Source organism: Chelmon rostratus, chromosome 2, assembly GCF_017976325.1.
Source record: "Chelmon rostratus isolate fCheRos1 chromosome 2, fCheRos1.pri, whole genome shotgun sequence".
Taxonomy (NCBI): Eukaryota; Metazoa; Chordata; class Actinopteri; order Chaetodontiformes; family Chaetodontidae; genus Chelmon; species Chelmon rostratus.
This window is the reverse complement of record NC_055659.1, coordinates 23,309,449-23,453,627: the sequence shown is the minus strand read 5'-3', so window position 1 is coordinate 23,453,627 and position 144,179 is coordinate 23,309,449. Positions and strand designations below refer to the sequence as shown.

At 42.9% G+C, this 144,179-nt stretch overlaps 1 protein-coding gene across 1 annotated transcript; it reads left to right on the top strand.

The window, feature by feature from the left end:
- Window positions 1-41,212: 41,212 nt before the first annotated feature.
- suclg2 (succinate-CoA ligase GDP-forming subunit beta) lies at window positions 41,213-130,952 on the top strand. Its single transcript, XM_041952162.1, has 11 exons — window positions 41,213-41,303; window positions 60,890-61,031; window positions 80,106-80,205; window positions 81,266-81,356; window positions 83,084-83,236; window positions 84,328-84,417; window positions 85,638-85,734; window positions 89,278-89,439; window positions 90,969-91,111; window positions 121,747-121,867; window positions 129,925-130,952. Exons 1-11 carry the CDS (start codon window positions 41,220-41,222, stop codon window positions 130,035-130,037), a joined length of 1,296 nt encoding a protein of 431 aa, XP_041808096.1. The 5' UTR covers window positions 41,213-41,219; the 3' UTR covers window positions 130,038-130,952.
- Window positions 130,953-144,179: the final 13,227 nt, after the last annotated feature.

The following is a 144,179-nucleotide window of genomic DNA, read 5'->3' as shown; positions in this document are numbered from 1 at the left end:
ACAGCTTCTTCACGTCTAATATGTTGCCTCATTTAAGCGCTCAAAAAGATCTGACAGCAGGGGGAAAAAAGTTCAGCGTGTGTTCATCACTGTTTTCATGCTGCAAATGGTTGTTAACCAATAAGTGAAGCAGCGCTGCGGAAACATCCAGACCAACTGATCTTGTCTGTGTTGGACTCGTGTACATGAACCCCATCGGGTTCATCTGTCTGTTACCCCAGCTCCCCGTTGAGCTGTGCATCTCCAACCCAATAAAAAACTCACGGAGCTCCGCTGACAGCTCTGTGCTGCAGAGGGCTCTGATCAAAAAGAGCTACAGCCATTCTAATAGCCACATCTCATTGCATTATATTTCACACAGTAAATATGGCATCAACCTGTCAAGGCCCAGTGAAATTTAGGACGCTGAGCCGGCAACCCAGCCGGAGCTTTTCCATGTAAAAACAGGACGGGGCGATAGATTTATTCTCACCTTGTAGAGGAAATCTGAGGCACTAAGAAGCAGGTTCACGAGGTTGTCGTACTTCCGATGTAGACATGCCACAGTAACAATTACACTCGAGGAAAAACAAAGTAAAGCCATAGCTCTAAAATCCTCTTGTCTGCACTCTTTTGTTACCGTGTGATGACAAGGACGCAGCACTGGAGAGTGCACTGGATTTTTTTTACTGGTGTTGCATCTGCGCAATTAACACCAGCTGTTGTGAATTATTTCCGAGAGAAGGATTTGAAGAAATTCATCTTTACACAAACTAAAGCACCCACTCCCTACCCTCTGAAAATCTTTCTCCGGTATTTTTCTGTGCCGTCATCAGTTCAAAAATTTTTTTCTGTCCTTTTCTGGCTGCACAGTCAATCATAGCAGATATCAAGGGCGTAAGCAGATAACCAGATAATCCCACTTCAAGCTACATTCCGGTGAGGTAGCACACAAAGTGTTGAATTGTCTTCAAGAGATTCGGCTCAGAGAGGATCCAGCTGCTCCTCCGACGGCTCGGCTGACACAGCCCCCCTACTCCGGGGATGGTGTTGTTAGGGTTCATTTATTGGTCGGGACTTAACGCACAAAGACAAGGCTCCTTTCAGAAACCTCAGGCAGGTCTACGTGGGATCAGATTTGATGCTACGATGCATCTGACTCTTCCTCCTGAAGAACACTCACCAGGCATTTCAGAGCTGTACTTGTGAGGGATTCTCCACTGGAAATATTATAAACCTGGCAGTGAGGATCTAATGATTTCTAAATTGAGCTGAAATCGGGCGATGTTATCCTCTAATGGAAGCCGTGAGGGAAGCATTTCTCTAATGAGGCAGTTGGGCAGGAAAAGGGGATGATGGAGAACTCAGTCAGGTGTGCTGCACTTTGTGGGAGTCTGGTTAGAAGTAGTGCTTTTGAATATCGTCTTTTATGGAAATAAACAAGACTGTAAGCTATGAGACAGATAAATTCCTTTGGTGGAAGCACCTCATTGATTAAGCAATTGCCGTATCTTTTATCTGATCATAGCATCTATGATTGCTCTGAAAGGTGTTTGATTCAAAAACAGCACTGTAAATCAAAACTGTATCCTCATCACTATCCCTGCAGCATTATTTTTTTTCCTGTAAAACTCGACAATATGTGACACAGTGCTGAGCTGGGAATGAAGCAGCCAAACTGATTTCATTACTCGCAGAGAGGATATGACAGGCCGAGGAAATGCCACTTTAGGAATCCCGCGGGTGCCCGTGTTCTGCTGCCACGCACCCTGCACACTTAATGGAATCTGTGCGCTCCTGGTTTCCATATCAGTGCAGCTGAAATGTCAGAGGAGTAATATGGACATCCCCTCCTGACACTGCAGACTTAATTAAAGATCCTGGACACATCTCAGAGATTCCAAGAGAAAAAACAATGGTAATGGGGGTGTTAAGTTTCTGTGATGGCGGCATGTTCCTGTGTCACGTGGCACTTGTAAAGGTAGCATCGCGGGTGAACAATAAGCCAGTGTTCATCGTGTTACTGATGATGTCTGAGGGACACAAATGTTTCAACTTGTGCTGTTGTCCGTCATCTCATGTTGAAAAGAAACAAATCATTAGGTAAGAAGATACCACTCTCACATCTGCACAATATATATGAAGCTCCAGCCAGCTGCAGCCCGCTAACGTAGTTTAGCACAAAGGCTGGAAACAGGGGGAAACAGCTAGCCTAGCTTTGGCCAAAGGCACCTCTAAAGTTGACTAATTAACATGTCCTGTCTTGTTTGTTTAATATGTACAAATCACCATTTTACCAAGGGTTGTGTCGTACTATTTATCGGTCAGGTTTCCACTGGTTGCCAGGCAACTAGTCTTTGGCGAGTTTTGTTACCTTTGGACAGCTCTGTCCAGGCTGTTTCTTCCCGTTTCCAGTCTTTGTGCTAAGCTAAATTAGTCATCTGCTGGTGGCCGATTCATATTTATCATACTTAGGGTGTCTTCTCATGCACATCTCAGGGAAAAATTAAATAAGCATAAGCATTTAAGCAATTTAAATGCAACATTTTGTACATTATATTCTGTGTATGCCTTTCAGATTAAAATAACAAATAGTAGAACACTGCAGTGTCTTCATGAGATGTACCTACTGCTGCAGGATGTTGTCCAAAGATACTGCCTGGCATTGGAAAAATAAAAATGCATGAGCCGCCTCTTCATGCCTTCTTTACACTATCTGGTTGTGGTTCAAACTGTAGCCCTATACGCTCCAGAATATCATTAATAGACTCATCCCATCTCATCTAATCCAGTCCTTTTTTGTGTGTACGTGTGTGTTTCAAAGCCAAAGGCTCGGAGAGACCGAGCGGCAGCAGCGCTTTTAGGTTAATGTCAGGTTTATACAGGAATCCAGTCTAGAGATAAAGTTGAAATCAGCTTTTAGATTTCAGAGACTTTAATCGATGTTTCCGATTCCTTCCCCCTGATGTATTGATTTGGAATGAGCTCTGACTCAGCTGGTACCTTGTTGTTAAATACCAGCTTGAAAGAACAGATAAATCAGCCTGCCTCTGGTACATGCTCGCTGACTATCTCGCTCTCTCTTCTTCGTGGGGTTTCAGCCAGGCGCAGTATTAGGGAGCTGGACGGATGACCAGCTGCTGGACGCTGGCTGCACTGCAGTAAACACCCCGAGGTTTGTGTACTCATAGCGCCAGCTGATGAATTTGCAGCTACATTGATATTCCTCCACTCACGCTCGCCAGTATACTGGAGCACCTTTTAGCATATGGTGGGAGCCCAGGAATAGTTCTGACCTAGTTGGAGCTTCTGTACTTCACCATCAAACTTCTGTCTCCCTCTTGATTCTGGGATGTCATGTACTGGCTACCAGAGCCTGATATCTTCAACTCACTTTACCCTGAAGTTTGCATGTAGGTTTCTTCAATAAGTGCTCAGCTTTCAGTGGCTGTAGTTAAGCGCCCATAAATGTGTCCAATCAAAGCAGAACAATTTAAGCAATTGCAAGCTGAAATACCCAAATCTCGCTTGATGAAAGAAAAACTGAAAATCAAAGTGATGCATTACTATATAAAAAGCATTGCAAAGCCTCACAACATGACTGAAACCAGTGCACCTAATACTGTTTTTCATCACACACACTCAGATGTGGATTGCGAGATCCCCATGCAGTTCTGACTATTGATTGACAAGCCAGGGGTTCTAAGGGCTTTGACAAACAGATATAAGTGGAAATAATCCATGCAGGCCACACTGAGGCTGGTGTCCATTTATATACATGAAGGTCAGTCAATCAATAGTTGGTATTAAAACAAGAAACTCAAGGTGATGCTTTGTCAGATCAATGAACGAGCAATCTATTGCTTTAACTCCACAAAGTTCTGACCTTTTCAGTTAAATTGCAAATCTCCTTAGATCACACACTGTTTTTAGCTTTGAACACGTTCCCTGTAAGCATTCATTTAAAAATTAAACTGAATGCATAAAATATTTGCTAGAAGCATATTTGAAATGCTTAGACATTCGCACGGATAACAATCCAGATGAACTTAGGTTACAACAAAGGAGATCAATTATTCATGATTCTTCCATGTAGCTGTTAGAAAGCTGTTTAACGAATATGCTATAAACTAAAGCTCATGTCACAGATAAGGCAGATTTTTTTTATATAATTTGTGTTGCCAGTGAGAGGGTGCCTGTGCATGATAGCACAGTCCTTTGGAAAGCTCTCCACCACCAGCTATTTCCAACACATCCTCATTCCTAAACGACTGAATAGGCTGACTGCCAATGACCCCCAAACCTACACATGTCACTGCTGGGACAGGCAGATCCTCGTCGCAGCACATCTTCATCGTCACGTGGTTGTCGCTGTAACGGTCCCAGTTTGGTTAAGTTTAGGGAACGCAACTACTTGGTTAGGTTTAAGAAAAGATGATGAGTTAGAATAAGTATGTGACGTGCCACTAGAGGTCGCCACCTAAGGATAGACGTAACCATGGGTTGTAATAATCTACACACACTGATGGCCTATAGGTTTTTGTTTTGTTTTTAGTCTTGTGTGGGCTACAGTTTGATTTCAGCACCATGGACAGCTCCAACGGCTCAGACTGTCTCTTACATGAGGTGGCCTGCTCTCATGGCTTTCCCCACAACCAAATACCATCATCACAGTTCTTGTAGCTCAACTTTGCATTGCTGCTGGTGTCCTAGCTAAACCGGAACACTCTGGCCTTGTGTACAGCCTCTCCATCTCTGCAGCTGCACCTGAACCCTCAGGTGATTAAAGTCACAACATTCAGCCAAGATCAGGTCGTTCTTTTCACTTGCAGATCCTCCAGACTTTACTCTTGCACATAGTTTGCCAAACTCTGTATCCTCTTTCAAATCTCTTCTAAAAACTCACATTGATCATCTGGCTCTTTCTTGCCTGATGGTGTTTGGTGTGGCTGCGTAAATGATTTCATCTCGTTTTGTAACTGAACAGTTTGGGATGCTCCTTACTTTTGTTCTTTGCACTTTGTAACTCTGTTTTGAAAGCATATTTTAGAGCCCTCCAAGTAAAAGCCCGGACACAATGTTTTCCTTGTGTGTGCTGTGAATTCCAGTCACCTTCACAGCACTAAAGCCTTATCTGATTCTGATTCACTGTCTTCATAGACACAATGAGTCACACAAACAAGCCCACTGCAGGTGTCTTCACTCATGTGTAGCTCAGACTTTCAGTGAAGTTATATATATATTTTTTTTTTGACATAGCGATGTGCAGGTCTTTGTCTCCCTGAGCTGCACAGCAATGCATCAAATGCATTCGCTTTTCTACAGCAGATATTAAGCCTTGGCCTCCTAAGGGATGCTACATACTATTCCAGATATTCAAATTTCCTAGTGGAGTTCTCAATCAAATGCTAATTAAGCTGTTCTAAGAACCCTAAGGCTCGTAGTTGATAGAAGTGTTGCGGATACCTCATGTAAATGGACAGTAAGTAACCTGGAAAGGTGAAAAGAGGTCTTGAAGTTGATGTAAACCCCAGGTGTAATGCCTGCTGGAGTGATAAAGTCCTGTTTGTTTTTCACCTCGACTGCAGTAAGCTAAAAATTGACTGGCACTATCTAAGCCTCTGGCGATTATCTGACGTGCCAGAGGGTTCATGCTGCAAAGACTAATTAGTTTCATTAACTTGCACTCAAGATAAAAAACAATTGCTTTCATGTAATTGAAATGCTGATTTTCCTATCCCTCAGCTCTGCCCTCACCGCTGCCTTGTCTCCTTCTTCTATGGTTATATCTGTTCCCGGACCCGCCCCTCCGCCTCTGCACTTTAGGTTCACGTCACCATGATCCCTTTTTTTAACATTTTTGCAAATTAATTTTGTTATACACTAACACTTCTTTAGTTCCCAGAGCTCTTGTGACAACTGTTCCAGTGTGCGAGTGCTTATTTTGGAGGTGTCATATTCCATGCGGTGAGCCTACCAGCTGTGTGCTGATAAACTCATAATACAGGTACAAATTGATTTAAAAAAAAAAAAAAAAGGAAATAAAATCACCTAGAAAGAGTTTTTCTTTTTTTCTGAAGATCTGGCGTTCTCTCTGTTCTCTCTTTCTGTCACTCGTCAATTACCAATATGTAATACCTACATGCTCAATTCTATTTTTTTATTAAACGACAGTTAAGAAGCAAACAGACATTTAAAAATGTTAATTGAACTATCAACCATGTGATTGTCATATAATTCGTTCATGTATGATCAAATGTAATTATTGCCATTATAACCCCAAAACCCATCATCATCACATCTAGCAGCTCCGTTACTAATCAGCATCATCATTATCATCTGAATGATGAGCAACAACAGCAATAAAAGAGTATGTGTGCAAGAGAACCCACATGATGGCTGATGTTAACAGCTGGCACCTGATAATGAAATGTCACTTTTCATTCGAGAGGAAATCCAAACAATGTAGTCAAACAGCGACCCGGTAAGACGGCGTGAATGCCGTGTCTTGGAACACGTGTGAGAGAGTGCTTATCGACAGAGCAGCAAATATCAATGGAGCTGTGTTCAAGGCCACTGAAAACGACACCCTCTTCTCGTTTTCATGCTGAAAAAGTTTGACTGACTTCACATTACTGCACATTCATTGCCACGCTGCTCATTTCTCACCTCTGCTCTTTTACTGTTTTAGCACTCTTCTGGGTTTTCTCACTCTCACAATGATTATTTTCTCATCTTTTCCTTCTGCAGACGTCTGAAGGATGATCAAGATGACTGCTGGGTCACATATTACAATCATTTATGACAATCATAGCAGCATTTGAATGACTGTATTTTAGTCCACTGGAGGTCGTAGCCACGCACTGAATTGTATTGAATCACATGTTTAACAGAACTTACACTTTTAGCCATGTTTTTATTCTGGAGGCGGTAATGTCAGTCAGTCAGTTGTTCCAGACTGAAATCGTAAAATGTATTGTCTTGAAATTTATACAGATGTTCATGGTCCCCTCAGGACTAATCCTTCTTACTTAAGTGACCCTGTAAGGCTTCCTCCAATGTCACCAGCAGGCCAAACATTTCATTAATCTGTTAAACTTCAAGCTTGGCATTATGACCATTGTCATCTTGTTTTTTTTTTTTTTGTTTGGAGCCAGAAGTGACCATATTTGTATGAGAGGGTGGAGCTGGGGAAAATCTGACTGTGAACCAGAGGACATGTCAGTCACAAGGTAGCCTCTCCCCACAGCATACCCTACTTTATCATTTATTTTACTCAAAATAGGACTATAACTTACAAAATGACCGTCATGGTGCATTGATGAAAACTTGAGACAAGCGATCGAGACCATAAACTCATTTGGAAACTGTTTACTGAGGTAATACATCAAGTGAGAAGTGGGGTCGTTTTCTCATAGGCTTTGCATACAGTAGCACCTCTTTTTGCAACCAGTGGAATCGCCCCCTGCTGGAAATGATAAAGAAAGCAGGCACTTCTGCATTGGCTTCAGTTTTCCAACCCGGCAGCTCCGTCCACTGTTTAAAGTCTGTAAACAGTCCCTACAGAAACAGTAAACAGTTTGCTACTGGGTTTATGGTCTCACCACCGTGCCTTAGTGCAGCCTTACAGCCTGGCTGCAGACTCCGGGCAGCTCCACCTCTTCTCCTCACTTCACCTCCTTGCTTTGGCCGCTACCTCTCTCCTAACAGGACGGCATATTGTTCACTATGGAAACAAGGTTGCAGCGCACTGAACCAACCTAACCCTACCCCAATCACTTTGCATATAATTTACCCTTTTCCTCTCCTCTTTAGTGCTTGCGGGCTTCTGGTCTTTTATAACAAAATAGATGAGGAATGACGTGTGTGATTTTGTTTGGTATTGTTTGGAAAGTGACACACACCAGGGTTTGACAGAGAGGCACAGCAGGGACTGACTCAGGCCCGTTTGCCCTATAAAGAGATATCGGCATTTTGACCAGAGGGGTCCGTGCCCATCATTAATGACCTTTTCAAACACACAGACTGAATACATTGTATTGAGGCTGCACTGTCAAACCTCTTGCTAGCCTAGGGCGGCTTTGTTCTCTGAAGTGTTAGGGCTGCATAAATCAAAGGTTTAAAGATTTTCATATCTTGCCTTTTAACAACAACACAGAAGTGACAGAAGTCGGCATGAATAGGAAAAGAGCTGTTGTGCCGTTTTTCATATTTAAAATGTGCAATTTGCCAGTAGCAATAAACAAACAAACAAAGATAGACGTTTAAACAAGTTTTTCTTGAGTAGCTTGAGAGGACTGTCAATATTCATTGCAGCTTCATTCAACTTAAAACATATTTACAAGTTTACAGTCTTCAATAAATGACTTAATAGTATGTTGTAAACATTTATAGGCTTTCCATGAGGCGGGCCAGAGGAAGGTCATAATTGCTATTTGTATCAAGGAAATCTTTCAAACTCTATTCATATTCAGCTGCATTCAAATGAAATTGATTCATTCCATTAACGCGTCACTTTTTCTAATTATGACAATAATTTCAGTATTCTTTCAGAGTTTGACAAAGGAAATAAGAAAAGTTCAAGTCTGCGGAAAATTCTCTACGACCATTTACTTTGGAGCTGGCATGTGGATCTCGGAGCCGAACATACTGAAAGTGATTATGTGCCATGAATGATTATGGGTTAACGCGAGCAGAAAGTGACAGTAATAAAGCACCGCAGGATGAACAGACAGACTGACTGGCAGGGAGAGCGAGACACTTCCTCCCTCTGAAGCATTACTTCCTGAATTTCCATTTCAATCAGCGGCAGCCTCCTGGGAGGCGCCGGGCCCGGAGCCTGGGTGGGAGGAGTCGAGCCCCCTCGTTGCCAACAGCGGTTAGCGTCGAGCAGCGCAGCCTGACGTCTCTGCATTGTGCTCCTTCTGCTGCTGCTCTCTTTCCCACCTGTGAGGAACAATGCGGAGTTTGCATGCAGCACGCTCCATCTCCCCATCTCGCTATCTCGCCGCCGCTGCCGCCGCCCCTCGTCCTTTGCAAACACTATCTTTAAGCGCAACGTGATAACACCAAACTTTCCCTCCATACTAAACATACAGGAAGTCTCGCTAAACTTTGTTCCACTTTCCCATAGTCATCACTATACTAAGTGGAAAATAATTGAATGCCTCAAACTATAAGGACTACTCAGTAGACTCTTGCCTGCCCTGGAGGCTTGGTTCCCCCTGGCTCAGTCATGGGTCATTTGAGTTAGTCAGCACACATTGGCCTTGGAAATTGAGATCCTGTTTAGGGGTGTAATCCAGCCACATAATCTGGGTTAAAGGTGGCTGCGGCTCCCTAAACAATAAGGCTGTCTCCTTTATGCGTGTGACACGCGTTGCATGCCTGGCTGTGCCGAAGAGTCGAAGCAGCACTTTCTGTCTGTAAGTGGGATCCACTGATGCTCACTGACATAAATAGGTCCTGCATATTTGGCAACACATCGCCTGGATATATTTGGATGCGTTGTGATAAAACCTCCATTTGCTCTCTCTCCCTCTCCTTCTCGCTGCTGTTCATATGAGACTATCGCAACTCGAACGTTTTATCTCCTGGTGCAGCGTTGCAACTTCTTAATATTCCCATTGTTTGTGCGGGGCCAGTCACACATAATATCCCTCTGAATAAAGATGTGCTTAAGAGGAGCGTGGATCAAGTGATCAGGAACAAAGAATAAGATGGAGTAAGTGGTTCTCTGTCCCTCTCTTTCTATGTCTCACTCTCTCTCCCTACGTGCTGTCAATACTGTAAGTAAGATGAAAGGGCTGTTTGGGTGAAATACAATAAAGACATCTCCGCCTCCGGACCCAGTGACTCAGGATCGATGGCCGCCAGGCATGTTTTCCTGTAACTAACATACATGAATATCATTAGAAGATGAAGCTGTAGTTAGTCACAATGATTTTTTTTCGCCCATGATTTGAGAGCAGCCATGCATGAGGAGAACATTATCTCAGTGAGCTTTCTCGTGCTCGTGTTAAGGGTGGAGGTTAAGGGCATTCGCTAAATGTCAGAGAGAGGATTCTTACATTGCACTGGATTATTTTTGTTGGCTATAAGGGCCCCGGCAAAGATATCCACGGCTCAGCCCCATGAAAAACACATTGATTTATCTGTAATAGACTCAGTACAAGATCACGCACACAATGAGAGGCAGCCAGTTAAATCAGTTATTCAGGTTTTTAAACATGGTTACTCTTTGGATTGTATATGATTTAAATGCATTGGTGCTGCTGCGTTTTTTGTGCAAACTTCCCCACTCTGTTTTTAAATACCATCACTCCTGACCACATTACACTGTCAAGCATTAACTTTTTTTTATTAAAAAAAAAAAAAACAGCATGCTACAAAACAAGCTTTCACACTTCTTCGCTCTAGTCCGTGGCTGAAGAATGCTGTGCCAAAACAATTTTGCCTCAGGAGGGAAATCAATATCGGAGAGGAGAGCAGAGACACATGCCTGAAAGATACACAAAGCTCCAACCATACTGCCTTTGAAATGGATTGTATCATAAAAGACGTGCGGTTTTACAGATCCTAATTGTGTTATAGAATGATCTGTTGGACGAAAAAAAAACTGTAAAACAAGACTAATCCAACACATTAAACTGTAAAAATCTGCCGTTCATCTTAATTTGCTAAAATTCATAGACGGGTTCATTAGTAACACTTTGGATGTTGGTTTTAATTAACGTGACATAATGCACTACTTAATGAGCAAATGTGGCATGGATAAATGTCTGAATGTCTTCATGCAAAGTAGTAGTTAACAAATGTATGAGAAATGTGTGTTTAAAAAGTAACTTAACACCAGATTTCATTTCCCTCCCCAGTCAACACACTGTCAGATGCTTGCCAGGACCCCTTGGCATCACTTTTAAGGCACTGGGTACCCCGTTAGCATCGTATCTCACTGTGCAGGGGCACGAGATCAATAATGAATACACAGCACCTGGTTCGTCAGTTAGACTTTTAAAATAAAGCTCGCTGAGAACAATAACAAAAATGTGGTTTAATTTATGAAATGGTCACATTTTGGTTCGATCAAAAATAGGAAAAGATCAGTTGGCTTAAAAAAAACTATGCAAGTTATGTACCCACCCTAAGTTGCATCACTTCCGTAAGAAATCAACCTTCACTTTCACTTTTGAGTCTTCTCACTCTTTATACGACTTCATGTGATGCATTTGGAGTGAGAGGGGGCTGTCAATAGTAGTCTGTTAAGCTACCCTGCTGTTAATAATGTGAAAGGAGTACCCAGTGCCTTAGAATGTGACACACAGGGGTCCTGACCACGCGTCCATATTTGACGAATTGGTAGTGAGAAAGGGCTGCGCTGGTTGAAACACATGTTGATGGGAGTGATGCGAACATCACATTGTTTCAGTTTTTCCCAGTGACGATGTCTTAACCTGCTCCAGCGTCAGAGAACATGCTAAGCGACGTGACCCCGGCTCTGTTTTTGTGAAGTTTGCCTCTCTATTTCCACCTCCAACCTCTTCAAAATCACCAAGGTCCTTTACCTTTACCTACTACATATATATATGTGGACAACATTTGTGCTCCATCTGTCTGAGTTGGCTCACTCGCTGTATGTTAGGACGTGGGTTTCATCTCTGACCATTGCTGTGGTCAGAAGTGTGCTCTGTTGCACATGTAACCACACCCACCAGCATCGTCACAGTGTACCTGAGTACACATCCACATCACTGCAGCAAGGTTAAACCACAAAAATGCTGATTTTCAGCTCAGGTAAACTTGATTTCTACTGGTTTACAAATCTCAAATGTTTACATGTGCCACATCCCTGAGGCACATGTAAACATTTGAGACTGTTCTCACAAGGAAATGACAAAATCAGTGCCCCAAGATGGCATACCTTGATGTTCAAGTGGCAAAGCCATCTTGTGGACTTACTAGTTCTGACTGTTGTCGGTTAGGACCAGAGGAGGAAATCGGTGACATTATCATAAAGCCACAAAGTCCATGTAGGGAGGAGTTCGGGGTGGACGGATGGTCAACACTTGTTTACTTTGGAGGACTTGCTGATGTTGATGATGTTTTCATGACCTGTTCCTCTTCTTTAAAGTAAATAAAATTTGACTCGATTAGAAAATGTATAGTCATTTTAGACATTTCTGTTCAATAATGACATCAAGCTAACTTTTAACTTTTGAAAGGCCTACAGAACATGAAGGATCACCATTCTCAGAACATCTGCGGTTCGCAACATGATGCTGTTTACTCATATTAGAGAGCAAAATGAAAGGCTCGCAAACAGATGATCCATTTGCTGAACAGACCAGCCACATCCATTAAAGTGACTAACCATTAGCTTTAACAATAAAAAATCCATGAGCCCAACTGGAAAACAGTGTTGTTTGATTTAGCGTTTTGTACAACATCAACAAAGTAATTTACAGCAGTTGCCTACATTTGTGTGCAGCTAACGCTTCAGTCTAGCGGCATCAGTCTCCAGGCCACCAGCAGCTGGCTATCTGGTATCGAAGCTAAATATTCGTTTGTCTGTTGCTGTCATTGTGTCTGTGTGCATATCTTGCCATGCATATTTGCAGGGCGCATTTTGCTCCTGTTCATGTCGATTCTCCATTGTGTTGCTACGTTTTTGTGTGCACATTCAGTACGCAGATATGCTTACGAGACACAATTCCTCCTATTATTTCCCTTTCAGCTGGCGACAGAAGACATCTCAGGAAAGCATATGGCTTTTAAATAAACCGAGCAAGTGTTTGATGTGTAAATGTGTATTCCAGACATGTAAATAGAATGCTATCAGCTTCCCAGCATCTGTCTGTCAGAGTTTTGACTTGTCACCAATGTTCTTCTTTTTCATCTATGCGCACTTCTCTTTTATATGCCTTTCCTTTCTGCCTTGACAAGAAAGCAAACTGGCAAGTGTAGCCCGAGGCGGAGCAAGTGAGCCTTTGTTTAAAAGGTTATACATTTGTGCTCCTGCTGATAGTGAATTCACAAGCCCAGTGGCTTAGCAACTGTTTGAAATTGCTTCATCTGGGACAAAGTGATCACATCTCGCACCTGAATATGTCAAAGAAAGCGGTAAAATTATAGAGTAGACATGTTGACACTAGTTGGAAACAACTTAATCACTAAGATTATATTAATAAAGTAATTCATATAAATACACAAACACGTAAAATTCAGAACCTTACGTAAGTAAAGTATGTCAGTATTATCATTAGTAGTTATGGTATGCAAAGTTGTACCTGTTGTTGGGTAGTTTAATATGTAGCATTGCATTATATTCTATAAGATAAGCATCATGTTTGTAGTGTTGCTGTCCTGTGAGAATCACATATCCCTCAACTTGTCATGAGCTGAGAAAATGAGCCTGTTTTCAGCTTTGTGATGATGCATCTTCCAGAAAAGTAACTAGTAGCTAAAAGGGTGGAGTGAAAAGTACAGTATGTGCCTGACATGTTACAATCAATCAAAAGAGTCTTGCAAGCATACGTGTAATCGTAAACACACATATTTATATATACTGTACACACACATGCAGAAAATCCATAAATCCAAAAGTTCGCTTCTTCCTCATCAGGACTGGAAACAGCAGAAGCTTCATCATAACGCACTTCCACTCTCCCTTCTCGCCTTCAGTGTGTGCCAAACAAAAAAGCCGCGGCAGAGCAGTTCCCTTGACCCATGCATGAGCAAGGGGTCGCTCTAAAATGCACAAAGCAACCAACACAATCCTGCTCATCAGATCAGCAGAGCAGGAACATACTGGGCCGACAGAGGAGAGGTGGATTATGCTGCAGAAGCGATACGAGGATGTTCTGTGGACGCTTTGATGCTTTTTCTGCAATAAAAACGTTAACTATTGGAATTTACTGTAACTGAAACGACCTCAGGCTGACTGCAGCGTCTGTTATATTCCAGCCTATAATGTAATGGCACCTACTGTACAGTTTCCATGTACAGTTCAGCTTCAGCATTTGGACGTTCTCAGCTATGAAAGCGACTGCAGCAGTTACTCAGCGTTTTAGTCAAAGGAAATGTGTGAAGAAGAAAAAACATTATATTATCTACGTCTTTATTGTCCCAACAGGCAGCCAGGCCTAGTTTTCAATATCTTAAATATTAAACACAGCCATGTTTCACTTTTAATATTGAGGACACTGTTCCTTGGTCTTACACACACACACACACTCACTCACACACACACACACGCACACACACACACACACACACACACACACACACACACACACACACACTGTTGACATTTAAAAGAACATGAGTGAAAAGAAATTGTTGTACAGTTCAATTTCGGATTTCTTATTATTCATGGGCATCTTTCTGTACACCTTCCAGCAACAGAACGACAGCACACTGTCAAGCTTTGTACAACCTCAATATGTTTCCTCGTTTCCTCAGCTCCTCTGAATACTTGTCACTGGTTCAAATAATATTTATACTGAAAACAGAAAGAAATTCCCCCAGGACCTGGAGTGTATGCTGTGTGTGTTTGTAGTGCTTGGAGAACAAGATTAAAAACATATACGTATGTCTTGTGTTCCTGCTTTTAAACACTTTCTGTTGTAAAACACAGCCTTTGGAAATAGCCCCACATGAGCAGAACCCCTGCTGGGTGATATGAAACCCATCGAAAGGTCACAGGCAGCCAAACTTCCCTCTCCCCCTCCAGAGGCGCCACTGCACACTGACGTAGCGAGCGCCGCTATTTACCCAAAACCCAAAACATTTGTTCATTTAATTTGTGGCTTTTAGAGGAACTAAATATCCCAGAGATGTTTAGCCATTTTCAATGTCTGATCTTACCATGAGCTCATTAAAAATACATCATCTGCATTCCAGCTCTGGCTGTTAGTCAACTGCTGTCCTATCCCCCTCTCTCTGCCATCTGATGGAATTTAAAAGTTGGTATTAACATGACTAATTCCACCCTGGAGGGCATCTGTGTACATGCCTGCAGTATGCCGGCAGCTTGTCAGGATACACTCCTTAGTGGCGACCGTATGTATATGTACAGTGATGGATTAACAGCAGGGTGATGTCATGTGAACTGCACGATGAACTTAAATAAAAATGCAATTTTAAGCAATAATTAAGTATTAATAGTAAGTGTAACAGACACGATTGAAGCAGTTATGTAGCTACTTTAGTTGTGCTGAAGTCCTGTGGGGGCATAGTTGTACAAAGATGGGCCTCAGATTACATTTCCATGTGTCAATATATGGAAATGACCTGACAGTGAGGTGTGATACCTGCTTAAGGTATCTACTCTAAATGGTACAGTATGGCCAAAGTGCTGCGCGAATGAGCACTTTGACCTGATGATGGCGCTATAAGGAATGTTAAAGGATCACAAAGTAATTCCAATTCACGTTGAGGTGGACATGAATGCCTGCACCAAATTTAATGACAGTCCATCCAATAATCGCAGAGATATTCAGAGACAAAAACGTAACCTCACGGCTGCACTAGAGGAAAAGTAAGAGGATCATCAAAATCATTATGGTCGTCTTGGAACCACAAATCTCTGAACAATGTTTGTTCTAATCCTTCTTTAGAAGTTGCAATAATTCACTGATTAAGTGAAAATTTTGATCTGGTGTCAGGGGAGATTCATCCTCCGGGCACCACAGACGTCTGTATTAAATGTCACAACATGTCATCCAGTAGTTGTGAGCTAGGCTCCATTCTCAATAACCTCTGGATCCTGGCTGGGAAATACTTGCTTCTGTTAGAGCAATCAGCTTCAAACAGACGCTGGTGTTGAGCCTGATAAGCGAACAATTCATGTTCAATACAGATTGAGGTCTACCTACATCTGTCAGCGGGTGTGTTTGTACTTGCACTTCCTACATGGTGAGCTTTTTTTTTTTGGAAAGTGAGGACATTTTGGTCAGTCTTCACAACTTCAAATGGCTGTCTGAAGGTTAAGACTTGGTTTTAAGGGTTAGGTTAGAATAAGGTTTGGGTCAGGGTTAGAGTTAGGCATTTAGTTGTGATGGTTGAGGTTAGGCTAAGGGGCAAGAGAATGCATTATGTCAATGAGGGTCCTCACGAGGATATAAGTACAAGTGTGTGTGTGTGTGTGTGTGTGTGTGTGAGAGAGAGAGAGAGAGAGAAAGAGAGAGAGAGACTCCGATTTCAGTATTGATATCACAGATTTCACACACCAGGCACCAAACTGTCTGAACACTTTAAAAGAAGCCTCTTGCAGCAATAAAGTCTCTGTCTTATGCCAACAGAGACTCATACTCATCCAATCAATGACCTACTTTCTAATTGTTTGAAAAGCTTTTGCTGCACCACCGCGAGGGACAGAGCTATTGCCTCTGACATCAACGCTGCGCAAATACCTCCTCCTTCATTCGTCAGAGCTCTGGTTGTTTATACGAAACTGTGTCACAAAAGGATCCCAGGTCAAAGGTCTAAGATCGAATGTTGAAGGATTAATAAAACAGCGGAGGGCAGGGAACTCTTCCCACGTCCTTGTGCTGTAGCATCCATAATACATGACCCGCTATCAAGAACCATCACAGCTGAGAGCGACAGGCTCGGTACAGAACGCCGGTCATTCCAGGTCGTAAAATCCAGTGATCTATATTTCAGGAGTTCTCTTGTGTTGCCGAGGCCCCTCTGTTGTTTATGATGAGTTATAAAAGATTCCTTTTTGTTTTCCTCCAGACTTTTTTTAATCTTAGTTTTAAGAGCCTTATCAATCTTTCATGTGACCAGTCCTCCTGTCTTTTGTGTGATGGCTTTGATGTTAGCCTGCACTTTCCCACTACCTGAAACTGCCCATGTATTTTTCATATCATCGCTGACAAGGAGCTCAGTATTAAAATTCCACATTGCACTGTCAAAAGCATTGCTTCATAGTAATAAAGTGGTGTTGATATAAAGGATGATAACATCCGAGGAATCTAACAGTAACAAAAAGGCACTGAATCCGATAAATCTGATAAATCAGATAAACTGAGGTCAAAAGCCTCAATTTTGCAGCACTTGCCTTATAAATAAAAAGCAATTTTCACAGCATGTTGAAGCTTCTACACTGAAAGTTTTGATAACTTATTACAACTGAAGGGATGATCATACTGAGACTAATAGGCAAATATTGCAGCAGTAAATTGTGGCTCATTTGTTCAGTTCAAGGATGGATGCACCAGGCCCATGCAGCGCCGAGGCTGTTCGCTGCTCGAGGCTCGCGACACTCAGGCGGTTGGATGTACAGCACAGAGTAGCGCAGGGTCAGGTGGGGGTATCATTAATTAAAAGCATGTGCTCCACAGAAGCGCCTCGCTGCAATGCAATAAAACAAGTTTATAGGCCTCCGCTGCCCACATTCTTTTTCCTCACTTTTCATCTCTATGACAAAATGCCCTCTCCCTGGTCAGAGCATAACTCTCTGCCCGCTGACAGCTCCAGGATTACGACTGTGAGGAAGAGGGTGAGGTGAGAGGGAATGGGAGGTAGCAACGAGGCTCCTCAAAGTCATCATGGCAGCCGTAGATTACAGAGTATCCTCTCCCTCACTCTTCTTGTCAGGCGAACGCAACAGCGTGCATGCTGATCAGCTGTGGGAGGGATGAGGGGGAAAGGACGGCAGGACAGGATCGTATGGCCTGGGCCCCGGGAAGGGATGCCACCTGATCCCGCAGCCCAGGCGCCTCGCACTCTCCCACTCAATAGGTGGAGACAGGAAGGGCTGGCGTGAGCTGAGTGATACGGCTGGAGCGTTAGAGGCTCTTTGTGTCTGCGCTCACACCTAGGTAGCTCACGTCTGGGTTGTTTTGACAAGCTGCTCACGTCGATTCTGTTATCCCGTCGAAAGTCATCGCATTTGTTGTACTTATCCTGCTTTACTACACAATCAGTGCACAGTCTGCTGCTATATGACTTTCACTTTGTTACAGCTGTAAATGCTGGAACGTGCATAACTGCAGCAAACTACAGAACATCAAGTTGGTTATGTCAGTTTCACAGCAATAAAGTGTGCTAACATTAGCCATCATAAGCTACTGGCCAGACCAGACCAAAAGCTTAACCAGGGTTCCCCTTTTGTAGGTGCTGATTTATAGTTCAGTGTCAGATTTTACACCTTGAAAGCACCACAACAGCACTAAATGTATGTATTGCACATGATCAGATATGTGAGTGTGCAAATACTCATAATTATTTGGTTGCAAAGTGTAAATGACTCCCAGGAATGCCCCCAAAAGCCATTTCTAAATTGGACCCAGAGCGTTTTATTGGTATTTGAAAAAAACGGTGAGTGACATTAGTGCATCGCAGAATATGGTTTTGCCGTAATTTATGATCTCCTCTGTCTTCCTCTCTTCAGCTCCCTGTGTCAGTGTTTCACACACACACACACACCAAACAGAGGCAGTGGCAGAGAGGCTTGAATAATAACATTTTACTCAAGTTAACAACAACTATGCTCGTTACTGTAGGTGCAATAAAACCTTTGCAAGTAAAAAGTCAGTAAGAGTAATTGACCAAAACACCCATTAAACATGCATAAAAGCGATAAAGTGCCCTCATTATGAGAAGAGCAAATTGTTATCAACAATCTACAATAAAAACTGATTGTGTGTTGCTTAACTGTTTGGCCTGATTTTCCAAATGTCTTAAAATTGACCACATTTTCTGTTGACTTCCGTAGACGCCCACAAGCACGCCTCAGTGATGTGTTGAGTTTGTAGGTTAACTGACTTTCCTGTTAGATATAAATAAATTATAATCCTGTTTAGAATTTATCCATCTATCTTTAAAATAGTAGTTAAAACATGTATATGTCTAGTAGTAAAAAGGAGCTGGTAAGAGTGTCAATAAAATACAGGACTGATTACAATTGACGAGAAGTATCAATAAAATCCATCCCTAGTCTGACACTCTTGATGTTTTGTACATGAGCCGATCGTCACTTTCAACTGTCAAAATGACAAACAGCAGCAACCTGAATTCCTTGAACAACTTCATGGCAGAACAAAATGAAGCATCTCTAATGTCAGGTCTGTGTGTTTCCCCAAATTAAGTCAGTAGGCCACTGTTATTTTAAGGTGTAAATAAATATTTAATGAACAATTGATATCCTGTGCTGCTACTGAATTAAGTTCTCTCTAAATCTTATCGTATTTTCAGGTTGCAGCCACAGGTTGTGAGCATTAATTAGTCTTCTCAACATACAGCAAAAAAAAACCCTAAAACCCCAACACTGATTTCAAAAGCCTAAGAAGAGTTAACAGACCATGTGCTGCTTGAAAGGGATGCATTAATGTAGCACAATGTACTCCGGTCTGAAATACTGTACATGTCATTCTTCAGGGCTCTTAATCTCCTGGTTTTGTCCGTGTGTCTCATAAATACTGTGTGTTTCATAATGTTATTTGTTATTACCAAACCAGTGCACCTAAAATAGCTCAAAGGGCTGAGCTCTGACTGTGTAACTGCTGTCACATCACATAACTTCTATTCTGCGTATTGTCTCATTACTAAAGGGACAGCCGCCGTCCGCATGCTGACACTCGTTCACAGCAGTCGCAGTCATCAAAAGCCATGTTTTTCCAGCTTCTCTCAACAATCTCGGCCCCTATTGGAAAGGAGAACAGACATGGCGACCAATCACAGTTCTCGCTGTCCTCACATGGTATATCTGCCCCTTAAACAAAACTGTAAATCAAGCCACGCCTGAAAGTCACACAGCAAAATTCATATACGTGCTTTTACAAAACACGTGGCTCTACTCGCAAAGCCAGAGGGCAAACCACTGTAGCCACGAGCTAACAGCTAACATGCTAGCCAATCTGGAACATGTCTAGATGTCTTAGCCCAGTCGCTAACAGGACAATAAGATGTGTTGGTAGCGTCGACTCCTGTCTCACAGCCGTCCAAACCAGCTCTTTTTTATGGATGGTGCAACACAGCTAATATGCTATTATAGCGTCCTTACTGGACTCTCTGAAAGGTCAGCTAACGAGACCGCTTGCTAATAGTCAGCGGCACAAATGAGTATGTCAAAGTTCACCAACATTGATTGTTTCCTTTGATTGAATTGCGTGTTGAATTCAGTCAGGCTGCGTTCTTAATTGCTTACTAATTCAACTCTTCATTTAAAGGAGTGACTGCGCTGTCGGTCTTTCCAAAGCTCCATGTCTTGCTCCATGCTACCTCAGCCAAGCGCTCATGGACGACAGAATGTCGTCAGCTGTCTCAGGTGAATCATATAGCCTGCTTATCGTCATGGCAGCACTGTCAGGTTGCATGCCTCTCACATGCATCAGGACGTGATATCCTGTCGTCCATGAGTTCAGGCGGGGGGGGGGGGTTGGGGGGTGGGGGGTGTGTCAGCCTGCCCTCTGCATCACGTTGACTAGAAAATATCAAATTTGTGTTACACATGACGTGTGACAAAAATCAGGAGAATCAGAATCGGGAGGCTTTTCAGCCGCGCTGTGAATGTGCCCTTGTCTTTCCATCTGTCTATCCTGGCTCTCTGCTTCCTCTGTTGGCTGGGTCTGTCTGCCTGTTTCTGTCTGGGCCTGTCACCTTTCCATCATTTTCTCAATGTCTCTTTCTCCCTCGGCTGGTCTCCTTCACCGTCCCGTTTGAACCAATTTCCTTTGCTCCTCCGCTCTCTCCACCTTCACCCCCCTTCCTCCTTCCCTCTTAACACCATCATTTTGTCCCCTCAGAACCTGGCTCTCCTCCTCCCAATCCCAGATGGATTAACATACATTACACATTTCACACTGACTCTGTAATAAAAGACTGTATTCAGCTTGTTTCTCCGAGAGCAGGAACCAGTGTGCACATCTCCCCAAGGTCAGGACAGACCTGAATAGCCCACCCTAATTCATTTTGGGGGTGTGCCAGTACTTTGGCATGCCGTCTTTGCATCGCCTAGTGGCCCAGGTGTTGCTTTTAGATTACACTGTGTGCTCACACAGGCGAAGAGAAGGTATGTAATCAGGTTAGCTGAATAAAGAGACACGGCTCCTCACCCTCTTCATAAAATTACAGCCATTGTCAACAGTCAGGGCCATTTATCCTTGAGGCTCTCTGACGAGCAACGTGAAGCCGTGTTTGACTGCGTCTGGCTGTGAGTGAGCGGAGGCAGACATGACGGCGTGGCAGCTGGAGGTGCGCTAAGGTTGGAAGTGACAGGCGAGCAGAGGGACGGGACAGGAAAGGTGAGAATAACTCGCCAAATCACCCTCGCAACATGCAAAAGACATGCCATCGGACACCATGTCACGACGCTCACCCAGACTTTCTTCCGCCCTCCTGGTGGATCTCTCGGGAGACATCGTGCAGACAGCAGAGCATCTGCCATTATTACCGCCAAATTTAGTTAGGATTCCCTCGTTGCCCCATCACTGTCCCGTCTGTCTGGGTTATGCAACGCCACAGCAACACACACGCATGAATATTACAATTCTCATCGCTGCCTGTCTGTCTATTAGGGAAATCGCTCAAACAAACTGGAGCGCTGCCATTTCACACCATGACCTCGCCACCCACGAGCCAAAAATAATTAATAGTGCTGTAGGAAGAGCGGGCACACATCATTAACTTTCATCACTGTGTTTCTGTGAGTGAAAACTAAACAATCAATGAGAAATGCCTCATAAAATCAGATCTGAGGACAGTATCACGTGGAAACACACCAGTGTGTCTTTCTCCTACTTGGGAGAGCAGGGAAATGGAATTATTGATATTGGCCCTAAGCTTGTACTTGCCATTCAAAAATATATTGAGGTTGAATCACAAAGTGCGTATGTGAATTAAATGATTTAACGAACATGTGGGAAGCGCGCAGGCTCCAATAACAAAACGAAAAAACACAAATCCTCTTTCATTCAAACTTAAAGGATGATTCCAGTTTATTACAACTTCTTGTTTTATTAGTGTTATTATAATTCAGAATTATTTTAGTAGTTTTGTCCAACGGTTCCACTCACTCCTGTAACTCAATGCCATCGCTCAATCACTTTTTCATCTCTTTCTGAAGAAATCGAAGCGCGTTCCCGTGGTTCACTTTCCACATTCTACGACACTACAGCACTCGGTATTTAAACGACAGCTTCCATCGTGGGTATTACATCATCATGGGTTAGTTTTGTCCACATCCGACGAATCCACCAAAACTCCCTTCTAAAATGTTTTCCAGCTTTTCAGCTGTAATCTGTCTGAAAGCTTTTAAAGCGTTCGCCAAGGTCTGACCGAGATGATGATTCAAGGCAGGCCAGTCTCCGTGCATTTACAACCAACACCCATATTCTGTAACCACTCTGATGAAATATGTTCGTCTGTTTATTGTTAATGCCAGTATGTATTATATTACTATTTAGATTTTGACTGCCTGATGTTCGCTTTTCTCTGCCCTGCTGTTATTACAGGCATGTCTGATCTGAGACCAACAGACATTTTACTTTCAGTCGTTAAGAAACACCTGACAATACGGGAAATGCTTGCAGGGATGTGGGATTGTGTGTTAATGTGGCGACCCGGCAGCTCACCTGGTTCAGGTCCCACCTGAGCCCCTTGTCGCATGTCATCCTCTTTCTGTGACGCCTTTCCCGTCTTTCTCCCGATGTCACCACCTAATAAAGCAGAAAAAAGATGGTGGTAGTGTCAGTTACATATGTATGCCTGATATTATTTTGTGGATGGAGTTGCGCTCATTTAATTTACTGGCGCCGTGCATTGCGAGATGTCTCTGGGTTTTGTAGCAGAAAACCTAGCGTATGCTCTCTGTGATAGTTATTTAATCTCATATTCCCACTCTCCTGTTTTACCACTGGTTAATCCAGTCACGGGAGAAAGCGGCAGGTTTGCGTGACGTGGCCATCAATCAGGTAGAGTCGTGCATCTGCAACATTAAGCCTCGTTAAACTTGGGGATGTTCACTTTATGGCACAGATGTTCACAGCTCGTACTTCTTCCCATCGCACCTTGTGATCACATAAGCAGAGACAGAGGAGCTCACAGGGATTTGCTTTGCTTACGGAAATAATGATGTGTAAAAAATTGTCTTTGAGTCTATGCATTCATTTATTGTTTTTGGCATTAATGCCCACTAATAACACTATTGTTTATGTGTGAAAGAGCGCTATTTGCATTTGGTTTTTGTTATAAACATGCGCTGCATTAGGCATCCCGAATTATGTGCATAAGCACAAGATCTGTATGCAAGCACCCCACACCCACAGCAGCCCAGTAATTGGTTTTATGTAATAAAACTTTTGCCCCCAAAGTATTTCTTCTCTTTGTGAATGCAGTGACCCAAAGTTATCAACTGACAGCCAGACCGGATCAGGAATTTAAGATGAGTAACACAAATCAGCTTACTCACAATAACACAAAAGGTCTGCCGAATACAGAGAGGAGCTGTCAGCACTTTGCGAGAGGCGGCGGCAGGAAACGAGCTCCACTGACGGTGTAAATCATAGATCAGTTCATTAGCAAAATGGCACTGATGGATTTACATTGGGGTCAGAACATTATCAAGCGCCTGGAGGATCCTGACTCTCTTCTACAACCTTGTGAAATGTTTCGCCGCTCTATCCTTTTTCGCTGAACATTTAAATTCGCTGTTCCACACCTCAGGCACAAGTAGAAGAGATTTACGCTAAGAAAAAAAAAGAAAAAAGGCAAAGTGCGAGAGAATCAGTCTCACATTCAAAGTTCCACATTCAAGCTCATAGCATAGCACAAAGAAAAGAACTCATGTAACAGCATACATCCATACACAGCAGTCTCATTTGCATTCTGTCACAGTGACATTGCCTCTAATGCTGCAACATAATGTTCCACATTAAATCTCCATAGAAAGCCTATCAGTGACCAAACAACACTGTATTAAAGCCACAGCTACAGATGTAACCAAGCAACAATCTGCATGTCTGTGAGCTGCCAACACGAATACGCCTGTCTCATTTCATAAAAGCAAAGAAAGTTGTGCAGAGGCTGATTGGGCGGCGCTGCTGCCTCCTAACAAGAAACCTCTGGGCTTATGAAGTTTGCGCGTCATTCCTGCACGTATCTCTCAACAGGTGTGCCTTTTGCCCAAAGCTTGCTGCTGGATGTCTCTGATGATCCGGAATAGGTGAATCAGACAGAGGACGACTGAATGAATGAAAACGCGATCGTACAGTCATAATGTGAGACTCATATGTAAGAAGCCAGTTATGATGCAATTATGGAATACAGAATTGTTCATTAGTGATTTGTGCCCCAGGAAAAAAGCCTGATTTCGTTACTGCGGAGGAGTAGGTTGTAAGTCACAGAATGCTTTTTCCTGCCTGCAAAGGGTCCTGTCTTTCCTTCTCTGCCTTCAATTAGCTTCATGTGGCGTGCAGAAACTCGTCAACAGAATTATATTTCTATTGTAAAATAAAGCACAATGACCTTTGATCTTTGGGCAATTCTTTGACTATTTATTTCCTATAGGTTATCTCTGGTGGTGACTGACTCCTTTAATTCCTGTACTTGACGTTACATTTGTTCTGATGCAATGAATGTTATTTATAACAGAATGTCACCTGTGTCTGAACCCAACATGTAATATCATTCAGCCACCCTGAGGGGAAGTGTGTGTCACTGTCTGTTTCAGAGCTGTCCAGCGATGACTGTCTGCTGCTGAGGGGCTGTGAGGTACCTCTCACGGAGGGTTTTTTTTTTTTTTTTCAGAGCAGCAGCAACTGGCCGCTGCCTGCTGAGAGCAACTTAGTCCACAAAAGGTCAAGTTAAGGTGAGGCACTAGTCTCTTTGGCCCTGTCATCTGCTTCACTACTGCGCGAGAAGTGTATTCCAGGCTCTGCTCTCACTCTGCCGGACGAGAATGAGTGTCACTCCCCAGAGAGGAGCTGTCATGGGCAGGAAATGTGCTCTGAGAGGACGAAGGCACAGTTCCCACAACCACTGACCAACAGCTGACACACTGAACTGTGAAGAAATGAACGGGATCCAGAATTGGAGCAGCAAAATGGTGATGCCCCTTAATTAGAAAGATTTAGCTAAGAGGGGTTTTATCAAATCTTGTGGCAGGTGGTTATTAGACATGAAATAGATTCTTGAACACTCCCTCCATCAAGACCTGGAAGAGCCACAGAATTACAATTACACACCTGGAGAATTCTGCACCGGCAATCAGTAAACATGATTATAAAACATTAGATATGAGGCAGTCTCCATGAATCTTAATTTCTCACTATTGTGGTGGAATTCATGTTTTTTTATGATCTCTAAGTAGCTTTAAAGGTCCAGTGTGTAGGATTTTGGGGGATTTATTGGCAGAAGTGGAATTATGCTTTCATGAGTGTATAATCACCTGAAAATAAGAATCTTCATGTTTTCGATACCTTAGAGCTCTTTATATCTACAGACAGTGCAAATCTTCTTCCAAAGGGTCGGCCGCGCTGCAAAACCATGTTTCTACAGTAGCCCAGAAGGGACAAACACCACACTGATGACGCTACACAGTGATTAATGTATTCTACATTAATTAACATAGTTAATGCAGTAATAAGCATTAATTATGTAAAAAGTAATCAGCATTAACATCCTAATTCCCCTGGCAGGGGAATAAAAAAATTTTATCTTGTCTTTTCTTAACTGACTGTTAATTAACTGTCAACTAAGGTGTCTTGGAATTTTTCTGAATGAGGTTCATGATAACAAAGGTATTAATTATATGTTTTATTATATGTATTATATGCATTTATTATATGATAGTTTATAAATATGATATTAACAATAATTACTACAGTAATAAGCATGAACTGACACATCATTCATAGAATAGTAAGCATTCAGTAACTGTTGACCATGGAGTGTGGCCACTGATCACCAAAAATAAGTCATAAGTCAGAGGAAATACGAGTTAGTGGACAATCATCACCCTAAAAAGAACAAATAATTTTTCTCTTAATGAACTCACTAAACCATGTGCTATTCGTTAGTATCTTTATTAAAATGTAAACCCTTAAAAATAGCAAGAGACATTTGTTAACAGTTAATTAATGCTTTTTATTCTGTGAATTAACTGTTAGTTAATGTACTGTAATACAGTACTGGATTAACATATGTTAATTGCATCTTCATAAACTAATAATGTATAAATGAATACCTAAGTTAACATGAGCAGTATTAGTAAATGATCAATAGACTCCGTTAACTGCTAATTAACTGTAATTAATGCATTCTTATCTCAACTGGCTCGAGTGAGAACCTTCAGGGTATTAATTTAGTAAAACTCTAACCTCACTGTAAGATGCCGCTAAATCCTACACACCGGTCCTTTAAATGTTTCTTTAAATTACTTCTGTTACCGACTTGGCATTATTTACTCAGCTTCACATTCCATCTTATTTTTAAGCTTTTTACGCAATAATTTCAAGTTCATTATAATTAAATTCAACACAGAATGGTCTCACAAAAATTCTTCTGTTGTCCACCTCAGTCAAAAACCTAGCCCAAAAAAACAGGATCTCACATGTCCGCATGACTTCAGGACATTAAGTGTCAGGAGCTGGTTAAACAGGTTCCCCTGCAATTTAGTGCTGCATTTTCATAAAGTTTGGTTTCCACTAAAAAGTTAAGCATTTAGCCCCATTCATCGATACCCACTTATGACATCACAGGGCTTTTGAAAGCTCCCTTCACAACATGTCAGAAGACATTACAGAAGTTGTGCATAATCTGTGGACTGCCCCTTTAACTCTACTCATTGAAGCTAGGATTTTAATACATAAATTATTAATTAGATTATTAACAAAAGCCAATAAAAAACAAAATAGCTTGTGTGTACTGCAGTGGAAGGCAGGAAGAACACTGCACTGAGCACAGAGCTCCTTACAACTTTCAGGTGGGCTAGGATGTTGTAGTTATCAGCTCCTCTCGTGACAAAGTACCGGCTTCCAGCGTTTAGAGGGGTTCAGGCTCAGTGGTGTGTTTGAACAATATGAGGCCAAGCTGCGGCCGTTCTTCGCAGGTCATTCCTCTTTCTACTGGTAAGGATTCATTTTAAAAAGAGAGATTAAGAGAAATCACGCTGGTGGCAAGCAGGCTTTGGTATTGCAGGGGGTCACCTGTAGCAGGATGAGACATAAAACTTTCCCTCTTGTGTTCCTGGAAGGTTATCATTGAACCGTCACCCCGCTGCTACTGACTGTAAAGACTTGGTCACCAGCTGCCAAGGTGGAGCTTTCAGAGGAGACTCAGTGGTAATAAAGTGTTCCACCGGAAACGGGCTCTGTCCTCTGCTGACTAGAAACACTGAGTGGCACAAATCCAAACAGGCCACTGAAGCAGATGGAGCTGCGAGCAGGACCCCTCTGTCTCATCTGTAGGGAAGTTGTGTTCAATCATGGCTGTCTTGTACAGACAGTGGTCCAAGCCAAGACACAACCCATGGTTCGGGCGATGTCGTGGGCCAACATATTCAGCTGATGCAAGCAACAAGCAATTTTTTTCCTGCAGAGAGCGAAGACTTACCTGTTAACAGGCACTCAAGCAGAGTCATGTTGCTGCCAACTGACCCTGCTGCATGTGTTACATCCTGTTGGTGTCTCCTGTTGACCCCTGTAAGGTGATCATCTGATTGGCACGCACCTGTGCTGACCTGTGGGCAGATTCTGCACAGGCCGGCCCTTTTGTTGCAGCAGCAACACCTTTGTGGCGCTCTGGTTTTCAGTTATTCATTCATTTATTCCAATAAATTGATATGCAGTAAACTTCTCTCCTGGTATTGGCTCCATTGTTATGTTCAGTGTCAGCCGTAGCAGTGTGGATGTAGATTTTATTCACATATTTCACTATCTATTAATGACGCTGCTTCAGGGGAATGGGACGCAGGTCGAGCCGGATGATTTCTGTCAGCCTGCTGGTCAGAATCAGGAATCATCATCGCTGCCATCCATAAGCTGTTCACACTGAAGCTCTTTCCCCCACAGCCCAACGGACGGTAGCAGCTTGCAGCCAATCAAAGAGGTCCTTAAAGCGTAAAACCCCAGGCAGATGTACTATACTGACTGTTCCCTCATTTTGTGCTGCTGGAGCAAATCTAACTTTGGATGCATTTGTGCTGCCACATTAAGTTGCCTCATACAGCTACATGCTTGTTTAGAAATTTCCAGCAATACAATGTTCATATCAAGTGTGTGGACTCCCGCATGGAGTCTGGACAGAAGGCTAAAAAACTCAAAACAAGAATTAAAGTATACAGCAAAAGAAAGTGCATTGATTTCTTGCACTTGCATGCTAAATCTGAGAGATAAACACCTCACATAATCAATAATTATAAACAACACGTACATCTATAATTCATGACCAACATGAATCCAAAGCCACTGGGTTTAGAACTTTTCAGATGGTTTTATTCACTGTTTTGTTCGATGAGGGTGCATGCTTGTGCAAAACCATGCATATGGGTTCACAGCCGTTCGTGTGTTATGCTTCTTTGTTTATATATGGTGCATGTGGATTCATATATTCAAGAATGGGTGGCTGTATATGTATACAGTATATGCTCGTGTGCTCTGTACTGGAGAAAAGTGCACTGGAAGCAGAGTGGTAGAGGCGAGGGCAACATGACAGCACGCTTGGCTTGTTCAGCTGGTGACCCCACTCATCACCTTCCTCCAGGCTCTCCCTCCTCGAAAAACAATAGAATCTTTTTCTCTGCCTCTCCGAGCAGTGGGCTGTGGATTGGCAGCTGCCCAAAAAAAATCCAAGTTTAATAAAGTATCTGTACGTGGGAGACCTGGTGCATATTGCCAAAATAAAGGCACTGAGTGCTAGATTTAGCACCATGAGAGGTTTAGAAACATTCAGATTTGTGTAAGCTTTGCATTGGTGTGGGGGTGTGTACATGGCATGGGATCAATTCAGTCATACTTGCATTGTATATTAACATAGGGATTAAGCCGTTTTGCCATTCCTTAATCCATTTCTTCTTTGGAAGAACAATGACATAGCACTCCTGAAAGGAACAAGTGAATATCTGATAGTTTGGCCAGTATTTACATTGATTCTTCACACACACCATGCTGTTGGCTGTTGTAATTGTGCTGCAGATAGAATCATCTAACCACTATGCTTTAATGAATAATGAATACACAGATACCTAGGAAGTAACACATTAGTTGCACGCTATGAGACAATTGGCCTGTGGAAGCGTAATAAAAATAAAACCAGGGAGTTGCCTCTTATGTGCTGCTTTTAATTTGATATTACCCTGCAGGCCCAGCTACATGCTCTAAAAGGTCTTACTCCTATGGCATCCAGCAGGTGTACTTTATGTTGCATATTAATTACAAGAGGCTTCATATGGATTAACCGATGAGGTATTGTTTGATATTGTGTAGTAACTTGTTTCACATATTCAGTTTCCATGATAACATATTGTAGGTTAAGATTCATGGGCTCGCTGGCTCCACAGGAATTCACTGCTAAACTGCAAATCTAATAACGACGGGGGGAAAAAAATGTCTCTACATTATCCCACACAATGGGAGAAAATTTGTTCTGTTGTCACATCATCTGAACTGCGTGGCACGGCCTTACAATAGCACAGTCTACTGAAATGTCAGCCCTTCGGTGTAACGAAAGCTGAGTTGGCATGAATAGAGAAAGCTGAAAAATGGAGGCAGATAGAGTGAGAGGTGGAGCGTGAGTGGGACGGGCGGGGGAGGGTGCACAAACACAAAACAACATAAAAATGATAGAACCGCACTGGAATCCAATTTAGAGGCCTAATCAGAGCGAGGCTAAACGAGAGAGACGAGCAGAGCTGAGGTGGAACGGCGTGTCTGATGAGATTCTCTGAGCACGCATCAGCATCCATCTCGCCCTGTGTCATGGATAAGAAAGATTGCATGCTTGGCTCTGAAGATCTCTGAATGGTGGCAAATCTGATATCGTCATTTAATACAAAGGGTCCATTGATATGAATCAGGGATTTGATTATACACTGTCAGGGAAAACGTGCAGTAGAATTGTACTTTCGGTGGAGCAACATATTTTAGATGTTAAATAACCTTTCCTGCATGTCAGTTTCATGACCCTACTATTTGTACCTTTAAAAGCACAGTAATGTCCCCAGAATGTTCCTTTAAACAGAACACGTCACATTAGGCACTGCTGAAAAAATAAATGTTCCACCGTTTCCCATTTATTCCTATTTCTGACAATTCCCTCTCCAGTCCTTCAGCCTCGTATCCCTAGGAACTATATTCATATTAAATGCTTCCACATTTCACTATTTAGGTCCAATGCCAACGTTCAGTGCGATTACAGGAAGTGCTTTGCACTTCATGTCTGATTTTTATGCAGGAGCTGTAAAATAATGCAGTTTCATCAATCATAACTACAGTCTTTTCCTCACCATAGCCAAGTGTTATAGTGGTCTAATCTTAACCATTCCTTAACCTGAAACAAATGTTTTAGTTGCCCTAAAATAGCCCTAACACCATAGTTGCCAGACAAAGATACCGCAGAAAGCAAGAACTTAAAATATAACGGTATTGGACATGAAAACGTAATTCAGGGCTTTGCATCATCCAGTCCTATGCCCTTTTCCTTTGCCTGGGCAGGTGTGTACAGAGCAATCAGTGGGAGTTGCTGCAGCTACGACTATACTGCAGGTCATGATCCCTCGCTGACTTCCCATCGGCTGATTGGGTTTGATGGGGTCAACCCATAAGCACTGCTGCCTGGTGTTGAACCTCAGCTCTCTGTGGGTGAGAGATTTGTTCCCCTACACAAACCAGGCTCTCTAACTCACTCCAGTAACTGTACCTTTAGTTCGTGCTGAAATGTTAGGAAATCTGTGCTTTGAACTATCAAAGCTTCTTTGTACCCGTACAGTGGCTAAAAGGGTGTGCATAGGTCTCCAGAAGGCCCATTACCTGTCTCTCATGGTGCATCTATGACAAATGTGCTTTTCAGGACAAAAATATACTCCTCCCACGCATCTGTCTTTGAGTATGTCCGTCTTATTTTTACTTAAAGAGCTGTGCGTTTGTGTGGCTACCGCGAACATGTGCACTGAAACCTTGCCCCCTCAGTATCCTCAGCAGGCTCACTCCTAGTGCTGAGTCCATCAATCAAATAGTCAATTCACTTCACACTTAAGGAGCAATTGATCTTAGGTTTATTAGTTTGAAAGCAGAAATGCTGCTTCTGTAATACATAAAATCAATTCAATGTATTTCAAATGCTTAGATGCAAATCAGTGTGCTTTGAAAAAAAAAATCTTCCTCATCTTTCTTATTGTCACCACAGGGCCATGGGAATAAAATGATTCTGGATTCATTGTGGTACTTCCACGGGACTCGCATGAATTTGTACACTGGGTTGGATCAGAACTGGTCTTGTAACCGTGCCCTAACCTCAGAGAGCACCTCTCGTTAATGTTCTTGTAAGTGTCTTTCAACTCTCTTGAAGCCAGATCATATTTCATGTTTTTATTGAAAAGCGTGCACATTTGAGTTCATAATCGCCTCTGCATTACGCCAGGGGCCCATTCCTCTCTCGCTTCCCTGATTTATGTTTCGCTAATCTCTGCTCGTGGGCTCGTACGGAGTGTGGATGTAGCTAGTGGCTGACCTGGATATCTGAGAGCATTATAAAGCACTACAGGGAGTCTCAGACTTTGAGAAATCGTGCGGACGGGGCAGTGCTGTGAGTATACAGCCATTGTTAATATGTCCTCTGCCCTGCGGGCCACCTCCAGGGGTACATTAGGGGCTGAAGCTATCTATTAGCTCCAACTTATTGTCACTGAAAGCGCAAACCACAGAATGTTAAAAGCAGACTGTGATGCCTTAAAGCCTCTTTCTACTGTATACTGCATATGTATAGGGGACGGCAATAAATGTCTCCAGTGGAGTCAATGAATTGGTGCTGTAGACAATTTTTTTTTCCATTATCTGGGGTCCGTCTGGGGTCCATGCAGACTGGCTCGGAGGTTGGGTTTCTGCAGAGTAACTCTGCCTGGGATGTGGCTGTTTTCCTGAGTGTAATTTGCACATCAGGGAGAGCGTTCCAGCTGTGATGAAAGGAAGCTGATTCATAATTCATGAAGTTGTAAATGTGGGTGCAACGGGCTAATGGGCACTGTGCTGTTATGTAATGAAACAGCATAATGAAATTTGGGAATATTGTATGACCACTATAATAGGAACTAGGGTTTTCTAATCAATGTGGAAGCTATGGCTATACATGTCAACTTCATTTCACATCCCCTCTCTGTTCAAGGCGAGGTGCCCATCAAGAAGCTGCTGGCAGCTCGAAAACAAGTAAGTGGTACTCTAAACAAAACGCCAGCTTAATTGTGAAATATCCAGGCTTGTCCTATCACTGTCCCTGCCTAAGATGGAAATAATGACATGAATCTCTCGTCTGAAGTGACACTTAAGACTCTGCGAGAGCACAGGTCAGATATTCTTGCAAAATAAATCATTAAAACTGAGAGATAAAAGAAAGGTAGTGGGAGAGAGAGGGCCGGATAAACAGGGGAAGAGTGGGAGAAAGAGACAGCGCTAGCATGCTAAGGAAGCACAATTCCTTTGTTCTTATGCCACACGCAGGAAAAGGCCACATCAATGATGCTGGCTGTTTCCAGCGAATAGTATAAAAGGGAGCGGTAGAGAGCAAGGCAAGAAGAGGGAGAAAGTGAGCGTAGTCCATTTGAGATTCTGGATGAGACTCAGTCCTCCCTGTCACTTGTCCATCCTTCCCAGGAAACACAAAGAGCATTATGCATGAAGCCCAGAAGGTCTCTGAGCACGCACCATGCTGTCGGCCGGCTCCGCCGAAGTCGTTCCGTCACCGTTTCTTTAGGAATTCACAATGCCGCATAACACAATAAAATCCGTCCAAATCAATGAGGGGTTAAGAGGTGATAATTCTTACTGCTTTCAGCCTTGACCACCTCCTCAGTGCTCCTATTGAAGTGTGACTAACAGCCTTCAATAGGAGCACATATACCTTTCAGATATGACATCTCTTTCTCTGTGGGTGGAGGTTGAATAAAAATGGCACGGGGGAGTTATAAAAGATATTCAAATGCATTGTGTCCTCTTCTTTTGAAGTCTCAAAGTGCTGTCTTGGATTTTTCAGATTTCTGTGGATTTTCTCCTGGGTGGAAGTGCAAAACTTCCTTATTCTGCTGTAAAGTTTAGTGAAGGGAGGAAAGATAGGGACGTGGCAACCATCCAAGCGTTGTGCAGGTGTGTTTTGCAGATAAAGTTAGAGTAAAACACAGTATAGGGAGGGGAAATAAAGAAAAAGATAAAGGCTGAATGAGATCATACACAGAACAAGCTTTGTGATGGCATGTCCCAATAAAAAGCTGGTGAGACAGAGCCACAGTCACCTTTGTATGCATTTTTTATAACACAACTGCCGGCACAAATCCCAGCATGTCAAGCAATCTGAGATAAAACCAGTCAAAGATCTTAACTTCCACCTGCTTGCAGACACGCATGTTTATGCTGACAATTTTCAAATCTTTCAGGAATATATTTGGTCTCCTTTTCTTGGATTCATCTGCGAGACAGTACAAAATAGGAAATGTTTTCTTTTTCATCCACTTTCATGTCCAGCCCTTTTATGATTTTCATTCATAATAGTTTCGGACTACATTGCCTGAAACCACACCGCTGTAGTTTGGTTTAGGTTTGCATCTGTCACACACACACACACACACACACACACACACACACACATTTTCATTCATGCTTCACATGACTGATTACATCCCCCACACATCTTATTTTCTTGTTAATTAGATATATTAATTTGACTTTTGGAGTTTTGTGTGTGTGTGTGTGTGTGTGTGTGTGTGTGTGTGTGTGTGTGTGTGGACTCCCAATGCTGTTACAGTCTGAGCCAAGTTTGGACCACTTGTGAAAAATGCATGCATTCATTCTGGGTAGGTAGAACCCAGCCCTGTGTCCTGTGCTGATTACATGTTCCGTCAGTGTGTACACTGGTTTCCTTCCACAATCCAGACACGCAGGAGAGGAGAATTAATGATTTTGAAATTGTCTGTGGGTCTGGAGGTGAGAATGGCTTTTTTCCCTCTGCGCTAGTCTCAAACTCAAATGCTACACTGTAAAAAACGCATTTGACGGAACAATATGCAAGAAAAACAGGTCTTTATAAAGCGCAGACGTTCAGCTAAGCACCATACCTTCTCATAACGGAGCTGCCTGGAAAAAGGCTGTGCGATGGCTGAGCTTTAGGAGGGGCTGAAACACACGTGTCACTTAGAATTCAGCTGTGTCACACCCCGGACCAAGCCAGTGCAGACAAATATTGGTTTTGTGTCAAAAAGCTACTTGAAAGTTGGATGTGTTAATCTTCCTGCTAATGGCCTGGCAAAGGCCTCCTTATTATTCTGGCCCCAGCTTCCCTCTACTGAGGGTGTCTCCACAAGGTTAATTAGTGGAGGGTCCCCTGAGGTTCCCCGCGCGATGTGGGCTTAGGATAGTGGAGGTGCCTCTACACAAACAAGGTTAATGGAGCCTCAGATAGCTCCCTCCTTCTCATTCCCGCATCCGCATGGAGGGTGTTACTGTGCCTCAGTTATTCATCAGCCTTTAAGGTGGAAGGGCTGGCTGCCTTGGGAGTTTGAACTGTAGGTATTCGCTATTGAGATGACATTCACATCTGCTTACGGCCATTGCATTATTTAAGTAATACTTCAGTTGGCAATGGGAAATGGCAGCGCGGTAAACAACCGACTGCTATTTCCAGCTTTATTATGTGATGAAAACCAAGAAGTTTAATCATAGTGTGTCAGTGTGCAGGAACAACAGCAGCAGAAAACATTTTCGCTACTAAAAAATGCATTTGGATATCATTTCGGCTGGAAAACCATTTTAGGAACTATCATCCATCAATGATCTTGCAGTGTAGCAGCTTTTCTGATGTAGGCAATAATGTCGTATTGAGCTAATCTCGAGCCCATGGGTGTATCTGTCATCATTTCCCATGAGAGAGAGGCAGTAACACAAGGCTTAAATCAAAGAAATAACTCACAGAGAGACCGGGGCCCTGCAAAGGTCACTGTGTCACAAATGACTTCGCATCAAGAGTCACACTCTGAATCACACCCTTGAATAAAGTGTGTCTTTCAGCCATTCCCTGAGGCATATAGTTGAGAAAACTGCACCTTGCCATGCGGACCCCTCTTCCCACCATGCCTTACCCCACCCTCCTGCTCCCCCTCCTCCTCCCACCCCTGTGACCTCCGTTAGGAACAACATGATTTATCACACCAGCATCCCCTTCAGCCCCATCCTGATTGCTTTGATTCCTCTATTGACATTTCCAACCATCCCACCTGCATGCATTTTTCATGCCTGATCTGGGATGGCGAGCGTGCATCCGCAGATGATAGTGATGAAAAACACAAAAAAGAAAAAAAGGAAACAATATATCTCATAGCGTGCCTGCAGCTTTATGTGCAACAATCATGTTTGCTTTATGTTTCATGAGTTCAGAGGCTGGCCAACACTGCTCTGTCCGTCTCTGCACATCTCTTTGTCCATGTGAAGATATCGCCTTCAGAGAGAAAAGGGATGAGAGGCATCCCGCTGCCTTGTCGAGGTCACGGGCGAGGAGGGCGCTGATATGCTGGAGGTTTGTAAGGGGAATGAAAGGCAGGAGAGGAGCAGCATGACCCAATCCCCCTTTGGTGACGAAGGTGTCACAGCATGTGCTGAGAGGCTTGTGAAGGAATCTGGCTCCTCTTAGTCTCTCATATGCACATCTAAGCACTTTCCCAGCCTCAGCTGGCCTTGCCACTGTGTTTATGACTGTGTTTATGTGTGTGTGCGTGGCCGCGGGTGTGTGCGCGTGTTTGTGTGTTTATCAGGTGCAATGTTTGGCTTTGCTGGGGCTGTGAATTCCATGCTCCCCAGTGCGGCAAGCCATGCTGTGTGTGATACTGAAGCCTGAAATTTAAAAAAGGGCCATCTATCGAAGCCACCGTTTCAGATGCCACCTCTGTCAAGCTGTTGATGTTGAGGGTTTGTCAGTATTAGGTTTCCATTGTGGGAATACAAGAAAGCCTCCATAGCCCCCTCCCTCCGCAGTGCAGCAAAACCCCTTCATGAATGTGATCCGCATCGTATCTCTGCTGTATAGACGTTCTCAGGCGCCCACCAATGGTCCCCCATGCATCCGCTCAGAAGCATACATGATTAACTGATCAATCACCTCCATGAGGGCTTCTCTCATGCGATGTCATAATATTATGTCTCCCTTGCTTTGATCAGAGCTGGTTATTTCCATCCAGGGAACTGCTGCAAAACCTGCAGGAACATCACACACTCATAGACCCAACACTTCACAAGCCCTTTTTGATGCATCTGTCTACAAGCATGGAGACCCACCGACTATGTTATTCCGCAGCACATTAATGGAGGGCCTCCAGCTGAGTGTGGCTGACAGACATCTGGGGGAGAGAGATAGCTAAGATGTGGCAGCTCCTGTCGCTGTATTGATTCACTCTCCAGCACTGACATTCAGAGCACACGCAAGCCAGGCTTTGACAATCTTATGTTCTTCGGCTGTTATGGATTTCAAGGTAGAAAAGTGAAAGTTATTGCGGGCGATTTTGAGGTATGGCAGTCAGCGCTGGGAGAAAGTCGGCCTCTTCTCCTGGAGTGAAAACTGTTTACTGGGTCATAATCTGTCCCAACTCTTTGGGAGCAAATGGGAGGATGAAAGGAAGGACTCAGCCTCATAAATATGCATAGCTGTGACATTGTGAACTCCGAGGGTTAGCGCAGAAAACGATGACTAATTATGTTTGCCGTCTGTCATATCAAAAGATGTGCTGAGTACAGGGTGCCAATGACCGTCCCCACTCGTGCCCGTCTCTTTCACTTTCTCTCTCTGCTTTCTCCCTCCATCACTCTCAGGTCTTCGCAGCGTCCTTCTTCCCTGTTTTAATTTCCCTGTCAGGCACTCTGCTCGCTGTCTGTGTGACTAAGCTGCTAGATTCCTCGCTTGTTGACTCAGCAGTTAAGTGCATTAATTCCCCATCTCTCTCACTCATTTGGTATTCTGTGGGATAGAAAACAAAACTGTTCTCTGGCTAGCTAATGCCACATAAATCTATATGTAAACATATCATAAGCAGAGTCTAAAACTGTAGCTTTTGGGTAGAATCACAGCGCTGTTGCAAAGCTGGATAGCTACCTTCAGACTTTGTATGCACTGCCTGTACTTTTGGCCTCAGTGCGTCATATACATTTATTCACAGAGGTCAAACCTAGTAAGCTGGTGCTCGGCCATGTCTGAGGCATGGAGTGTGATTGCAGGCGGAATGAAATGAAATGGATCTGCCTGCATTCAGTCAGAGAAAGATTTATTTTAGTGTCCGGGCTCTGCCATGTGTGGGAATGTGAGACAGACTGCCAGAGAAGCAAAACCTTTGGATGCTCGTGGATCCTTCTGTCTCTCGCTGTACGCTCCGGCCAGTCACATTAATGAGATGGGCAGAGACCTCGCTGTCATTGTGTCATTGACTTTTTGAAGAGGGCCCAGCAGACGGGAGGACTGTGCTGAACTCTCTTTTTTGGAAGCCACATCTGTGAAATGTGGTTAACAGGCAGGTCAGAGAGAAGAAGACGTTCAGAGAGGAAGAGGCAAGAAACAAGGAGGCGCAGGGAGAAGCAAGGAGTCAAAGTTACACAGCGAGTGGAAACAGAGAAAGAGAGGGACACCTGAGACAGAGATTAAAACGAGAGGTCGATGGCAGATAAACAGAGTTCGACAGTGTGGTCCGGACTCTGGGCAGGCTTAGGGTGTCAGCTCCTGACTGTGAGCCCTGTGGGCTGTTAGCTGAGCGCCCTGCTGTTGTTTAAGCGTGAGGGAGTGGTCAGAGCTGACCACACAGCCTGGTGGGAGCCGTGTCTCTCCATCACAGTAATCTGACGGTTTGCAGCTCACTGAGCGGAGACCGACGGCAGATTATTGAGCGAAACCTCAAATTAGTTGCTCTGCCTCCACATTCGCGCACTTTCCTCAGGGGAGGGGAGAAGAAAAGATGGCACATGCAACAGTATCATCACCCACAGGGCCATTAAAGTATGATGAAAGTGTGCACATTCTTCATTTTCACAGCTATGGCACAAGCATGCTGCTTGTCTTTTCACTTTTACTCTTAGTCTCTTGTATTGCAATGCAATATTACTAAAAATGTAGATATTGTATCGCTTGTATTGTTTGATTCCGAGGCATTAGTTTTGCTTTAACATTGCATGGTAGTTGTAATTGAAATGCTTGTTGTTGTTGTTGTTTTTTGTATGAATGATTCTGCAGTGGATTTTTTTCACACCTCTGCTGATGAACACCACCTGAATCATAGTCATCCATGGGAATTTATCCAATGAGGGGGCATTGCATGTGAGCCAGAGAATAAATGCAACATACACAATGTAAATCTTATGTGAACTATTAATTGTCAGACCGTTAAAAGGAAAAAACACAGTTTTATAACGGCTGATGTTTGGCAAGGGCTTGATAACCACTCGGCTAAAATCTTTAAGATTTATGACTGGTGTTTAATGTGTTGGCTTTTACTCTTTGATTTGATTTCTGTTTTAATGAAACCCTTAAAGCAAGCACAAGAACCAAACAGCCTGCTTTTCCATAGATGTATTTTACTAAATATTATGGTCTTTATAATGTTTTTTTTTTTTTTTTTCCGAAAAACGTATTATTCTGAAAATCAACATATGTCTGTAAAAGCAATTATGAAGTTTTGGATGAGATAATATAAAGATACTGACAATATAAGCGTAGGTTCTTTGTAAAGTGCCTGTTGAACTCGTCATAAATTTGTTCTGTGAAGAAGAAGAAAAGGCAGCGCTAGTTGTTTTGCATTCTAAGAGGAATAATGACATGATTGCCATCACTCCGGCCAAAAACACAGCTTTTGTTCTGCAAGACAGGACAACATCCCAAATGAGAAAAGTTGAATTGCATTAGTAAGGGCCATTGATATTCTGACTGTCCTGTCTGAATATCAATTCCCTTGAGAGGAGAAAATGCCCCTGGAGACACAGAGAAGAAAAAGAAACAAAAGCCGGAGAATGTTGAAGTGAATCATTTTTTAGTCACTCTGCTTGGCTTTGGCTCTCAGTGAATTCCTCGACTCAAGTTGAGCGTGCCGCTCTTCACTGACACAAAGAGACAAGACAGGCGTTTTATGCATGCGGCAGGATTTGTTGACAGACTGAAATACGATGCCAGGGCAGCACTTTTCACTTCATTTGTGCTCTTACTGTGGTTAGCTTAAAAAGGCCGGCAACCGTCGAGAGAATATTTGACTGTGTGGAATATGGATCACTGACTATCAAAAGCTCTCACCCAAAAGGAGGGGGTTACGAGCAAATATATCAAATAAACATGAGGTAAAATCCCTCCCAGTTGACATTAAAGTGGTTTACATTTGCACATTTTTAAAGTTTTTCAAGGTTTTACGATGTAGATTCAGTTATTTGACCATAGCAAGGCTTAAAAAAAAGATCTCTTGGTTGTAGCAGTTCATCATCGTCCCCTCCCCTCTGTCTTGTCCTCCCTAGCCTGCTGACACTGATGGTTTCTAAGTGAGTATCTCATCCCTCTCTCTCTCCCTCTGTCATAATCACTGCTCTTTATGATCGGTTTGCCCTCTCTGCCCTTTCAAGATGCGGCATGTAATGAGGGCTCTGGAGGACTGTGTGAGTGGCCTATTTAGCTATTCAGACAAGATCAGCTCACACATCCCACGCTCTTTAACTCGACTCGCTACCAATACCTCTCAACTGAGCTCAGTGATTGTTTGTCCCGCTCACCAAGGTCACACTCTGGAGCAGCTCAGACACTCAAAAATCCATGCCTTTTTAGTGTTTACTCAGTTCATGTTGATCACATAATTAAAATGAGCAGCTTAATTGTTTGACTGTATCTCACTAACAAATACAAAGCTTTATTGTGATAGTTTTACAGAGTCGAACAGCAACAAAGACAACTTAAAGGGTCACTTCCCCTCAATTAGGAAAAAAAACAATGAGAAACTGAATATTCCACATAACAACACTGTACAGACTTAATGACTTAATAATTCATGTTTTCTTGTCTTGTCTGGTCATTTACTTGGTATGACCCATCCTACAAGGGGTTATTTAAACACATTAATCAGCAGAACACCGAAATTCCTATGCACATTATTCATTCCCTTGCAGTGCAGCCTGAATTTAAGCTTTAGAAATGTTTTGAAACTTTACCCATCCCTTATGTTGTTACTCAGACCCTTTAATCAGCAACAAACCAAAACTGCCATGAGTATACCCACCAACATCCTACAGCAGAACTACAACTAAAAAACGAAAAGAAGGTTGGCTTCATGAATGTTTAAACATACACAAGCAATTAATTTACAATGATATCAAAATAAATACACACAAATTCTGACATGAATGCAAACTGACCTAACCAACACATAAAAAGCGATCCCTTAAGTAAGCACACTATAAGCATAATTCATGGCATAATAATCCACTTAATATTTGAAATCTTTTATTTTCTCTAATTCAGTTTCTCTTCTTGTCTCAAGCTTCAGAGTTGTTTTCTATCATCTATTTCCGACCTTCAGAGAAAAATACAGAAAAATCTATTTGTCTGTCATTGCCTGAATAACCAACAAAATTCAAACTTTTTGTCATAAAAAAACCAACATAAGAATTACAAAAGTTGAAACCGAACATTCAGAGAATAATGACCTTGAATCTACCTGAACAAACATAATTTTCTTTTCTAAGAGAACTGTCTTTTATAGTTTCAGATGAAAAGTAGATGTTCATTTGAAAGCCTTTGAGGGGAGTTTTGAGGGTTTTAGAAGTCGCTGCATTGCGGCCTGATTTTTTTATTGGATGAAATAGTCTAACTTTAACTTTTAGACTCTTTAAACTCCACCACTGTATACCTCCCCTCTCGTAATCATGAACGCACATGCACACTGTACTTGAGACTTGGTGCGTGTGTGCGTGTGTGTGTGTGTGTGAGTGCCTCTTTTCCAAGCACCGCCCACGTCAGCCGGTCGACCTATGAACGGCTCCGTGTTAACTCGCACGTGCTCCCGACGTCATCTCTTTTTGGTCTTCCGTGTCAACATGGCGGCATCCATGGCATCCCAGGCTGCAGCAAGAGGACTGAGGACAGTTACCTCAAAGCACGTCCTTCTGGACAAACTCAAGGTACTCTTCCGGCTACATTACGGTGAACGCGGTTTTCACCTGTCACGGTTCGGTTCCGCTGTCGGACGTCCGTTGTTGTTGTCTCAGGGAGCTGTTGGTGTAGCTACTTGGCTAGCAGGTTAGCATGCCCGAGCAGAGAGAGGTTTGACAGATCAAAGTTGAGCAGTGTGACAGCCCGCTGCTGATGTAACGACACTATGTAACCTATAGTGCAGCAATAAACTTACACATCAGGTTATGGCTGTTGTTATTCAAAAACATTACAGTTATTGGACAGCAGCTTTTCTGATGAAAACTTCACTTAAGTCTTCTAATGTCTGCTACAGCATGCTAAGTAAACTGTTTATCTGCCACCTTAACATTAACCTGTAATGTGTAAGCCCGTGTGTGCAACATACATACGCAATTTAAAAGATTGTTAAGATTTGAGTTGGCATATATATGTATTTTCAATAAGTTGTAATGTAAGTCTAGATGTTCTTTAAGTCATCAAATAATATTTGACTGTTTAGTTTTGATACTTCTGCAGTGGACTGTGTGAGCACTTGGTTTATTATTAACAGCACATAAATGTTCACAGATTGGCTTTAAAGTCAACTTAGGCAGACATACCTGAACACTGCCACCAGCACATACTAAAGCTCAAAGTTTTCCAACTCCTGCCACATTTCAGATAAGACCACGGTGAAAAGGTTCATTCTTGGCCCTTTGATCCCCAGGTGTCTGTTTGCGAGCAGTGAACAACAGCTCAAAGAGTTGATCCGATTAGGTCTGTCTACTTACACAATGGCAAATGATTACAGTTACATCGTCATCCGCTATTCAAACAAAGCATTAGGCCTAATGATTAAGAACAGGATGGAACAAAATGCTGGCAAGGCCACGGAGAGGAATAAGCAATAAAGCCCCCTGTCTTGTATTGATTTACAAACAAATACATTCGCAGATGAGAAAGCGGAGTTATGTTTTCGTAATAAGTGTCAGCATGTTCTGATAGAAGCAGCTCCTCAGTTTGGTGTGTTTTTTTTCCTCATACAGCATCAGAAGTCTGGCCTTTATCAGAATTGTGCCTGTATAAATGTTTACAGTAACACTTGTGCAGACGTCCTGGCTGAAAGGACAAAGCAGGGACCTGTTGACATTGTAAACATTGTTTCCAGTAGCCACACTCTAGCATTGCATTAGCAGTACAGTTGGACTCTTGCAATCTCATGTCGTAGTTTACCTTTTCATTTCTGCTTTTCTGTGCTGCCCTGACAGATTTTTGTATTGGAGCCTTTTGTCTTGGCTGGTGGCAATAAAGACACCAATAAAGAAGCTGCCCTAAAAGTTATACATTGTCTCCACACAACTGGCAGTTCTGCTGTACTGATCCAGCCCCAAGATGCTGTTTGCCGCATGTCAAAATGAGTCTGTAAAGGGTGTTTGTGATAGCTGGTGTGTCCAGACCATGATGGTTTTCATTAAACACAGAATTAAAAAAAAGAAATGCATTGTGTTTTATGTTGCAAATACCAATGAAAGCATTCCTTGATTCTGATTCTCCAGATCAGCGTGACATATCCATAGCAATAAAACTAGAGTAAACATGGTCATCAGGTTATTTTCATCTTCAAATAATTTATCAATGGTTTCTGACCATTATCCATCAAACTTTTAAAATGTGTGAAAACAATGACAAATTCCAATAGGGTCTTTACATAACCACAGTTATTTTTACTTATTTTGTGTCTGATCAACAGTTAAAAACCCTAAACAGATTTATAAAGTAACAAAACTGTCGAGACGTTATGATACTTAGGCCAGCACTGTTGAAAGAGAGAGTTGCTCTTTGAGTTCGCCGCCATACTGTCATCGGTTCATGTAGCTCTCAGTTGTTCTTAAGTCCATGTTGGTAAGCTGTTCAAATAGTTTCAAGCAGGACATGATATCTGCGATAATGTGCATTGATTACTACGTGTCGTTGACTACACTCATGCAGTCTGAATTGTCTTTTGGGGAGTGGTGGAGAGACAGCAAGTTTTTCTGTGTTAATTTTGGAGGGAAGGGGGACTGCTTCTATAACATGCAATACATTCACAACAGTAGTGACAAATTACTAATCAAGTGCTGTACCTAAGTACAGTTTTGAGGTACTTGTGCTATTCTTGAGTCTTTCCCCTTTCTGCTATTTTTTTTACTTTGTCTCCACTACATCTTAGAGACAAATATTGCACTTTTTACAGCATTTATAACCGAAGTTATTTTGCAAATGCAGTTTAACAATACAAAAAGTCATTTTATGGGTCTTTTTGGATTTATCAAAAGAATCCAGTGGTATAGAGACTGTCAGTTTCAGAGGACTGCATGTTATTGGACAAATTCTGATAAACCAAAATGAAAAGGTCGCATTTCCTATTTGGTTGCAGATTTTTTTAATTTGACCAAAAATAAATTCAATTCAGTTTCATTTACAAAGTGCAAAATCACAACAGAAGTTGTCTTGGGACACTTTCCATACAGAGTAGGTCAGGACCGTACTCTTTAATTTACAGAGACACAGTTCCCCCATGAGCAAGCATTAGGCAACAGTGGCAAGGAAAACCTTCGTTTTAACGGGCAGAAACCTTGGGCTGAGCCAGGTTCGGGGTGTGCATACTTGCCTGGTTGGTTAAATAACCTCATACTAAGTCTGCACTTTAAATTCCTAATCACTGTTTCATTTGAAATCCAGTGTGCTGAAGGACAGAGCCAAAAATTCCCAAACCATCCTTACCTTATTCTACCTTTATTTTGCATTCAGTGGCAGCAGTGTGCATGTGCTCCTTTCAGAGAAAGTTGCAATCACCAGTATGAGATTTTTTTTTCTCATTTCTGTGACATTCTCACAAATCTACAAGCCATATTTTCTGGGAAATAGAATGACATTTTTCACCGCTGTTAGTTACTGGGAGCCACAAATGCGATAAGTTGTGGTATGCATCTTAAATCTATCACTGTATTTTATCTAACTATCTAACTGTTAAAAATATGAGTTCAGTTACGCGCACACACACACACACACACACACAAACACGAACACAAACACACACGCACACACACACGCACACACACACACTTTACATATTTGGCAAAATGTGGGAGACCTGGTCTGGATTATTGTTGGTGGGGTATTTGCACTCCACTACTCTTGAAATATACAGTTTTGTTTCTGTGAAGCTTATAATCATATATAGTTTGCCAGTGTATTAGGAAGCCAAGCTAAAACTAATGCTATAAATCCTCCCCTCATGGTTATAGTGTTCAGTTTTTGTTGTTTAGAAGCGTTGATTGAATTCTAGGTTTATTTTGAAGGATACAGGGCTGTCTCTGACACTAACACTGCTTGCTGCTTTGCGAATCCTTTGTAGATAACTGGCTTGCAAGGTCATCAAAGTCTGCCATGGCTTCACATGTCAGCTCATCAACAAGAAAATGTGCTAAGTAAACTATCTGCAGTTTTACTTTCTTTTTACTGTGCTCATCCAGCCGCTGATCTTATCACCCGTCACTGATGCACGAATAATTTATGTGTAAAATGACTGAATTAGCCAAGAAACAACCTTGATAGGTACAAGCTAGCCACATTTTAATGTGGAAATGTTACATATTGTGCTTTTATAACCCTGAACGAATGTGTAGCAGATTTCCCCACAGATACAACTAAGGAAATTTCTTCCTGAAGAAAAACCCAATACTGTATCCTCCAAATCACTGTTCAGAACGTATATGACAGTGAAAGCTGCTCTAAAGACAAAGGGTGACCCAATTAGGTGGCGGAAAGTTCTCTTGGTGTTTAGGTCTTATCTACGGATAAGATAAAAATGAGTGTATTTATGTAGAAGTAGTTCCAAGGACTGTGTAGGGTATAGTGGTATTCAGCCAAACTATCAAGTTCTAACACACTACCATTAGATTATCATGCTCATTTATATCTAAGGTGTATTTTCCAACTTTGCTTGGTTTTGCTTTTCCACTCTCTACTGTGTTCATACATCACCTACGTACATGTCTACCACTGTTCCCAAAATGTGTTCAGCGCTCAGTGGTGTGCAGTTTGCTTTGGCATGTCCTTAAAAAGTGAACTCTCAAAACTTTTAATCTCACTGTTACTGGCTGTTGTACCTGCTTCCCTTCCACTACTTCCACTCCCTACCACTCTCTCTCTCTCTCTCTCTATCTCTCTCTCTCTCTCTCTCCCTCTCTCTCTCTCTCTCTCTCTCTCCCTCTCTCTCTCTCTCTCTCTCTCTCTCTCTCTCTCTCTCCCTCTCTCTCTCTCTCTCTCTCTCTCTCTCTCTCTCTCTCTCCCTCTGTCTCTCTCTTTCTCCTCTCTCCCTCTCTCTCTCTCTCTCTCTCGGGCCAGGTGATAAGAGTAATGATGAGGGATTCTCTCTGGTCTGTAGCACAGTATCAGAGCTTGAACTGATTGACAGCTAGGTATCTCTACAATAGAATCAAATCAGCTTTGACAGTATGTCAGCTAAGCTGAGGAATTCAATTTGAGATGATTTGTCAACAACAATGCAGAGGACATCACAATATTCAGATGGTTAGGCTCCAGGATGCTCTTAAAGGGGGAGTGGGATGTTGTGTTTTTTTTTCCCATCTCTCTCTCTCTCTCTCTCTCTCTCTCTCTCTCTCTCTCTCTCTCTCTCTCTCTCTCTCTCTCTCTCTCTCTCTCTCTCTCTCTCTCTCTCTCCCTCCCATAAATCAAATCTCCTGAATTCTTGTCTGCACAGCGAGATAATCCTCGGGCTGTTTTTCACTGTCGCTGCACAGTGGTGAATTTGTAAACGTTTGCTAAGTTTTTATTTTTTTTGTAAGGTGTGCCTGCTTAGTAATAACCCAGCAGTATCGAAGCCCAGCATGGTTTGAAGGGAAACACTGGGAAGAGAGGTGGCTCAATGAGACTGGGTCCTGAATATTTTACAGAGGGGGGTGGAGAGCCCTCTGCTTGCAACGACTTCTTTTGCTGGAACTTCAAACAACGGGCGGCTTCCCCATCTGTCTCAGCAAGAACACATTTACATTTCCTCCCCGCAAGGGATACTGGAGGACGAAGTTAGCTCTAACTGGATTTGAATATCGCTTCACCAAGGTTAATAGCCATTTCTGTAGCTGGTGAGGTGCTTAGGCTTTTTCAATTATTTAGAAGGGCTGCAGTCATTAGGAAATGTTGGCAGCCTCTGAAATGGGGAATGCAATGAGTGAATGCACTCCTATCAGCTTAACTTTTGCTGTTGTTCTTGTTCAGATAATGAGGAAAAAAGTGTGAGTGAAGCTGAAAATTAGTTGAGAAAACAATGCCAGTGATTGCTGACAGCTGTAATTCATTCAAAGTGCAGTATGTTGAAGATTATGTTCAGCTGTCATACTAGGTAATTCGTCATCTTCGAAATTAGACCTTCAAACATATCTTAAGTGTAATTTGGATTTCATAATTGAGTTGGTCTGCCCCACCAATGAAATTTTTTTTCAAGGCATTGAGACCTGACTGATTGTATGTTTTTTTTGTGTCATAAAAACAGGTATGACAGTGATACAGTGTGACTGTACACACTGTTACAGAGCAACATGGCTGCTGCCGGTGGCAATAAAGAAACCAATAAAGAAGCTGCCCTAAAAGTAATAAATTGTCTCCACACAACTGGCAGTTCTGCTGTACTGATACAGCCCCAACATGCTTTTGCTGCACGTCAGAATTTGACCTGCTGGTGTATGTGTCCCAGGCGTGGTTGCCATGATAATTGTTGAGGTTGTGCAAACACGTTGCAGTTTCGAGGGATCTAACAGGGACCACTCAGGGTACATGATGACACCACGACTTGTAGCACCAATGAAGTGCCATTGTGACGTTAGCGATTCATGTGGCTCCAGGTCTGCGACCAATTTCATACATGTATATGGGGATAACCTTTGACATAGTTGCACAGCCTTGTATTGCCTTCTCCTCATTACTGTGTTATCTTCCCCCTAGACCCGACACCTTTGAACGTGACTTTGTACACCCGCTCTTATTAACTGTGCTAATTACTGAAATCCCTATCTGTAGAGACAGAACAGTCAGGTTTTCCTTTCTTAAGCCTGTCTGCAGGAGATTAGACCTGCCCTGCCTAAAGACCTGCCAATGATGCAAATCTCACTGATCTAAATCCTGGAGCCATGCTCTACTGCTCCCGCCTCTGTCTCTGCTCTACTGCTCTATTCCCGGCTCTGTAACAGACAGACGTCATTTCTCTCTCCATACTCTAATGGTCTGGACATGACCTCAGCTTTTAAGAGGCAAGGGCATAGAAAGCTACAAGTGGGTGGCAGCAGTAATGAGAGCAAAAAGTACATCTTTTGTGCCATACATGCGACCTAGCGTCTTCTTTTGCTGTATAGATGAAAGGCCATCATGATTTTTTATATCATCAGAAAGGAGTCTGGACATTATGAGGTTTTTAAAGTAATGTACTAGAGTTATAGCACTTTTTTGATAGTGGCCGAATCAGAAAGTAGAGGCTAGTGATTGTGAATGCCTAGATGTACTTGACAATGAAAATGCAATCGATTAACCTGCAGTGTTATGTTTGTGAGGATGCGTCATTGTGCTTTTGGTAAACTAAGGTTTTACCACTATTGCGTCTCTGCAACTTTGCCATTACTCTTTGTCCAATATGCAGGCAGTGCCAAAGCTGAGGACAGAGAGAGGGACTACTGGCTTCAATGCTCAAGTACTTTATTAATTAAAGGAGACCAGGCTTTCTGAGTGCTTCATGAGGCATGCTCTTGTTACATGGCTGGCTTTAAGTGGAATTATGCCTGCGTTTCATGCTGGCCTGTTTATGCAGAAAATCCACATCAACTCTGCGTCTTTGCCTCTTCCATTTCCTTTACTGCGTGTCACCTCTCTCACGGCTTACTACACAGTGCTTGTCTAATTGCAAGACAGCCTGTATTTATGAGTTGCAACTAAGTAGCAAACTGCCACCTCATTAGCAGAAAAACATTCTACTGCACTCAGTATGGCAATGATTTTTATAGTCGCTCTGAGTACTACTCTCTGATTCAGCCTGTGCTCATGGAAGTGGACACTATAAAGTTGCCTTTTAAATTCTTCCCGGATGGTTAGCTAAATGGATGGGGAAAAGAGGCGAGTTCATAACCTGAATGGGAACAAATCAATTACATAGAATTGGTGAACTGGCAATCTGTTAATTTCTTAAACATTTGATAATGCCCCGTAAGGAGCATTCTGGTTAATTAACTCTGCAGTCATTTGTCGTCACTAATAAGGCAGTGTCATTTCAAAGGGGCTAGGGCCTGGCCATGACAAGTAATGAGGATTTTAACCTCAGCAGACATGTGGGGATACCACTGTATGGTATGAGATGTTAAGTGCCTCTGGAAACTCCAGTTGTTCATTCACTGTGGTTTGAAGATATGTAAATGTGGTATATGATTATGTAAATACTTAAATTAATAATTTTAGATTCCAGCTCTGCTATCAGATTAAGTGCTTTCATTATTGCTCCTTTTTGCATAAAAATACATTTATAACTCTGAGGGTTTAATATTTTCTGGAAATATAGTAAGTTACTGCAACACAACACTCAACAGTTGACTTTTTTTTAAAAGAAATCCACCAAAAAACACCTTAAGCAATGAATGACCCAGTATATTCCATTTCTTACAAAAAAAACCCCCCAAAACTGAACATAGTGTTTACCACGTCTAAGTTAAGCCATTTGGTAATGATAACATAACATAAAGTACACCTGAGGCTGATGGAAATTACATTAGTTTTGCAAGTATTTGGCCATAAACTAAAGTATTGGACAAATGAAGTGTTTGACCTAATAGTGGCAAAGTTGAAAAGTCAGTGGATCATCAAAGTCATATGGATTCATCTTCTTAGATCCATGAATGCTTATACAGAATCTTACTCAATGCCATAATCACTCCAATAGTTGAGATAGTTTGGAACAAACTAGTGGACCGACAGACGAATCAGCATTGCCATCCACAGAGCCACACCCCTCTCATGGTTAAAAATAGACTCCACTGTCTTCTCTTGTCTTCACATGGCTTTTCTGTGAAAAGTGCCTCAGCACATCAGGTTTGAAGTTTGCCAAAAGGTCTGCTTTGTCTCGTTCTTCCTCTCGTTTTTCTGCTGCACTGTCTTTCTGTGATCCTTTGGTTTTTTTTTTTTTTCATTCTTTTCTTTCCAGGCAATTGAGGAAAAAATCCGCTAAGGCAGGCCATCTCAGATTTTGATGGGAAAGGAATACCCTGTGGTCATTAGAAGGACAGTCACTTGGAGGACGTTCAGAGTCCTAAAATGATCTCAAAGGCCCCTTTGAACCCCCGCTGATTGGAGTCTTGTAAGCTTCTCTTCCTGTTCTTAAAGTTGTGTCATGCGGGCCACATCAATACAGATTTGCAGTTTCCTCATGAATATGCCTGATTAAAATTGTGCCCTAGCCTCAGTAACTATGACAACATCAGCTTCTTTTTTTTTTTTTTTGTGCGTAGACTCTCAGGAATCAATCCCGTAATGACATATTGAGAGTTTCCCCTGATGGAGCTGCACTATATCCAGCCATTGAGACTTAATGATGATAGCCTCTGTGTGAGCGGGCTAGTGTCTTGTGCTCAAGGTATATTCTGAGTCCCTGCTGTGTTTTACTACCTTAATGCAGCTCTTCATAGTGCTTCCTCCGTATTCATAATTTATGAACTGTTGGGGGAAAATAACTCCATAAAGTAATTTGTTACATTCTCATTGACTTCTGAAGGGTGGTGAGTGATGAAGGCTCTTGTTCAGGTGTCCTATAAGGTATTGATTAGATCATGCAGCAGCAGCCACTTTGCATGCGTCTTCCACATCATCCATCAGAGAAGTCTTTCCATCATGATCGCCGCTGTACTCCATCTAGCAGAGTACTGGGCACCACAGGTTCTCAAACCAGCGTCAGTCAAACAAAGAAAAACACGGCCTGAAAAAGCAAAGTATGACATGTGTTTGCCAACTGGATTTTACAAACAACCCAGATTCTGGGATGCTGTGTACAATGGAAATAAAACCAGAAAGCAGTCATTTGCAAATGAGTTGTGTTTTGGGAAGTGTTCCTGAGCCCATAGCAGTAGTAATAGTAACATCCTTTATTCAATCATGTGTTCACAAAGCGGTGAACCTCGCTCCATCCTTGCTCGTGAATGGCTAAGCTTTCAAGTATGCCGCTTTTGCTGATTTTTAGTTGACGCTTACAATATGGTGAAAGGTTTGCTTCTATCTGTGTATGACGTGGTAAACACAGCCTGTGCAAATAACCCCTATATTTCCATTTTATTCCTGTTATTTTCCATAAATTCCTGTTAATTCTTATTGAACGTGTCCACCTAGAATTTTCCCAGAATTTTGCAACCCTACATGTTGGTAGGCCTTTAAATATACGGTATGTTTTATAATAGATTAATGTACTTGTTATCTTCTTGGAAAACCTCATAATTGTTTAGTCCATAGTATGTCAGCAAATAGAGAGAAATGCCCAGAGCCCATGGTGACATATTCAAATGGCTCGTTTTGTCAGACCAACAGTTCAAATGCCACAAATATTCTGTCATAAAGACTTAAGAAAAACAGGTAATATTCAGAGAGGCTGGAAACGATTAATTTTTGCGAATTTTGATGGATAATTTATCACACAATCAGTTGATTATTAAAAATTCTTGCCACCTCATTTTTTGTCGCTGGATTAGTCAACTCTTTGTTTGAGCTCTACATGTGGGTGTTTGTGATGCTCGGCCCAGCCGGTTTTTACTCTGTGTAATAAAGGTGAAATTAAGATCACAATCATTTAAGACAATATAAGTATAGATCACAAAATGCCTTAAATATCACATGCTGAGCAATCAAATTAATCATTCCATTTAACTACTTGTCATTTCATGTGTGATGACTAAGTGCATTCATGATTAATTACTATGGAAATTAAGCGTTGCTTGAATGAATAACATGGCATTACTAAAGGACGGCGTTGGTTGCATTGAGAAAACCAGAGTGCTGAGATCCTTAGTTACATAAATAGCCTGTGTTCAGAGATAATGTTCCCTCAGTGTTACCACCTGCCAGGGCAGAGTCACATCTTCACTCACTATTGGCCGGATCCTCGCTGGCTTCACTTCCATTCAAGAAACAAATGCGTTTTTTGACCTGCGATGTCAACCCTCTGAATTTTTGAGTGACAGATTAACGAGCAGTGCAGCATTGACTGGCTGCTGTTTATGGGCCTGATCAAAGGTGATTGCCTGCTTTGTAACCTTCCCCTGTAAATTAAGGCTTATGACTCTAATAAATTTCCAAGGGAGCCAGAACTACTCTGTCAGATGGTGACTTTTTGACATTGTTCCACTCTCTCATAGTGATAAAGACAACTGCTTTAAATTAGCCTTAGGATATTGACTCCTTAAGTTTAACAGAAGGGCAAACGACAAAGTAGTGGCATGTCTTGAAATGACTTTGCAAAGTGCCAAGATCAGACATCCCCTCACTGTGATGACACTCCTCACAACAAGCGTGGTTTGACAATGTGCATGCTGCCCTCAACCAAACATGAGACCGCGCAGTCTAGTGCCTCGTAGGAGAAGGCCTGGTGTTGCACGACGCTGCGCTGAACACCATATGGCCAAGCTAAAGACGTGTTTTGGGAGTATAGCGTTGACTATATTGAGATTTTGTCCTTCAATGCCACTCGTGGATAAGTACAGCTGCGACAAGGACTTGGCAATCTGATGCAGCTGCTGCCATAGCACTGTCTGTCCTCTCTGTGTCTTTGTGTGAGGGCACAGCCGCTCTCAGAGCTCTGTGAAGAGAGCGGCGCTGTGGCGACATACTTTATTCAGCACATTTCAATGATTCACGTTCCTTTGTTCTTTTCTTATTTATGAATGTCAACACAATTTAGTTTTAGGAAATGTATTTGTGAGTTTTTGTCTTTCGGTTTGTTTAGATGCGTTTCTCCTGTATTCTTTAGATTTACCTCAACATTTTTCCACCACATAGTTTGTGGTCATGTTGGGTTAATAAGCTACATCCGTTTTAATGTTGGTTTTTATTTTGTTGCACAAGGGACCCTGTAAACATCATAAGTTTTGACCTTTTCTTTTTTATTTTGAACCATTAATCAAATACAAATCCATCAAAATGACTCTTCTCTAGCACACCATGCTTTATTTATCAAATGTCGTCTCCTCCTTCATACACGAGCCTGTTTTAATTTAGACGGACTGGTACTGAAACTCACACTGGGCTGCACCTCGCTGTGTGACTGCTCTCAAAGTGAGACGCTTTGATCAAAACATCAATCAAAAGCACCATTAAGATCTGACTGAAAGTAGGACGTCTGTATGGCTTTCAACATAAAGCCCTTTTGTAACAAAGAAAACAAAGTTAGTACCCACCTCTGCCACAGCGTACGTGACATTTTGTGATCACTCGCTGAATGTCAAGACTCTCGGTGCAAGAAAAATTCTTTCATGGAATAAGTTCTTCCTCAGTCGGACTTCAGCTTCTTTGTCCTCTGATTTGCATTTTGAGGTCTTTGGTCTTTGGTGGGCTTTTGCATCCAAAGTGAAATGCAGTTGCAAGGGTGTAAATCACAATGGAGACAATGACAGACTATTAGAGAGTGGTGTCACATTAATACTGCATGGCTTCATGGCTTGTGTCCCTGACCTAAAGGGAAAGCCAGGTACATGTTTTGTGGGCCTTTTTGGAACCTGCCTCGGGTGGTTTGACCTTGAGCCAAGCGCTCTGTCAGAATGGCTTACCTGAACAAAAACTCACAGAGCTTTGCTCGTCGACTCATAAGGCCTGGTTACTAATGTGAAAGCTTGCATTTCCAGTTTCTTTTACTTGCAGTTTGTTTCTATTTTCATTCTATGACATGCCACTGAGACTTCTGTTCTGTTCTGATTTGCAGAATGAATGAGACCTGTTCTGTAAATGTCTTTATTGCCTTGTTTCTCCTCATCTCAGTGTATTAATAGAGAATATTGCTGTTTATCAGTGTCGGCACTCTCTTGTCACTGCGCCCCACTTCTCATCACTTGGATGCATTCATGAGAAAGAGCTTGAGTGCTTTTGTGTGTATATGACTTTGCTGTGAATATTAATGCCATGTCAGAGCATACAACTTTGTTTTTGCCATAGTGTGTCTTCACGAGTGTTCACAGCACATCCCATGTGTGCCTATTCTAGTCTTCTTTGTGTGTGTGTGTGTGTGTGTGTGTGTGTGTGTTTGTGTGTCTATTAAAAACAAGTAGAGCAGTAGTTAGGTAGAAGAAGTGGGGAGGATTGTCTCTACGGTGCTGCTGATGATAATTACTGTAGAGAGAGAGTCTCAGAGGACTGCAGGGCAGCTGCCTGCTTGCCTTGCTGCCATACTGCCATTCACCACCATTGGCTTTCTACTGAGGCAGACATGCAGCAGATTATTGCTATTTTCATGACTTGACTATCTGATAATGTTACGCATGACTCGGAGTGACTGAAAATCTGAAATGGGATTTACAGTAGTTAAGTATTCTACAAGAGGGACTCAGGAGGGATCTCTTTATATGGTATATCTGTTCTTGTGGTGGCAAATTGACGGATTATTTTGTAAGCTGAGTTGAGCTGCTGGTTGTGGAAGTGTTTTTTAACACTGTAAATTCCTGTTGTAGAGTTTTCTTTTAGTGTTATTCTGTTCATGTATTCACCTTCCTCAACATTGAAAGGGGGACTCTTTCACAATATTTTTATCATTTTATTTATTTTATTTCATCTTTGTCCGGTTTTGTCTGTCAGCTGAGTGTGGCAAATGTCTCTGGGGATAAAGCTAGTCAAATGTGCAAATCATAATGGTTCGTCATTGCAAAAAACTACACAATATAACTGATGAATTCCACTACCACTTACCCAGAGTCAGAAAGTGCATTTATTTAAACTGCTGAATGTATTATCAGGCTTCTGCTCTCTTCTTGTACTCTTTAGCTTTAGATCCCTGTTCGCTGCACATGAAACTGAATTTGAAGCTCCAGGATTGGATGTTCCTCACCAAAATGCTCAGTGGGAATCATCTCCTTACATTTTATGCACATAGGCTTGCACTGTCGACTTTTCATCAACAGAAGCATTTGTGCAAGTATGTTTTGAACATTTTATGCCTTCATTTGAAAGTGGACAGTGGAGAGGAGACCGGAAATGAGGGGAGAGAGACGAACAAAGGTCCTTGGCCAAAATTGAACCAGGGATGTTCATAGTATATGATATGTGTCTTAACCATTAACCTACCACAATTCCCCAGAACAAGAGATTTATCTTCACGTCAGCTGCCACTCAACACTGGCTACACAAGACTTTCCCCTCTGAATCCCTGAATACCTGAAGTATCTTCCTCAACATCTCTTACAGAAGGTGTTGTCAGGTAAAGCAACAGGCCTCCTGTTTTCTTACCCAGTGTTTACCTCTGGATGGTGTCGAGCCAGATGTGCCTGCATGCAGGGCGTATTACAGCTTTGCCGTAACAGATTTCACTAACAGCTGTAGAAATACCAAGCCTCACTTCGTCTTTTTAATTATGAATTCCAGCAGTCAAGAATACCTGTGTATGTCTAAAAGTCTTTGTAGCACAACAGGACAGTAGTAAACAATAGAAAGATAGAATTGCTGTTGCAAGTCACTGCTCATTAATAACTGAGGAGCTGGCATCAGGCCATTGTTGGAGCATAATGAAGAATACAATATAAAAGTTCAGGAAGTTCATTAATACAGCTGGTCAGTCATGTGGCACCTGTCAGATCATCAGTCACTATGGAGCTCAGTTGTTTCCCAAGTGGGAAATTTGTCATCGTCTTCATTACTCTAATATTAATTAAAGGTTTTGTGCTTGCTTATTTGGAAGTAAAATCTAATGTGTGCAGGCTGGGAAGGACCTCTACTCATAATGTGAACAACACTGCTCTTTGTATTGCATATGTCAGAAGATATATTGTTATTAGAGTGCCAGGTAAGAGCCCAGCTTTGATACAAATTGTCTGTGGGTCTGGTACAGACTAGAAAATGCCCTAGGTGCCTTCCCATTCTCTGGTGTTTTGCCCTAGGTAACTGTCAGTGCCTGGAGGGACACCTCCAGCCCCACTTGACTTCTCCAGTAAGCAGAAGCTGTTATTTTGGGATGGCTGCTTAGCTCTCTTCCTCCTCATCCTCACTCCTCCCTTTTTTGGGGGATGACAAAGCCAGGAGCCATTTTAATTGGTTTTAGCTTCCTAGTTAACTGGTTTGGGGAGGCTAATAGCAGATTTGCATGATTGCTGCCTCTTTCTCTACAAAGGTGTGCCTGCACTCTGGCACAAATTGGGATCAGAGACTTTTCTTGTCCTTTTAGACAATGGCAGTGGCTTTCAGGTCACATTATTGTCATCCACCAGTGGTTTTAGGACATTCTCCCTGTGTAATATAACAATAGCTGTCTGTCTTAGAGGCAGTGAAGGTTTTCTGTATTCTCTATCGTACTAGGACTTTTCTGTATTGGCCAGTTTCACTCAATTCGAATGTTCCAGAATTACCAAACAGTTGTACTTTTGAGAATTTCTTTTTAACTCTAAAGTTTCGATCACATTAATATTTCCAGGCAACGTTATAAATAATTGTTGGATAAAATTAGCGATGCATGAATTAGTGGTGCTCGAGCGTGCAGCCAGCAGGGGGATTTATGCTGCTAATGTTATCTTGACTCTCTCTCAGTTTCTCTAAAATTGAAGCCAAAAGTGACATAATGTGTCGTCACTGATGGATTGTTGTCTCGAACACGAAGTGGCTTTGTGAGTTTCACAAGCTTGGAGTTGAACGTGACTGTGGGGTGCGGTACTGCCGATGTAACCACCAGTGTGTCCGTACCGAGCTTGTCCACACCTTGCTAACACCTGATTGCAGTTGACCATATTTTGCTGTTTTTTGGATCTCTAAATTCAAATTCTAGTCCCAGCAGTTAAACCTGAGTGAGTTAATATGTCGCAATGTAATCTGACGATGCTTCCTGTTGAAAAGACGTCTAACTCTCATCTGCCATTTTCTTCAGTGAAATGCAGAGCAGAAGATAGACTGACAGATGGAGACGTGCACCCAGGCAGCAGAGCTTATCCTCCCAAGGCAAACAGTTTGAATGCCAAGGGAGGTGGATGTTTTAAGAGAGGAGGCCCTACCAGGAACCTGACAGCAGTCAAATGAGTCCACAAAACAGAGAAGACTTGCTTTCCAGCTTGGCTTGTTAAGGCTGTGGGATGTCTTCCAACAACAACAGACACATCCATTTTGTCCAAATCTATTCTAGCTTTTTCAAAATTCTGTGCAAATTTTCCTGTGGTTGTTTTTTCAGATTAATTCTTTTGTTATTCACAGTGCCAGGTGTTCATTTTAGGGCAAGGCCACTTAAGCCTTTGACAAATACAAATTTATTGTGGTATTGCGGCCAGAATGTAGGGCACCAAGGCCAAAACCAATGGTGCAATAACAATACAAGATAATTACATATTGTGAAGAACTAGTAAATGGACTTTTTTCTACAGTTTGATTTCCACAAAGTGCTGATTTATTTTCAAAATGTGACCAACTCATATTTTTTACTATTGTTATAGTTTGATAATAAAATTAAGTCTATAAATAGGTTAAGACTGTGCAGCATCAGGGAGAAAATAGGGTGCGCTCCCTGAACACATCCATAGTGAGTTTAATCTGCATGCCTAGCAACTCACTGGAAATTGAATATTACTGCTTTGTCTTAGCTGTATACAGTAGAAAGTCAGATCTCACTACTTCTGAACTCTATGTAAGTTCGTTGTTTGCCAACACTATGCAGGATTATGCTTGTAAACATTCAAACACGTGTTGGTTATTTGCTGCGTTGCATGTGGTTTTGAATACATGCCAAGCTGTCTGCGTGGTAGAAGGGGCATTATGGCCACACCCCACGGCATCCAAGGCAATGGCTTTTTGGCTGTGGTATAATCCCTGCCCCGCATTGCTATGCAGCTATATCTTCTTGCCCTGCGTTTGAACCCCTCCTGCAGGAGTCACATCATCAGTCTTGGCTGTTATAGGGTGCTACAGGGGATAGAATTAAAAGCATGGCTCCACATGTACACATACAAACCACAATAACTGAAACATATGAATAGTATGGTATTTCAGACGAGACTGCAGTGGTGACCCGCGGATGCCCCTCATTACTGTATTCAGTTATGCAAGAGAAGAGGCCAATATAGAGCAACGTGTACTGTTCTCCTAGAAAACAGCCCCTTTTGGTTCTAATGAAGCCTCCCAACAGGCTCTCCTGAGAGCTGGAATGGTGAAAGCATGCTAATACCGTGTGCTGTATGGACTTTGGCATGGGTTGTGAATTACTAGTCAAGCGGTTTTGTTTTCAGTTGAGAGCCATTATGGTTGCAAAATTTTAGGAATATTCAAGGTGAAAACTTTCCATGGGGATAACAGGAATTTATCAGAAACAAGGGGAATAAAACAGAGATATAGCGGTTATTATCTTAGCCTGTGTTTACCATGTCATATGCAGATATAAACAAACCTGTTACCGTATCATAAGCAGACAAATTTGAAAACTCTTCTAATAGAAATGAAAAAAATTTGATGATGCAGATTTGAACTTTAACTGAGTTGACTCCTCTGACAGTAGGAAATAGAATCATAATCAATAAAATCAATAAAATCATTAAAACTCTTCATTTACATCCCACGTGGTAATAGCTAGCTAGCAAAAACTAGCAGAAGATGTTACAAGCTATAACTGTACTTTGATTTTGGCTACTGTATGCTTCACTAAAATATTATAAAAAATGTAAAATACATTCACATTAAAGATATAATCAAGTTTTGATTGAAAGCATGTAGTCGTTTGGGTCAGACAGTGCAGTAGTGTTGGCTGCATGTGTGATGGGAGAATGTACTGTGCATGCAGAGGGTTGTACATTTACTCAATTCCTATTTAATGGGAGTCTGACAGATTATCTGTGTATGTGATGGAGGAGTGTGCTGAATGAGTGCATTGTTGCAAACCGATTAAATGGGTATACGTTGAACAAAACATGCCTTGCATTGCTTTCTTTGTGTATTCCCACAAATAAATTCACTATTAGACGGTAAACTTTTTCTATTGAAATTGTGGAAAACGTTCAAAATCCTTTAGCTTCCTTTCCCCTACAAGTTTTCTGGAAATTTTCCAGACATTTTCTGATCCTTTGCAACCCTAGGGACTTGATGAGTGTGCTTTTAGATCCAAAAAAGGTTTGGCTTAGCTGTTTATTGCTGTTATTAGAGTGACCATGCTAAGCTCATTAGCCTTAATTGCTAATAACCATTAAGGGTCTACATTTGACTCCCTCCATCACTTAATGGTAGAAAGATGCTGTACAAATACACTCCCCCCTCCCCCACCCCTGTGTTCCTATTCTTTCTCATCATGAATGATGGAGCGGCTGATGACTGTAAGAGGCACAGAGTGGCCTTGTCATGCCCCGTGCACCACAGAATGTGCGTGCACACACATGTCCGCGAGAGCATCTTGGTCGCCATGCTTTCTTTTTTTGCTTCCTGCTGTATGTAAAAAAAAAAATGTATTTGCTTGATCAGCTCCTCTTTCATTGTTGCTTCATCTTTCATTATTCTTTCCTTGTAGTGTCTTTAGAGAGCAATATGTTTGCACACATGCAGGCATGTATACATGTGTTTCTTATGCTTGTGTTTCTTTTGAAAAAAAAAATGCATTTTAGAACTTAATATTTTCTGGAGAAAAACATTTCAAGTATTCAAGTATTTTGAGGTTTTTGAGGCCAGAAGATTTCATTTTCCATAGAAAATAACTTCCATAGAAATAAAAGCATGACTCTTGGTCATTCATGGGATATGATCTGTACTACACAGGCATTGGCAAACATAATTAAAATGATAGACTAAACAGTTTTTAATTATAGTTGCATTTTCCAGTTCCCTCAAACCTCAAAATGTCGATTTGATAAGTGCAGTTTATTGCAGGTGTAAAATTCACAGATGAGTTTACAGAATATTCATTTAGCCACTTTCAATATCTCTAACTTTCAAATTATTAATGACTTTTAGGCGTTCAGCAAAAACGACCAAAACACCCACTGAAGACACTAATATGTCTAGTGTGAAAGGCTACCTACTACCTTCTTCATTTCACAATTCCGTATTCTACGAAACTAATGCAAAGGCTATCTGAATACTCATAGCACCACTGGTCTCATCCTATAACAGCTCGTCAGGTCGGTTGTCCCTCTGTCAGCCATAATTTTTGTCAGTCAGTTTCGAAGGACGCAGATTGAATTTCAAGCTTCAAGCTTGACGCAATTGCCATATTTTAGGTTGTGTGTCTGCCCCCACAAAAATGCATTTTTCCCACCGTCAAGCACAGAACCAACCTGGAGCAGCGGGCTACTTCTTTTAAAACTGGTGGTTGTTGTTTAGCGCAGAATATTGACCGTGCAAGCGCAGCTGGTGTGATTGAGCATTTGTTTTTTCTGTGTAGTATTTAGAGTGTGTTGCTAACAATATCCTGGTAGTATACAATAAGTGTGGTATAAACCAACAACATACTGTACACTAACACGTTACCAGTATCACAACATGCCATCACCCTCTGCATTATAATGTGCCTCTTATGTTCATGCAAGTGTCCTCAGCTAACTAATGTCTTGCGTAGCTCTGACAGAGTAACAGTGGGTTACATCTTAGGTCAGTTTAACTTTACTTAGTCAGCAACATAATGCACTGCAATGCTGATGTTGTTATCATGTTAGTTTAATCTTCACTGGGTGAGCAAATACACACACTGAAGCATCATTTATATGCTGAGCCATAATTTACCTCACAATCCTTGTTTTCCCTTTACTGTAATGGCCTTTCTCTCCTTAACGACTCCCTGAAGATCTTTGCTGTGAAAACATTTGTATGCACGCACACATGCCCACACGCACGCACGCACACACACACACACACACACACACACACACACCGATGCACATAGCAGTGTGTGCTTGTGTAGAGGGATTCTAACTCTAACACAGCCTGTGTCTCCCCGTCACATTAAAAAGCCAATTTCCTTTTAATAGCAACAACAGCTGGAGCTGACAGGGCCTGCGTCTGCTGATGGAGCAAACAGCTCCAGACCTGTCCTGCACCTTAGGCCCGGCTGCCTGTCTCATTACTGGAAAAGGGGAGCGAGAGGGAGAGATGGTAGGAGGGGGGAGGCAAGGAGGAGGGAGGAGGAGAAAGGATGTAGCCCGCGCACTCTGAGGCAGGCGTTCGACATGTTTTGGTGTTGTATAATGTAAAACACCGCAGCAGAGAGTGCCCGGCTTGGAGAGACTTTGAGCTGAAGCATAAAAACTGTTAGCATTAGGCACGGTGGAACCCTTGAGATGATACCTTTTTATAGCACTGTGTTAACTAGCTTTCACCTAAAAGTCACACAAACTCATTCTGCCTCCCTCCTTCCCTTCTTCCCCTCCAGTGCACCTGGTTGAGTCCCAGGAGATGGCTGAATCTGCAAGAGTACCAGAGCAAGAAGCTGATGCAAGAGAGCGGCGTGGCTGTCCAGCGCTTCTATGTGGCCGACACGGCTTCCGAGGCCCTGGAGGCTGCAAAGAGACTCAGTGAGTAGAGTCGGGGTTACGCGCACTCACGAGAAGAGCCATGCAGTTCACCTGTGTCCACTCGAACAGATTGGAGCAGCCTGCCTTTTATACGGTTTGGTGTTATAGTGAAATGGTTTGATATGGGTGTCAATAAGATATGACTGCCAAAATGAAATATTGTGAAATTTGTAGGGATGCACAATAACTGTTTTTGAAAACCAATACCGATAACCGATATCTTTAAGCTCCTAAAGGCCGATGGGTGGGTCATCTTTGGCAAATTTCTTAGATTTTTTGAAAGCCTCGCCAATGTGTGTCAGTCCCGGTGGCTTCTTTGCGGCTGGCTTGCTAACGTTAGCGTCTTTAGCAGGCCGGGCGTCCTCATACGCTTTCCAAACTCCGTCGAAGCGATGTTTATGTTTCAGGTGGCTGCTCAGGTTTGAAGTATAAAAGCTTGTGCTATTTCTCCTTCCTCGTGGAACTCGCTGGACCATTTGTTATATAACCTGCGAACTGTCTCCTTCGGACTTTGGAGAAGTGAACTCTGTTTTCATAAGCACGCTGTTCCTCATGCTGCAAGGTACGCCTCAAGGTGTAACGTAAATTCCCTCGTTTGCCAGTCGTTCTTTCAGCCTTTTTAAGTTCATGTTTCTATTTTTTATGTGTAACATAACATGAATATCAATTCAAGTCAGCAACTACCAAAATTATGACCAAGTTAACGAGTTGTTTTCTGGCATGAGGGGGTATTCTTGATTTTTCCCAGTGTGAAAGAGTTTTTCTGATTATGCCAGTCAGTGTTTACTTTAATTTCAGGTTTTAGTTTTCAGCACCCAATTTACTGTCAATGCTATATGGGCATGTTTAGGTTGGTACTTAAAAAGTATGATTCTTAGTCATATTCCAGCTGGGTTGATCTGAGATTAGGCCAGTGACTAACGAATTGACGAGTCTGCGTGCTTTTGATGACATGGCAGTATGATCGGGAAGCAGTAGAAGTGTCGGGAAGCAAAGTGTTGTGTGGGACACTTTCCTCCAGCAACACTTGAATCTTGTTGTTGTACATGGTCACAACATAGCTTTACTGCTATGTGTTCTATGTTGTATGGATTTACACACAAGATAATTCTTTATTACTTTGATAATGACTTAGTTGAAGGGTTTTGTAAACTGTGATTTGGTTGTAATTACTGTGTAAATATACTGCTGTACACAGTACACAGTGCTGTAACAGTCCTATTTGTGCCGCATGGCTCTCTGGCCCTGCTACAGGACGTGCAAATGGCTGTGGCTAATCAGGGATGAAGTTTTATCAAGTTTAATCGTGTCTCTGTGCTGTATGCTTATGTGCGGAAGCCTGTGTTTTTTTTAGCTTAGTGGTTGTGCCTGCTCGGTTTTTCATCACGCACTCATCCGGGCTAATCTGTTCCACAACCTCTCGTGTCTAGTTTCTCACGTTTTGCATGTTCTTTTCCTTTTTTGTTTTAATTCATTTATTTCTGATTATTGGTTAGAATTTGGATTATTGCCCCCACACACCCACACGAAGCCATGCAAGGAAGTGACTGTAACTCTAATTTAATTCATGTAACACAGATCTTCACAAAATACATTGTACTCGCATGAACAAAGATGATTTAGTACACATTTGTATGCACCCACACATAGCCTTCTCTTCCATCCCCTACCTTCCCTGTTCTACTTTCTTCCCACACACCAAAGTGGCCAACGCATGCAGTGTATATTTCCACCCTCAGCTTTATATTTTATTCAGTGTCCTCTCGAACTACAGCAGCGACTTTCTGACAGTGCATCCAGGTTGGTTGTCAGCCAGCGAGATGCCACTCTTGCTGCTGCGTTTGGGCTCCAGCGCCTGGGGTGCTGCCTTCAGTGACCCTGGTTATGATGCAGACAAAGATAAACTGAATAGGAGGAAGAGGATATATATTTTCATGACAGTACCTATATTGCTTGGTAAAGGAAAAAATAGAGAGACAGAAAACTGTGGAAGAAGGAGTTGGAAGGGAACAGATATCTTAATAAAACCCAGGCCGGACTCAAGGGTTCATTTACTCATGACTCAGGACTTTTTTTTAGACACCAACAAGTCAGATTGCATTTGTCCACAGTTATGACATATTTATGACGCTGCACTGAAGTTTTCTCCTGGCAACAGAGAAGTGACACCACACAAAGTAGCATGTTTGGGTTAATGTAAAATCTAGTTTAGGACATTTCTGTGTTGAACTGCAAAATACTGTATCTGCAGAGGGAAATTAGCGTTCTACAAATGGTGGCTGAAAATGATTTATTATTGCGGATTGTCCACTGCAGCAGAGGTAATTGCATGACTGCAGTTCAGAAATATTTTTATTGGTTTCCTCAACCAATAATTCAAGCCCAGCAGCAGAGAACTTACACTTTCCTTTGCGCTCCATTGCTTTTCAGAAATGGACAAGACACGTGTTAAATGGCCCAGCATCAGGTCCTAATTACCAGCAGTGCATTCAGATGAACTCGACTGTGGCTGTGGCCACTTACATCACGGGTGCGAGTGAATTCCCAGCTAAACTGAAAATATGCGCCAACGCAAATTTTCGCAGCTCTGACAGTAATTTGCGGTTGGCTTAGTAAATCAACCCCTCTATTCCCACAGTGCACTTCAGAACTGCTTTATCTTCTCATCTCCATTGGCTTTGGTCAGTGTCCTAGTACATTTGTGTGTGCGTTCCTCACACTTTTTGTGTCCTTTGACCATTACTGGCTCACCATTAAAGCGTGCAAGCGAGCATCTCCTGACGCTTAATTTCTTCAGCTACACATTTCGTCTTTTCACGCTCTCACATGAATGTGTGGCGGCTCACACATGGGCCATGTTAGGTCATACATGAATGCGATAGAGAATGGGAGAAAGAGGGAGATCAGTAACCTCTTAAATTACGATCGGTTGGCCTGAAATGCAAACTGAGACTGTCAAGCCCTGACTCCCAGGGGTTGAAGGGGAGGCAGGGACTCAAGCCAGCCTTGAATGGAGCTCCGTTTCATGGCTTTCCACTATAGAGGACACGGCGTATGACTCCGTACAGGGGATATGGATGGCTGGGGTATCTGAGCTGACCAGGAGCGACTCCAATGGATTTCTGTGTGGTGCTGATATCCTGCTGTGTGTCCTTGGTTCCTTGCATACACAATAGAACGAACCAGTCAAGCATGGAGGCATAGACACAGATGAATGACATGCGTGGGGTAAGCTTGCCCGTACGAACACACAAACTCACAAACACATGCACACCAACCAGTATTCTCCTCTCTGCTACACTCACTTAACCATGAAGTGGTTAAGTTGACAGTTCAATTGCGGCTATGCTAGAAACTCCTCTCACTCCCCTCATGTACTGTAGTGTGATCCAACTCTCCTAAAGTGGACACAGATTGATTTGTTCTATTACCTCAGAGGGCAAATAGCTTAAAATCTTCCTCCTTCTCTATCAAAACAAACAAACAAACAAAAAAAAATCAGACATGGACCACTGATTCCCTTTAGCTTGAGTGACAACTCTTAGGGGAGCGTTTACATTGTGGCAGATGGGTGACTCAGAACCAGCTAATGGCTTAGGGAAAGCAGGGTTTGATTTCTGTGGCTCCATACTGGGTGAGCCGTGCAGGGAGTTATCAGAAAGTCCAAAGTTTTTCTAATGTGTGCTCCACTGGGACACTGAGAGAATGGCACGCTAACTCCTGCTGTCTGTCCAAAACCAATGACCCAAATCCACCAGTCTCAGACCCAAGCTTTTAATCTTCGTGTTGTGTGTGTGACAGCCCAAGCACCAAACTGCAGTTTTGAAAAATAAACTTTTGGATCTCAGAGTTACATAATGTTACTCTAATTTCTAAATGTTTTCACTGAAATTGCTGAAGATTATTGTCCTTTTTTGTTAAGTTGTCACATTTGCAAACATTTATACTGTCTCTGAGCAGATTTTAGGCATTCAGGCAGTCAGTCCTTTTGTCTGCTTATAGGGCTAAGACAATACTCATTTATACCTCCAAAAATATGTTGTGCTCTCTGGCAGTAAATGGGGAAAGTACAAGTAAATGTCTCTCTGGCAGAATCAATAATTGATGTGTGTAATGCGATGCTACTTTGGCATGCCGCAGTCAAGTTTCAGTAGCACCTCTATTTCCGTGCTTCCTAAAATGTGACCCAAAAAGAGGTCAGAAAAATTGAGCTGCACATTTTTGTGGTAGTAACCCAACACTCAGCCCATTAAAAATATATATGATCAAGTATCTTGTATTAGCACATTTCACTCAGTGCCTCATCAGGCTCATGAAACAACCGAGGACTTGAGTAAGAGAGCACTTCAGTAAGAGAGTACCTCAGTTCACACATGCCGAGATCACACTACACAATGTTTTTGTCTTTGATGATGGTCACCACGTCAGATCCAACGATCATGATACCATAAACTCTTGCCACGTCTTGGTGCGGCAAGACTACATGTATGACACCAACTAATCACGGCACGACTTATTTCACGTTCATGCATGACTTCAGACGTCATCGGGGGAGGCTGGTGAAGCAACTGTCAATCATGGCGACATTAAAATGCATTGCTAGAGGCACTGTTCTGTCATTATTTAAACATCTACTGGGTAGCATCTGGATAACAATTAGGACAGGTGCAACGAGTTTCATGTATACAAATATTATTTCCATAGTTATTTATTCTACAAGGAGCAGGCGTGGCTGCGTTGGCTGCTTTAACGTTTGATCTGGAATTAGTAATGATGAGCATCACCCCGCAGTTAGGACCAGGGATAGCATTATGACAGCATAGCCAGCCACTCGCCTGGCTGATGAAGTGCTTCTGCTATTTCTCACCAACATTTGTCGTTTTTGACTCGATCATGGTACTCCCTTGAGGAAACGTCAAACTGGCAGGGGTACCGTTGCCACAGGTCAACAAACTTTTCCTCTCTTCGTTGTCCCACCTGACGGCAGCAGCCTCAGCATCCCTCCTCCTCTTCGCCATGTTTGTCCTGACAGTGCTCTGGAGAGAGCACCCCGTAGGAGATGTCACACTAGGCGTGTCGTGACAAAACAATTTTCATTGAGGTGTAAAAAGTATAGTAATCATTAATACATATCGTCGATCCATCTCAATGAGAAAACAAATGTTAAGTCCTCTGTGGTGAAAGTAGTTCACATCTCATGATGCAGGTGTGTGCCTGCCTTGAGGTGTGCAAGAGGGTAATAACATCTTCCAGAAAATCACCTGAAAGAGTGAGCTAGTTTGGAAGAGGTTGTCTACTTTGGCAGATCCCTTTCTGCATTGTCTATGTGTTATTGATAATGATAATGGTTGATATTGATATTGATTAGAGTACTTTATAATAGGGCTGTCAATGAATATTCTAAATTTGATTTACATTTGAGTTATAAGAAATCCACACATTTGGTTTGCGAAAATTTATATTCGATTATGGATACAAAAAAAAGCAGCAGTGCCGCGGCGGCTACACTGAAGTCACTGCCGGCTGCAGCGGCTCGTTCAATACTGACCTGAATTCCTCCCATTTGTTTGGGACAACGAAGTCCTCCAGGACGTGTGGACCTGCACAACAGCACACACAACATCACTTTCATTCATTGAAAATGAAATGTAGGTTAAGCTCAAACAAGCGTATAATTCAACAACACGGTACAGGACATTATTTGTTTATCTGTAATTTGTAATGTGTAGGTATGTACATCTTTTAAAACACATGATTGTGTTGAAATAATTCACAAGCCGAACGTCTTCTCTCTCCTTGTATTGGTTTTCCCTCTTAGGGACATAATGCGTGTGTGTATGCAGGCTTTTCACAAAGACCTGGTTGCTATCTACCAGTTTTAAGATATCACAGAAAGTCCAGTAATGAATATAGATTTCGTCTTTGCCTTCGAAGCAAGCATGCACGGCCATGCACATGCACCCAGATACACACACACACATATACAAATACCTGTGCCCTGCTGCAGCCAAAGAGAATGTGATTATGCAGTCCACTTTGTGTGTTGCCACCCGCATGACAGATGCATCTGTTGAGCAAATCTTGATGGATTTTCAGTCTGAATTCTAAATCAAAACCACATTTTCCCTCCCCTTCCTTGCTGCGAGAGCCCTTCATGTCTGCCATGCCTCATGCCTCACCCAGCAATCATTCATTGACAAAGCCGCAATGGAAGAAAACATTGCTTTGGATTCTTATCTCCACCGCGTGTTGAGCCTGTGTGATGAATGGGAGCAACATACACGCGTGTATATGAACATCTCATATCAGATGAGTCGGACTGTGTTGTCCTCTTTTTACCGTTGACATCGGCCTGACTTTCCTTTGACAAATCGTGTTGCAGTTGCATTTTCTGTATCTGCCTGTTTTTGTTCACTGCCTCCGTTTTCAGTTTGTAAAGTTACCGTAGATTCTCTCGCTCCTCATTCACCTCAGTCTACCTCTGCTGCTCTCTTTCACTTCTTTGGGTTTCGCACAGCCTCGCTGCCAGAATGACAATTAACAGAGGTAGGAAGCATTTTAATTTATTTCACTCGGTTATGAATATTCAGTGTAAACAGAGCAGTTTTTATGCATGGCTGTCAAATCTCATGTGTGCTTATTAGAGCGATAGTTAATTTGATATGTTGGCTTACTGAATAATAGTTAGCTACCTTGACATTAACTCATTGATGAGGCAGGTGTGTTTGCCTGTGCGCGTGTGTGTCTGTGCGTGTGTATACATGCATGGTTATGCTTGTGCTTTTTTTGTGATGGTGGATGAGGGAGAGGGAAAGAAAGAGATCTTTAGGATCTCTTCATCTTACAAACGCATCTCCATCAGTTTTAATCTGACACGCTTTGCCGTCTTAAGTCACCATGCTTGAATGCACTCAAATTGTAGTTGGCTGAGGCAAACATCAGTTCTCGCACTGAAAACATAAACATTTGGTTGGCCATGCTATATATAGTGTTTTATTTTTTCCCAGACAGGAGAGAGAGGCTCTTTTTTTGGCTACTGGGGATCTTCAAGATCCGTTAAAGTCAAGTCAATGAGGCTCACACTGCGCCTCAGATGGCGTGTAAATAAAAGTAGCTCAAGGCCAAGGACACTGTTGTTATGTGTATCTTAAAGTGATTGTTTTCAGTCTGCTCATTTAGTTGTCTACTCTCTCTGGCAGCTTAGACCCCCTCTATGCCTCTGGCCCTTGAGCCACAAATCTTTCCACACACTACTGGCTTAAAGTGTGTTTTGCCATATCTACTGTTCGTGTTCATGCCAGTCCTCTCAGGGAGACCGAAGCATTCTGGGTTAGTTTCAGATGCAGTGCGTAGATTAAATGCAGAGTAAATGCTCGTTCACACGATTTGTCGATTAAAATATCTTGCTTATAAAGTCGGCCAAGCAGCCAGCTTCTGACACCATCAGAGGATCTAGCAGGCTCATCACAGCCATCCTAGTGTGTGAAGCGTTTTGGTGTTGTTCAGTGTTGAATGTTGTCTAAATCTATCATAGTGTCAGTACACATTTTATCAGGATTACATTAGCTGCATAGCGTACAGTATCTGCTGAGAGGAAAGCATGAGGAGATCGCCCAACCTTCGGCAAAACGTCCAAGGACTGGAGGCATGCACCAGCTAACCTTAGGGATGTGAAAGATCATTCGATTTTTCCTCTCATGGAATCCAGTGGTATGGGTTTCCCTTTGTGCACTGAGGTGCAGAGGAGACTCCCTACACAGCAGCCTCTGCTGGATGCACTCCCAGACACACTCACTGCATTTCCCCATCACTGTGGAAAGACATGGGGTATACCAGACACAGAGCCAAGGGCATGTTGGAAGAACCCAGTGGCGTAGAGGGCCAGGGCAGGACGTTCCAGGCAATAAAGCCCAGATCCTTTACTCGCTTTTTGATGCATGCAATGAACATTCTAAGAAGCATATCCTGAATATCAATTTGGGTGTTCAAGTGTTCAGTTGTCCATAGTGGTGATACATTAGAATGGTTTATTAGTAAGGATGTGAAATAAAAGGCTAAGGTCACAGATATAAGATGTGCTGTAACGCACATGCTCACACTAGGTGTCCCTCTCATTATTTTTGCTGCTGGATATCAGCAGTTCCGCTTTCTCTGACAGGGTGCAGAGAAGCATTTACACCTCCGACGAGGCCTGGCGCTGGCGTATGAGATCATCTAGAGAGTACCATATGCTTCTTCACTAACCCAACACACTGCCTAGCCTGTACCATCTGTCATAGAAATGCTCCTCCCCGCCATGGGCATCACCACAAGCCATTCTGAGGACTTCCTTACCGATGCGTGACTCATGCTTCCCTCTCCCTCATCCTGACTGGCCCGTGTGCCAGTGGAGATGCTGTACTATGCTTTCTCAGTTTATTTATTCACAGGCTGTGCCGAACAGGTAACCCATCTAAGAAGGTATGTGTGGAAGCGTTTTAGATTCAGTGGAAAAATCGTGGATAAAAAGAAGGCTACCTTTTTAAAAAAGGCAGCTGCCTTGCAGTAACGTTATAGCATGCTTGGTTGCTTGTCACTCAAATGCGTCAGCTCTACTCTGTAGTTTAGGATTAGGCTATTTATAACTAATTTGAATGAATTGTGTGTTAGATCTCATTCATTCGACCATGATTAACAGATGGCAGCAATTGTTTGTGCTCATTGACACCCAGAAAGCTTGCACTGTAGCTATAGTTACCTTCTAAACCTAACATGAATGAGCATGACAATATGCACACCAACAGGTGTCTGCGATACAGACTTATTATTTATCATAAATCATTGGTGCTTTTCAAATTATTTCTATGTTGCACAAGACAAAATCATATGAAATGCCCAATATGTCTCGCTCTAATTTCTTTGGTATAAGATGCACAGTGGAGGCGGACTTCACAAATCAGACCAAGATTTGAATCCCTGTCGTGGGCATCGAGGGGTGATATGCTGCTGTGGCACATTAGCATCACTCATGCTTCAGTTCCTCTTTTATGTCATTGTGTCCCAACACTTGCTCAGTGATAAATCCATTATCTGGATAATACTGGCTCTAAATTGCATGTTTTATTAAGGCTATTCCATGCTTCATTGAGCAGTGAATTTGTAAGGAGCAATGCAGTGACTTTCTTTCCTGAGCGCTTTCTCTCTGTGTGCCTTTTCTTTGAATTAACTCCAGTTCGGTTGCAATTTTTGCCCACCCGGATTTTGATAACAGTGTTGTATTAGCTCTCGGTCCTTTGTCATCAAATTGTAATGTGCTTTGCTCGCTGTGTGTGATACCAATCCTGTCTCACCAATGACTAAGAAAATGTGTGGACAAACATTTGTTGAATGAAAAAAGGAAAATCTGTGGCTGTACTACACACCTCATGCCCATGAGACCCACTTCCTTTTCAGCTTGGGACAGACAAATATCTGACTGTCAAACATGGTTAAAACATGGAACATGGCCAGACCTCTCCTCACTGCACATCCCCTCCCTTCTCATTCGCAGTCCCCACTAGACCCGCCTCGTGCACTTCAACACTTCAAGCGCCTTTTAAGACCACTTTCATCTTCCCCCTTCAGAAAATGAAGCCGAGTCTCTGGTGAAAAGCGCTGACAGTAGCAGTTAGTGCTGAGAGTTGGCTCAACCACAGCCCTTTCACTTCTGCCTTTGTCTGAAGTAGTGAGGAATAAGACGACCCTCTTAGAGCTTTGTGCGTTTGTGTGTGTGTGTGTATGTACACCAGCTGGATCCCATGTCGTGTCCTCCTCTTCTCGTTGGTCTACCGGGCAGAGGCCACTGAGGCGGCCGCTCGTCTCTTGAGGGAACAGATTTTTCTGATAGGTTCTTGAACCTCAAAAGAATATGCAGCCTCAGCCTAAGAGGATATTGCACTTTTATTGTTTCCATCTTCGTGCTCTTACTGCCAGCCATTCCTCTTCCATCAGCGAGCAGTTACCATCTCCACCCCCACTGTTTCCAATGTAAACATGATGGTAGCCCAGCTGTACTAGCAACAGTGATGAGGTGGGTCTGTTTAACAATGTCCGCAACAATGTTACCTGCAACAATCCCAGTCATGCTGTCAGAGTAGATGAGAGTGTGTTTGGTGGTTGCAAGTTCAATGACTTTATAATCAAAATGTACTTACGAGCTGAGAAAACTCAGGTGGCTCTGGTGGTCCAGGGAACATCTTAAGTCTGAAACACACACATAAAGTTACTATCATGGAGCTTAATGCATGTTATACACTATCAAGTGTCAGTGAATCAAGAGTTCCAGCAGAGAGTCAGGAGTTTTTATTGGATATTCTTAATTGATCACTCAGCTGAAGAACCATCTCCCAAGCAATGGCTTGCCATCTGATTTCTTCTTTAATGTTATCTTCATAATGCCATGACCAGGTGTTATGGAGGTCAGGATATTGTTACAGCTCAACAGTGTGATTCTTTCCATTGTGGCAGCTCTGAGATCACAGAGGACGTGCTTTCACTTGACAAGAAAAGTCCAGATGCAGTAGTTGGAATGTACCAGTTGAGTAATGAAGAAAAAAAAATGCTCATTGACTGGAATTGACTCTGGGAAATATGACCCTGGTGTTGGCACTGTGTGTTTATATGTGTGGGTTCATGTGAAAAATATTAGATGTGGCTGCACTTATGCACACTGCTTCTGTGTTTACAGATCCACATCAACAACCTTAAACTGATGCCCTGCACATTTCAGTCCCTTTGCGGGGCTTGTTTTTGAATATCTTGAGCCTTTGGCGTTTACATACACGGAGGTGACTTTGGTTTTACGGTACTGGCACTTGGCCATTTCGTGTTTGACCACTTTGTTCTCCGTACATACAGTACGTCAACTGCGCTCAGCAAATGTGCCGTTTGCAAAGGAATGCAGGTACATAGTTATAGAATGATCACATTGCTGTTCCTTGCTCATTGGTGTGGAATATTTGGGCATCATTCCACTTGCATATACTTATGAGACTGATCTGGTCTGTGCACACTTGGAAAAGAAAATCACTTGACAAATTTACAACCATTAACCATGCGTCTGCAGTTTACATGGGCAGTTTGAAACAAGTACTAGGCTCAGGTCCATTTACATCATTTACATAGCTACTCACTGGTATTGTCAAGTCAGAACAATGTTGCTCTTTCTTTTGTGTTTTACCCACATGTTCTGACCTTTCCTCCTTTGCTTTAGTCCTCTTTTTTTTAGCCCCCTCATCTCTTCTCACTCTTCTGCTCCCTTCAGTTTGTTCACTCTCATCCTTTCTCCTCCATTGTCACTTCAGTCTGCTGTCTGCTGTCTTGCCCCCCTCCTCTTTGTCTTTAGTCCTGAACACCTGTCAATTTATGCCCCACCCTCCTGTACTACAGCAGTATCTCTGTATCTTCATTCGCCACTTTGATCACATTGTAGAGGAAATAAACGAGTGCAGAGAGTCAGCTGGAGTGAGCTGCAGGTATCTCTACCTCGCCACCCCCGCTCCCTGCAGGGCTCCTGCTGATGGACGGAACAGCTCTCGTCCCTTCAGAGGGCTGGCCTGTCACACAGGAAGACAGATGTTAGTCTGCAGTTTTCCTGTCTCCACTACCTGCCAAGATAACACACACCCGATGAGGAGAGAAGATGGGGAGGGGCTGGCTTTAACTGGAGGTTATTAAGACGGGCACAGCAGCCCACTGACATACACCGCACCAGTTTCATTCAGAATCACATTGTAGGCTGTGTGCAAACTGCATACACTTTCAGAATGATTCCAAAAAAGTTGAGACTCTGTATAAAACAGAATGGAATGATTTGCTAATCCTTTTTGACATAACAGCACAAAGAAAATATATTTAATGTTTTACTTCATCAACTTGATTGATTTTTGTAAATATCAGCTTATTCTGAATCTGATGCAGCAACGTTTCAAACAAGTTGGGACAGGAGCTACAACAGACTGGGAAAGATTTGGAACGCTCCAAAAACACCTGTTTGGATCATTCCACAGGTAAACAGGTTGGTTGGTAACAGGTGATAGTATCATGATTGGGTATGAAAGGAGCATCCTGGAAAGGCTCAGTCGTCCACAAGCGAGGATGGAGCGAGGTTCAACACTTTGTGAACATTTGATTATACAACATGAGATCAGGAGCGCTTTCGTTAACCACTGTCAGAAAACACATTTTGTTTGCAAATAGTCGCATTCTGCATTTATGTCTCTGCGCTGGTGGCAGTCGTGGACAGTTTTTGGGTACACCTTGAGGAAATTTCTTCACATTTGGTACAAATGTTCACTTGGACTCAAGGATGAATTGATTAGATTTTGGTGGTCAGATCAAGGTCACTGTGACCCCACAAAACAGTTTTTTTTTGCCTAACTCAAAAATTCATGTACTATTTAAGGCGCATTTCACACTCATCGGATAAAATGAAGTGATAACATTTGACATCCAAACGGTCAAAGGTCAACTTTACTGGGACACCATAGTGTTCCATAAAAACACTTTTCTGCCATTATTCAACACCATAATTCAAGAACAGGGGAGATTGCGACCATATTTCACATTTGGTCAGTGGTCGGTGGTTCAGTCCCTGGCCCCTGCTGCCTACTGAACCCCAAATTGCTCCCGATGCTGTGCCATCGGTGTGTGATTGCGCATGTGAATGGTGATTACTCATGATGAGCCGGTGGCACCTTGCCACCGGTCTATGAATGTGTGTGCAAATGGCTGCATGCTTGCTGAGGTTGTAAAAAACACTTTGAGTGGTCAGGAAGATGCTATAGAAAAGTGCTATATAAATACAGACAAAATCCATTTTTGAAGCACCACAAGCTCATTGGTTTTGCTGATACTGAGCTACTGAGCTTCAGGGGATTGTTGTTGCACCATTTGAAGAAGCTCTCTGTCAGTCTTCTGGACGATTCTGTAAAAATAGTCACAAAGTCGGCACAGCATGTTCTACCTGGAAATTACTCACTGCAATCATACATGTCAGTATAGTGACAAGTTCCATATGGGCCAACAATGCTTTTAATACTGTTTATTAAAGTCCTTCAAAGTCTTTACTTCATGTATTAGATGAGTCTGGACAGACATGTATGTAAACTACAACTTGACTGGTTGGCATACATACATATGAAATTGTGTTTTATGTTTGCAGCCGTGTAATTGTTCTGCTGTCTGTCTCGGACGTACTCTTGGTTAAATAAAGGTTGAAGACCGTCCTCACTTTTTTTGGAATATTACAAGGAATTATGCAAAGAAATTTTAAGAATCTGCACTGAAGCTCATAGACAATACAAGAGCTCAGACACACATGCCCAGATACAAATTACGCTGCCCTCTCCAAGGACCTGTTGTCATCCCATACATTAGCTGCCTCTTAGGTCTCTTGTTTGGTTGGAGAAGCCATGCATCTGAAATTGTCTTAACAGCTGTAAATAGGCTTTGCAGGGTAAAGCGGCCTGTCTCTCAAAGAGCTGATTTCTCTAAGCAGCTTAGTGTTTCCACCTCCTCATTACGCACCCTAACCTATTCATGTTGTGGGTGAGACATGGAATTATTTCTCACACATCCCCTCAATCGTATTTGGATGATACTAATGTGCCAGTAGAAGTGAACATGTCGTCTAATATTTGTTGTCAGGGTACTTTGCATAAATGCAGGCTACCAGGTCGTGTTGATGTAGGTCAGAGTTTAGAGTTAAGTCAGGTTTCTAAATAGGAATTGTGCTGGTGGAGTGAAATGTACAAACATCATTATGCTTTTTTTTTGCAAGGATCTCCAACCATTAGGCATGCATCATTACTCATATAATGGTAATGGCAAGTAGTCCTTTTGCCCAACAGCACAGCAGCAGATGTTGGTAGCTTTTAGAATAGTTTCAGCTGCTATTGTTCATGTTTAGCTCATGAAAAATGTTAAGTCAATAATGAGAAGTGAGTAGCTCATGTTTGTGTTTTCTGGAAACCGGTCGTCTGCAACCCAGAGGTAACACTTGTCTAGTTAACTGTCTCACGATGTGGCTTTATAGCAGTAAATGTCTTTGCAGAGGCTTCGTACTCAAACAAATGATTCTCCCTATAGATACATACATAGATACACAGCAGCTATTGTTCCACAACACCATTATCATTACCATCACTGTCACCCCTCTGCTTGTGTGGCAATGAGAAACTGTCAGCCAGGGGTTTGAACTGCACCTCTCTGTCACTGAGAGGAGACCAGGGCCATCTCAGGATGTCATTAGAAGTGCTGTCTATGTCTGAAAGCCAGGTGGACTTGTCCTCTAATGAGGACTCGGCCATCGTGCAAGCGCTGACTGGAGGAGGTGTCACGCAGAGGTGCCACTGTCGGTCCGGGACACTGATATTCTCCTCCACTGAGTAGCACTGAGATGGCATCATTAGAGACAGAGATGGACACAGGGATGGCGGGCTTAACCAGACAAGACAGTGAGATGGTAATGAAAACATTTAGTTGTAGCCAACAAAGAGGTCAAATTATTATCTTTGACTTGTTTTGCGTCTAAATCTTTGTTTGTCCCTTGTTATACAAGTCCCAACATTTAGTCTCACAGACATGCCGATAGCAAGAGGACTTTGTAGAGCGCGGTTGGGTTTTGTTAATGTTTGTTGACTTTTCAAACTCAACTGAACAGGGAAACATTTAGCTTTAAGAAATCCAAGGTCATTGGATGTCAAGGTAGATGAAAAACTGAAGGTTTTATTTTCATATCTTTCCTCGTGGTTCACCTGCCATCCCTGCATGAATGGACAGCAATTTTCTGTCTGACCTTTTCACAGTCTGGCAGAATTGGAAATGCTAAAAGTTTATGGAAAACTGAACTTGTCCAAGATAATACCAGCGTTACCTGTGCGGTTAAAGAAAATCATCACACAAGAAGTCGAAGCATTAAACACCACTTGTTCCTTCTACTTTTCCTGCCAGTACCAAAGTGTAATTAAAACATAATGCACTGAACATTGTGCTGAAATAAATGTTGGCCTCACTTGACCTTTTTATACACACGGAAGGGACAGCAGCATGAACATATTCAGTTTCCTGCTCATGCATTTAGTAAAGCTTATGGGATAGTCTTTGATATCCTGCGTTGCCCGTGCTACTTTTCGCAGTGTGAGTTGTCTGTGAAGATTCTCATTCATCCAGGTCATGGTACTTCCAAGGGTTTCACAAAGGCAACTGGACTTCAGCAACTGGACTTCTTCTAGAACCTCAAGCACGTCCAGTTGCATTTGCAAAACACTTATAATGTAGGTTATGAAATCACTGTTCCCGATATCAGTGAGCCGTTGATGCTACTCGGCAACGAGCCCTGTGGTGAAGTGAGTCAAAAGCTGCTCCAATAGCTTTCTGCAGCTGTCAATGTGCAATTGACAACATTATTGACATGATTTAAAAACACACCATTTGCCACTAGATGTAAGCAAATGGAAGCACGGGTTGTTCTTTCTACTTCCAGTACTGGAATACCCCTCTATTATCAATTATACTAAAGCTGCTTGAAATTACTTCAACAGAATACCAGGGATAAAGTAATTCCATCTACTTTGTTTGTTTAAATGGTCTTTATAGACTGACATTTCCAGACTTAGTTTCTGCCTGTTTGGTACCAGTCAACACTATCTCTTATCACAACCAGTAGGTGTTCTGTCACGACAAGCACAGATGTTGAAGGTTAACAGGTCTTTAGTGTTTTTTTTTCTTCTCCTTCCCTCTAGTCTTAATGGCATTTATCCAGGAAGGCTCTGGCTCTCTGTGGTGCTTGATTGTAGCTGTGTGCGCTGTAGCTGTGTTTGTTTTCTCCTCTCTCCCAAGAGCTTGATTAGTCTTCTCCATTTAGCCGCCACATTACTTTCATTACAGCACACATGCACGCTGGGGAGGGCCGTCCTGATCTTTTTCTCCCTCCATGCAGATGGTAGCCACATCTTACTCTCTGTGAGATTGGCGCACAGCCTACATCTGTCCCTTACCAGCCAGCAATCCCCCTCATGGCACAGCCTCGAAGGCTTAATTAAATATCAGACCAAAGCTAACACTGCTGCTGGCCACTCATGGGCTACATGGAAAGGGAGAAGGGGGGGGAGGAGAGAATAGGCCTTTAAAAAGAAAGAAGAGGGTGATTGTTGAGGTAACGTCCTCTTTGCCAGCTGCTGTCACTGGCAAGCAGACTGGGAGTTGATTTGCACTCATTACTGGGAAATGAGTAAGGCCTGAGGAAGATGACCACATTATTCCGATCGCATGCGATGTGATCGGCGATGTTGTGCGATATTAATCTCCTCCCCCGTGTCCCCAAGATACAGAAAATAAATGGAGATGAAAATCTTTCTCCGCATCTTCACAGTGCGCCATGCATGATACAAATGGAAGCGGAGAACTGATTATGCAACCTACGGCTCCCTCCCCCCAAGAAAAGGCTTTTCAATCAACTAAAAACCAAGCCACTTGCTACAGGGAGGATTTCGAATTATTGTGGCTGCAACAAGTTAAGAAATGATTTGTTATGTATCTAGAGTATATACACCGTGCTCACTCACAGTAATGAAAACATACATTAAAGGAAGCATCTCAGGCAGAATGTACAATATATCGCCGTCTGATAGAACACACTCAGAGTGCAAAGTGTGCGTGTCCCTTTGTTTGCGTGACCTCTCGGTTTACAGATTTAATATTGCATGTTTTCACTGTATGAACACCTTAAGCCCTGACTCTCCGGCATCGCTCGCCGGTGTCTTTACTGATTAGCTTCAGACGTGTGCCCTTCCTTCCCCTTGTTCATCGCAGCGCCAGGGTTGAACCTAAAAGCACGACACTCTGATTTTACATGCTACTACTCCTTTTCCGTCCACTCCCCACTCTGCCTCGCACTCATTAGGGGCAAACCCTTGTCTGAGTGTTAGAGGCCATCTCATGTCTGTCATACTACCCAGATAATGGCCGCCCTGCTCTTTACCATGCACCGTGTTCACTGTGATCTTTGAGGACATCATTATCCTCTCACTGTGTTCCTACAGAGAGTGGTGTTTCAATGTTAACCAGAGAATTTGGTGTGGTTCTACATAGATTTTTTGTTTTCTTTGAACAAATAGTATACAATACAATATATATAACATACTATTTTTTATCATACAGTCATTGAGATGTAGTGTGAATGCACTTTATCACATCATATTTAATTTTCTTCCTCGTTTTTGGAAGTTTCCTCTTACTATCAGCACATTGCTCTTCCAGGGCCCGTTCATAATTGCTGATATTGCTACAATATCTTGTTGTGTGTCGCATAATAAGCAGGTTTGCTATCAATTACTAGTGCAGCAGGAATGAACACCTGCCTCGTTCTCACCCCATTACCTTCCCTGGCACATTACATGCCTTTTAATATATTTAATATATCTTCGCTTTAAAAACCAGAGCTTGCTTTTTCGAGGTCCTCGTCAATGTGTCAATACTCTTACCTTTCTTCACAACTCAAACAATGCAATCTTCCTATTGCGCTACATCTTTGTTCCTCCACGTGTTTCTTTTTTTCTTCTTTAAAGCAAAAGTCATTTCCTCTGTGCCATCCCTCTCCGCTGCACATGCCCGCAGGACACACTATTTCATCTTGCTTTGAACTCTTTTAAATTTTGCGCAGTAGCGGTTTTTTATTAACATATTTATTCATTTATGACTCCTCTCAAAGCCCTTTGCATATGAGCACACCTTTATTTTCTCATTCTCTCTCTTTCTCCCTTCTCAGCTCCCAGTTCTCCACAGAGAACAGGTCTCACTAATGCAGTGTTAGTTTAATCCCTGCCACCCTGTCAGAGGCTATTTTCGTACTACAGCAGCAGTTAGCACAGCCAGAGTTTTTAGGCTCTCTTGGCTCGCCGGCACCTGTTTGGATGTTCACCACCCTGCTTGTAGTGTTTCATCAAGGGAGGAGCTTGTCTCCGGCCCTCAAGGTCAAGTTGTCTTTCTAGCCATTGCATGGCGGATCATCCTCTTCCACTCTCCCTACCACCCACTTTTCCACCCTGATGGCAGCCACCTGTCAATGGCTGAACTCCCCCACCTAGATAATAATAACCTAGCCAGAGACCATCTTTCATCAAGTGTCCTCGCCCCATTTGAATAGAGAGAGATTGTGGGCACGGTGCTGAATAGACAGCTGAGGGGCCTCCTCCTGACGTGCGAGTTCTTGCAAGGTGGTGGTGACAGCAAAGGGGAGGCAGGGTGTGTGTATAATTGGAGCAAGGTCGTGTGGAAGTTTTCAACAGTTATGCAGCTTATTTCTCTTTTTGCACTGAGATTGTAATCGAATTCAACTCATAAGGAAATGCACACACGGAACAGCTCATGTGGGTCGTGTATGTGGATGCTAGCAGCATGGTCCGAGGGATAGCAGATGCTGGCCTGTCAGTCAGTCCACCACTTTCATCCACACTGACTTGTCTCTTCAACCACTGGATGGAGGTTGGAGCCAACTGACTGATGTTATCTTTTTCTTTAGAGCCAGCATGAGATTCATATTTATTGTTTTGGGAGAACAACTATTGGATGGATTGCCATGAAAAATTGGTACATTCATTCTCTGATGATTCCCCAGCACCATCACCAGGTCAATATTTTAACCTGTCCAATACTTGATTTATGGCTAAATACCTTCAAAACTAATGGCATCCCCATTAGCCTCAGCTGTACTTTGTGCTAGCAAATGTGAGCATTCTGACAGTCTGAACTAAGATGGTGAACACCTGCTTAGCATCAGCATGTTAGCATTGTCACTTTGAGCACGTTTGCTGATGGGTGTGGCTGGCGTGTCAACTTTTTTCTTCCTGACGTAAGCCCTAAACTTTTCACATACCTATCACACTCACCCCTCTCTTCCCCTTCACCTCCTTCCTTCAATCAGACAGACAGATAAGTGGCAGACTCAAGGGGGCATCCAAGGTGCTGAGTCTTTATCTTAAGTGCTCTGTCTCTCTTTCTCAGGCCTTCTTTCCCTGCTTTTGTCTTTCTCTCAATCTGTCTCTCTCTGTCTTTCAGATGCCAAGGAGATCGTGCTAAAAGCTCAGATTCTGGCCGGCGGCAGAGGCAAGGGTGTGTTTGACAGCGGCCTTAAAGGTGGAGTGCACTTAACTAAGGAGTAAGTATGCCCCTATGTGCGTTTCACACCGAGTTACAGCAGGAGATAGATTCATATTATTTCTCCTATGACAGCGACTTTAAGAGTGAGGAGGCTCAAAGAACTCTCTGAAGATGCTCCCAAGGCACAAAGACACAGCCAGGATTACTTTGCCTGCAAATAAACTGTTTTCCTCTCTCCCCGTGTTTCGTTTTCGAACAACTACCCTCAATTAAATGTTGAAAAAGTGATTTTAAGGCCAACAGAAGCATTACGCACCCAATACTGGGCTGTCCTCTCTCAGGTTAATTGGGTTATGTGCTGCCACTGAGTTTTTTTTTTTTTTTTTTTTTTGTTCTACTTTACGATTACAAAGCGTGATGGTTGTATCCCTTCAGTGACGGCTCACTCTGAAATCTTTTGCACTTTTTAAAAGGCCAAACAACAACTTGAAAGAGCTTTTCTTTGCTCAGGCACCACAGTTTCCATGTGCTAAAACAGTGCTATCTTTTTAGTAAAGGTACCTACCACTTACTGCCGCCTTAAAGGCATAAAGGTGATTTATGACAATTGTCCCAGACATGTATCACCGTCACCCTACTTCAGCGTTCGGAATGGCCAGAAAGTTTCTCAAAGTGAGATATGCTGAAGTTCATCGTCCCCAGACAGTGACAGGAGTGCACAGTTCACCTTCCTCTCATCTATCAAAGGATGAGTACAACCCCTGGCTTCATTTTTATTCACTTACAAAACCAGAGCAGGCTTATAGAAGCAGCCCCTGCATGCGGCCTGCTTTTAAACAGGGAGAATAAGTAGAGGTTCATTCACAGCGATGTGTAGACGCACCAGACTGCTGTGCTTTGTCAGAATGTGTTACATTAATGCCCAGAAAGTGCTGAGGCATATCTCTCTTCAACCGAACAAAGAGATAAAGAAATACTTATTTGTCTCTCTGTTCACATATTTTTTTCAGCTTTCATTTAATAAATGTTTGCTTTTTCTCTGATTGCTTTTCTTTAAATAAGACTGCTGTTTAATAACCGACACTGTTTGACCTGTTTACCTCTTCCTTTACCTTCAGCCCTGCAGTGGTTGGCGAGCTGGCCAATAAGATGCTGGGTTTCAACCTGACGACCAAGCAGACACCGAAAGACGGAGTGAAAGTGAAAACGGTGAGCCACTGAGCAAACTGAACGAAAGAAAGATATACTTTTTTCTGACCTCATTTCAAGGCATTTTGAGTCCAGTAATGCACTTCTGTAAAATTAATGACTGTGAAGGCAGTCTGGCTCCATGGTTTTTGTTTTTTTTTCCACTAGGTTTAAGCAGTAGCTGTCCACTGTTGTTTACTGTGGGTTTGCGCTGGCTGGTGTTATGGCTCATTGCATAAATTGAACCAGGTCCACTGTGAATTTAAAGTGTTTGGTAAACAACTGTTCCTATGTGCCACTAACAAGCAGGAATTTCATTTTCTCTACTTGCATGCTGCATGCAGTACCTTCTCAAAACAGACATTTCCAGGTGATGAAGCCCTCTCAGTCTGTGGCTTGTGTGTTGGTCCCGCTTTCTATCTGTGAATCTCCCCATCTCATCTTATCCCTGCTACCCTCAATTCCACACAGCTCCAGCTCCTACTCCTACAGCAGAGTTTAGATAGAGATACAATGAGAGTCACGGTCATTTTATGAAAAAGAAAGAAAGCACCTGCAGACCAGGAAGTTCACAAGCTCCGAATTAACACGTGTCAGAGGCAGAGGAAGGGGTGAACAAACAACAAAATAAACTGGACAAAACTTGAATTAGATGTGAGCGAGAAGAGACGTGACCTCCAACTGGCCATCTAATTGTTTTACCAAGAACATCCACTGAAATCAAACCTGGCAAGAGCAGCCGTTGACTGACCTGAAGGACCCAGTACCAGAGTGAAGTCACAATCTGGTCTGTCAGATGACAGCCAGACCTTGGCTGTCAACCTGCCAATGGGACGCACATCAACCCTCAACCCATACTGCACCACAGAGCAGAGAACACCACGGGAATAAGGAGGGCAGTACTTCAGCATCTACGAGGATTTGCTGTCATGGCACTAATAGAGGGATGAGGAGACAAGATTAGGTAAGGTGAAACAGGAGGTGTTTAAGATGATTGTGGAAGAAAACTGTGGGAGATAAAAACAGAGGCTTGACGTAAAACGGAAAGAACAAGACAGCGGGAATAGAATGTGTTTAGTGTGAGTGAAGAATCGGGCTGCAAGTCAAACGAGAGTGAACTTGAGAGAACATTTGAGTGACTGGAGAAGACGACATTTGGACAAGGAGATAGGAGTGCTGTCTGCTCACACGGGGGGAATAGAAGGCTATCCATCCTCATTCGCTGAGCGATAGGCTGGATGCAGAACATAACGGCTGTGCATGTTCAAACAAACACTCCATCCACAAAACCTGCAGCCCATTAACCACCACACAACTGATAGTTCCCTGTCAGTTTTTTTCCCCCCTCTCTTTTCCAAATGAGCCTCTTGCTTGCTTCCTCTTTGTGCTTATCTGCCAGACTCAAAACATTACGTTCCTCTTCATTTGCCTGCCTTTCTCTCATTCACAGCATACAAGATTTTCTCAGAGCTATGCTTCATAGATCCTGCCAATCTATGGACCCTGCTTATTTGCCTGTGTAATTGTGTTCAATCTCATATTAAATATTGAGGACCTTTTTAAAGATGCACTGTAATGTGAAAAATCTGGCAAATGCGAGGAGGAAGCCTAGAAAAATCTTGTGTTTTTGGGGGGTTTTTGGTTGGAGGACTAAAGTGGGAACCCCCTTTACGTGATCATGAGGTCAAGTTGGTATTGTAGCCGCATTCCTCCAGCTGCCCCTATTTCTCATGCTGTGTCATGTCCAGGTCATGGTTGCTGAGGCCCTGGACATTAGCAGAGAAACCTACTTTGCCATCCTGATGGACCGCTCCTGCAATGGTCCCGTCATGGTAGGAAGCCCCCAGGGAGGTATGGATATTGAGGAGGTAGCAGCCAACAGCCCCGAACTCATCTTTAAGGTATTCAACTTGCACTGTATACTCCTCATTACGGTATCAAATGAGAAGAATAAGAAAATGAACTGTATCTTCCTCAAAAACAATGCAGAAGGTAAAATTCACTGATCTTGTCCTGCACAGTGGGCCTCTTTAACAAGTGCAAACCCCCTCGCCATCTTTGCTCAAAGATTTTACCCTGTAATTGGCTGAAGTTTCATTTGGTTTGAAATCAGGCCAGGACTGGATTGCCCAGTGGGCCTTACAGATGGAAGCTGTGCTCTGATCGTATTTTCTGCTAATTCAATTAAATTTATTGTCCTGTCTACATGTGCAGTGCACCAGCTGAACACATACAGCAATACACTGAAGCTTAACATGAACAAACACACACAAACACGCCGCCTTCTGTGTTTTATATTGCTATTAATTACATAGATTCCATTTGCAGAGCTTATTCCACTGTCATCACTTGGCTGCTTGGCAACAGGTCCTTGTCGGTGTAAACAGATGTATAATTTAAACATTACAGATGGAGTTTGCCTGCATTTCCTATCGTGTCTATCTTTCTTTTGCTATAGTCTGCAAATGTTAGAGCAGATTGTAAAGATGCTGCTGGGATTTATGTCATTCATTGTTTCCACTGAAGATTACGTGCAATACAGAGCTGTGTGTGTGGTGCTGCTACATGATAGAGCAGTATACATTTCACACATCTCATTAAAATCTATTTGGTCCAGATCTAGTTTATACAGAATTTGTTGAAACAGCTAATGACAGCTGCAGTTTTCTTATATTTTATTTTCTTCACCACTCTGAGCTCTGAATTCCTTCATCCATTTTTATACCTATTAGAAAAATCATAAGTGCTTCTCTCTATCTGAAAGTCAAAGATATGAGAGTCTGATGATCACAAATCCATCGTTTCACTCCCAGCTCTCCCTTTTCTCCATGTCTGGCAGCTTGCCACTACTTAATTATGATGTCGGCAGTTTAATATGAACATCCGCTTTGTGTCAAATTATAGTCCAGCGTTTGAGCTTCTTGTTCTCACTCACTCCCTTTGTCCATTTTTTCTCTCCCTCTTTCTTTCACTTTCACTGCGAATCTTATAGGAAGTCATAGATATATTTGAAGGTGTGCAAGACGACCAGGCACTGCGCATGGCAGCTAATTTGGGTTTCAAAGGACCTCTGCAGAGACAGGTAATGGGCGCACTGAAGGCTTTAAAGTCACAATGCAAAGATGGGGCATAAAGATCAACGATGCACACATACACACACATACACACAGACAGATATGTCTTCATTCACAAACAGACTAAACTTTGGCTATCACTAATGGTACCATTATTTGACAGAAAATGCCGTACATTAAATCTGTTAATAAACCCATCTCAATGGGCAACCTGTAATTTTGAGGACAGTCAAACATTTTTTTCTTGTAATGCCGGTTATTACAAACGTAGTTGAGGCAGCATTAGCTAGTAAAATGAGGCCAAGGAAGAACAGCGTATAGCTCACAGTCAGAAGCTATGTATGCTTGGATGTAGAGTTCATTTTAAAGCCGTTTGTCCCCTGACATCAGATCACTACTTCGTTTTATTGTCCATTTGAACCGTGGCAAGAGATATCCGTGTATATGCATATATATATGTCACTGGTTTATTTATTGATGCTGCGTGCAGTGCATGTATTGTCAGGATGCTTATGCTTTTCCTTCGCCGCAGCAAGTCAGCTGCCAGCTGTTTAATTCAGAGATAATTGCAGATTGTATATAAAATACCTTTACTGCCTTGAATGTGCTATGGAATGACAGGATTTTTGTGTGGGTGCAAGTGTGTGTGTGCATGCCTATATTGGTTGTGTGTGTGTGTGTGTGATGAAAAAAAGTGAGTAAGATTTGTGGACTGTCTGGAACTGTGCATTTAGAAGTCTTGCATTGGTTCGTCAAGCTGTCTTCATTACTGAAAAACACTTGCGGCAATAGAGATTTCAATCGAGATCATTTTAAAATGGGGATTTTGACAGTGATGTTTTAAGTGTTGTGGCATTTCTAAGTTACTGTATTCATCAGTTACCCATACGCCCCGAAAGTTAGACAAAAAAGGCATTGACTATATATATATATATATATATATATATGAAATGTGCATTGTGATGTTATGTTTGTATGTAACCACATTAGATCAAAGTGTGCTGTAATCCATTTGCCAGTTGTCACACCTTTGGAGCAGAAGTGAAAAGCATTTCCCCCCTTCAGCACAGACACGTACACACTCATGCAAAACAAACTCAGACAGCATGATGTTGAAGGTGATTTGCCATGTTTTATGTAGCCTGTGTCGGCGGCTGAGTGGCCTTGGTGGGGCCGGCTGCTCAGAGCCGAACCATCAGGTAATTACTGTCCTCTGTGGACCTCGCAGGCAGCAGATCAGATTAAGAGGCTCTATGATCTGTTCCTGAAAGTCGACGCCACTCAAGTCGAAGTCAATCCTCTCGGAGAGACTCCCGAAGGACAAGGTACCTTATATCATAGAAAATGCCTGTCTTTGTGTGTGTGTGTCTGTGCATGTCTCTATGTGTTTCTTGACCCATCATCAACTGCCCCTGAATCATGTTGCACAACTTTAAATGGAGAATGCTGAGTTTTTGCACAAACAGGCAGCCACCTGTTAATCAGCGACTGAGGGATACAGACACACTATCTCCTCGGGTCTGAATGCACTTAAGAACGTGATGTGTAATTGCAACACATTGACGTCAGTTTCTTGTCGGCATGACTTCGTCTGGATCAAAATTCAAATGGCCTCAGGGAGCACAGCTCTCCATATTCATGGCATGTTGATGTTTGTTGATGATTAACTAAAGGCGTACAGTCTATCATCAACTATTAATGAGGAATTACAATGAGGAATTACAGCTACAGACACGTCCCTCATTTAACCACTCAGGGATGCTCCACAAATATCTAAGACATAAGATCAATGTTTAAATTCATTTTCCATACTGTCGGACTTAGAAGTCGCTGAAATTACTTATATTTTAAATGGGTTTTCATTTTAGTCATTTTTTAATAAGATTAGTTAAACTCTTCAGAAAAGTCTGAGGTTCTTGTAGAGTTCAAACCTAGCCTAAAGTGTTACCTCTATTCTTAAACTAATATGCTTACTTTTCATTTATTTGCTAAATGTAACCCAACTTTCTTAGAATATCTTAGAATAAAAAAATAAAAATCTACGTTATTCTGATACTTAATGAGCTGAACCAAGAATGCTTTTGTACACTGGCCTGAAATACTTCTGCTAGAAGAGAGAAATGTAGTGTTTTGAGTAAAAAAATAAAGTAAAAGGTTAAGAAATCATCCTCAGTTCAATGTCTTTATAGTAGTGCAGTCCAGCCTATTACATTTTCACTCTATTGAAATTAAGTTTAAGTAATTAGATTCAGCATAAATCTATTGTGCAGTCGAGCGATAAATAATATCTCTATTGTCAGTCAACTCTCAGTTCTTCAAATATAAATGGTCACAGTGAGACTGAGGTCTAAACTCAGGCCTTCAGCTCATCATTATTCTGTAAAGGCTGCATGAAATATTGGTCCTAATTTTAGATTAATGGAGGTCTGCATTGGCCGTTGGCTGTAGTCAACAAGTGCAACTCTCTTTTCTTGTCGTTTATCAACTTAAACCGCACGATTTATCCAAGGCACATAGATTTTTTTAGTAATTGGTCTTTAAAAAGGTCTTTAAATGTATTAAATTAAAGTAGAGCTTTCATGGCCTGCTTTTTTTAAATTGTCTCCAAGGACTCCTGGAAGAGTTGATCCTGAACATTGTGTGCTCTCTTTTTCTGGACGATTCTGCCATTTGTAGCTGATACCAGGCTTCCTTTGTATCAAATGATACTTCGCAATGATATTTGCATCACTGTTTGCTGTAGCTATGGATCGAGCTTCACTTCCTGGCCTCAGAGCTTGCCTCAGTCCACTTTCTATAGTCTTTGCATGCGTTTACCTCTCTCCCTGTCTTAAGCATTCCCTGATAGATGAAAACACAAAGAAACTTACAGATGTGGTAAATTTCCATTGTCATTTCCACAATAAATTCTTACAACATGACACAAGTGGAGGTTAGCAGATTAGCATTTCAAGTGCTCACCATCCAGATGAGAAACACCCAATACGTGGTCATGATGCATATTCTAGCTATTGTGACGCTGCTTTCGTTGAACTCGCACTGAACTTTGTTTTTCTCCGAAAGAAATAAGAGTGAATGTCTCATCTGCAGCGCTCAACACAGATTGACTGTGATGTGTCCTATCGAGACGTATTACAACGCGCCGAAGACGCATCACATCTTTGATGTTATTTAGTCTCCTCAAAAACAGATACTTGTTCAAAGTATGCTTTATCAAAGATTGACAAGAGGAAGTTTGTTGTTTCATGATTCCTCATGAATATTAATGGATAAAATGACTCCTTTCAAACGATGAATTTTTTACTGAGAGGTATGAGTCTTTCTACCAGCAGGACGAGGCGGTGGCTGTGATTGAGGCAGGCTTTGTAGACAAGCTTCACATTAAAATCAATTAATTTGTTGGTTCCATGTCTTCATGGGAGCACAGCTATTTTCCATCAGGCATTCAGCAGACATGTATTGGAAAGGAACATTTCTTGGTAATAACTCAATTCATTTTGTAGATGGACTGCAATAATAGAGGTGTCAAAACAAAAACAAAAGGAATTGCGTAGTGGGAGTGCTTCTTTACCTGGAGGACACAGTATGTCTTCTCCCCAGTCCCAGCAGAGGCTGCCTGCTGCATGTCCCGTGTGTCCACAGCATGTGTGTGTTTTGTGTGCGTTTCTCTTTGTATGCATGTCACTCCCAAAGCCGATTCTCGTGTTTCCATATATAGTGACCTTTTCTCACTATTACATGTGGATTATGTTGCTGTCTGTTTTCCTGCAGTGTACCAAGCATTAGCTGATGCTCAAGCTTTTATAAACATGACCACATTTTCTCTTAGACCCATATGGCTTGAAGTATAAAGTCGGATGTGTAAGTGTACAATTATTGATAATTCCTCTCAAACTTCAATCTTTATTGAACCGATCAGATTGTCTGAAAGGGAAATTAATCTGATCCCAGTCTGGTAAAAATTACCTGGAATTTCATTTAAATGACTCGTTTGACATTTGAGGAAATATGTGCTTTCTTATCTGAGAGTTGGTTGAAAAGATAACCACTCTCTTTTTGATTGGTAAATATGAAGCTAGAGCCAGCAGCTGCTTAGCTTAGCACAAAGACGGGAGATGGGGGCAAACTGTTGCAGGTTGACGTAGGGTGATGTGCCCGGGCTTTTTCTAATGCAGTGATTGCCTTAAGTCCTCACACGGCAGCGGCAAGACGAAACTCACAGTGCCTAATGAAGAAGCAGTCCGCACATAACCTCCCATAACACTGCAACGTGTTGTTTTTACACCTTTTACACGAACTAAACAAGATTTGACGTGTTAGATAGTGAGCTTCAAATGTGCTAATTTTGTTACCTTACGACAGAGCCTGACTTAGTGTCTCCTCCTGTTTCCAGTTGTTATGCAAGAAAGTGAATAAACGTGCTTCCCTGAAATGTTGAACTGCCCCTTTAAGGGACAATCACTTATAGCGTTGTGTATACAAAAAGCCCTTTGACTAATTTATTACGCTTTTTTGCCTGCTATTTTTCCAGGTAGCTTCATGAGTGAGGTTTCTTTGAAATGCACTCTCTTTGAAGTGTAAAGGAAATGTCCATTTACTATAATGGTCTATCCCTTCGAGGCAGTGTCAAAAACCCATTCCTTAGTGAGCCAACCTCTGAAATAATTAAGACCAGCAGGCCGAGGGGACACCACTCAGTTCATTAATTTCAGGTTTTAGAAATGATAATTAGTTGGCTTTTTATGTCTGGCGTCCTCCTTCTCTTCCCTTTTCCCTCGCCTGCTCTCTCCCCCTTTCTCACTTTTAATGCATCCTCTGCTGCCGTCTTTATTCCTAACTCTGCCTTTGTCATCTCCCCATCTCTCCAGTGATTTGCTTTGATGCTAAGATCAACTTTGACGACAACGCTGAGTTCCGTCAGAAAGCCGTGTTTGCCATGGATGACATGACGGAGAGCGACCCCACAGAGATGGAGGCAGCCAAGTGGGACCTCAAATATATCGGACTGGACGGAAACATCGCCTGCTTTGGTACGGAGAGAAAAGCCTGTTACAGAAGTCATTCCTGCACACACGCGCCAAGCATTAAATGAACTCTCCCATAAGCGACCCCCTCCTGGCATAAGGCTTTAATGCGTCTCTTAAGTCACATAAGTGAAAAGCTCGGACACAGTTAAAACTTAGTCAAAGTAAAGGCAGCCTGGGCTCTCCTCCAGTCCACATTACAAGCAGCTTTCTGAGGACTCCAGAAGGAATGTTGCCGTAACCAATGCGTTCTAATTAGCTATAATCCGCCCAGAAAGTCTCCAGTGAGCCAGATTGTTAGCATTCTCATTAAAGGCCCCCTCTCTTGTCATAAATCAAAGCTTTTACAGTGTACAGCAGCACCAACAGGTGCTCTCGCATCTTACCCCGTAGCCTCATAAACACATTAGATGTCTGTTAGCACTAACCCCCCCTACACACACACACACACACACACACACACACACACACCCATTCTGCATCCCCAGCTCCCAGCCTCTCTTAAAGTAACAACAGCTTTTAAGGCCCTGCAGCTTCCTTGAGAGCTCTGTAAGCCACCAAAGTGACAGCTGTTAAAGCGAATTTCTCTTTTATTGAGACCTCGGTCGGGGAGCCTGCCAGGACGCAAGTTCAGCTTAGCTAAACCAAATGAGGTAAGACATTTTTGTGCACTTGGCACCCGCACAACCCAGCAGGGTAGCCGCACTGGCAGTTGGCTAAATGATGACACAGGCCGCCAAAAAAAAAAAAAAAAGAGTAGAAGAACCTCTTTTAATCAACACTCTTTTCTCTGAAGTCGAGAGTCGAGACAAAATCAAATTTTCTGTCTTGCTCGACTTGAAGTATTGAATGTTCCTGATTAAAAGATTTCCAACCGATTCACTTTTAAAGTGTGACTTTTTTTTTTTTTTTTGCTGTTTGCTCTTGGTTAATAATGCACTGCTGGATTTTTATGTGGGTGTTCTTACAGTGCATGTTATCTTTCCTCCAGCTCCTGCAGTATTATTTTGATTAAGTTGTGGCTGCTGGAATCAAGGTAAATTTGACCAGTAAAGGTATCATATGCAGGATTTTCTTAAAAAACAATGTATATACTCATGCAAAAGTAATCCATCTCAATCATCACTCCTGGCTCATAAAAGGTGTGTGACAGCCTGTCACACCCAGGCCTGCCCTCTGTCTGTATTTTTTTGTATTTTGCTGTGCTAACCTTTGGGCAGTTGGTGTTTAGCCCTTCAGCCAATAACAGCATGCGGGTGAGGTAGGGACTGTAACCAACAATCCTGCATGGTATACCTTTACTGGCAGATTTATCTTCATTATACCTAATGAACAAATTTGATACATAGTTAATTAGGTCAGTATTGGGTACAGGACCACAAACACTCACTCAAAATATAAATTATGTACACCTGACACCATGAGTGTCACTCTGAAAAGGCACCTTCCATTTTGCTATATACGTGTCTGCTTTTTAGTTATCCTCAGTCGACACTTTGGCACAGTAATTGAACTGACACAGTGCATGTTTACAGTGAATGGAGCCGGGTTGGCCATGGCCACATGTGACATCATTGACCTGCATGGAGGAAAGCCCGCTAACTTCCTGGACCTGGGGGGAGGTGTCAAAGAGAGGCAGGTGTACGAGGCCTTTAAGCTGCTCACTGCTGATCCTAAGGTAGGGATAAAGTGTTCAAGAAAACAGTTTCTCTTGCAAAGCTTGACTGTAAGAATTTAGTGCATAAGCCAAATTGGTTGCTTAATTTAAAGCATGTTGCAAGCAAAAAAAAGAGCTGTTTAACCACCTGTTGAATTGTCCTCAATATTGCAGTGCTGTATCTTGTCCTAGCACATTCATAAAGCCCTGTCTATCTGGTTAGTGCTTTGTCACTTATGCAACAGTGCTCATTAGACAAGGGACCTTGGCATATGTCCATGTTTCACTGAGGGAAACAGAGTCTGGGAGGCTGTGTGATGATATGCCATCATTCTCAGTTGCGGCGGTATGGTAAATCTGCACTCGGCTCAGAGTCGGCTTTTAAGGAGTCGTCATCATACATGCATGCACACAAACACACATGCCTATTAACAACTCAAAATGAATGCACACATACAAATTGAACTCAAAGCATGCCTCCGGACGTCTTACAGTTCCGGATGAGTGGCAGCTTGAGGTGTTTTACAAGTGATCCAGCTCTGTGTTCAGAAAGCGGATAACTCCAAACTAAACAACATGAGCCCTGTAACGATACCGCAGTGCCGACTGTGTGTTGACAGTCATCACGCCGCTAATTCCCCCGCTGCTGTCACTCCCACATTCCTGGACTGATCTCCGGTTGCCTCTGTGTTATCATCTCTGGCAAGCTTGGTTGTGTGGAATACAGAGAAGCATGTGATACCAGCTCTGTCTTCTGCCCCTCCTTTATTTAAACCTGTATTGACACATGCTGGTTTGACCTGACAGGAAGTCTTTAAAAAAAAAAAAAAGTGTTTCATACTATCTAAACATCTCTGAGTTGCCAAATTAGACCTCAGCTTTATTATTATATTATATATATCTACCAGAGAGGTGGCATCTCACACTCTCAAACACTCTCTAATTATAACATACCTGCTTTTCTAACCTTACTATAATAATGCTAGCTCGCTGAATTTGAACATGTGGACACAATGGAGAGGCTGTGAATACAGATATGTCGATCTTAAAATAGATATTCTGTCAATATTACACCTCTAGAAAACTCAATTTCATCTAAACCTAATACTCAGTTGTAGAATTTTTCACTCTGCTGGTCGTGAGGGACATTTTTTAGAATTCTGTCTTGTATTTATCGCGCAGCAGTGAACAGACCGGTGTTGCGCACCTTTACAGATGAATGTTAAAAACCCACCAACCTCAACACCCCAGCGCGTGATACATTGCCTCACTCAAGTTTCCACTGTGTGTAGACTCTATTTGGTCTCACGTGAATTCAGCCCACTGGTTTGTAGCCGCAAATAAAAATGAATATGGTGGATAAAAAAGAAATGCAATCAATAGGGGAGAAAGAAAACTACAAAGACTTGTCACTCTATCCTGCTATGGGGCCATCATCTATTATTATTGAATCCTTTTAAAAACCAGGTGGAATTCTGCAGAGGCACAATCAGTTTTTAAAGTCTGCATTCACCCACTCCTCCAAAAAATACTCCCGCATGGACAAGAGGATCCTCCTCCACCCTCCTCCTGTTCCTCCTTCTCTTTCTGTCTTGGGCTGATTCCCCAGATCCAGATGGGGGAGTAAGCCTGCTGTCTGTCCCTCCTGCTGCTGTATATGGAAATAGAGACCGGGAGCTCCTCCCTAACAGGGGAAAAAAGTGGAATAGGATTGACATTAAACTGGGTTGGAAGCACCATTAGCATTTCAACCAGGGGAGCTGAGAAACCTGCTCAGATCTGTGGAGGGAATGTTAATCATTTCGCAATAACAGCAAGAGAGACAGAGCTGCTCATCTGCATTTAGTGATTTTTTTTTTTCTTATCTCACAAATTACCGCTCCCAAACTCAAAACTATGCGCAGAAATCACAATTGAAACCAGCCTAGGTGAATATGACAAGGCAAAATTATTGATTCCGTGTGTCAATACGTTTATGGAGACAACACTGTTCTGCCTATTTGCCTTAAACATCAAGGCAATCAGTGCTTATGGCCTTCACGTATGCAACCTTTAGCTGACAGTTGTTTCACCATTTGAAGTCCCAGATGGACTGCTTTACTTGCATTTCACATCATTATTGTGCAGCCTTTAAAAAAAAACAAACAAAAAAAACAACAACATATGTTGCGAGGCTGCTTATTTCCACCGGTGCTGCCACGAGGAAAATGAGTATGACAGCAGCTATAGGGAAAGGCAATTAATGTTCTGCTGCATACATGTGCGCTTTATATTAGAGACCACTGCGACTTAAGACTGGGAAGGATAGAATGGTTGATATGCTGTGGAAAAGTCATTAAAAGGCAGTGTAGCTGGAAATATCCTGCTGTAATGACGCCACACATTTTCACAAAAAACAGGTATTTCGGTGTCTGTCTTTTCTTCGGTCTTTCTTCCTCAATCGCCTTTTTCGCTGTGGTCTCCCTCCCTCCGTCTTTCTCGCTCTCTTCCTCTCAGTCTCCGCTTTGAAGTCTCAGGCTCATTGTGCTGAGAGGAGTGGAAGTGATGTGAGCGTACTGCTCGTACTGAATAGCCGAGACTGAGTCTGAGATGACAAAGCCGCCTTTTTCTTGTTTGCTCACTTCTCCAGTATCTATCTACCCTTACAGCATTCATTACCTTAAACATCTTTAGTCTCTGAAAGAACAGGGGAGGGGAAAGAAATGAAATGGGGATACTATATGCGGAGTGGGAACAACACGGGGAGAAAAAAAAGTCTAAATGAAACGGTCGAGACAAAAAAAGATTCGTGCAGCAGTGTGTAGCCCAGCGTGCCTGTTAAATATGTGAGATGTCATGTAGCTCAGCTGAGTGTACTAGACCATTCAGCTTTGTTTGAATTTCGGCCCCTGGCTTTTTAAGCGGGATATATTTATTTTTCATGCTAAAATAAATAGCTCCACTTTCTTCATATCCACGTACAGAACAGTTTGTTGACAGAATGGCTGAATTTATTGAGGTTTCCCTCACATCACCTGCAGGCACGAAGCAGGACCAGGCAGCAAATACCGACAGCCAAATAACCTCGTTATTGCCTTGTGCCTGTGCTGTAAAGAAAGTGGCAGATGGATGCTTTGTCCAACTCGACATCCATTTTGTTCTCAGGGCTTAAGGCTGTTTTTTGTAATTTTTATGGACTCGAGTAAATGATGACATTTTTCTAAAACACACCCTTGTTGTTGGTGCGTGTCAGTACAAGGGCCACCACTATATCAATTATTATTTATCATGGAAAAAGTGATTACATCACAACAGCATTAGAGTGTTCCAAATTCATCTAAGATTGTGTTTATTGTGTAAGTGTGTGTCCGTGTGTCTGTGTCTGTGCATGAGCATGTGCAAAAAAAAAGTTGGGATGCTGTGTAAAGCGTAAATACATCCTTGCTTGTGAGCGACTGAGCCTTTCCAGGATGCCCCTTTCATACCCAATCATGATACGATCACCTGTTACCAGTCAACCTGTTTACCTGTTGAATGATCCAAACAGCTGTTTTTGGAGCATTCCACAATTTTCCTGGCCTTTTGTTGCTCAGCTTGTTTGAAACACAAAAAAACAACAAAAAAACCCACAAAAAATAACCACATTTTGTTTTACTTATATTTTACACAGCATCCCAACTTTTTTTGGAATCACACTTGTGTAAGCCAATAGCACTACATCTTAATTTTGCCATGTTGCAGAGTGAGCGAGGTTAGTTGTGTCAGCTGGCTTTGTTTTTCTATTCACAATCAACGAAATCTCTGTCTGTTTTGCAGAATCCAAAGTATTCCAATGACACAGAGTGAACCATTTTTGAGGTTGGATGAAGTCTTTCCAGCTCAGAGAAACGTTTTGTTGTCCTGACGCTGGCAGAGAGCCAGTCACATTTCAGCTGTTGTGAGTTGTGAATGTTCTGCCTCCCGCTCAGTTCTTCTGTGTGGCTGTGACACAAAAAGTAAATGAAATGGAAGAACAAAAATATACTGTAAGAAAAAACTGGCAAATAAAAATAATGCAACTTATGGCAGCTCTGTGCCTATTTAGCATTTCCTCATGATATTATGGTAGTTAGTGAGCACAAACTGGCGTGTTATGGCACCCCTGGTGTGTGTGCGCGCAGTACAAAACATACAGCATGTAATTCTATGTGAAAGCTTGCAGCGTACATATGTGTGTTTGCTGTCTCGGTTGTTTCCTGTGGGTCTGATGCACGATGCTGTTGTTCGCAGCGCTGCTGCATTGGTGAAAGTGAAGCAGGCGTGCAAAGTGAGGATGCTCCGCCCTGAGCTGAAAATAGGCACAGATTGGCACATTAGCATTGGTTCAGATGGGTGACCCACCCGCCTCCTGGGCAAGTGTGTGTGTCTGCGGGCATACACGCCTTACAAAGCTTTACATTAATTTCTTAGAGACTTACCCTAGCCTAAATCTAAACCTAATCTTAACTCAAGTCTTCACCCTAAAATGTAACGATTTACATTATGGGGACTTTGTTAACAGATTTATGTCCCCACAACATGAGTAATACATGGCTGTGCGTGTGTGTGCTTAGTGTTTCGTCCACATTTTCACCTCCTCCTGTTCGTGTGGGATTATTGTGCATGCCCCCCAGTGCTTCAGCCCTTATTGCCCTCAAGCAAAACTACATACTATTTTCCTTCCTTCCAGCTCAGTGACTCTGCCTTAACTCACCTGTGGTCCCTCTTTAACCACTTTCCTCCTTGTTGCTGTGACACTCCTGAACCTAACCAGCTCTAAGTCCCATCTCCCCCTCTACAGGGGACACGCCACTACTACTACCCTTCCAAAACTATCTTCTGATTTCGGCGAAAGTGCCTTTATTGGTTTTATTCAGCTCTACTTCCATGGCGATACGTACCTGGACATTTATAGCGGTGCCCCAGTGTGTCTTCCTGCCTGTCTCCTGTGGTTCCTTCCTCTCTTTTCCATTTCTACGTGTTCTTTCTCTCAGTCCCTCTCTTCTTTGTATCTCTCTTTTCTTCCCTGTAGCCTTTCATCTAGCTAAATCCTGTTAAAGTCAATGTGAGGAGCTCCCCCTCAGTTTCATGCCTGCTAGCTAAATCCTGCAGGATCCCGGGCACTGCCGTTCCCTTCCTCATATGGAGATGTCTGAGGCCATGTCTAATGCACTTCAGCATGTATGGAGTCGCAGCGAGGCAGTGGCTGCGGTCCGAGCCAGGTGAACCAGAGAAGTGTGCTGTGAAAGGTGCACCATCCTGTCTTCAGGAGCTGCTGTTGAGAGTTTTAAAGGGCTGTGTCCTTGCAGTGAAAATCCCAATTCCAGGGACTGTGCAGAAATGCAAAGGGGTGCGAAAACATGCTTCAATTGTGGCATCCAGCATCCACATCATACACACATTGGCACACACGTGCAGCCCTTAAGGGACCCCAGCAACTTTTTTATCACAAGAGTCATCTGTGATGTGAGAGCCCCATGGTGTGTTTTTTTAGAGGCAGAGAAATCACCTTTTCGCCTGAAGCCGAGGGCCCCGGGGGGGATGCTGGTTCCCTGTGTTATAAACACGAGGTATGCAAAGCCGATGAGAAAAGGAGGGAAAGGAGAAAACAAGCTACCATGGTAATGGAGTTAATTCCCAGAATGGAGAATACTACACAAGTACTAAACAGGGGGCCGGCCATGGAGGAGCAAGCACTTAGTCCAGCCATCACACTGGGGCTGCCATATTGAGGCCAGGCCACAGACAGAGTGAGCGTTGCTTTTAACAGGCGTGGGGCTTTGAGTGCTTTAAGGGAGAAGTGGCTGTCTGGGTGATAGATGTCCTTTTCAGTTATATGCTGTACAGGTCATTGTATTGGTTTGCCGTTATAAGAGAAAGGCCCTACCTGCATGTAATAGTTTTCCTGCAGATTTGCTTACAGTGCATTAAAATCCTGCTGTAGTGACAGATATACGGTCGGGTTTTTGTCTATCATGGGACCTCTTCTGCTCTGCTACATTTAAAACCGTGGCAGCAATGTGTGGAACTTGCACTACAGGCCTAACCCAGAGTGCACTGACCCTGCGTTAGTCCTTGAAATGTATTCACCATGAGCCGAATGCAGTGTAATTGGTCTGTCTGCACCTATACATGGACACAGTGTTCAGCTCTGTGTATTAATGTGTGGGATTACTTTTTCTGTTGCATGGCTTCTGCGTCTGTGTATGTTTTCATTCCAAGGCTGTCCATTCAAAGTCTTCAAGATACAGGGCAAAGTTTCTAAACTCAGTTATACAATCTTAGTGAAGCGTACAGGTATAGACTGATGCAGAGCGAGCCACCCCTTCCTGCGTGACCTCAGGAACCCACGTGTCAGCTAGACCATCAGATGAACAGCTCACACTCATTTCCTTGCTAAGTTCAACTTCGATAAATCAGAGTTCAGCCTCACCAGCAGTCGTACTGTTTTCTCTTTTTTTTTCCAAACATGACATCAGTTGACAGGAAGCAGCAGAGTTAGATTTAGATGTATTCTGTTTGTGTTTGCCACCTTTCTTTTCCATATTATATTATATTATATGAACAAGCCTCCAGCAACCATGAAAGTTTTTGTATGATTACCACCGACATTCATGCCATTGTCAAATGAAGTTATACTCCTGCTCCTGCCTTGGAAATGGGCTGGTTAATTTACAGGACAGCTCACCCTTTCTGTCTTTTCTTATTTTACCTTTTCTCTTTTTATTGGAAATCCGCTTCCACTTTGCTCTGTTTACTTTGTTGCAGTCCAGTTTTGTTTTTGTAAAAGTAGTAAGAAGTCGTAGTAGAGTTATTGGCATTTGCAGTAGAGATAGTCAGATTGATAACCTTTAAAGAAGAAACAGGAAAAACTTTCAAAACAAAGACATCCACTCTAGAGCCACTGCACTTATCAATATTTAGCATCCATTTCGTACCAGTAGCATCTCTTGGTTAGTGTTAGCTGAACACTCCTCTTTTCTCTGTGGCTGCACTCAGAGCCTCCCACTACATAATACTGACAAACCAAGCATGTACTACATACTGCATACTGTTTTTAATAGTAGTATGCAATATGAACCTGTTAAATTGATTTATTTGTAGTACGTCAGGCCACGCTAATCTTATCTGAGTTTTAACTCATTAGAAAAAAGCATCTCAAGCTCTCTTGTTGGACATTTCAAGCATTCCTGGGGTCCCTCTATAAAGGCCGCTGATGCGTCTGACTGGCTCTGGTCAAGCTTTTTATACTACTAGTGCATAGGAAGACAAATAACAGCAGTCAATTAAAATGATTTTAGCATAAAAGGAAATAAAATATTTGAACAAATGTAACAAAAGCTCGTAGACTTCTTTTTCATGTTATAGGAAGTGTTAGTATTGGTATGTGTCTTAGCCTTCTAGCTTTTTGGATCATTAGTGCATCTAAATTTATAATATGATGGAATCATAGATACCATATCTGTTCTCACTGTGTACTGTATAAAGTATATAAAGATGTTTCCTCACTGCTCGCTCTTATTTAAGTTGATATAAATGGGTCAGGACAATGTCGCTCCTGACCAGGGATGAGCGGGGGCTGGACACCAGCTGGCTTAGAGAACGGATGTTAAACAACATTTAGCTTTTGCAATAAAGTACCTGACTTGTCTAAAAAAATACTTTCAGACAAAGAGAGAGAGAAAGCACGCGAGACAGACACACGTTGACGAGCGACAGTGATTCTGCTGCAGTCGTGCATGTGTGTAAGATGAATTGAGACACAATGAATGGTATGCATTTTAAATCAGTTTATATTTCCAATTTGTCGGCCCCTTTGGGCTTGGGCAGAGTTACAGACTTCTGACTTGAATATTTGTATATTGAGTTGTGGCAAGAACGCAGTTCTTTCAGTCATATGCTGATATGTATACACACATGTGTGTTGCCTAAACTCTTGAACCCAAACTCTGAAAATACATCAACCTAACATCTGCACACTGTCATGGACCAAATAACAAATGTATGCACACATCGTGAATTTGGGCTGGAATGTACACTTTGCACCTAAGGGGGAAGATTCCAGACATAAGTGAAGGACAAATGAGGTTGTTAGACTTCATACATTCTCCTTCTCATTCCTCTTGTGAAGGTTAATTTGAGGAAGTGAAGGAATTGTCCAGAGATGCACCGTGCAGCTGATGACTTGTCAGATTGATTTGCCCTTCAGGGATCTCATGCCTTGTCTGTCGCCTCCATGTGATCTTGGGTTGGGACAGCACAGCGTGCTTTTAAAGAATCATGTCATTTTCCACTGCACCATAAGCAGACAACACTATTACTTAACCATGATGTATGCATAAAGACTATGGATTCTTAATTTATTCACCTTATCCCAGCACCTCGTCTCGGCACCAGTTCGTCCCCTGTTGATTCTCTCAGAGACGGACACACACACACACACACACACAGACACACAGGCAGGTCCCATGGGTATGTCTGATTGAGCTTTCTCCTGTCTGCCATTCCTCATCCGTGGGAAATCAATAGAGGATCTGGGATTGGAGCTGGGGCTAATTGAGCTCTGCTCTCTTCGTTCTCTTATTGCTGCCAGGAGTGTTTTGTCATCGCAGCACCTGGTTCACACCATGGGGCCAGGGGGAGCCAGCCAGTGATCAGATAGGGCCTTTGGATGCCACAGGGAGGAGAGCTGCGTGTGATTGAGCGACCTTGTGAAGTCTAGTACTCAGAGGAAGGGCAAAGCAAAGAAGGGCTTCATTTATTCTCATGTGCCTCTGCAGGAGCGCTTTACCTGATAATAGAGGAAATAGAAATGTATCTTGTGTTGAGCAGTTTAGGAAGTCAGAATCGTTACAGTAGCGATTATCACTTTGGACTTCATGTCCCTCACTCTTCCCTCTGAACTTTTTTTTACTTGCTGCAGTGAGGCAGCTTCTCTGTGGAACACTGCATAATCTTCATTGCATCCATTTGCATGTATTTCACATCGCAGCACTAACCAGGAGACATCCAGACAAATTAAAATGAACTTAAACCATGTCTTGGCAGTATCGCTAACATACGAGTCTCTCCAGCTATAAATATCATGCCATGAGAGCGGCAGTTCTGCTGTGTTTACACTTCACACATGGTTTCAACATAGTCATGGATCAGTACCCCACAATAATGCCTCCTATTAAATGTGGGCATGCTGTTGCTAGCCAGTTCTATCCTCACAAACTGCTTTTCTTCTCTTCTTAGTATTATAAATGGAGATTCCTTCCATCCAAACCATCTGCTGTCATTGCTCCACCCTTTGCCACCATTCCAGTTCTCCATCTCTCCATCTGTCCATGTTCCAAGACTTGAGGGAGTATCACCATCACAGGCAGCAGTGTCCAGTGCTGAGAGACATTGTGGGACTGTTAGACCTCCCTCATTTCATGCTCCCCTGGCACTTACGTGTGCACATGTTGAGGGATTATGAGAGGCCATTCAACAGCCAGTTGATGAGATCATTCACGCTCCCTGAGCCATGTACTGACAACACAAACACTGTGCCCTTTACTGTCCTCCAGGATTGATAATGCGGTTGATGTTTTTGAAGTCGCTTGTCGAGGTTAAGCCTGCATCATTAAAACACAGGTTAATTGCAGTTGAATGTTGCTGCAAATTAATGAGCAGAGTAAGAAATGATGGGCAGCAGTTTTAACAACATGCCATGGCCTTGAAAATGTGTTTTTCTTAACTGTTTGACTGGAAATGGTCAAAGTGCACCTCACATCATTAACTGCAATACGATTCACTGTAAGATACACAATTCACAGGAGGCGCAGGTAGAACAGTGCCGTAATATCAACATATATTAGCAGGTACACACTGGTGATACACCCTGAAATTAACAATCTGTATGCCATTAGGTTTTTGCTTCTAGAGGCTCACAAACTCAGAAAACAGAGCATAGTATTAAGCCACAGCTCAGATATACTTCTGCATCATATGGCAGAGGATTGAAAGGATAATTAATATCTGATGCCCCTGCCAACTTCCTCGTAAAGAGGGGCTCCAGTGATTTTTGTATTGCACTTCCATAAAGTTGGTTAACTCACAAAAAAGCAAAAGCTCCAATAATGCAACTCAAGAGTTTTGGAAAGTTCTTCCAGAGCCGCAAGAGACATTATGCAACTGTTTTCATAGACTGAAGTTTATGTGTGAAATCAGTGAGGAGCCCCTTCAACTTTTTTATTGATTTATTTATTTATTAACAGTCTGACAGAAGCAGACAATTGCCCAGCCTTATTGGCAACAGATGACACTCACAAAAGAGAGACAGAAAACTGAAGCTAAATGCTGTCTAACATTGGCAACAGCAAGGACGTAACCTTATTGTAGCCACATCCAGACAAATCATGTAAATGCTGATGAAGATGATGAAAAACAGATTGTGTTGCGACAGCTTCAAGTCCTCACTTTTGTGGCAAGACTGCAGATATCCGCCATATTTCACTATAGCCTGGAAGTTGGTCAAATACTTAATTTGAATGTTGCATCTCAGTAAAAGAGGACATTACTTTAGTGTAGAATTTAAAGTGAGCATCGATGCTATTTTCCAAACAGTGCTGACGAGTCATTTTAAGATTAGGTTGCATCATTTTGTGTTTTGTGTATATTCAATCTGCACCACTCATAATCTGTGTATGTGTGTAGATTATATGCTTGTGCCCAGACTCTTGAAGCTTGTGTTTGTTCTAACATGGCCCTAGGCTCCTAATGACTCGCATTAACCTTCTGATTTTAGTCAGACCCAGCACTCAAATCCAACAGCCCTTCTGCCCTCTTTCTTGTTGCAGCCCCCTGGGTTTTGGGCAGGGTCATAGGTTGAGACAACAGCTCCTCTCCACCAGCTCTTCTTTGCTGTCCGCCTCCATAACACCCTCAGTATGACACTTGCAAGGGCAGCAGTAGCGTTTTGCGTCATCCAAAGTTGTAGCACTTTTGTGCTCTTTAGAATGGTGAAATTAAGATTTTCTCACTTAAAGAGGAGAATCTTACATAATACTCAGCAGACAGCCAGCAAAGACCAAAACTCTTAAATCCCAAAGACACTGGCTGCTCAGCTGTGTGGCCTAATGAGCAAGCATTCGCATATATAGTTTGTCTGTTTAAATGTCCTACTCTCCTCTGTGCCCCTCCTCCCCGCTCGTCATGTTTCAGGTATTTGTTGCTTTGTATGGCGAGACATGCCGGCAGCAGTACAGCGAGAGATTATTGTCGGTGTAATTGGCTTTTCCAGGCCTGATTTGATACGAGCCTCTTGTCTGATCCACACACTTCTTTATTATCGAGCGTAATGGGAAGACGTTGAGGCTCACATGAAACGTTCGCCTCATCGCATCTCCGGAGAAATCGCCTCTTTCTTCTTTATTTCTATGCTCAGGGTCAGGATAGAAAGCAGCGTGTCTGTGTTAAGACGAGGCGCTCTCAGCATACCCACATACGCAGAGACAGACATATATTAGCACTACACATACACTGCAGACAAAAGAAGGAAAATTGTCTTGAATTTTAAAAGCAAAACACTATATACTTTATGTTAACAGTCTGCGCGTGTGAGCATTCATAGATATGCAAAGATTCCGCAAGAGTTAAAGCTCCCGCATTATCTGTGTTCAACTATTATGTACCACCTCACATTATCCAGGTCTTATTGTCCCTGCCTTCCCGATAATTGACAGCCAGTGGGAAGAATTTGGAATCAGATTATATGATCCAGTTCAGTCCCCAGTACGCTGTCCAAGCTGACATGACTGTCTACCGTTGCAGCACTCTGCCTTGTTCACCAGGCAGCAGAGGCAATGTAGAACACGGCTCTCCTACACTATTATCTCAGTCAATATCTGCTACTGCCAGAGGAGGATACAGATGGACAAGAGATGTGCAATTGGAAAACTGAGAGGTGCCGTAACGGAAGGGAGAAGATTGTTATGCGGTTAAAGTAGTTTTCTTTTTAAGGACATTTTACATATTAACAGAAAATCAATTTGTCAACACAATGCAAACTTACAGGTGGTATTAAATACAAGAAAATTGCAGATAGAAAATGATGCCACTCAAAACACAACGTGTTGAAATTATGCCATTCTGTCCATTCTTTCTGGCCTTGATTTTCTGAAACGTGTAGGCCTATATTAAGACACATTCACTCTCCCAGAATGTCTATCATTTCCCTGTCATTTCACTTTTTCATTGCCATTGTAGTGCCGTTATGAGCGATAGGACATTGGCTTCGTAGGTAGGTTTGGTTGCCACGACAACAACCTCAAAGGCCTTATACTCTCAGACTTATTCTAAGCACTCTAGCACACAGTATCATTACTCAGTGCTCTTTCACCTTCATTGACTCTTCATGGATCCCGGTTGATGCTTGTGTTAAGTTAAAGTTCACGTGTGATTCTGTTTTGGAACATCTATTGCTCTTTGTCTTTGAATATGTTTGGATTTAGTCACGAGGGAACAGTAATCTGTAAAATGAAGGCACAGCAGCCTCGGTATGAAAACATGGTTATACTGTAACCTTGGTCGTCTGAGAGAAGAACTGAACACATGCCAGCACTGGTCTCTCTTAGCTTAACTGCAGCATGCAGCCAAGCAAGCCAATGTGTTCGAAGTATCCACGAACCCTGAACATGGGGGCTCATCCCCTGTGTTTATGGATTACATATGGAATGCAGAGATGACATTTGATAGAGAACAGCAAGTGACTGATGAATGGCAGTGCGACAAATGTTACAACACGTAATTAAACTGTTGGATTACAGTTTCTTTAACCAGATGATCTATTTGAATCTGTATCTGTCATCCGCAACTGCACACAAGCTTTATGAAGGTCCCCCAGTGAAGGGCTGAATCCGAGCACTGACCCTCACAACCAGCCGTAGCGTATGTGCACAAATAATCACAGGCAACTGCTCTTTAAATGTACAATAGTGTTTATTTCACTTCAGCAATACTGATCAACAATCAATAATCCTTTAATTAATGAACAGCTATTGTTCAACTTCAAATACAACACAAGCAGCCATAACACAAGCAACTATACGAACAAACGTAAGGGCCACACAAGCGTGTTGCACACGTGAATGCGTGAGTGTGCGTGTGTGTGTGTGTGTGTGTGTGTGTGAGAGAGTGAAGAGAGAGCGAAGGATGATGGTGGACGTTTACACATTTACACGGTGAGCAAGGCTAAGCTATACTACCCCTATCTGCACCTTTAAAGTGGTGTTTGTGAATGCCTGTCAAGGCGTGGGGGTTGGTAAAAAAGAGCATGAGATGCTTCAGTCTGTCGTGTTGCGTGTGGCCATGTTTGTGTTGCTTTTTCCTCTTCTGCCCTCTAGGCAGAAGAGGAAAACTGTGGGGCCTTCACTTGAATTGAAGCACCGGCAACTTCGAAACTTCCTTCCACGGGCAAAGTGAGATTGCTGGCTACACAAAAACGAAACCTTATTGAGCTTTCACTTGCAGACCTGCCTTTGTTCGTCCACATGGTGAGGACCCAACACTTGTGAGAACTCACAGAGATAGACTTTCTCTGGTAGTGCTGTTTACTGAACGATTTGAGAAAAAAATGTATTCCAATTTGTCTTACTAATATTGTAATTGCTAATTAGATTGTGATTATTTTCTATAAATTATTCTAAATTATTCATTATAAGTTCTATTCTAGGCCTGTATTTTTCAGTCAACTTTAAACAACCCTGGTAGCTCACCTGGTGGGGTGTGTAGCATGTATTAAGACTGAGTTCTTACTGCAGCAGCCTGGGTTTGAGTCCAGCCCGGACCCTTCGCTGCATGTCATCCCCTCTCTCTCCCCTGCCCTTCCTGTCACTCTGCAGCTGCTGCTTTTTAATAAAGCAGTAATGACAAAAAATAATCTAAAGGGAAAAAATAGATAGCTCCTACATTAATCAGATACTGATGAGGCAGCTTGTTGTCTCATCGGTAGCTGAAAGAGAGCTCTTCACTGCAGCTGCTTGAGCTGACGTCATCAGTCCTGAAGGCCCAGACTCACATCTTTTAAGGTGATAAAACGATGACATGATTGGCCTAAAGGTTAAACCGATACATTTCCTTCATCACCTATCAGCTAGCTACCTGCCTGAAAATTACTTGAAGCAATCAGAGTGTTTACGTCAAGAAAAAGCTGACTTCTTTGCTGATCATTTATGAACAGTAAAAAGACACAGCCCACAGCTCCTTTTTTCTCTTTTCAAAACACGATTGGACAGATTGGTGTGTGTTCAACAATGGCATCTTCTGCCAAGCGCGAACAGCACAGACCCCGGCCTGCAGACAGCATATTAACCAGGGAACGGCAAGAGATCTTTTTTGTGACAGAATTATTACCGAGGGTCTTGAGATTTGAAAATTGCACTCTTTCAGTTTATGATTTTGATATGAAAATAATTAATCAGTCAGTTTGTTTTTGCAGCAGCTTGTAGCATTAAGAACTCACTCAGTGAGATTCAGTCTATAGATTGCAGCAGCTTGACTTGAATTTGCTCCCTGTTTCTCTCCTCTTTCCTTTTTCCCATACTTCCCATATTCCTACAACCAGCTGTATCATTTTTAAAAGCCCTCTGACATCAATCTTTTTTTCTCGTAAATCCCGAGTCTCTTTCTTTACAAGTAGCAAGCATGGAAATGGCTGAAATGGTGTATAGAGAGAGCAGATGAGTAGAAGAGCACAGGCAGAGATGGAGCGGGGGGAAGTGAGGGACTTAAAGACTGAAAAGAGCAATAAAGGAAGGAAAATGTGAGAGAGTGCAGAAGGTGAGGAGAGAGGGAGGAAACGGGTGTGGAGAGCGGTAAAATGGGTGGAGGAGTGGGGGTCGGAGGGGGTTCTAGCAGTGATTACATTGTCCATCAGGCCACAGGACGGCCTGCATCAGCCCACAGGATTGATGTTTGACAGAATAATTAGAAAACTGTCTCAGCCTGTAATCACTGGAGCTCATCTTGCCGGAGAAGACTTCCATTCGCTTTCTGCCACACATGCACCCCCCCCCCCCCCCCCCCACACACACACACACACACACACACACACAAACACACACACGCACACACACACACACACAGAGGTAAGTCCGAGCCATCCGTGGTTGACTGGTATATGGGACAGTGGGTTGATAGAGTGGTGAGATGGGGGTGTTCCTGTTTATTCTAAAGGAACTGAAAGAGTTTATCTGTGGACGTGGGATTGGAGGCGAGTGTGGCACCTCACTCACTGGTTCACTGAAGGCAGGAGTGGAGAACACGCTGGTGATTTTAAAGGTGCTAGAGGTGGGGTTTATGGACTGGAAAAAAATGAATTAAGGGGAGTTTCACTACATCGGATGGCAGAACAAATGAGATGTGGGACTGAAGATTCCCCTAACCCTACTTTGACTCTTTCAGTGCTATTGTGTGCGCTGCAGGAGTGACAGATTGTATACATGTGGTTGCTTGGAATGCAAAGCTATATTTACATGTTAAACCATAAAGGATACAGTGCAGCCAGTATACTGAAGAGAGACCCACTCCCCCGCAGTAGTGAATAACCCCTTATGTCCATCACACATATTTCACAATTCAGTTTTGACATCGTCATAATATCCAGTGGAAATCTCTATAGTTCCCAACTTATTTGGCAGATTTTCATGCTTTTTCTTGGCTTTAATTTGCTGTTGGGGATGGTAGTTGAGAGCTAAGATGTCAGTCTACTGCTTTTACACCAACAATTCATCCTTATAGTGTCAAGCAGACTCACTGCACCTCTGTTTTAATAGACACACCAGTGTGAGATAGAAAAACTGCATACGGTGAACCAAACTGAGGAGGCATAGCAATAAGTCTTGAACACTGAGACTGAAAGCTGATTCTTGACCTTGTGGAAACTGCAGTTGACTTAACAATCTCACCACAGAGTCGAATTAGTAGCTGCTCTGGAGCTTTCAATCATATCAAACCATTTCCGAAGCAGATGGAATTATCCAGTCGTCATGAAATTGAAGATGTTAAAATTTCCTTTTTTCTTGTCCATGAAAATAAATTCTTGACCTCGGAACCAGTAGTTGACAAAACAATCTTACCACAGCATCCAGGTTTGTGAGTCGATAAAATTTGTAAGTCTTAAACAGTTATGATCCAGTATATGAGTAAATTGTCGGATTTATCATGATCATTTATTCATTATTGAAAAGTGGCTGCTGTATAATATTTGTAAAATATTACACAGTGCTTCATGTTTCACTTACACAATGGCAGATTATGGTAATATGTCCACAGCATAATATTTCAGTCCTATAATCCTAAAAATCTATGTATATAATTACACAAAATATGTATTGTGTGAATGTACCATACAGGGTTTGTTTTATGCTCCAGTGATATGAACAGATCTGGCAAAAACAGAATGAAAGCGTAAAGACATCGAGGCTGTGAAGAAAAAGATGTTGCTGTATTGAAGTATAGTATAATGACACCTTATCAGATCTGCCACACACCAGCTGGATGGCATATGTCTAATCCGTGTTTGATAGCCATCACACATTCCCATTTCCAGAGCTGAAACACTTCATGTCTTCTCCTGCGTTTTTGAAACTTTTAAGCTTCTTATGGTGCTTCTTTGTATTAATTCTATTAGTATATAGTTGATATACTCATGGTGTGGTCGAGTGGTTTGAAACACAGATACCAGGACTGTGTTTATTCTGCTACTGGACTATCATTAGCAATGACATGTTTCACAGTACTTCCCTCCAAAGCAACCACACTATCTTTGATACAAACCTCATTTTAGTCGTCATTCGCCATTTAGTGGTCCAGTGAATGTGTTGGTTGTGTATTGGTTTTTGGCAGTCTCAGAATTTATACACGTGATTGTACTGTGTTCTTTACCCTGACTCAGAAATGCAAGGATGGATTATTTTCCTCACTGGGACTAACCTTGTTTGTATCAAGTCCATTGTTACCAGCTCAAACATACAGCCTGATAACAAAACAACAAAACAGGAAGAGTTAAATTACTGAAGGTCCAAGGTCTTCACTAGGATAATAGCCTCAGCCTGCAGTTCAAAGGTCTCATTATTTGTCCATCTTATATGCCCCTCCTGACATGGAGCAAGCCCCTAGATGAGGCCTCAATCGATCTGGAGTCCACGCAGCCTCTTCCTTTTCCTCTTGAGGCTTTTATTGGTTTCTCTGATCCCGCTAATACCTGAGCAAACCCTTAATGGCTAATTGATATGCTGCTCTGTTCTCCAGAGCTACATCAAAAGTCTACAGGGCAAAATGTCAGCCTTGGAGCCATTGGTCGCTCCCTCCCTGAAAGACAACGAAAACTCCTTCGCATTTGCATTTGAGAGCAGGCCACTTCTCCATTTGATGAGAGTTGAGGACATGGGAAAATTTTTTGTAACAGCTTCCACCGCAGTCAGAAAGTATGGGGTAAGCACGCTAACATGCCCAATCAGTGTATGTATCCATGTCTGGCTTTTGGAAAATTAATCCCTGATTGTGCCCATCTGTTTCGACCCGGTCTGGGTGTTCCTGGCAATTTAGCACACGCTTATCCAGACCTCGCAGGACCTGCAGGGGGTGAACAAGAGGGAAGGAGAGAAAGCTGGAGAGGGGAGCGAAATATGTCTATTCTATCAATTTTTAAATTACTCATTTTGCCAGAGCTGAGTGGCATTGAAAAACAGTCATCGGCTTTCAATAACTGCCGTGATTCGGTCATTGATGAGGATGAAAAACAAATCAGTGGGCTTGTAGAAAGGGCCACTATTTATAGAGGCTTGGAGGGAGCCAGCAAATGTTGAGAATGCCGTATGAAGATAATCTTCAGAGAGCTGCTTTTTAAAACCCTTTCTATGCAATGGCTCTTAAAGCCACACCATTTCAGCGATTAGATAAAGTAATTTATTTAACACATTTCACTAAATTATGTGCATTGCAGAGTACCAAAAGGCTGAAGGATGTGTAAATCAGTGGTGTCATTAGTGCAGAGTGTGTGTGGGGGGGGTGAAGAGTGTGTGAGTGTTGTAAAATGTATAAAAGAAACAAAATTGGAACCGAGGATGAACCAATGCCACCATGTAAACAAAAGGCTGCCTGCAGGGAGAGAGCAATGAGTAACAGAGCCTTTTGTAGGATGAGCACATAGAGCCCAGGTGTTACCAGAAGGCACTGGTGACCAATCTGTCAACCAAAAAGCGACGTGAATCATAAAACATAACACTGCTGAACAGGAAACAGCAGGGGCCACCACAGTTGTGTTGCTGTGAGACTGGAGTAAGTAAGAAGAAGAAGACTGAAAAACGTCTCTGAACCCGCATAGCCGGCCCCCGTCAGCTCTTCAAAAAGCATTTAGTGTGCTTTCACAAAGATGCCTGCGCTCTGGATATGGGGAGCATCATCTAATTGGATATTATTACTGTGAAATTAGGCGTTAGACCAGACGTAACCTGAGGCAAAGATAATAACAACTTCCAATCAATATATTTCTCATAATCATTTCTCTCCATTTGACTTGTTTAATGTAGCATTTAAAGAATGAGATGGCTTTGTTCTCGCCTTAATAGAATCACAAGGAAATGGTTATTACCTTTTGAATACTTTTGGTCAAACTAGCTTTAGATGGCTACTGTTTTTGTAGCAGTTGACCATGGCTGCACCTGCTGTATACAGGATATTGTTCCGTGGCCTGACTCCTCCTACACAAGTTAAATGCTAAGATGTTTATCCATTAGTGGAATACACTTCTCTAAAGGTGAGCGGATGGTGTGCACATTTAGACATGCAAATGTTGGGGAGGTGGCAAAAAAAAATAGGGCTGGGGCGATGATTTGCCTTGCAAAGCACACCCATCTGCCCTTTCGATGGCTCATTGGCTCCCAAGATCAGGTGCAATCTGAACTGGAATCATTTGGATAATTGACCTTCTGTGTGCATACATTAGAATAAATTAATTTTGATTGGCCATGCAGCATTAGAACAAAGTGGGAAATGTTGGCTCTTTTATATTCAGCTGCTGGTTTGTTGTACCCAGTCTCCGAGGTGATTATGTATGCCATTCCCAAACTATTATGCATTTCTTCAGTTTAATAAAATAATTCTTGCTTTGAGCAGAGAGCACAACACAGCGAGACACAGAACTGTGCTCAACTTTTTAGGTAAAGCTTCAGTCTGACTTAGCAAGAAGAGTATGCGCGCAAATCTGTGTGGGTGCACTCAAATGTAAATTTGTGTTGAGATTTCAAGTGTGTGGGTGGGATTTTGTATATAAATCTATTTATCTGTGCCCATGTAAACATACTGAAGCAGAGTATTCATGCCTGCCTCATGTGGCCTCTTGTCCTCCCTGGTTTTTCCCATCTCCATAAGTGACCTTGCTATTCCAATGAAAGTGCCCGTACTGTGTGTGTGTGTGTGTACACCAGGCCCGTGCCGTCCTGTATGTCTCATTGCTGCCTGATGGACAGCCATTAACCCTTGGTGAAGAGGTTGAGGAATATTTATGTCTGCCTGTCAGCAGTGACACGACACCCTCTGGGGATGAATAATATGCCTGCCCTACACTGGCTCCAATTGTTGAGTCCAATTCACAGCAAAGTGGTTTGTGTGTGCCTGCTGGTAAGTGTACAGTGTGTGTGTGTGTGTGTTGGTGCGTGCAGTTGTGTGTGGGTTCAGGGGCATTCTGATACCCTGAGGCGAGCAGCAGGAGACGATTCCTGCATCCCTCACTGACATCTGACAAACCTCCCGCTCACCACAGAGGTCGGTGTCTGTCCTCCTCACTCTGTGTCATGCATGGCATCTTTTCTGGTGTTTTGTGTCTGCTTTCTGTCCCTTTCTACCAAAGATTCAATTTTAAAATCTCAAATGTTTCTGTCATATAGGCTTAATTGCTGAGCAGATGGTCTAAAACTGTAAAGCCTGGTATAATTTCTGTTACAATATAATTATATTAAGTAACTGTAGTAACTGTGGAATGTGATTTTAATAGAACGTGCCTTAAAGTGAAAATGGAATAAAACCAAAACAAAAATAGAAACTAATTTTGTCCACAAAGAAGTTAAGATTTGAGAACGACACAGTCGTTGTGGTGGGCTGCTGCACCTACCTGCTACAGGCTACCCTGACCTCTGATTGGTGGCAGATGTTGGAACCTAAAAGGAAGATTCAATGAAAAAGCTATTACTTGGGAACAAATGAATGTGGACATGACCAACAAGTAGCCCATTTAAAGCATGCTCACTATAAAGAATTTATTTGTTTACGTACGAGACGAAATATAACAGGCAAACAAACAAGGACATAATAAGGGAGGGGGTGACGTACATATAGAACAACTGATAGAATAAGACCCTAAAGTGAAGTCAAGTTCCTGAAAAACGGCTTCTCTCTCCATATTTAGCAGATCAAGGTAGCCCTCCGACAATGACTTAGTGCAAAGCAGGATGCTTTGTGCACTTTCCAGTTCATCAATATTGTTCTTTTTGCAGAGAGACATTCAAGCATGAAAAGACGGCTTATAGGAACAGAGCGAAACACTTCAAATTAGTTGTCCAGCAGACATACCACAGCATAAACTGGGAAATTCACTGAGGATTTCATTCATTCACTCATCTTGGCTTCATACAATAGATCACAATAGAATAGAACCCCAACCATGGCAACGTCGGTGAGAATAATTGTCTTCAATTTTGGAAAATCTTATGGAAGTAATATAAGCTCTTGTACTGAATTACCTTATGTCTTACACATTGAGAGGACTTTACCATCAATTTCCCTATATTTTCTCATTCTGTGCTAGTTAAGGAGGTATTCAAATCCTGTTTCCCTACAAGCTGGGTGGAGCAGTAGGCATTGGGTGCTGCACAGGTTAAAGATCAGTAGAAGTTGTTGAAAGTGGTTGCCTTTATGTGGCATTGATCATGTTCTGATCGAGATGCAGGGGCAATGCCATCCTCTTAACCATTGTTGATAATTGTACATATGAGGGGAAAAAAGAGGAAATTTGGCATGCTGAATACCTGTTTGATTTCAACTATCCACTGCTGGACCTGTTTTTTAAGCACCTCTTCAAACCCCGAACAGGAAGGTGATCTACCATACCTGCAAGCCAAGCCCATGCACACCCTGCCCCTATCTCCATGACAAAGGGAGATGTGAGGTCTGACGAAATATGTTTTTAGAGCTGACCTTCAAATTCAGCTTCCAAAGTATAAATAGTGTACACATACACACTGTCACTCACCGTCAGTGACACTAAGACCAACCCAAGGTTTTCATGTGGGTAAAATGTATGCATCATTAGTGGAATGTCTGTATTAAATTAATGGCAATTGCCATGAGGATTTTTCACAACTGTCACAACTACCTGACCAAAATATTATAATAAAATGCTAGAAATGAACTCCTAAGGCAGCAGTAGAGGCAAGATGAACTGCATTACCCACCACATCTTCACAAACACATTTAGCTTGGCTTGAGGCAACAAACAGTTGGTCTTAAATTTAAACTGTGTCAAGATGAAAGCGTCTTTTTTTTATATGTGAATCGTAATAATGTCTGATACTTGATGTCTGCACAATGTGTTGTTAGAAATTTGTTCATGGAGATTGCACTTTTTTTGAACTCGTCATGTCACGTTGTGTCTGATTAGCTGCTTGACTCTCACTTGACTGTGGCATTTTGTGCTGCGTGAGAGATACCACAAATGAACTGTCACATCAAAAATCTGAGGGCAGCTGAAAGCAGTGTGTAAACTCTGTGAAGGCGTACAGAAAAGGTTGAGAACACACAACAAGGGTACATGATGATGATGATGGAAGAGTGGAAATGCCATCTGGACGTATCCTGGTTTGCTCACATGTTGATGTCAGGTTGAACAGCATGAATCCACTGAAGCATCGTGTTTTGTGGTGTTGTCGTATGACCGATGTTTACTGACCGTTCTTTCATATTAACACAACAACATACATAAACATTGACTCCAACATAAACTTCGTCCAGGGAGGTAAAGATGCATGTTATAAAGCACAGCTTGCCCCAACACTCAAAGTTAAACTCACTCGACTTCCTTTAACCATTGGCGGTTTCCAAACAATAGGAATACCCATGCAGAGTCAGGCTTGCAGTGAGCACGCGCAATTAGAGCTTATGATGTGCTCACAGCAAGAGTTTTCCATGCGACAGGATTAAACAGTGGAAGGTGTTGTTTACCTTGATGATGTGTTGGAGGTTTGCAGGTTCACACAACCCGCAAAGTGCCTGTCACCTGCAGCACCTCTACATTCGTCGAACTAGTTTCTTTTCTTTCTTTCTTTTCTTTTTCTTTTTTTTTTTTTTACTGAAGTAGTAAATGCAATTGCATGCACGGTAACTGCTTCACAATGAAGGCCTCCCTGTGGTTCTGTCACCTAACAGTGCAGGTGCCATCTGCTCAAAAAACTCCAAACCACAGAGATTATTAGTTACGAAGGAGCTACAAAAGTGCTGCAGTCTTAAACATACGTACTTTCTGTCTAGCCACTTCTTATCAGAAGATATTGCATGGTTAAGAGGGGGACGCATCTGTATAGCAGCCATGGCAAAATGTGATGCTGGGCCTGGGAAAAGAACCTTATTTGGGGTTTTTCAGCCTCCTTATAAAAATCCACCATAGCACTTTTGAAATGTAAAACATCTACAATGACAGGTCTTCCTTCACAGACACAAGTACAAGTAGACAATGATTAGTATGTGTTACTAGGCAACCCCCAAATCCCATGGAAACAAAACGTATTACATGACTGCAGCAGAAGTATATGTAGATCTATCAAAAACACCGCTTTCTTTGCTCATTTGTGCTGTTCTCACAGGAAAATCAAAGAAAAACTCAAAACCGAGAGAAGAGCTTGTTTGGGTGAAATGGGGCAGGAATTATAGAATAAGACTCGCAGCCACGACACACTGCACTATTTTTATTTTTGCTCACCACTTTAGACAGTTTTTGTGTAATTAGTATTATTTGTGCTTCTCACACCTGTCAAACATGTTTAAAATAATCTTAATGGGAATGTCTGGCAGTGACTGGATCAGAAGGCAAACGATTACAATCATTAAACACCACATGCTGTATCATTTTATCCCCCAGCTGTCAACACCAACTGGCCCAGACTGGAAAGGAATCGATTCCATTTGGTCCAATCAGTCATTACTCTCAAATCATAAATGTTAGTGGCCCAAAATGTGTGTTCACCACCCCCACTCCTACCCCCTTTTGTTTTGTGCAGCTAAAGATTTATCTTGGAAGTGACTAGATCTCTGACTGCTAACATAGCCCCAGAAATCCTCTCACCGGGGCTGTATTGTAAGAAGCCCGGCCCCAACTCCAACAAGCTCTGCAACCTGACCCCATCCATGCCATCACATATCCGCCAAGCTGCCTCGTCAGACAACTCTTCCTCCCAACTCCTACCATGCCCACCTGACAGCTTGGACTTAGAGAACTGTTGCTTTTCTAAGCCTGTACCAGCCCATTGAGTCTTTGCATGTGATCAAATAGAATACACTTCACTTGTACAGAACCACAGTCGTGTTCAGTGACTGATTGCAATGCAAAAGCACTGCTTCATTTTGTACAACAGAAGACAGGGCAGAATGACTGGTTAAACATGTCCACGAGGCAGCTGTCATGGCCTGTGACCCCGCTGCTCACACAACAGACATGGCAATCCTTTAGGCTGTAATGGCCATCTCCAGGATCCCTTCTCTGGTCACATGGGTTCTGCCAGATCTCCCCTTTCCTCATTTCCCTCACACTTTCCTCACCCACCCATACCTTCGCACAAACCGCTTGCTGGAAAGCCGTTCCTGCCTTGATTGGTTTCTCTACTTTGGCCTGTAGAGAAAAATGGTAGTCAGAGGTAGCTTGAGGTGGCTGAGTGCTCATAAAGTACTCTTGGCCAGGGCAGATGTGAGAAGACTCAATGATGTGGATAAATGTGAGAGAGAAATATCAATGCAGAGTACGGTTCATGCAGTAAAATGGTACTGCAGGACATGAGGACTCAGGGGCTGAAGTGTGTCTCTGTGGCTGATTTTGGTTCAAAAAAGAATCACTTAGGCGAGCAGCGTAATATGTGAATATGTTGTCTCAAAAGAAAATTGGGATTGCTTGCCCACAGCAAATACTGTAAACTCTGTGTATATAAATCACATTTTGAGTGGGCTTGGTTACAGATTTCAGTCCTTTTCATAACATGAAATCAATCCAAAGGCTGGGAAATGCCAATGGTACAGGTAAAAAGGAACTAACATAAGCTCATTTAGATGGTAGACTGAGTTCAGTGATTGCATCTTTTTGTCCCCCAGATGAAACCTTGTCTCCACCGGCCATCGATCAGGCAGGTATCTGGCTGCCTGTTGCAGTGGGGGTTTTTTTTACCATCAAGTGAAACTTCAGATGCCACTGTCTGTCAAGAGGTGTCTCCGCCGGTGACATGGGCAATCTTTGACATAACGCTCAGTCTGTCTCTCCGCAGTCCCAAGAAGGGGCTGTCATGCTTCAGCAGGCCGGATAATTATTTCCCTCTTATCCCTCCTTGCCAGAGCCAATCCTAGCCTTCAATAGAAGCCAGGGACCGCACCACTTCCCATCACCTCTCTCCGTCTCTTTTCTTCTCCATCTCTCTTCCTCCATCTGTTTCACTTCGCCTCACTCTCTGACTTCAAGACCCTCTTTTCCCTCAGTCTGTCTTTGTGTCATTCTCTCTTTCTTGTTCTGTATCCTCTCTAAGAATAGATTTGCACAGGCAAAATAGCTCCTCAGTTCCACAGAATTGATGCTCAGTAGTAAACATAGCATAAAAGATTGCCATATGAACATCTTTTTTGTATGTGTTACCTTACTCGTTTGATACTCCGCACACATATGACAAAGAACACATGAAATCATGCTTTCATCCACTCTGCCTTATCATTCTGCTGTGACATGAAGCTCAATTACACAGTGTGGGCAATTTCAAGGAGTGAAAAGATCCTAAGAAACTAGGCTTGATATTGATAATCTGTGTAAACTATGTAGACAAGACATTTTCATCATCTATATTCAAAAATGTAACAACACCTGCAGTGATAATTTCATACTGCCACAATTTTTGCTTTGTGTGGGGTAAATTGTTGTTTGTTCAGTCACTCCATCAGGATCCAGATGCATCCAGTTCTCACATCCAATCACCTAAAGAAAATGGTGGGCAGCTAAGCTCAATACCCTCTGGTTCAAATGCGGCATGACAGGTAGACGCTGAGACATCAAGTCCAAACAAAACATGTTCAGAAATCCTGAACAACACATTGACCATGTAGGGCAGGTTTCGCCTATCTCACTTCAAATGTGGACAGAAACCGAATAATCGTTTCTCACCAACAGCTGTCCCATCATTCCAAGATGTGTGATTAGAGCCAGCCGGCCTGCCTTGATTCGGAAGCCGTGCATGTTAACCTGTGGCCCCAGGGCCGAGCGCGGGGCCCCCAGCAGATCGAAAACAAATAAACAAGGCCTGCCAAAGCGGGCGGTGACAGTACAGGCTGTCTCCAGTAGATAAGACAGAACAATAGCCCTTAATAGGCCACAGAGAGACACACACCCATCTCCAGCCCTGCCTTTTTCTGCTCCTATCTGCTTGCTGGTAACAAAGGAAACAAGATGCTTTCCCTTTTCTTTCTTTCCTGCAGAGAGATTAGTACCGCTTAACAGGGGTGTGGGCATGAAAATGTGTATTTGAGTGATAATTCAGCAACGCATGCAAAACTTGTGACAAGGAGCCTTGCAGAATGAGAAGGAATACAATGCTTTTATTCCCCCCTGGGTTGAAACTTGGAGGAGAAAAGTACATCGTGTTTGCTATTTTTCAGCCTGGAATATGAAGACTTACTGAACATGTGATGTTGCTTTCCAGTGTCGTCTTCATCGTTCAGTCCATACATGTGAAAGCTGATGTACAGTATGATTTGTTAGTTGTCTAATGAAACACATATGCATATTTTGTCAAGCAAGCATTCAAGACACATTTCATGAAGACACACAGACCGCAGGAGTACAATACACCACCACGTGAGCATGTTAAATTGTCTGGGCAACATTTCTTACTTGCCCTAAATGCAGCCAGTGAGGCGTATAATAGCAGGCAGAAAAGCCTGTTTCTCCTGTAAAGGCCCTTTTTTGACTTTGACGCAAAAAAGCCTTGGCAGGGTATCGGAATGCCAGCAGCAATGATCCTATTTTGTAAAATCTGAATCGTTTCACCGGCACCCAGGTAGAAGGCACCGGCTCATGCCGTAACACTGTCTGAAAGAACGCACAAAGATCCTTTAAAAAGAGCAAGCTGGCACGTTACACCTGATGCCTTTATGCTGAGCTCTGATGAAAGAAATCCACCCTGCTGCCAAGTTAGCTCACCTGAAATGAATGCCTTTAAGGAAAGAGGCTGTACTTGGTTCTGTGACAGGAGGTAAAATGCTACAGAGTGGGATGCTGGTGAATTTAGAGGGATTGGAGTGTGCAGTGTGCGATGTTATTTCATACCTGAGGGCTGGGTTTCCGAGACGCTGCGAGCAGAATGGAGCAGAGCAGTGTTAGACTTTTGATTGAAGAGGGCATCAAACCAAGAAGATTGACCCTAAATTTGGCTCCCATTCTTTTCATCTGTTCATCTTTGTGGCATTTTAACTCTAGTACAGACCAGTACCTTTGCTAAAAAGAAGCCATGTATTTTGAAACTAATGTGCACAGCACAGTCTACCACAGAAGAGCCTATATGCTTGACCAAAGTACGTGTTGCTTTTTAGAACTGAGTGAGCCGTCCCAGGGGAGAACATCATTAGAAAGATGAATGAGATGCACACGGTTTTGCTTTTTCACCTCCTTTACCTCCAGTGTCTGCATATTTTCAAGTTAAGGCTGTGTTCCTTCCGGGCACACAGTATCACATTATCTCTCTTCAAATTACAGTGAGGTAGTTGTGTGTGTGTGTGGGTGTTGTAGCTCTGGATCTGTGATCTTTACTTGGAATTGGCAGAAGTGGTAGAACTTCCACATCAAATGTCTGCTTATTTTTGGTTGTGGGTTAGTACAGGGAAAATTGTGTTCCTCAGGCTGTACACTTGCTTTTAAACCAAAACCAGAGAAATAGAAGAAGAAAAAAAAAAAAAAAAAAAAAAAAAAACTTCAGCAAAGTGCAACTCAGTCCTCACCACATCCATATTTCTATAGACTGCATTTACTTCTGTGCCAGGCTACATAAATCATGTCTTATGTATCATTAATATACATGGGTGTCAATAGTAGACGCATGAATGGAAGAAATATGGTTCTTCCCAATAGAGACAGAGTTGAAAAATGGGCTGCAGATAGGGTGAGAATAGAGCCTTCTCTAGTGAGGCTGCAAAAAGGCATCTAAATCTCTGCTGCCCCCCAGTGGGGGCCGGTTAATGCTGTGTGTGTGCATGTGTGTGTGTGTACACAGCATTAAAACTAACCCGTCTCACGACGGTGTAAACCCAGCATACGTCCCATATTAGTGGGTGAACAATCACACACCAGGTGAATTCTGTTTTGTCTGTTTCAAACACACTGTGAGAAGTCTTACCCACCCAAACCCCGTGCTGTCCTGTCGCCATTATGTCCAGACATTGATATCAAAGTGGTGTCCCATACACACATACAGTGTCTACCACCTAACATGCAGAGGAGTCTAACACCACTATCATATTTAATGTGTTTCACTGCTGCTGTCGCTACTATTGCAGCTACAGTCACTCTTTACCTCCAGTCATTTCATCCAAGTATCTTTCTTTAAAACTGCTTTGTACAGCAGTTCGACAGAATTTAAATCTGTATAGGCGTTAAGATGCATCGTACGTACGCAGACTCAAGCCCGGGGATTTGTCCAATAATATTCAAGCTCCAGATATGCTTCTCTCTTTCCTTAAATTGGCTGTGTACAAATTCATAGTGGCAGTGGCAGTGTTGACCTTGCGCCCCTGCTGTGGACCACACCTGCACATGACAGTGGGGAAACGCACACTCACACACGTGCCCTAAGGCAGTAAAGCGTAGACACACATTCTGTACACACACACACACACACACACATACACTCTGTGAACTGCAGATCGCTCCTAACAGGCTGTCAGAGGAGCTGTTCGATACTCGGCTGAGGTTTGAGAGCCAACAGGCTGGTATCATTTCACACCTTTCTCCCACTGCTGAACTCTTAAGCAGCCTTTTCACTGTCTGCCACTCTTCACACGTTTACATTCACGCCGGACATTGAACAGACTATGTCGGATATAGTAGTTTTCTTTAAAAAGTGTATAAATCCAGCTTTTTTTGTCCGCAGATTTATCTCTAGTAGAACTGTGGTAGAAAGCTGTGCTCACCCACATTCATGCCTCTCAACACATACACACATTAGTGTGTGGTGAATGTGTGTTGGATGTGGAGTTTGACAAATTTATGAACTTACAAGGCAGGGATGAAAAGTGCAATGCTAAATCACTGGAGGGCCCCTTTGGCAGGGCTAAACTATGATGGACACAGTTATGTGCAAATACAAAATATTCTTTTTTGCTAAATAACAAGTCCCATGTTAGTATAAATTATACAATAATTGGCTGTGAGGTGTTCAGGACGCTTCAAACATCAATTTGGAGTTTAGTTATTAGCCTGAATGAGCTCAGATCATATATGAAAGCGCAAGTAACCATAGTGACAATATGAAATCACTGATGAAATGACTCTAACCTAGTTCAAGTTGATTACAACATACCACAAAGTCTTACTAAATGGATGGTAATTTGAAAACCCTACTGTACCCTTTTTTTGTAATCGGCCATTGTGTAAGTGAGAAAATGATGAGTCCTGCTGTAGAAAAAAGATGGGCTGTCATCATTCTCCTCTTCATCATCCATTATTTTAATATATCAGAACACCTCATTACGTATTATCACATATGTAATCTAGAGGTCATGATTCATTTCGTTTTTCATTTGAGCATCTGAGTCGTGCTCATTCGCAGTTTGGGGCTAATGTCTGCCTGCCTCTTCCCCTTGTTTTTTTTTTTTTTTTGCATTCCTGGTCACATCCCAGTGTGATGTACTTAATCAGCATGAAACAGTACTCTGTGTTGACCTAACAAGCTTGCTCAGTTTCTTTGCGTGGCATCTGAGTCTTTACGCCGCAGCCTACGTCTGTGTTTGTTTTGGAGCTCTCTCCTGGTCTTGTGTCATTCTCTGCTGTTTATAAGGAGATGCTCATTTGGATAGCGTGTGGAGGACAATGCCATGGCTGTCGCTCTGATGGCTATCCAAGTCCTTGATCTTCTCTCCCTATAAACATCATTACCACACACTGAAAGCATACACATTCACGACAGGCGCACACACACACACACACACACACACACACACACACACACCCACAAGCTGCTCATCCAAATCGGCGCTAACAGATTAGCAGTGATTATAAACAAACATGGAGGATTAATCCTGTGTGCTCTCAGTCTACTTTTCCACTGAGCTAGCCAGGGTAATTACCAAGTGTTAGATTGTTAGTGTAATCACACACACACACACACACACACACACACACACACACACACACTAGCTGTCTTGCTTCACTACTTAGTGATATCAGCTTCGTGCTCATTTTGTAAGAAAGTTGGAGATGTGTTGCAGTTTCTTTGGAAAGATATCTGAAGTGAGCACAGCACAGAGAGAGAGACCGTGAGTTCAAAACTCAAAGGTTTGTTCTTCACAGCCTTTAAGGAAACATGGAATCGTGAAAACAAAGGAAGTCTCGACTTTTGAGAGTGATAGCAATTGAATTTGATTTACAAGGTCACGGGCAGGATCCAGCTGACTACTGGACCTGCAGGCCGCTGTGTGTTTGTACTTGATTCTCTTTTATTCTTTTACTCGCCATAATTTATTTTTTCACCCACACATTGTATGTAGATCAGTTTTAAAGGCTAAATATGATTCATGTCTCAGCCACATTAGAAGGTTTTAAAACCAGCCAGGTGTGTAGCTTATGTTGTTTGTCATGTCACCACTTCCCATTGAAATATTGCTTCATCATTTGGTTCCAGTGTTGCTCCTTCTCACCTGCTGCTGCTTCTTAACTTCAACGATATATCGCTTTATTCTGCCTCCAGTGTGACAGTGTTGCATAGCCTCTGGGAGCACCTTCACTGCATGCGTAGTTGGTACTGAGGCTGCTTTACTAAATGTTGTCTGTCTTTGTAGTGAGATATCAAACTTGAAACAATTAGCTTTGCGCTGATGTGGTGAAGCATGTTTCCAGCTGTACTGGACATATATGAGCGTCCTGTGAGAACAAAGGGTTTGTCAGTGATTGACTGTTTTGTGCTTCAGTTTGGACAAACTTTGTTCAGCCATCATAATGAATGTTTGACATTGCAAATTTACATATTTGTACCAATGCCACTCTCCACATGCATTTCAGGGCTCAGTGCCGATGCAGCGCTCTCACTTTTCAGTGCTGCTGTACAACATACGGCAGGATGTTTTATTGTTCACAGGTGTGTCTCCACCACTGGATTTAATCATTTATTCCTTCTCTTTGTTCAAAGGTTGAGGCCATCCTGGTCAACATCTTCGGTGGGATCGTCAACTGTGCCATCATCGCCAACGGCATCACCAAGGCCTGTCGAGAGCTGGAGCTGAAGGTGCCACTGGTGGTCAGGCTGGAAGGTGGGAATGCTTACACACACATGCGTATACACACAAACACACACGCACAAAGAAATCTAGGTTTGGCCTTTCTACACAATATGGGTCATCCCCCTCAGAAACGTGGGATAGGGTTCCAGGGTCTATCAACCCTGGATTGTAAGCACTTGACCTTGATCAGGATTTCATGATGCTTGTTAATGACACTGGCCTTAAAGCTACAAGGTCACTCCTCCAGCACTTGTCAGTCATCTTGATGAGTTGTTTGCCTTGATATGGTGTACTGTCTTGAGGCTGAGGTAATCAGCATCTCTGACACCAGCATACGCATCATGCAATCAGACTGTGACTCAGTCGATCTCTAATTGTTTTATCATTATCTTTCATCCACCATGTAAAAATAAGGCTCTTTCTATACTGTAGCTGTTGGTATTACTATAACCTTCCTGCAGTATGGCCACTAGCCCCATAGCCACAACCCACATGGCCACTAGCTACAATTTCCATGAAATAAAGCACACAAACACAGGTTAGTAACGTCTGATAATGTTGTTAGCTATCTAATTTCAAATGGATTTTTTTACCATTTCAAATGACAAATGTGCACATAACCCCTCCAGTGTAATTGCAGCACAATTTAGAGCACCTTGTTTTAAACTTTGGAGCCATTGTATTATTGCTGCTTTACTCTCAGGAGCCTATCCATCTTCATTGTGGCTCAGTGTCCCAGCAAGAACAGCAGTGCATTTCTCATATGTGTCACATTTCGCCGCACCCGTCATTAGCGCCAGCCAGAATAACAGTAGAGACGACACTGATTGGCTCACCTTTCACCTGTATACGCTAATGAAACCTGTTCAGTTGTGTGTGTGTGTGTGTGTGTGTGGGTGTGGGTGTGGGTGTGCATGGGTGTGTGTGGCTGTGGGATGGCAGCGGTGACTCCCAGAGGCGCGGGGCCAGTTGGTGGTTAGCTTAATTGTCAAGATCCTGCTGAGTGGTGAGTCCAGAGCAGAGAGCAGGGGAATATATGTATGTATGTGTATGTTTGTGTGTGTGTGTGTGTACCCTCAACACTTCATCCTGTATGTCCCCACACACTCAGTTAATTTAGTTTGTCAGTCAGGGTGTGTAAGCCGTTTCTAGAACCATACTGTGCACAGAGGCACTGCAGTGCAGTATGAACATGGCTCCTCAGAGCACAATAGAACATGGAGTGTTTACTTGTTATATTAGAGCCTAAAGGTTTAGTTTTCAATCCAATGAGACCTGTTAACACAAACACACCTAGACAGATAAATGTAGCAAAGGTCAGACTCAAGATCCGGATAATGTTCACCATCCCTGAACAATTTGTGACATCGTTTCTCTGTTTAGTCTAAACGCAAGCAAATTCATGCCGGTGTGTAACATTAGTGTATGTTTTTGTCTGGAATAACTTTGCATAGGAACCAAAACTGCGTGGCTTATACCCAGATCCCTCAGATTACCACTGCACACAAAGTTAAACATCAGTGCTAGTTCAAATGCTCAATGTCCAAAAAATGTATCTGTGTAATTTCCCTCCACTCTCTGTCCCCATGTTGCTAATTGACCATGTGGCTGAAGAATGAGCACACAACTGTGTCGCTACCGGATTGGCAATCAAAACAGACTCTTAATTAGTCATCACACATTTCTTATACGAGGCCGTGTAATTCAACCTGACTCGCAAACAGGCTGAGTCCAGAAGGTCACTGCTGGTGGTTGGTCCAACCACGTTTTCCTGGCCGGGGCCTAATCCAAGCTTTAGCTGTGGGTCATTACGTCCTGGGCTGCAGTCTTGTGGAGAAGATTGGTTCTGAATCAATCAGCTCAGCTTGCGAGGCTGACCGCAGGCCAGTGAGAACAGCCCAGCGCTCTTCAACAGGATCAGAATGGATTAACTGGCACACTTTTAATTGGGAAGGCTCTTTTAAAAGGCCTTGGTTGATTTCGTTGGTGGAGAGTTACATATTCCCATATGTGGCGGAAAAGGTCCATGTGGCCTAGACTCTGATAGAAAGGAATTAGTTCATAGGGTTGCATGAAGTGTTTAATGTGGGCCAATAGAGTCTACACATCACACCCAATGCATGGGCTACAGTACAAGCAATTGTGTTCATACATTGCAAAGTCATGCAACAGATTCAGCACAGAACGCACATATAGACACACTGGTACACACAAATATTTAAGGATTAGAAAGAGATACCTGAGGAAGTACTGTACTGCCCCCTTTGGCCACAGTGTGAACATGGACATATTGTTCTGTGAGGATGCTGTCTGCCACTATGGAAAAAATTCCCCTTAAATAGCCCTCAGAGTCCTGGGAAAAAGGTGACTGCATTCGCTTAACTCTGTTCCTTGACCTATTGATTTACAGAGCCATTCCCCAACTGTCTGTCAAGCAGTGGAGGCTGTTTTCTCCTCAAAAGGAGATCTGGCCATTTTTCTCCCATTTAATTAAAAAAAAAGATGTGAGGTCTTATTGTACGGTTGAGTTGGCCTTTTCAGTCCTGACAGTGTCATCATAGTTTAAATAGCCATCTGCTGCAGCTATTCACACGAACAGATATGCATGTACACACATACAGGCACATGTATGTACATATATATGCACACTCTGGCTTAATTTAATACTGATCTGACCTGTTTTTTTAGCCTTTATATCCACACATTCTGCTCTAAATATTAAACAATGACCAGTGTTTCATTCATTTCTTGCATTTGCTTCTGAAAAGCTCCCAACAAGAATTGAATAGGTAATAAGAATGAATGCTGCGCTTAAAATGCACAAAAACTGAGTACAGTGATGCTATTTGTTAACCCAATGAGGTTCTTTATCAGAGTCAACATGGATGACAGCCTAAAAGACTAGATGCATTTAACAAACTGCCACTGTCAGATAGGCTCTTTAAATCAAGCTATAGTGTGTGTTTGTCTTTAGGCAACATAAAAAAACATGAAAACTTTCAGTACTGACTGGCTAGCACATCAAAGGAGAGGCGTCTGCGCCGTTCAGGAGCATCTCGCTCCGCTTTCCAATGAGAAGCATTTGATGTTTGACACGGGATGATGGAGGGAGGAGCAGGGCTCATCCATTTTTTGACAGGAAGGCAAAACTCACACTGTTTGCTGCTGATTATTATGAGGATTAACAATCCAAAGTCAGAACAAGTATGATGACATCCAGTGATGAAAGAACGTGTTTTTTACACCAGTTATTCAAGGTAATTGGTGTAGAACGACTCCAGGCCGCTGGGTTTTTTTGTTGCACTTGCTGTGACAAACCTTCTGTCGAAGGTGTAATATCTCTGTTATGGAATAGTGAATGATATTATGAACTGTTCTCAATGTTATACATGTATCAGCTGCCCACAGTTTATCAAACTAGCCTGGTGTCAAACATGGTGTAACATCACAGGCCAATTCCAAAACAGTTGGGACTCTGTATAAAACAGAAACAAGTGTTCCTGAGCCTGTGCAGTGATCACATGTGTTCACAAAGTGGTGAACCTCGCTCCATTCTCGCTTGTGAGCGACTGAGCCTTTCCAGGATGCTCCTTTCATACCCAATCATGATACTATCACCTGTTACCAATCAACCTGTTTACCTGTGGAATGATCCAAACAGGTGTTTTCAGAGTCTTTTGTTGCTCCTGTCCCAACTTGTTTGAAATATGTTGCTGCATCAAATTCAGAATAAGCAGATATTTATAAAAATCAATGAGGTCAAACATTAAATATATCCTCTTTGTGCTGTTTTCAATTCAGTCAAAAGGGATTAGCAAATGGTCACATTCTGTTTTACACAGTGACCCAGCTTTTTGTAATCAGGGTTGTAATTAAGTTAGTAACTGTCACACTGCCACGGCTCGCTGAGACACTTGAGTTAAACAGAGCCATTGTTAACGGTATTCTATAATGCACTTTTCCTGCTATGACAAGTCAAAATGTCTGATTTGATAAAGGCTCACAGTAAATGCCAAGTTGTAGTGCAACAGTAGCCCAAGTTGAAAAGAGTCAGAATCTACAAACTGACTCAGTAGTGTCAGTTTCACGGCAACATCCAGCAAGTTCCTTTATCAAAGAAAGGTGCTGTTATTTCTTCTACAACAGGTTACATCGTTTCACTGTAATTGGAAACAAAGTTCAGAGCAAGTGTACCAAGCAAACGACCTCGGAAACATCCATCCATCCATCCATTATCTATACACCGCTGAATCCTTTGCAGGGTCACGGGGGGGCTCTCGGGCGAAGGCAGGGGACACCCTGGGCAGGTCGCCAGCCTACCACAGGGCTACATATACAGACAAACAACCACACGCTCATTCACACCTATGGACAATTTAGAGTTATCAATTAACCTAAGCATGTTTTTGGACTGTGGGAGGAAGCCGGAGAACCCGGTGAGAACCCACGCTGCACAGGGAGAACATGCAAACTCCACACAGAAAGACCCCAGGCGGGATCGAACCGGGGATCTTCTAGCTGTGAGGCGACGCTGACCTCGGAAACAGATTTAGATAAATTATCAAGCTTCACTTTGTTTCTTCTCTCGTCTTTGCCTCACACATAACACACTGTCTGTCCTGCCGTGACATTCAGAGAACCATTAGAACTACAGAGTCGCTCTGCGGGTCCGAGACTATGACAGAGTCTCCTCTCATGAGATCTCAGCTCCTCTCATCTCAGTTTGTTAAAACAGAATTACTCACAAATGTAGGAGCGGCAGCATCAACAGAACCCCTCTGGCGCAAGTCTTTGGCACAGCCCCAAGCCTTATTATCTTGTTGAAATATGGTGGCCTGTAATTGACTCACACATTAAAGTGACATTTTCACAATAATCACAAGCAAGCTCGCTAATTAGAGCGGAGATTTAACAGAAATGTGTTGTGAAGTGGCAATATATCACATGGCAAAATACCCAACGCCTCCTGCTCTTTTGTTGTCTTGGCTCGCAGCTGAGCCGTGCCGTAAGGCTGATCAGCTGGTCCGTGCTTCGGCAGGTTGGTACCGCCTTCAGAGCTGTGGGAAGAAAGTGGTGGTGCTGTGGATTGGGGTTGAATTTAAATTCCAATAAATGCTTGTGAAGATGCAAAGTTCAGAGCAGCAGCCGATCTAGAAATCTCGCTTGCTCTAGTAATTAACAGTTAATGCTACTGATGAATAAGCCCATAAAGCTCTGGATATATACTGTGATCATTTTCTGCTATGGGACAGTAAAATTATTCCTTTTTGTTCATTTTTAAGGTCATTCTTTACAGTTAATAACACAGAATTTCATTGTAAAGTTTCCATAATGAAAGTGTCCTGGTGTGTGTGTGCGCCTCACACGTGTGTGCATTTTACCGTATGTCTCTGGGTCCAGGCTGTGAGTAGGTCTCTGGCAGCACCTAGTGGCTGCAGGTGAACACACACATTCATATACTTGGCATACTCTCCACACACACACATTCACACACATTTACACACACACCTACGTAGTGATGCTGTATCCAGCTGGGCACTGTCCTTGCCTCTGCTGCTGTGAGCTATCAGTGCTCCCTACTGCTCACAGTGGAACTGCAGTCATCTCACACTCTCTCTGTCACACACACACACACACACACACACACACACACACACACACACACACACACACCCACACACCTACGCGCGCATGCAGAAAAATACCCCGGTAAATGCATGTCTCTTCTTTCTCCCTCCCAAAGACGTGTAATCCGTCCTCACACATTACATGGATAACACAGGTGTTGCCTAAACAATGCTTCTCACACTCACACTTCTGCTTCTCATGAATATTAATGACATGAAAAATAGCAAAAATGCATGTGCTGTTGACTTTATTTCACTGCTATATACACTTTCCATAGGCATATTTGTCTTCTCAAAGTATCTCTTGCATTATGTATCGGCTGTGGGCACATATGGCTGCTTTTCAGTTTTATCCCCTGTCGTTTCAAGTTTGTTGTGCTGCATCTTTGCTTTAATCATCCGACAGATAAGCCTGTCAGTATGATAATGTGGATCTGTCAATCCCAGTGAAGTGCACAGGTCGACCCCGCCCCCCATCCCACACACACACACACACACCTGCACAATGAGCGACAGCATCGCCTGTGGACACACAGAGAGCGAATATTCTATGCTATCTGATCACAAGATGACTTGGGACACCCAATCCCCTGTTTACGTGCCAGAGCAAGGTCTCTTCCTGCTCTTATTCTAATTAATTATATCGTAGAATTGATTGTTTGGAGTGTGAGCCTGCAGAAATGTGTTTGGAATGACTTATTATCTGGCTGGACAAAAGAGATGAAATATTAGGCGTTAAGTGGCGCTGGTAATAGAATTCCTCATGAAAGGTCTATTGATCAGGGTGGCCAGGCCTCCGGAGAATTCACATATCATGCAGTCTTAATTACATGCCAGCCAGGAGAACTAAGGTCAACCTGAAAGTGTCTGAGCACGCGCACACACACACACACACACACACACACACACAGCTGCATCCATTTAACATCACAGATTTGGTCGGAGTGAACGCAGAGAGGCAGCTTTGCACACAAGTAGCAACTCGTCAAACGTCTTTGAAGACACACACTCAGTAAATTCTGCACAACACAAGGTTGCAACTAATGATTATTTTTATCAATGATTAAATCTGCTGATTACTTCTCGATCAGAAGTGGAACCCCCATCACACGTTCCCAGAATTCATGGTGACTTTTTCCAGATGTCTTGTTTTGTCTGACCAACAGTCCAAAACCTAAAGAGATTCAGCTTAGTCTCATAGAAGAGTAATAAAACCAGCAGAAGCTTAAAGAATGGCTAATCATTTGTTGTGGATGGGTTAAAAGCTGCAGCTGTACATGTGGGGAATAATATTCATCAATACCTATACAAGGAGCTAACTCGATCATAGCTTTGAAAAAAAAAGTTTTAATTTAGTGGATTTACACACTTTTGAAGAAAAGCAGTTCAGGTGATACGCAGCTGAAAATACAGTAATCAGATTACACAGTGCTGCCTGACTTCTTCAGTGATTTTGACTTTATGCAGACTAAGACGTTTTTGGTCCCCAGGGGGAAAATCCAGGTGTGGGAGCAGCATAATGACATTAGAGTAACTACAGACAAATACACCTGAAAACAAAACTAAAATGAAATAATAATAATAATAAGAAGAAGAAGAAGTAATAAATAAAGTAAATGTGAGAACAGGAGTAGAAATAAAAAATAATGGCAAGTGATTAGAATTCAAACATTTTTTTTACCAGAGTAGAGCTTTGTTGAGAGCGGATTGGACAGATTCACAGACTCTCAGACAGTTAATGGCCTTTTCTTTGCCATCATGTCTTCATGTGTGAGATCAGTAAATGCTGCACAAACAGCTGGCTTTTGTTGTTTCGGCAGCGTGGCCAATTCTGCTTCATTTGACCTTTTACTCCACTGCCCTCTCCCTCCCTCTCATTCACTCCCTCTCTCCGCCGCCGTCGTCTCCCTCCCCGTGTCCTTCCGTCCGCTGCGCCGCCCCCTACCCTGTGTTGTGACAGGCGTGTCAGGCTGGTGTTTGGCCGTGCCACGCGCGGCGCCGGGAGGCAGCCAGCTCAGCGTGTGCAGCCTCGGTGCTGTGGAGAGCGTCTCTGGGTGTCTCTCTCTCTCTCTCTCTGGTTGGTTACGGGTCTACCGGGGCATGGGCGCCACTGTATTACCCAGCACCTGCTGCCCCTGACCTCGCTGCAGCCAGGGGACCACACACACACACACACACACACACACACACACACACACCTACACAAATTGCCCTCTTGCCTCGCTGACATTGTTCACAGACAAAGCTGCTTTCGGATCAGCAGCTGAATTTGCCACCGCTCACCCAGAACTCCATCCATCTGTCATCATGTGCGCCGATTCCTCCACAGGAAGTCTTCGTCTTTCACACCGTGTGGGTTTTACATCAGTGCAGATGGCAGGTTGGGTTCAGCCTTGTTAAGCCAGGTTCTGTCTTTCTTGTTGTTGCCTGATTTTAACGCTGCTTTCCTGCGTCTGCCAGGGACCAACGTCCAGGAGGCCAAGAGGATTCTGACCGAGAGCGGCCTGCCCATCACTGCGGCAGAAAACCTGGATGACGCCGCCAAGAAAGCAGTGGCCGCCATCAAGAAATAGGAGACCCTCCGTGTAACCCAACTACAGTCTGTCCAACGTCCACAACCATCACACATCAGCACCGTCAGCCTTTTCTTACACATGCAGACCTCCAGAGCTTCAAGCCTTTGCTCACATAGGCCTTCGCTTTAACACCAGACTCGAGTATTACTTTCCGTTTGAACTTTTACCCTCACTTTTCCTGCAACAGTGCAAATTAGCTTTCACATTTTTTTCTCTAATAAATGCATATTAATTGGCATAAATCACTCTCAGGTTTGTTATTATTTTACATAATGAAAGTCAACATAATCTTGTCATGGAATATCACAGTGCTCTAGAGAAATCGGATGGAGACCCAACACTTTGTGCATTCCATTTTCCATATGGTGGCATTTGTATGAAATGTTAGTTAAGAGAGACATTCTCCCCTTACTCTTTCAGCCTTTAGGTACTCTAAAGGCACAGTATGACTGAAGAACAGCCCATTCAAGCGTGGAGGAATCGTTTGATGGCACGTAGCTACAAAACAGAAGACGAGCAGTTAACTTTAGATCTATGAGTCTGTTTTCTTAGTGACTTTATTGTGCAAAATGGTCCAGATCCATAAATCCATCCAATGCCTTACCTGTGTCTCAAACGAGGTATATGAAGTACCTACGCTGTGAATTTTGTACATCATGTCTCAGTTGTTGAAATGCTCTATGGGAAGAAATGTGCTGCCTGTTAGAATCTGTGCCTGTTTCACGCAGGCTAACGGGTTTTGTAAACTATCCCAGCAGTAGTTTCATACAGAGAGGTGTTGAGAAAACAAAATCAAAACTACAATTCTACTTAGATTTTTTTATAATCGTGAATGTATATTGACAGGATGTCTTGAATACAGTGTGAAAACTCTATATATAATTTGAGAGATTAAAAAGAAATTCTTCAAGATTACTGTCTTGTTTATTTGTTCACTCCACATCACAGCGTCCTGGAGCCATCACACTGGCACGACTGGCTGTTTCTGGAGCAGGATAAATGTAATGTCAGCCGGGGGAAGCAGACTCTCAGCAGTTTGTACACTTTGAGCCTTTAAGCCTTCGAGCCCACGATTGACTACCTGAGCAAAGAAACACACAGTCCAGACTTGAGGTAACCTTTGAACATACAGGAGGTGCTTATTCCAAATAATTCAGGCTCTCTCTTTGTCAACACCACCGCTGATATTTGCCAGGTTCTTGCTTTAGATCAACTTACTGTATGTTTAGTCTGAAGGTCACAAGGTAACATTGATATGTTTAGATTCAAACTGCGATAAGATCAGATCAGTTACACAAACATTTTAGTTTGAAAGGAGGGAAAGGTTTGAGTTCATTTGTCGAGCCATGTGGCAGCTGGCCGACGCTGTCGCTCTGGCTCCTACAGGAAATCTCAGAAGCACAATGTGCAACCGTTAAACTTATAATCAATTTATTTCCAGTTCTTTATTTTTCATATATCATTTCAGACACGTTTTTGTTGTTTGAAGTTTTCTAGAATTGAAACAGACAGTTTGCTATCGTCAAATTTTGTGTCAAACACTCTTGTACCTGGTGACAACATGTCCACAGGCAATAAACGATACAATAATCACATTTCTACAGAGGATTTAATTCTTTTTTAATCTATTGCATTTAATACATTGATTTGGATTCATCTGCAGCAAGCGTTTGCTGCACAGAATGCTCCATACCTACGTTACACACCATTTTCTCCTCTGCCTTGCTTTTCATTTGTGGAGGGGTACACACACTATGCACACACCGTAAACACACACTCCTCGAATCACACACCTTCAGCCCTCTAATGAAACTCAAGTGTATGCCGTCCCAAGAGGGACTTGAGAGGAGCGACTGTCCTTCATAGGCCCTGTGCGAGCTGCACCGAGAGACAGAGAGTTGACTGAGACCTCTTCCTGTCAGACACACTGACTGTGTGATGGATTATCTGTCAGGCAATCTGAGAGGACGCCCAGACACACAGGATCGACTGCCACCTCAATGAAAGACACACACACAAAGCAGTGTTTTTTTTTTTTCCTCCGGTGTGCATCGGGAGGTTTTCTCTGAGAGGAACGCTCAGAGGAAACTGAGGCTCAGACTGGAGCTCGCCTCTCCTGTTTTTTGTGTTCTTTCTCAGGCAAAGTCAAGAGGACTCCAGACGGGGCCCTCGGGTAATTGCTGCCGTTGCTACACATCTTTGTTTTCCATATAGTTACGAGTGACGTGCCGGGTACAACTGCCAGCCTTGACACAAAGCAGAGAGCGGTATTAAGCGAGGTTGTAGAGGCCTAACTACTATCATTTATTTGCGATTCATTAATTTTAAGCGTCCCTATCACCAAGAGTCATCTGAAGACACAAACTCAGAGGTCTGTGACTCGCCGCCGCACCGTGCCAGCCAGCCGAGCCGTAGAAATGGGCTGAAGGGTTCAATAATTGCCTTATTTCATGCTCTTCCCTCCGTGTGTCAGAAATATCCTCGCTGATGGATTGGACGGAGGAATTTAAGGCTTGTTAAAGCGGGCTTCTCGGGCCCTGATATTGTTTAATTCAGTGTCAAGCTGGAGGTCACAACGAAATGTGCACACTGATTTACTGGGCAAAATTAGTGCCGCTCCTTCATATAAATATAGATGAGGGGGGGGGGAGAAGCTTTGGAGGTCAGCCTGAAGACTTCTATCGTGTAGCTCGCTGCTCTTAACTCGGCTAATACCTCTGGAGGTGAGAGAAGGGGGTGTTGTTTTAAAATGACCCTTTAGGCGGGCTCCTCCTCTAATTAAGCTGAATTATTATGCGCTGGGAGTTTTATTCTTCACCCTTGGCGGCTCACTTTATTTGTGTCTGTAATTGTCCATTTTGCTTTCTCGAAACGCAGCTGCTTTTTTATGTGGTTTTGAATTGATGTCAAAACGGTAATTGCCACTTTGCGAAGCTGCCTTCAGTGTTTAAGCGTGTTGGGAGATCCGGGGCTCGGGAAGAGATTTCTTTCAGACGACAGGGTCAAGGCCGTCTCTCGGGAGGTATTGGATATTTATCGAGTCATTTGGAAGCAACAACAACGAACGTATTAGTTCATAATAAAGCAATAGCGGTATGAATTGCCTGCGGCTATTGTACTTCATCTTTCAGGGACAAGGGGTTGCTCAATATTTACAATTTTCTGCCTGTGCATCTGTCGGCCAGGCGGCGGGCAGATAAGCTGCCTGGTGTGTGTGTGTGTGTGTCGGCATATTAGTGTATTCATCCTTGGGAGAAGTGTGAACATGTGTTTATGTGCAAGTTCTTGAGTGCTCTGTATGGCAAACATTTTCTTCCCCGTGGGATCATCCAAGCACGGAAGAGTTGCTCGCTTGTTTGTCTCCCTCTCCTCGTTCACAGAAACCTAAAATACGAGAGCGGGTCCGGCCTCACCACTCCGCCGTTATTGTCTTACAGCCGGCCTGAAATCACAAGAAATAGTTGTTGACAGGTTTTATGAAGGAAAAGCAACACAGTGTGGGAGAGAGTAAACCGTCAGGAGTGACGGAGCAGCGAGGCTGCCGGCGGTGCATTTTGCCGTCGAGGTCCTCAGATTTGGCCTTGGCTCGCAGATGAGCAGAAAAATCCATTTCCCGCTCTCCAAACTGTTGTCAGTGTGTCCGTAATTGAAGGACTTAGAATCGATTTAAATTACCTTGGCTGTCTTGAGAAATTGAGCGGAGAGGAGGCAGATTTAAAAAGTTGCAATAAGCAACACACCTCCTGAATCTTCCTTTTTCCATGACAATGTCTTGTTTTCACGTCGTCTCCGAGCTGCTCTCACGATCAATACAATCTGAGCGTCCCTCTTAGTTTCAATTGCAAACCTTTAACACATAAGTTTGGTCTGAAAGAGTTTTTGGGATGTGTCCAGTACAGCTGCTCAGCCACGCTGTTAGCCTTCCCATCATGCTTTGCTCTCCTTTTTTGTCTCCCTTTTTTTGTCCTCAAGTGATCCATCTATCCCTCCAACACGGCGTTTTTCCTTCCTTTTTCTTCCTCCTTACTTACTTTTTTCTTTTATTTCTCTCTTCCATCCTTTTTTTATTTTGGCCCTCGCTTTCATCCATCTGTTCTTTCATCCATCTATCCAACCATCCATCCTTTTCCTTAACCCCCCGTCCTGCTTCCATTCTCCATCATGCTTCCTCTCCGCCCTTCCCCTCCTTACTTCTTCCATCTGTTCTTCCGTCTTCCTTCTTCTGTTTCCGTGAAGTTTTGATGTCATTTGGTGCAGACATTCATCACTTCAGTGATTCCTGACTTCTTCTCTTAGATTTGTTAATGACTAAATAAACCTGCAAAACTAATGACATTCCCACTGGCCTCAGCTGTCCTTAGCGTTTACTGCTGATTAGCACGTTAGCATGCTAATGATGATGATGGTGAAGATGGTAAGCATACCTGCTTGGCATCAGCATGTTAGCATTGTCACTGGGAGCATTTAGGTCAAAGCGCTGCGGTGGTTAAGTACAGAGGGCTACAAGCATGGCTGCAGACTCTTATTGCTCTTTCTTTCCTTTCATTGTTTTCCTGTCACATCCAAACTCTTACTCTCCTCCCTGTCTTCCTGCAGTTTTTACTTTCTTACTGTCATACTGCTTTCCTCTTTTTCACACTTCCATCATCCCTTTCTGTTTTGCTTCCTTCATACGTTTCTAATTCTTACTTTTCCACTATTTCATCCCTCCTCCCATTGTTCCTCCCTGCCTTCCTCCCTCCTTGCCTCATTCCTTAGCAACCTTGGTACATCTTTAACCCCCCTCAGAGTGAGCAGGTTTTCACCCTTTTTCAATCACAAAAATGGGAAGAAAGAGAGCAGAGCCCAACGCTCTATTTGAACATTTCAAATGTAATCTTATTTCTGATCCATCCATCCCGCCTCCCCATCATGCTTCTCTTCCTTCCTTCCTGCCTGCCCATCATTCGGACATCCTTTCATTCGCTCATCTTTTTGTAATTCGGGATGTTTTCCATTCATCCCGCGATCATGTTCCCTTCCTTCGTCTCTCACTTTTTATCTCAGTGGCATCTTCATTCCACTCCACTGTGCCTTCTTGCAGTTTTTAATCTCTTGCTGCCATTCATCCATCCTTCCTTGCTTACTTCCACCCTTCTGTACTCTTTTCCTCCTCTGTGCCTTTCTTCCTTTTATTCAGCCATAATCTTTCTTCATCCTTCCTTCCCTTAATCCCTGCCGCCTTCCTTAATTACCGTTGTCCTTTAGGTAAGCCAACAGAATGAAAAGAGAGCAAAGTGGGGCTAAATACGTCCCACACTTAGTCTTCTTAAACATTCCTTAGTTTTCATTTGCACAATAAACCTTCTTCCCTCTACGCTGTTGTTTTTGGCCGGCTGCCCGTGATCCTGACGTCCCCAAAGCGGCATCGGGAGAGCGGCCTTCAGCGAGGAAAGAAATCTTCTCGTGGACCGGCGGCAGTTAAAAGCTCATTTGGTGCGACCTCTGAAAGCCAACACCCCTAATTAAAACTGCAGCAGAGGCGACAGAATGCTGCTTCAAATTGCTTGATAATTAGACTCACGAGTTATCCTGGCGGAGCGCTCAGCAGGTGTTCAGCTGACACACTCAGACACTCCATTGTCCCACAATGCCGAGCTTTCGTGCCGTCTGCTGAGTAAAAATAAAGGTGAGACGCGGTCCTGCGGGGCCGGCAGCGCGGCGCAGTGATGACAGCGCGGTGCAGAAATGCGGGGAGAGGCTTTTGTTGTCTGCCAGTTGTTTTGTTTCCTCCTGTCGTTCACACATGATCTTTTTTTCACATGGCTGAAGGTCTGCTGGGCTGGTTTTGATCTCAGGTTTTCAAAACAACACTCACTCCATCACAACTTCATCCGTCGCCTTCACGAATCATGCTAGTTGCAGCATATGAAGGCGTGTGTGTTTGTTTTGTATACTCAGCAAAGGCTGTGCCTCAGGGTGAAGGTGACTTTGACAGTTAATAGCAATAACGGTAGCTTTTCACTGCCTTCTTTTCTCCCTCCGCCGTCTCATACTCGGGCCGAATATATGAAACCCGTGTGTGTCGGCTGCTATCGCCGTCAAATGAGGAGGGCTTGTGCCCGGGGAAAGTGGCCTGTCACCTGTGATTTTGGCAGCAATATAAAGCGGAACAGTAATGGCGAGATGAAGGCTGCTGCCTCGCTGAAGCGCTCGCACACATTCCTGCTATAAACAGACACAGAAAACAAGGTGATGAAGTTTAGCATGTGCGCTAAGATCCGCCTTGTTCAGGCTCTTCTTTGATGCGGGAGCCGTGGGTAATCAGAGTAGGTGTGTTTATTTTTACTCGTGTACAAAATCCACCTAGACCTCAAACCTGTGCATACGTATTTGTGTCCGTGCGTGCGTGTGTGTGTGTGTGTGTGTGTGTGTGTGTGTGTTGTGTTTATTCTGTGGGAAGATGCAATGAGCTGTTTGTGCAGTGAAATATGCTTGAAGGTTTGTTTGCATTCTGGGTTGCAAGTGAATTGCTTTTCCAAAGAGGTAAACTCATCTTAACGCATATCAGCCTGGAACATTTTCACTCAACCTTTATTTACATCCCGGAAGAAGTCATTGAGGGTCGCCCTCATTTACAGTGACGGGAAATGAAAATCGAATACATACAAATTTAAATACAAATCTAAATTTCATACGGCAGCCCGGTGACTAATTGTAAACGTTGTCTTACCTTTGTTTACCTGCAGTAGCTTTGTTCACACTGTAGCACACATTCATTAGTGGGTCCTCATCTGCTAGCCGCTGAGACGCGGTGGAGGGGAAAACAGCGTCCAGGTTAAAACGTAAAGAAACTGCATAGTGCCTGCCAGAGGCGAGTCAGGTTCAGCTGTTTTGTGGTATATTTTTCCAGAGCCCTCTGCCTTGGCACCGCCGCTGCATTCACTTAATGATGCATTTTTTCATGCATTGCTAATGTCTGTCTGAGCCTTAGCTTTAGCCCTGTTCTCTGGTCAGTGAGGGGGCAAATCTGCTGCAGGGAAGCAGCTTTTTTTTAAGCACTGAATCGTGCAGAATTCACATTTTGCTTGAAAATCCAGCCGTATCCCTTTAGAATCCACAAGGCACAGTGCATACATATATAAGTTTCCTTAGTAGCTTTTTGACGACTGTAGAGCTGCGACTGAATGCAACAGCACAATTACAGGAGCCGGGTGTCACATCATTAAAAATGTGGCATACAGAATAAGATGGTAGTCAACACTTTCTGTTTTGAGCAGAAACAATATATTTTTTACCCGTTGTCCTTGAGATGAATAAGTGTTTGCAGTTTCTCACTCCACAAAGCAGTAACAGCTTATTTTGCCATAATATGCATGTGGAAAATGACACAAATATATGACAGCTGGTTACATTTCTCAGTGCTGGGTTCACGTTCGAAACAATCCTGTTTCCTTCAAACTCGACCAGCAGCAGCACTGAATGTAACCGCAGCACATTTTACTAAGAGGCTCTTTTTAACAACTGTGAAAATCGAGTTTGAAGTCTGATCTAACGCAAAACACTTTATTGGAATACAGAATGATCAGTATTTCAAATAAAACCCAATAAAAGTGTGTTTTTTAGCCAGTGTTGTGTTCCACATTCATAGGCAATGGCCCTACATGTGAGAGGCGGAGAGGAATGAAAGCAGGGCCCGCTCTCAGATATGAAACATTACCTACATCCAAAAGATATTTCAAACACTTCCCCTTGTAAAATTCTCCATTACATGGGTCAATAGAGGGCAATGGGAGAAGAATAAATACCCACACCTTCCTGAAGACCGCAGCCCTCTCCTCTGCCTGCGCACACACACACACACACACACACACACACACACACACCGCCTGACACTCGCTGTCAGCCCATCTGATTGCCTGTTAGGGAGTCTCACCCACCACGACAAGTGCCCTTTTTCGCCAAGAACCATTTTCCCCGCCATGTCAGATATGGGGATATTAATGAATGCACAATGACAGTACTTAGGGAGCCGAGCAGCCATCCTGCCTCTGCAAATTTACCCGCAGGTCACTTTTGTACGACACGGGAAAAAGAAGCTACGGAAACAAACAGGTGCGGGTCAGAAACTCATCTCCTCTCCCAGATTAAAAACTCATCTTTCAAAGCAGCGCTGTGTTATTGAGGCTGATTCTCGGGGCTCTTCATGCAAATGGAGGCGTGATTAGGCACCGGGGAAGGGGCGGGGGGTGCACAGTGGGGACGTGGCTGGTGGAGAGCAGAATGGTGTGTCCCTCTGTTGGGATAACTGAGACAGAGAGAGGGCCAAAGGCTGCTTCTGCCTCTGAAACATCCATCAGGAGTCAAAGTTTTGTGTAGTTTTGACAAAACATTCATGCACATGCACGCACATTCATTTTGTTCTCACTACGTGGTAAATTAGCAGTATGACAGATGACGTTTTTCCTGCTGCACTGGACATTCTGTATCATCTGTTCATGTGATAAGATGTATTTAAGCTTTATTACTCACTACTTGGCATTCTGCTTTTTACGATTAACATCAGAATATTGTTTGGAAAGGGGCGGAGAAGCTACAGCATGTTTGCGCCACTGATCCCCCAAAGCTAAATAAGACTTAGCATCTCTTTGAAAAGAAGGTACACTCACACCCGTGCATGTGATGTAATATAAAATGAGGTGAAATTCACAGGTCATTAAAGCGTTGCTTCTGATGCCTTTTTAATGAAAAGCGCCCCGGCAGAGCAAAGCCAGCTGGGATGAAACGAGGGGGATTTTATCCGCTGTTGTTTCCTCATTAACCTTAAATTATGCAAACCAGTACAGTTCACATTCAAGTTTATGGACAGCCCCGTTCGCTCGCTCTTACAGTGCCACACAACCCCCCCACCCGATAGCTGAGCGCTTTCATGTTGGCAGCAACAATCCGAGGGTCATGTCTGCTTCTCATTGCCACAGATTCCACTGCTGCTTTCCTCTGTAATGAGCTGTGGTAAGCCGACAAGGTCATATGGCACGGACACATGGAAATATATTTCCGTTTTGTATGTGCGGACTGCGCGTGTTTGCACAGGCTCTTCTCTCCATCTTTAGGCGTGTGTGCTGGATTGCATTTCATGTGTGGAAGCACATCAAGCCACAAAGCTGCCACCAAGGTCGGCATAGACAGAAACTCATCCAGCATCCCACGCATTTCTCTGCACAGCCCCGATCCCTCTCCCTGAGACTTCAGTTACCTGTTCCTGCTGATATCAGGTGGAGGCTCCGCTGCTGCCTCAGGGCACGGCTTCGTAATAAAGTATACATATTTATCTGATCTGCTGCCATCGATGATCCTATCTGGATCGATGAGGAGGATTAGTATTTCACACCGGATCAGGTGACACCCTGAGGCCTGCACAGTGGCCGGTGGACATTTTTTTAAGGTAGCTTATATTAGCGAGGCGTATGTGTGTCTGTGTGTCTGTTGAATCCATCAGGATTAACACTTAAGATAACACTGCACCAAATCGTGGAGATCTGAGAACATTGTAGTAGCAACATGTTAAGTCTTAGTTTACACTTCAGATAAGTTTGGCCGACCTGACGGTCGCTTGCAGACTGGATGTCGTTGGAGTTAGCCAATGGAAGCTTGCGCGCAGATGGTGTCAGATGCACCACTCGCACTTCACATTTCTGAGACAGAGACTTGATTTCTGACTGAAAGCAGGCAGACAGAAGCAGGCTAATCCTCCTTGCAGCTTTCTCTGCTAACGTTAGCCAATATTACCAATATTCTGATGCAGTAGCATCTCGGCTCACGCTGTCGTTCTAACGCTGGGCGGGGCGCTGTTCAGGGTTTAGTCAACAGCCAGTTAAGCGTGAATACGATGTAATTATTATAGATGAGCAAAGTTAGGAAAATATGAACAAGCTTTAATGAACTTTTAACTATTCTTTAACCCTATACATCTAATAGTGAGGAATATTTCTGAATAAATGTGTGGTGTTTGTTATTGTGCAGGACATATTGGCATACAAGCCTCTGACACTGAAAAATGCAGTGTGAAAGCGATAGCCCACTGACATTCACACCGAAGCCCATATTAATTGACATAGTAGACATCCAGACCCCACAGTAAAATTACCCTAATTTACTTGTCAGATCATTGCATCAATGTATCTGCACCACCCGCCGTTCTTCATGAGTCATTTCACTGTGCTTCAACAGAGAGGAGGAAAATAGGAATTTCAAAACAGCTCTCTCAAGCAGTGAAACAGCTGTCAATTTGCCGTCTTGGTGGAGCTACAAAGCGGCGGCAGCGAGCTGGGATATCCCTCCTGCCTTTCCCCGCCCGGATCCAACGTCCTTGATGCGCACTTTCAAGGACACCTGACAAACTCCGTGGTAGACTTCGATCATGCAGGCAACAATCCCGAAGAGCCCCGAGCAGCAGCTGCTTAAGAGTCCGCTCAGGGACAGGAGTGTGTGTGTGTGTGTGTGTGTGTGTGTGTGTGTGTGTGTGTGTGAGAGAGAGAGAGAGAGAGAAAGACAAACAGGGAGCAGGAGAAGAGCATCTCTCTGAGAGACACAGTGTTTATGTATTTATCAAATGATCTAAGAACAGGTTGTATGCAGTTCTTCTGTGACCTGAGAAGGTCCCAGGAGGTGCAGGTCAGCTGAAGAGAAGAATGTCAGGGGACTCCATATTTATCTTTACATCTAATGTGACAGCCAAGCTTTACAGCACCACTTGCTCAGCTGCTGATCCTCCAGTTATGCTATTTAGTTTAGTTAACTTCTTCCATGTACTTTGCTAACACTTTCTCCTGCGCCAAGCTCTGCAGAAAAGGTTTCCTTCCTGCAGCACAACTCAAGTCCTTTATAGCATTTCAACCAGAAGAACTCACAAAATTAAAGATGTTTCTTACTTAGAAGTGCAGCCCTTAAAGGAGCAGTGACAATCAATCTACTCAACTAACTCTCAAAAGAACTCAAATCAACAAATCATGACTTCATACTCACATAAATCACACGAGAAACAAAGCGTTTTCTTGCACTTATAGTGATAGATTCTGATATTCTTCAGGGAAGATCCAGTTCCCACAAGCTCCCACCGCCAAGACCTGCAGTTATATGACAGGTGAGGTGAAGACTGTGGTGCAGTTTGTCAGATTTGGGAAAAAATAAGTGCACAACATGTACAGTTTCTCCAGTTTCCACTTTTAAAAAGGAGAAAAGAAAATCCTTGTGAACGTTCTGCAGAGAAACCTTGCAGGCTTCACTGCTGTTTGTCAGTCTATGCTGGTATTTGACAAAGCTGTGGCTCACTTCTATAAAAATGATGAATAAATGATCAGCTCATCAGCCGAGTGTTATTATGTGGAAATATGTAATAATTGAACTGCTTCATAAATTCTCTGTATGCATTTGAGAGCAAGAGTGTGAAAACGGAGCAGAGAGGTTGTATACATGTACTGCATGTATATATATGTGTGTGTGTGTGTGTGTGTGAAAACTGAGACTACCACCGCTTCTTCTCACCCCCTTCGCACAGCCCTGCCAGCACCTCAGAGCAGGAGATGTCATTTCATCAAATATTTATAAAAAACAATCTCCGAACAGCGTAATTAGAGGCCGGGTTTAATGTCGGCCTAGTCCTTGGGCTCCTATTTCGCCGCCGTCCTCGCTGTGTGGTTATGGGAGCCCGTGCCGCAGTGTCTACAGCCAAACGGGCGGCCAATGAGCTCCCTGCCGAGTGATGTCATGTAGAGCACCTCGTCAGTGCCTCACCTATGAATCAACATTTGATTTCTCCCCCCTCTCCCCTTTCTACTGCCATTCCCACTTATCTCACTCCCAGATATGCAGAAAGCAGCTGCACTGTAATATGCTGACAAGACACACACACACACACACACACACACACTTGGCACTAGCCACTACATTTTCTCTGAATGGCATGCAGAAGAAGAGCTGCTGCTGAGCACATTATTATATTTTCAGGTTATTAATTACTTTCCAATTACTTAAACAAATATGCTACATTGAGTGCCTAATTTCCCTGCTAAACTGCAGCAGATGGATGTGGCTTTGGCTCAAGCCAGCTAGCGCTCGGTGCCTCAGCATAAAGGAGAAGCACAGAGACGGAGAGGAGCATCATGCACTGGTAGCTACTGTCTGCTGCCGTAGCTGTAGCACATTAGTTAATTAGTGAACCCTATAGCAGGGCGGTGGGACGAGTATGTTTTCTCTGCAGCCTTGCCGAGAAGCAGCTGTTATTTATTATTCATGCACTTTTAAGAGGGAAGAAAAAGTTGTGGCGATTTGGCATTTCGTGAGCAGTTCTGCAAAAGTTATTTACCGCATTGGTGATAAACGAGAAGGTCTTTGTAATGACTGCGCAACGCCTCGGAAACCCTTTTCTTCGCGTTGATGCCAAGCTTCGGTCGAGCGGCATTCAATTTGAATACACGTGGTGTTTGTGTATGCGTCTTCGTCTATTTACACACTCACTGACTCCGGAGCCAAACTCTTAAGTCACATCTAAAAGCCTAATGGGAAATCTCTCCCCTAATTAAGATGCATGAATAATTCAAGTGGTGCCACGCTAATTAGTATTCCATCAGTCCTCCGTGGCGATGACGGCCTGTCGAGGCACATCGCAGCTAGTTACGGCCTGTGCGCGGGGAGGATGGCTGAAGTGAAGGAATGTGGACACCTCGAGAGCTGCTTGACGGAGTATCCTATCATTACTGCAGAGAGCATGACAAGCTTCCTATTTTTCTCCATCTCCATAATCAACAACAACACTAATCCTTTGTCTAGCCAGAATCTGGTAAATAGAGTGACTCATTTTTCCTCTCACATCTAACTTCAAGCAGAGAAAAGCAATGTTAGGTTTATTTCTCGGAGCCTGTGTCGCTTCCAGTCACCCTGGGCTCAGTGAAACTTCCATATACACATTGTACTGCTTTAAATGCATGATTTAGCAGTGTTACGGCCCCACATTTATTGCCTCTCTCTCAGAGGGGCTGTTTAATGCTAGTAAATGCAATAAAGAGGTGTTAAGATGGAAATTAAGTCTGGATAAATCACCGAGGTTAACTCTGCTTTGGCTCACAATTACAGTGTGCCTTCAGAGAAATTCATTACTTTATTTACAACAAGTATTAACCCTGTACGGAAATACGCTAAAGTGCTGTAGCTGCCATATAATCCTTCTCTGCACTGCTTTTACAAGTCTGCAACAAGCAACAAGTCTGACCCGGCATCATCTTTAATTTAATTGCAGCCAGTTATTGTATTAAAACAAACTAATGATGACACAAAGTATTTGAAAGCATTCAGCAGTAGCTCCTGTCCAGACCTATGGCTCTGTCATGATATGTAAGGATTCACCGGCTTGTTGCCACAAGGCGCGCACACACACCCACACACACACACACGCACACACACAGAAAGAAGAAAGGCTCCTGTGGGCCCTGGCCCGTGTGAGTGTATGTAGCCCCGGGGAGGCCGGCTGAGGTTTTGTGGCGTCTTTGTGCCGGGTTTAACCTTGGCTCTGGGCTAAACACACAGGGAATGTTCTGAGAGGACCTTCAGCCATCAGCAGCCGCTTTTCATATACTGCTCCGCTCCTGTGGGAGCGCCGCCACAAACACAACTATTGATCCACTGTCATACTCTCACACACTCCCCCCCTCAGCTTTTCTCTTTTCTCTTAGACGCCTGGCAAGTGTGTGCGTGCATTTATGTGTGTGTGTGTGTGTGTGTCAGCCAGGCTGAAAAATACTTTCCAAAGTGGTCACAGATCCCATGATGTGGTATTGGGGGTATTGATGTGTTATTGGTGTCCTGTGTATCCTGTGGGCTTTGGCCTTTGCATTATGTTTCTATTTATTTTCATCTATTCTTTATTCTATTCATAGCCATCCATAGCATGCAGTGGATGAAAGTATCAAAGTATGAACTAGGATCATGTCGACTGCATTATGTGGGAACTGCAACTTCCTGGATAACAGTGAATCAGTCATGGTGACCTCACGCTGGACGACATGAGGTCACCATGTTTTTTTCTCTCCTTGATTAGCATGTCATTGATTTACAGTGTAGAACGATTACTTCAAACATCATACCCAAGCAGTCGATAAGACGTTC

What these genes read in the sequence shown, in the direction of transcription:
- suclg2 (XM_041952162.1), top strand. Translation starts at nt 41,220, where the DNA reads ATGGCGGCATCCATGGCATCCCAGGCTGCAGCAAGAGGACTGAGGACA. An exon ending in CGGAAACATCGCCTGCTTTG is followed by an intron (nt 89,440 to 90,968) that starts GTACGGAGAGAA and finishes GCATGTTTACAG; the next exon opens with TGAATGGAGCCGGGTTGGCC. An exon ending in TGCTCACTGCTGATCCTAAG is followed by an intron (nt 91,112 to 121,746) that starts GTAGGGATAAAG and finishes CTTTGTTCAAAG; the next exon opens with GTTGAGGCCATCCTGGTCAA.